The sequence below is a fragment of the Amphiura filiformis genome, chromosome 3, assembly GCF_039555335.1.
Source record: "Amphiura filiformis chromosome 3, Afil_fr2py, whole genome shotgun sequence".
Classification (NCBI taxonomy): Eukaryota; Metazoa; Echinodermata; class Ophiuroidea; order Amphilepidida; family Amphiuridae; genus Amphiura; species Amphiura filiformis.
The window spans coordinates 38,450,430-38,572,325 of record NC_092630.1 but is presented as its reverse complement, the minus strand read 5'-3'; the positions used below and the strand labels follow the sequence as shown (position 1 = coordinate 38,572,325).

Here is a 121,896-nt window from a genome sequence, read left to right as displayed (position 1 = left end):
ATTTTCCTTCCTCAAGAAGGAAAACGTTACCGGTAAAAACTCGCCTCTGTTTACCGGTAAATAGCGGGGAAGGTCAGTTTCTATTGAGCAGAATTAATCCCTTTACCGTCTTTTTACCGGTAAATGGTCCCAATAGAAACACGCCTATTGAACATTGGGCTCGCCATAAAAAAATCAAATAATACTCTATGGTACCGCCCACGAGTCAAGATCTGATCTCGCTCAACACTATGTTTTTATGCTAATTTTTTACTTCGTTGACGAAGCGATGAGCGACAAGCATTTGACCAATGAACAAAAAGCTTTTCCCAGCGCAGCACAAAGCGCGCTATCTCATTGGCTAAAAATCAATCACTTCTCGCTCAGCGACGGAGTTTAAAATTAGCTTTACACAAATAAATGAACAACGAAGTGGGTAATCGCAAATAAGGACACGTAAATACAATTTCAATCGTTCTCATCTGAGGCCATCAAAATCGTTAAAAATGAGTAAAGCACATCCACCAGAACTTAAGAAGTAGGTATTTCGAGCAGATTAGTTTTTATCTGTGAGAACCGTTTAATTATGACAAATTTGCGGTATGATAAGTAGACAATGTTTTAGCTTTTGACGTCGAGAACTCGAAATTTCATCTTATTTCATGATTTTGTCAAGTTGACATCGAGTGATTTATTCCATAATTCGGTATTGTTGGACGATTGTTGCTCATAGAACCGCCATAGTTTCAATTCTGAGTTTTTTTAAATTCCCAACGCGAATTCTAAACCTTCGCAAGTCCTTGCAATGAATTGCAATGGGCAAGGGCAGGCCAGGGTGCAGAATTCGGCGAAAGTTCTTCTTCTTGTTGTTCTTCCATTTTAGTGCCTCCCTCGTGTATCATTTGTATGAGTATTATCGCACTGTGTACTGACAAGTTGTACTTATTTTTTACTCTGGAACCTTTTTTGATAAGTACAGTAAGTTACAGTCAACAACAGTCGTCGGTACGATCCTGCCCTGCTCTTTTCGAATAGTGAGAAAATGTTAATGTGAGAAAATACATGTACACGGGACCGACGGCTTAAAGTGCCCTCCGAAGCACTAAGCAAGTAATAAAGTGCCTTGCTCAAGCCTAAGCTAGGCATGTTCATAACATTTTGAAATTTAATAAATTCATCTAAAATTGCTTTCATTAAAAAGAGAATCATTTAACGTAAAAAATGAGGGGTCAATCATGTATGTAGGCCTAGAAGTGGCAATGTTATGAGGAAAAGTATGCTCGCCTGAATGTCCCAAAATGGGCCAAATTGTGTGTCCCAGCATTATCAATGGCTTCCTATGTCATAACATGTGTGTATGTACTTTATGGCTAAATTTTTGAGCACGAAGGGCCATTTTACAAAACTTTCGCAAATGTTTCATGAAATGTGGCTTTCATTACTTGATAGTATCAAATATTATTCAAATGCAGATTTTTAAAAAATCATGCTACATTGGAGTTAAGTTTTGAGGTCAAAATCCAAATTTTCTTCATTTTCCTATTGGATTACACAGTTAAGACAGGATCTTGGTGCACAAGTAAGCTTAATGAAGCCCGCCCTCACATGTTCAAAATGTGATCATGTCTACCTAAGCCTAGGACACAAACATGACAAAGAGTCTGAAAGAGACAGCCGAGCTCAAGTGGACCCACTCTCAGATTCGAACCCGGGACCCTTGGATAGCCAGGCTCACATCTCACACTATAGGTGGCGCTATTCGTCCATAGGAAAGTGGAATGTGCCTGTACGGTCCAAAAATGGCTTTACTGTGGGGCTCAATGGAAAAAATTACTAAAATAAATTTTGACAACCAAAACCTAAGTGATGTTGACTTATGTTGGTACTGGGATAATAATGGATTCATAAACTATCACATAGTGCAATCCATGTTCCACCAAGTCGACACTCGATTTAGCTCAAAAGCAATTTGTGTGTAAATCAAGACCATCCAAAACAGCTTTCTTACAGTAAAGAATAGGAGGTCATCTGGGGTCACATACAGTAGTGTACATTGTACATGTGCCTGCTGTCACAATTTCACACACAAAATTTTGGACAATTTGGTGACACTATTTTTGTCTGTAACTTCAAAAGTATATGCACTAGAAACATGATTGACCCCTTATTGTTTAGGTAATTTGATTCTCTTTCAAATGAAAGAACTTTCAGCTAAAAATATTGAACTTCAAAATGTTATGAACATACCTACCTTGGATTCACAGTCCAACGCTAGGGACAGGCATAAAAATTTCAAATTAATTCTATCAACATGAATTGTTGTTTATTGGAAGAGAGAAATTCTCAGAAACAATTTGACACCAAAACCAATCTTCTACTGTATTGCTAGCTATTAAAGTGAAGTTATAATGAAATTACTGTCGGAACATTTATAAATGAATGCCATATTCTCTGATATTGACTTACCATAGGAGTGAATATAGGGGACTTGATCATTTTTGTGCCCCCTGTCAATTTTTTGTTTTCATTGTAATTTGATCTAATTTTGGTTGAATATATATATTATCATTTTCAACACATCTGTGAAATTTTGTATTGCATTCAAATTTTAAGGTGGTAAAAATTTGATTTTTGTGCTAATTTTGGTCAAATTTTGCCATTTTAGGCAAAAACAATGATTTTTCCCAAGCGATAACAAAAAAGTGCTTTCTCCCAGCAAATAAGTAAACTAGAATTGTTATGTGAAAAGGATGAAAGTTTTTGTCAAACCATGTTTCCCTTTTGTCAGAAGATGAATTTTGGGTCAAAATAGAATTTTTTTCCCAAAAATGCCCCTTGACCCCTTTTTTGACCAAAACGGCGATTTACAACAAGGCGTATCTCACAGAAAAAAATATTCAAAAGTGAAGTCAATGTTGCATTCTGGTTCCTAAAGCATTGAATCTGTTGTCAATGCAAACTAGAGCATCTGAAAAAGATTAATTATGGTTTTATTCATCATTTTCTCCAAAAATGGTGTTTTCAGTGGCACAAAATGGCACAGATTTACATAGGGCTTTATTTTATATTATCAAGTAAAATAAATAGCGCCCTCGCTCAGATGTGCCTGTCCCTACCAACGCCTTGACCGCTCGGCCACGCAATCGGATATCCATTGTTTTGTTAAGGTCCGTTCATACTACCACTGCATTTGCGATGCGTTGCGTTGCCGTACTGCATCGTACTACAAACTACTGCATTGGCATTGCGATATTGCATTTAAGTTAGAGGGTGTTGCTCGAGGTCAGCAAACTGAGCTAATTATATCAGCAAATTGATCAATTGATAAAAAGGCCAAAAAAATTGTTTGGTTGACCTTCCAAGACAAAATTTGGAGGTCGATCTTTTTTTTTTCATGGGCTGAATTTAAATGAAAATACTTGTTTTTAATCAAACATGCATATTTTATAAATAAAATGAGTCGATTCCGAGTTTATCGTCCCCCGCCCGCGTCACTTTTTGGAAACCAAAATTACCCGCGTCAAATTTTCAAAAATGCCAAAATAATTCATTATTTTCAAAGTATCAGTGTTTTCACCAGTTTAAGGGCGTACTACACCCATATATTGGTTTGATTGGTCTAAAAAAATATTTTTTCATATATAGCTAGGCGATATATGCACGAATCATGTGAAACTAAAAAAATATGAAAAAACATCGTGAAAGAGTGTCCTTTTTCACCCATTTGTCTTAAAGTTGGCTGGTTGGTAAGGACGCTTATACGATCCACGTAGTCTTCTTCACAACCGGGTCTGCCGTTTCTAACATTCATCGATATTCACATACAGTACGTATTAGACTCGCTACCGGTCCAAAATACGACCTGCCTACTAGGGCTGACACGTCAATTTGTATTACCAATAGGAAATACACAGGTCAGACATTTGAGAATAATTCTTTAAGATTTGGTAAAAAGTTGGTAGCCGACTCATTAAATATGCTACCTAATCAAAAATTTTGTTGAAATAAAATTAAGGATCGAATGCGTTTTAGTGTCAAAAAGGCAAAATTACCGTCAAACTTTGGCGAATTCTGCACCCTTGCGAAGCCCTCGGCGGGTGCACAGTTAAATCGGGAATAAAAATATCCGACCTTTGCGATCAAAAACAACAAATTACAACATTGGACCATGTTTGGACATACTGTAGGAAAAAAAACACTATTGCCAAATAATATAGAATAGAACATTTGACATCAACTTGACAAACTAATGAAGAAAATGTGCTCCATAAACATTAAGTAAGTGCGCAAAACAATTCCTATTCAAATGCGTGTATAAAACTGAACAGGGCCGGACGGCTACAAGACTACCGAAGAAGTTCAAAGTTCTCGTGTTGCCAGATTCAAACATGAGCATGTATGCCTAGCACCTTCTCTTGGTAAAATCCTGATAAAATCAAGAAATGTATGTTGTGCCTCTTCCCTCCCCGTGAAGTGGCGTCATGGGGGGGGGTCATGGGCGTAGCTAGGAATTTTAAGGGGGGGCAAAGGAGTGAAAGGGGAAACCCTCATTCAAGGGGGAATTTGTGACGAAACAAAATACGCTCAAAAGTACAAAAAGACCCTAATAAAATTCTTCAGGACGACCGCATCCAAGGGGGGGGGCGGACTTCCCACTAACACTACTAAAATATTCAATAAGCATGATAAGGGGCTCACTGGGGGATTTCCAAATGGTGTAGGCCTACCAACTGAAATTTCTTACCTCTTGCATTCCCCTTCCCTTCCCCGGCCATAATCGCCTTTGTTGTCCCTGTTTGTTGTTATAGTATTAGTGGTTTATTAGCCAAACACCGAGTACTAAAGACAAAATCTCATCCCGAGAAAAAAATCATCAGACATTTTACACGAATCTGATTACTAGCTAAGCCTATGATAGGCCACCTAGGCATCAATTGGCCTACTGCTGATAGAGGATCCTATGTGCCAAATATTACATTTCAAAAATACCAAATGACAATTTAAATGACTTACCGGGGTATCCTTCACTTTTAGACATTATAATTAATTTTAATTTTTCACACTTTGCTGGGATTACTGGATAGGCCTTTAAAATTGTATAGATGGGAATGTCTAAATGCGAGCGTAGGGCCTCACGTAGGCGTGCGGATAACATGCAGGAAATTTTTCATGATTTTTACTGCGTAATACTGTAGGCATAGGCCTACCCGTGACGTGACTTCCAAAAGTGCGTGTTATTCAAAAATCAGTCGTGTCCCATTTAATGTGCACCAAATATCGCTTTCCCCCCGTCGAGCTGCCCAATTTTCCCAAATTTCTTTCCCCGGCCCGTCTTGGCTTGTCCAGTTTTTTTTTTCATACTCCATGGCTCCGTATTGGGATTGCCCCATACGCCAGAATAATATTTGAGCTTAAAAATACCTAAATATATACATGCATAAAACACGGCAACTGGTTATAACCAGCCCGGAGACAGCTCGTTATAAAAGTAATTATAACGCACGGGTGATGTAGTCAAAATTTGCGTGTCAAAATTCGGATACCGTGGCGAGTGCAGAATTCTATGGAATATATTTGCTTTTTTTGCCTTGGATAGCGACAATGATAGGTAAGACACAAAAAATATGAATCCACTTAAAATATTATATCACTGTATCAATTTTGGAGTTCCTAGTTGAAATGGATTAGAAAATAACGACAAAATAGTTACCAAAATTAGCAAATCTAAGCTTACGAGTCTTATTGAATATGGTGGGTATAGGTGACGAGAAATGCAATTTTTTTCAACATTGCTGTAGTATGGTTGTGGTAACCTGTTACCTATGGCTTAAGTAAGTTCCAGTGAAATAATGTCGCTAGTTACAAATACAAAATATAGCTCAACATTGAAAATAGAAGCATTTTAACCAGTTCGTTTTTTGATAGATGTGGAGCTCTGAAAATCACCAAGTTCATGAAGCCATCAGGAACCACTTATTCCCATTTTACATATCAACATTATTTCTCTAATGCGTTGGCAACACGTATCCAAAATTTTAACGAAATCCGTTGATAGCAAGCTTTCCAAAATGAAGTGAATTTAAAGCATGAGTGATGTACCTCCTTTTGGCTTCTATCTTCAAAAGCATGTAAGCTACATTCATACCGATGCCACCAATATAACGAGAAGATTTGCCCCTTCATTTTGCATACCACTTTGTCCATTTTTTTCTTCTCATTTCTTCACAAAATGCAAAAAAAAACAAAAAAAATGCAATGGGTGTAGTACCCCCTTAAGCAATTGGAAACATATGTTTTTGTTTGTAAAACCTATATTCATAACTTGGAAGCAAAACCATGCTCTTTTCTAACGTTTCTAGTCCTTACCCATATAAAAAAACATGTTTATAAATCACATATGAGTTTGGCTTTAAATCAACACGCATTTTAGGTCAATAATGAAATCTGATGAAATAATGAAAATGAAAAAGTCACCTCACCAACCTGGCAAAAAAAAGGGACGATAAACTCGGAATTGACTTTCATTGGCCTTAAGTGTACTATGATGGGAAATTGTTATTAATTTTGCTATTTATCTTTGTTTGTTTTATTCCAGGTTTATGGACAAGAGATTGTCATGTAAGTTAACATTTGAAATTTTCATTTGGTACCAAAATTAATATTCTGTGATTTTAAATAAAGAAGTTGTGAGTAATTAAGTTAACGAAGATGCAGGGTGGTGCAATTGGGATACGGAATGGGTATACGGTTGTCGGTTGCATGTAAAGTCTATGGGAGAAAATGCGCACCGGGTTCATCAAGGCTTATCTATATTAGAACAATACCATGTATACGGCCTACCTGTGTGGCTTATAGCACTTCATATTTTCAAGACCTGATTGTTTATCTGACGTGCAGTGCACGTTTTAGTTACATGTAGCTTTTTATACACAAGAAAATACAGTACCGGTAAAACATTAACTTTGTGAACATCTAAATCGACAAATTCTGCAAGGGCACTAGCTACATGTAGGGCCTACTAGCTAATAATTGGGGGAAAAAATCATAATCTGATCGGGCCCATTTTGGAATCCAAAAATCTGTAATTGGTATCACCGATCTGAGGCTTATCTGTTAGACACTACACCGGGGACAGACTGATGATTTATTTTATTGGATGCAGTAATAAATCCATGTACATTTTTGTACCCTTTATGTATGTAGAGGCTTAGACTTATTAATTATTAACTGACATGAATGGTGTGTATTACTGAATACGGATGAATTGAGTTGCAGTGCAAACAAGTAACAGACGTGCAGACTGCAGACACCACAAAGTGGATATAATGCAGTACTAATAATGAAATGTGCTTATTTGCATCTCATTGCAGTGAAACTGAATGCTAACAGAAGAGTAACAGGTGTGTTAAGAGGGTTTGATCCATTCATGAATCTTGTTATAGATGAAGCAGTAGAGGAGTCTGGGCAAGATAAGAACAACATTGGCATGGTGGTATGTACAAAATGTTTAATTGTTTTAGGCTAAAAAAATGCTATGTCTCAAAGCACCCCGGCCGCGTGCATTCATTTTTGAGCGAGAGCAATCACTCTCTACTGCTCACCTTAAATCGGATAAAGGAGAATGATATTTAGCTCTCCAATTGATATTTGTACGGTACCGTACTTCAATTGTGTAAATGAACCACAATTTCATGCTGTACGTACTAATGTACTTTTAAACACTCGCAAATGATATGGTCACACGTTTTGAGCTCGCCTCCCAAAAAGGGTGGTGCTGTTACGCTTTTTGGAATCGAGCTGTTGTAATTCTTTCTTTTTTAAAAAACTACAAAAGCTATCCCAACATATTTGATATCATTTTAAAGCTGTATCAATATGCCATATGCCTGCAAAGTGGCATTGGTCTAGCTTATACTGAAATGGAGATATAGCTATTTGAAGTTTGAAGGCCAGGGGTGGTGCAGGAAGCGGCGCCACAGGAAGCGGCGCCGCCTGTACAAACTCAATGGGGAAATTTTATTTTAAGCCCTCAAATCTGAAATTTGAAATTTTTGTTATTAATTTGTGGTGCATTATCACTTTTTGGGTATTAAAATAAGCTTACATTACTCTTCCTCAAGGTTCACTGTTTTAGCCTTACTTTAGGTCAGATTAAAGGACTTTAAATCAAGATACATTACATGACTTCATGCTTGTCTCCTATCTTTTACACACAATTTTGTAAAACACCAACATTTTGATTACGGCGACGTATCAGCCCGGATAAATTGCCACATATCTTCAGAGGTATTCATCCTCACGGTAGCAAAAGTATACATTTTGTAAAGCTGTTGAACCACAGAATTCAAACATGCTAATCAAATTTATATAGGATGTAATCTAAATAAGTATCAGTACATAGTAGTTCATTAATATTGAAGCATAATCTAGTTCATATTTTAACAATTTTTGATTGCTCGGATTTAAATTTTGTAAATCATAAACCTCAAACAATTATATTTTGCTGTAAGGGTCCACCCCTGGACTGTAAGAAAATAGCATCACAACTGATATAGGGTCACCACAGAAAAAATCATGACATGAAAACCTTGTATACCTTGAAACACAAAATGTTACCCATTTTTGTATCTACAACTTGAGCACCTTATACCTAGTGTTCATTTTGAGTTCATATTTGAATTCCCTGAGAAATTCCCTGCAAGAAAATGTATACTTTTACTATGCTAGGGGGTATACTTCAGAAAATATGAATAATGAAAGCAAAATTCATGCCGTGAAACCAAAATCGCCTATGTAACGCAAAAGGAGGCGAGTATAAAACACATGACCATATTCATTTTTGAAACTGCCAAGCATTTTGAGTCATCAGTCATAGCATTATTTTTAGCCTTACCAGAATAACTTGCACACCAGTGATATATGACAGCTAACCATCAGTTAGGCCAATTTTGTGTAAAGTGTGTGTGTGTATAAAGGTTCATCTAGAGCCAAAATATGTAATTAACAAAGTAAAAAGCCCAAATAGACCTGTGAATTGGGATATTGGGATAGTACTGTATCACTTTATTCATGTTTTAAAACAGTTTAGAAAAGTGAAGAGACTGTTGAAAACACTATTCAGGGTGTGAAAAATTCTGAAAGTAAAGTAAAACTTCATAAGTCATCACTACCTTCACCTTGTGTAATTTTTATTTTCACATAAACAGTGTTCGAATTTAGGAAAAATAAATGGTTGTCCCACGGACAACCAGATTACAATTTCTGGTTGTCCGTCTAAGTTTTTGGTTGTCCGTAGGCCTACAAATGTGACTTTTGGCTAGATTTATGGTTGTCCGGCGGACAACTGAATCAGTATATTTGGTTGTCCGGCGACTTTTTTAGTTGTCCCGGGCAACCGGACAACCAAAATTTCGAACGCTGCACATAAACCATTAGAAAATGGTCAGCAAAATAGCTGTTGACCCATTCCATGTCAACTCCAGGGATGTGCACCGCAGCACCTCTTCAATTTTTTTCTTTTTCTGTGTGGTGGTAGATATTAATGAGAAAGTAAAATCCAGAAAATTTGCCTACTCTATAGAGTTGTACTCTATTGTTGATTTCCATGCATAATGACTTTGTACAAGTTTATGGAGAATGCAAACCTAACTAATGTGTTGAAGCCATCGAGACCCCAAGCCAATATCTCTCAGAAATGTTGTACATGGACATATTTTCAACATACCTGAAGTTGATGGTGGAAAATTGTCTGACATTATTTTCAGGGGGTCTTTAAAAAATGCAACCGTCCATCAGGACCAACTTTGGGGGTCATTTTATTAACTGCCAGTCAGAGCCCACAAAATGTACAATTGTGGTTTTGCATGGGTAATATCTCAGCTAAAAGTATTCTAATAGGCTCAATATTGGATAAAAGTAATGTCCTACCAAAGGGCTCTGACTGGCAAAAAAATGGACAATAAAATTATTTTTACTTTTGGAGTTCTGACCCCCAAAGTTGGTCCTGGATTTTGTTGCATTTTGAGGGCCCTATATCTTTTAAAGTAAAGGAGTTACAAGTTTTTGATGCCAGATTTGAATTGTTACAAATAAGTTTCCCAGGATACATATTTTCAAAGTTGTAAAGGGTTCCCTTTATACATTTATGGACCTCCAAAGAGTTGTACACATTGTTGATTTCAAGCATGTATTTATGTACAACATGGAGAATTTTTTATGCTGAAACCCCTAAATTTCAAATTGATGCCATGGGAAAACTAAAGTTAGAGTAATTGAAGCTCAAATTTCGGATTTTACTTTCTCATTAATATCTACCACCACACAGAAAAAGAAAAAAATTGAAGAGGTGCTGCGGTGCACATCCCTGGAGTTGACATGGAATGGGTCTGTTGGATTTCGCAGTGGTAGATTTGAATTGTGTGTCCTAATCTTGTGGGGGGTATTCATACTTGAAGGAAGACTTATCCATACGCTGGTAACACAACTGATTAAACGCACTGATTTGAATCTGCCTTACTCGCAAGTTGAGACATGACAAAGTACACCATAGTAATGATAATTTTTCATTTTTCTCTGTAGGTAATCCGAGGCAACAGCATCATCTTATTAGAGGCACTGGACAGAGTAGTATAGCAAGAGCCATTCCATCTTTGTGTTCAACTGTATGATACCTGTTTGTTTTCTGTCAACCACCCAAGGACATTTCACAGAGCTCCTCAATGGATCGAGGTTTAGGATGCCGGCATTTTGAACTGTGATACTATAAACTTACTCACCGCTCAATGTCATGTGAGACTTTCAAGAACCATCCTTTTATAAGTGCTTGTTTAGCAATGGAAATTACATATTGTGAAAATATCAAAGGCTATGGAAGTTCTTGTTGTGTACTGTTGGATGTATGGATCATGTAAATTTGTTCACACACATTTTTTGGGGCAACTGCTGAATGCAACATGCACAGAATAACTTGTGACTCAATGCCTGTGTGATTAGCACACTATTAATTGTATTTAAGTGTATGTTGCATTCAACAGCCTAGCCAAATTATACAAGGTGCACCGGTCTCACACAGCTCTGGCTTTGGACTTGTAAATATTCAAACTTAACAAACAGTGCTGTTAACTGATATGAGACTTACATGGTGTGAAACTGGTGACAAAACTGGAGAATGATAAACCTTAAGTAATATGGGTTCTCTGTAGTGGCATCAACGAGCAGTTATTTAAGAAATACCCTCATTTCATGTGTATTATGACCATATGCAAATCATGTTTTTTGACATTCAAACAGACAAATGCTCATATCTTGATGCTACTACCTCTGTAAATGTCGGCATCTTGTTCATGGTCTGGTCAGTAAGTTAACACAGTAAAATTCTCCGTTTAGTAACAATTATGAATCACATTTCATGAAGCTTGAACATAAGTTACATGAGGCTAATTTAAGTACTAAACTTTTGTTGTGGAGAAAAAAGGGGATTCAAAAAGATGGATATTAAATGTTTTTTTTATTATCTTAGAGACTTGATATCCATTTGGAATTTCATCCAAGATTGTTAGGTTGCTATACATGTAGTCTGTATACCTTTTTCGAGTCAGTTTATCAATGTCAATTTAGATATTGTTTTTGATTGTATCTCTACATGTAATGATGAGAAGTAGATGTAAGTATATACATTTCAGAAAGGATGCCAGGAATTCAACTAGCATAACAGATTCCTGCAAAAATTAACAGTTTTTGAGAAAGTCTCAAAATTTGATTTTACTTGACTGACTCGAGGAAGGTATACAGACTACTCACAATTACTAATGCGCTGCAAAAGAAATTTCCAGGGAGTCAGAATAATGGGGAGTTATAAAGGCAAGTTACTCTATCAGGTGAATCACAGATAAGGACCATTGATGTCTGGATTTTAAAAATTGACATATCGGCCACTCAATATCAATAAAAAATGATATATCGTCGTTGATTTTCCTCCCAATTTTCGTGATCAGAAAATTCAAGTGACTAAAAGCAAAGTAAAAAAAGGGAATATAAACTTTCAACTGCAGTAAATTAAAGCAACAGGTATTGATTCCAGAGGTTCTGACATTTCAAAATGTGTTTGTTCTAGCATAATAGTGGCGACGAACACACTGCATACGCCCAATTTCACTGCATACGCACAACAGAAACCAACTTTTCCTTTGTAGCTTCCCTTTCCTGTTAGATTAGTCCATTTAAAATTCATTATCTTCTCTCTGAAATGTTTGGCAAGTGCTCCAAAAGGGTGGGTTGTGTTCTTTTTTATATCACTTAAAGTATTTTGTACAGAACTGTTGTCAATGTCATTTATATGTGTATTAGAATGTAGAAAGCGAATAAAAGTGATGAAAATTTATAATTGCCATCTTACATGTATTTATTTAATGGTGTGATATCCCACAAGGTGGTGTGCCTAAAGATTAGAAAACAAAATCAATCTGGAGCTTCATATAATTTATGAACTTACAATTTTGTACACTTTATTTTCTGGTACATTTTCATTACAAAGAATCCAATCTTTTATGAACATTTTAAGAAGCGTAACTTGTAGACAGATTATGATAGTTTGAATTAAATGGTAGTGACCAGCAGTGTTATCACGAAGCTCAACTGGCATGAATGAATGAATGAATCTTTATTTCCATAATAAAAAACAACAAAATACAAAGAAATTCAACATCATAAAAATAAAACAAGACAATTATGGAGGAGATGATCGAAAGGCCAATAAGGCCAGCATTGACCATCCCCTTACAGAACCAAATTAATACAACAACAAACAAACAGAGTATATTAAGCCTATCACACAAGAACAAAAACGGGGCTCCAAGAACTAGTTGTAAAATGAGATTAGATGTGTTTTATATTTGTTTCGAAAATGTTTGATTGAGTTTGCTACTTTAAGGTTATCGTTCAGGGAATTCCATAACAGTGGGCCGGTAGTCCTGATTGAATGATCAGTGAATACTTTCTTGTTTCTTGTTTGATTATACTTAATTACTGTTTCTTGTGTGATAGCTATGGATATCGGATCGTTTTAGAAAGAAACTGTCAAATGAACATGGCAGTTGTTTAATAGAATATTTATACATGTATACACCTAGTTCTAGTTTGAATATATCATATACATTCAGCATATTGAATTTATGAAATAGTGGTCCAGAATGGCTTCGATAATGGCTATTTGAAATGGTTCTCATGGCCCATTTTTGGAGCAAATGTATTTTATCAAGATATGTTTTACATGCATTCCCCCATGTAAGTATACCATAATTAATATAAGGCAAGACAAGCGTACAATAAAGCGTGCAAAAAAAGCCAGGTATAAAAAAAAAAATTTCAACTTGTTTATCATACCTATATTCCGTGAGATTGTTTTTACTAGCATTTACAGAAAGTTTGTTTGCTTTAAACCAGTTACTCACTTCGGATAACTCTTTATTTATTAATGACATTTGATTAGCAATGTCATTGCTTGAGTATAAAATTGTCGTATCATCAGCAAACAATACAAAGTCTAATATAGTCTATACACACACCACCCTTACTTCGACCGACCCTGTTAAGATATTCCATATTATAACCAGGAAGGTTATAATATTCATGAGGCTTTTCTTTAAGATGGGTTTCTGAGAGACCTATGACAGTAAAGTCATGATTTGTGGTTTTAATACATTCTTTGAGTTTGTCAAAGTTTTTGGATAGACTACGTACATTAACATTTAATACAGTAAATTTACCACTTGTATTAGACACAGTTGATTTGAATTGGGTTGGAGTGACATAAGAACATTCATTGTATTGATGATTTTCATCGATTTCATTTTTGTCTCGCCTGATAAGGCAGGAGACTATATAATCACTTTTCCGTATGTATGTGTGTAGGGGGGGGTGTGTGTATGTGACAAATTTGGTTAAAGTTTTGGTTAAAGTTTGCCTTCCGCCTATTTTCTCGGAGACTAGGAGTCATACGTTCCTCAAACTTGGTGGGTGGGTGCATCTTGACCCAAGACAGAATCGGTTTGTATTGGTTAGTGGGTCAAGGTCACTGAGGTCATGTAGGGGTCATCTGAGGTCAAATGAGTAAAAACTGTCGTATGGGCATGAAACTTGATTGGTACAGTCAACATTTAAAGCCAAATTTTTGGAAGGTCATTTCAAGGTCACCAGGGGTCATCTGAGGTCAAATTAGTAAAAACTGTTGTATGGGCATGAAACTTGGTGGGTACAGTCAACATTTAAAGCCAATTTTTGGAAGGTCGTTTCGAGGTCACCAGGGGTCATCTGAGGTCAAATTAGTAAAAACTGTTGTATGGGCATGAAACTTGGTGGGTACAGTCAACATTTAAAGCCAAATTTTTGGAAGGTCATTTCAAGGTCACCAGGGGTCATCTGAGGTCAAATTTAGTACAAACTGTTGTACGGGCATGAAACTTGGTGGGTAGTCAACATTTAAAGCCCAATTTTTGGAAGGTCATTTCGAGGTCACCAGGGGTCATCTGAGGTCAAATTAGTAAAAACTGTTGTACGGGCATGAATCTTGGTGGGTACAGTCAACATTTAAAGCCAAATTTTGGAAGGTCATTTCGAGGTCACCAGGGTCATCTGAGGTCAAATTTGCAAAAACTGTTGTATGGGCATGAAACTTGGTGGGTACAGTCAACATTTTAAAGCCAAATTTTGGAAGGTCATTTCGAGGCCACCAGGGGTCATCTGAGGTCAAATTAGTAAAAAATTTCAGATAAGCATGAAATTTGGTGGGTACAGTCAACATTTAGAGCCAAATTTTTGGAAGGTCATTTCAGGGTCAAACTGTTGCATGGGCATGAAACTTGGTGGATACAGTCACCATCAGCCAGATAATCGTGCCCAGTCGATAACCGCCAAATTCATTTACCTCTACCAAAAGTAATCGCAAAAGCAGGTGGTCGCGAAAGCAGGCGAGACTCGTGGTTCGAGAACCGCCTTGTTCATAATACTTTCAAAGCGTAATGGATTAAACAACATTTTATCAAATTTGTCTAAATCTATGTTAGATATATCAAAATCATTTAAGTCATTTTTATTTTCACTGATATCGTTATTTAAGATCATCAGTGTTATGAATACATTTGGGACATATCCATTCCAATGGATCCATTTGTTTTAACTCCCTAGGTTTCAATTTTGTACATTTTTTATGAACATAAAAAATACAGTTTTTACATTTTATGTTCTTATGGCATTGTTTAATATTCTTGGAGCACGAAACACAAGTACTTAAACCAGGCATTTAACAAAAATATATACAAAATCTTACTGTACAATATAAATATAAGTAATATTATACACTATTATACACTAGCCAGGCGATCAACTGTGAATACGTTAATAAGTGAAAAATTTCTTTTAAAGTTACAATACTGGAACATGAAAGCGTGGTATAATATGTTGAGATAGTTCGATTTGGTTTGATTTGGTTGATTGCATCAAATATAATGGCCCAGATTCAACAAACATTGGAAAAATTGGCCCAGGTTAACTAGAGAAATTAATTTTAATTACTCCGCACTTCGGCCAATGTTTCAATGAAATGGCTGAAGCTCAAAATTTGGATTTTTGATAAGGTAAAGTGGGTGATGAGGTTGTCAATCGGGTCAACTTGGGGTAAGTTTAGAGTCGGTGGGTAATAGCAAACGAGGACTGTTTTTGTGTTTTGCACTTTGCCCTCAAGCCTTACCAAATGTGATTTGGGGCTTGTTTGTATGATATCAACTATAATAGGTATTGTTACACATAAAAGGCAATTTCTGTGAGAAATTAATGTTGTGTCAAGTGTCACTGATATGCTTGTGTCTCATCTTAAGTATAGAGTAACACCATGTTGGATTCTGCAGCAGCAGACAATCGCATGCTAACCTAATGTCGCAGGACGTATACACATGTACATGTAGAATGGCGATTTGTTGGTATGCTGGGCGCAACTGCCTAAACGCACTGATTCAAATCTGCCACTGAAAACCCAACATGGCGTTATTCTTATCTTGAGACGAGCATACTGTAGAGGAATTTGTTCTGCGCATTGCCTCCTCATCTGAAACAGCCAATTGCTGTGTGTTTGCAGGCAAAATAAATAAAAATTGTGCCACTTTCTGTAATTCTACCATTTTCTTTTTCAAATGATTAAAAATTATCACAAAAAATAACAAGGATATCAAAATGGCAGGACAAATTTATCAATAGAACCTTTCAAATTTCTTACTCATTCTTGATTTAAAGAAATTGTCCCGCTTCAGTGTAATGATACTTTTATATATAATGCATGGATGCCGTTCATAATTTGTCAATTGACCTTCAACTTTGTTCTATTGTGCCCCCGGGATTGTGCCAGCACCACTCAAAGAAATAAGACCGGAAGATTATTAAATTGAATGTAAAGTTTTATTTAATAATACATACACTGACATAATTCATACAAAAAATACAGACAAAATGATAAAGATGGCCAACAGTAACTCTCAGGCTTCAGCTAGGATTTTCAAAAGAATGAAGAGTCACCCTTGACAAGGGTTTTAATTGGTAATTCACACCTTTACAAGGACAATTTTAAAATATACCCTTAAGCTCCTTTAGCAAGGAAGGAGTTTGATGTGTACCCTTAACAAGGACACAATAATACAACTGGGGGAAATGAGTCTTAAATCATCCCTCCCTTAAGTTTCAGGCCACATCAGAAAAAAACTAACAATCAGAGCTAAAATCAAGGTCTTTAAGCTATGTTTTCCTTTATTTTGAAGTGTTTAAACAAAACAAACACATTTTCATTCATAAGCATGCTTGTGAATGAAAACATGGAATAAGGGTTGTTTTTCAGGCAATAACATGGGCCTGGATGTCAAATCGCCAATTTTGGCTCAATCAGGGCTGTCGGGTATCTTTTCTTACTTGAATCTGTGCTAAGGGTAGTTGCAAATTCTGCATTATAAATGACTGTATACCAAAGCCAGGAAGTTGCCATGAACACATTGCTGGTACATGGTAGCCCGGGCTAGTAGTCCAAATTAATGCAACTGCCATACAGGCTACCTGATTTCTTCTACAAGTTTTCTTGGATCTATCAAAGCCTTAGTTATATTATCAAATGTCCAGTCGCATTCTTTCAAAGCTTGATTCAGTGTAAAAGGTCCTTGTTGGGTACGGCATAGTTCCTTCACATGAGCACAACTGCCTACAGCTGGAAAAAAATGAAATGGTAGAATTGACAAAACTTTTAAAAAAACATCTGTTTGATCAGTTGGGACTCTCTGCCCTTTTGTGCACCATTCTCAATTTACAAATGAACACAGTATTCCTTTGTTCAATACAGGGAGCTTTATAAGATAAGGACAGTCTGCCAAAAAGACTCCAAAAAGACCTTTTGAGGACTTTCCACATCTTTTATGAATGTGCACATGATAAGGATTTTTAACAACCCTATTTAAGCTCCACAAATTTGAGGACTTTGTAAGAGCAGAAGGACCAGCCAAAAAATCAAAAGGATTTGATGTGCACATAAAATGAAGATCATTCTGTAATTCACAAAGGTTCTTACAATGTCATTCTGAAGCATATTTTTGGTATCATGAACCTTTGGAACAATGAATCTACTCTTATCATAGAATAAACCTTTATTATCAATGGTTTATTCATAGTGCATTCTCATCCTCTCAGTTTCAAGTCTCCAATTGGGTCTTAGCTAGGATTTGACAAGTGCTTGTTGTTTTCACCAAAACTGCCTGTCCCAAATTTGACCCTGAAAACATGAAGTAGACAACTACCCCTTCTGGAGGTTCAATCAATAGCTATTGCTATCTTCATAATTGGTCTGGTCTTATGTTGAGTTCATAGGAACTAATTCAAGCATTATTTTTAAAATAGCATATCGTCAGCCTGCTACGCTAATTGCCTAAGTCATTTTTTGTTATTTAAAGAACAAAGTACAAAATATGGTTCTAGCATGCATTTGAACATATTTATTCACCAATCTTTGCACAAGAACAAATGATAATGATACAAATGAAAGGGAATAATCCGAAATAATCAGGGTGATTACGTAACTGATGCATGCTTGAACCACATTTTGTTCTTTGTTCTCAAAATTACAAAAAATGACTTCGGCAATTAGCGTAGCAGGCTGACGATATATGTCATAGCCATTCATTTTGCCTGTCCCAGGAGCAAAATACCGGGTGTGGCTAGCTATCACCCTGGCTCCAAACTGAAATGAGAGTGTTTTAGTAAGCAATCTTTACACATTCTTAATCAGGGTCTTAGCTAGCAATTGAGGGTTGCCCGTCATTTGAATAAAATTGCCTGTCCTAATTTGACCTTTAAAACATTTACCAGACATCTATAGCCCATTGGGGGTTCAAAGAGTTCAAATATGTGCTGATATGGCCTTGTCCTACAAATTGGGTCTACTAAAAAGGTCAATTAGCTTATCGAAACATACAATTTGTAATATAGCATCTGTCAAAGGCATTAATTTTGCCCGTCCCAGGAGCAAACTGGCCGTCTGAAATGACGGCCAGACAGGTGGCTAGCTAAGACCCTGATTCTTAATTACTTACCCTTGCCCACATCACTGACAAGACTTCTCACATAGAAACCCCCACCACAAGTCACATCTACATGAAGGAAAAGGAAATTCAATCAACTTTACAATAAAACTGGCTAGCCTATGAACTTCTTTAAACTTGTTTGTTGATGAAATTTTCAAAAATGACACAGTTAAAAGTATATCAAACAGCGGCATATTAAATCAAATATTTTGACCCCTCTGTGTGGCCCTCCTGATGGCGGATTATCCCCAGCTGTCCCCTCGTTTGCAGAAGTCTAGTTATACCACTGATAACAAATAAAAGTTTTCATCAACTTTACCTAGATGAAAATATGGTGAATCAAAGGCAGTACAAGATAGGTGATACACCATGACAGGTCTTGCTGGTTTGGGTTCTACATCATGCCCCTCCATAACAAGATCAGACATACGTTTACCTCCAACTTTCAGAGCAGAATACCTACATAGAAGAGAACAGAATATACATGTGATTATAGAAGATTTTGAAAATGCAAATTCTCCAGGAGTATTTGAAAAATTTTGGAAGTCATCAAAACTCTCCAAGTTTGGACATCAACAAGTTTCATGTCTTCTCTGATCCTGTCAGTAATAATGAAATTTATATTGTTACTTCTGAACTCTTTATACAAAAATGTTGAATTTTCAGCTCTGCAACAGTTGCTAATTAGTTGTGGTTTTTTTTACATACATGCAATGCCAATGTATGATATGAATTCAAATTTTTTGGGGCAACTGCTACAATATAATTTATAAGAAAGTTACACAGAATAAATAAACCATGACTCTTGTGTGATTAGCACACTTGTACATGTATGTTAGTGTATGTTGCATTGAACAGTTTTACCCAAATATTAGTACTTACACTGGTGGGACTTGAAGAATGGAGCCTCTGAATAGTTGTAGTACTTTCTCAATGTCTTCCTGTTTTATGTGATCTGCAAAGTGAATATACCAAATAACATAAAGTAAAGTATATTAAAGGAGTATTTTGTGATCCTAGCATCCTCTTTTTATGACATTTTTCAGTAGATCCACGAAAAAAGCTTATTCCTAAAATTTCAGTTGATTCCGATTTTGCGTTTGTGAGTTATGCATGATTATGTGTATTACACTGCTCCATAGACAATGTGTTGTAATTTAGTTCTGGTATACCAGAACGAAATTCAAATTTCACGATATCTTTGCTGGACGAATTAATCTGCAAGAATTGTTTTGTACATAAACATAATGTAGCCAGAGGTTTCTAGTGATATAAAAATCTCAACTTTTTTTTGAGAAAAGTGGGGGATGATGCTGTGGATCACGAAATGCCCTTTTAATATATAGAAATTATTCAGGTTCAGAATAATCTCAAAAATACTACAAGAAAATTGAGACCTACATCCACAAACAGCAAACTTCAGTTCATTTTTCTGAATCAGACATTTGTCAGATATTGGAAGGGCTAGGGCTTATTATCTCAAGTGAAAAAGATTTTTTATAGATGAGTCAAGTGAGTGATAATAACACCTTACAGCAAGAACATTGATTAGAATTACAGAGTGCATGGCGTTATTGTGGAACATATTACCCGGGGTGGGGCACATATAGTTGATGTATATCACTGGCGTACAAGGACATAATGTATGAACCCAAAGCAAGAATTTTTCAATAATGTAAAATGGACCCAAAGCAAGTACTATAATTATGTACCGTATTCATTCCAATAAGCGCCCAGGGCGCTTAACAAAGTCATTTTGGGTGGGCGATTATTTTTACATGGTTTACCTAATTTTTTCCTATCAGGCGTTTATTAGAGACAAATTTACGTACGTTATAAACATATAAAAGGGTCCTGAGACGTTCTAGTAGCTTTTCTGATGCAGAAAATGTATTGCAAGTTTACACAGGACTTCTAATCCCCAGCTATTTCACTGTATTGAAGTCTATCCGTCACTTCAACATTAATGGTACCCTTTAGAAAATTGAAAATACCCTGGGTGGGCGCTTATTGGGACATGGGCGCTTATTGGAATGAATACGGTAGTTGTTTTTCCTACACTAAGCAAACATTTCACTGTTATGAGTCGCGATCAACACACCTTTTAAAACTGTCAGTAGCGATCAGTCAATCCATCCATTTTTGCTGTTTTTGATACCCAAAACGAGATACTTGCATATATAGCACCCAGCCTTGAAAAGACCCTTATTACTTGCTTTTTTGTACACTGGTTATATACAACTTGAAATACAAGTAGCCCCAGAGGGCATATTACCCACCATATGGAGCTGCTTCTGTCACCTTCCCACCTGCATCCATTGTGTCTGTTCCTGAGCCAAGACATCCAATAACACTGTATTTCTACATGCAAAGGGATAGGTAACATGATTTAATCAAAGCAATCAAATAGCGCTATTAATTTTAATTCCAAATATTTGTTTTACTTTCAAATGAATGAACTACTTGATGAACTAATTAGCTACATTATTTTATTAACTTGCTGAGAGCTGTGTCTGCACTTTTCAACTGCAACTGTCCAAGAACAAAACTGTTTGATATGTATCAGTTAGTAGGACTTATATAACAAATTGTGTTACCTTCTTTCCCTGAAGCATTTGTTTCAAAGATTTCGTGCCCTGTCCAAGCCCTATCACAAGGACGCCACTGGCATTCTTGTCTAGTGTTCCTCCATGACCAATCTTCACTCTAACCTTCGGTCTTGGTCTCAAACCAGCTCTGTTATCTTGAAGTTTAAAAATAAACATAAAACATATTGTGTAGCAATTAATAATTATTAGGAAAAACTTAGGCTTATACACGATGGGAATTATAAAATGTCATAATTTTGACAGAGCCAACACTATTGAAACTGCATGTGCATAGCATAAATAATTGTCACGTTTGGAACTTCATGTGTAAGCTCTGAATCATTTAATTCCACTTTTGGTTGAATGAAGAAAGTGGTTTAACATTGCCGTTTTATAGTAACAGTATTTCATTGCCGATTTTAACACAGATCATTTTTATAGGAATTTGTTTATTGACAATATTGGTCATCACAAATGCCATCAAGTTTCTTTGTTGAAAGTGGATCACTGATGTTTCACTGATGTTCATTACCATTTAAAACAACAGCATGACTGTGTGCTTTACTTCGCTCAGGCAGCTTGTAATCCACACATACGATACGATGAATGATGATGGCAATGATGATTATGATGACGATGATGATGATAATGATGATGATTTATGATGATGGTACATGACTTGCTGAAATGTTTTACAAGCTTTTTACACATGCACCATTGTTAAATGGTGATGGACAATGGTGAAACATGATTGAATTAGGGATTCAATCATGTTTCACCGTTGTTCATCACCGATTAACAACGATACGTCGCGTCGTCTGAGTGGTTTACTTCAGCGAGGGCAGCTTTAGCTGCCCGAATAAGTAAACCACGAGACGCGAAGTTGTTAATCGGTGATGAACAACGGTGAAACATGATTGAATCCCTTTCAACAACGAAAAGAAGCTAAAAATCGTATAATTCACAATTATTTTACGAGGAATGTCAGTTCATCATTGCCACTCAGCCTTACACAAACTTCGATGATTTCTCTTTTGATATCACTCAATAAAACTACAGAATAAAACGGCAATGTTTAGCCGCTTCCTGATAAATACTGAATTCAATTTGTAAGCTGGCATACGCACAAAGGTTCCAGGCATGACGAATTTTACTGGCGCTCTCGCCGAACGCGTAGTCTCGCGCTCGCGTTCAAAAAGATACGCTTACAGTAAAAGTGTTGGTTCATCACGGATTAACAACGGTTGGCTCCTGTACAAAGGTATAGGAAGAGGTGTTGAATCCCTATTAAATAATTCATTACCAATCACCAGTACCCATTTGTTTTTACCTGATCCAAATATTATAGGTTTCAATTGGTCCACAACATTGGCTGATGTGACACATTTTGGTTTTATCACAGCAAATAGTCCACCTTGTCTTAGCAACTGCATGGGAACCATCAGTGTGGTGTATCATTGGCTTGATTACTGCACTGTCTTTCCTATACAAATACTCCGGTATATGATCTGAAAATATCAAATGCAAATTATTGTAATGTATACGTACAGGAACTATCCATAATACCCCATAAATATTAAACTATCATTTCTCAGTTCTCCTCCCAGTATGTTTTTCAGTAATCAGGCCTTGTCTTTTGAAAATTGCTGGCGAGTGACAAATCACTCTCCTCAAAACTTGTCAGGTGAGCTGTAGGCGAGTGATTTTAATCACTTGTATTATTATTACACTAAATGTAGGCGAGTGATAAAAAGCTCTCCTCAGCTTCATTTTAGGCGAGTGATCACTCTCACTTGCCTCAAAAGACAAGGCCTGAGTAATTGTACTATTCTTGTGTTTTTATTGTACTTTGCATGTACATGCATGCAAAGAAGTACATTATGTTATGTTATATGTTTATATGTTATGTTATGTTTTGCTATGCTATGCTATGCTATAGCACTATGCAAGATTATTTTGAAGCTTAGCCAATAGCCATTTAACTTTAAAGCCACAATGTATGATTTGCTCCACAGCGAAACCCTCAATTTCTCTCAAGTTGAATTTCTACTTTTTGCATGATTGTATTAAATTGAGTGTACTGAAAGATAAGCCTGTAGTGCTCTAATTACAGTAAAATGTATGTTTTATATTTAATTCCGATATCTTCAGCTTTATTCAGAGTTCACCGATTGAGTGCTTGCTATTATACGACTTGTGAATGTCAAGTGAATTTTTTTAATTCGCCATTATACAAATTGTACTGGCAAAATTTATATTTTTGACATTTAACCGCGCATTTAACCGTTCTCGCAGAGACTTTGAGGACTGTATAAATATTAATTTGTAATCATTTGCCATTATAGGTAATATTTGTATATCCATTTATCACAAATTTCAATCAATTAAATTATTTGATATCATCAGGACATTCCTTGTATTAAGGGAGCTGGAATGAGCGTTTAGAGCGTTTCGACAGTAATTTTTGTGGGACATGAGAGCACATCAGACATATCAAATTGCATTCTGAATACGAAGAATGTCTTTCTGATATCAAATGATTTTCATTTTTTGAAATTCATGATATAATACAAATTTTATGACAAATTATTAAAATTTGATATTTTTCACATTTTTGATATAACAGTCCTCTAAGTAAATTTTATAAATCTAATGATATATTCTTAAAGTATGTAGCTGGGAGGAAAAGCCGACGATCAATTGAAAATTTTCACCTTTCATATTGAAGATATGGATTTTTTTCCCAAAAAGACCTATTTTTGGGAAAAAATCCATATCTTCAATCTGAAAGGTCAACATTTTCAATTGATCGTCGGCTTTTCCTCCCAGCTACATACACTTTAAGAATATATCAGATTTATAAAGTTTACTTTGAGTACTGTTAAATATCAAAAATATCAATTTTAATCATTTGCCATAAAATGTGTATTACATTTTAATTTCAAAAATCAAAATTATTTGATATCATCAGGACATTTTTCGTATTCAGAATGCAATTCGATATGTCTGATGTGCTCTAATGTCCCACAATAAATACTGTCCAAATGTTCATACCCCACCCCTTAAGAAGTAATACATGTTTGATGTGTCTCGATCGTGTCCTCTCAGATCCCACAAAAATACTGTGCAAACGTTAAAGCCATATTATAACATTTCTGTAAAAATAGATTAGTATTTGTTTTCCATAAAATGTTAGCTTTTACTGTCAGATATGTCCCCTTTTAATTTTGAGCCGAACAAGTGAGGTAAAGCAAAGAAAATTGGAATTTACTTGGGGAATTTACTACTAGCGCCAATTGATGCATGTTACTCCTGCGGTTGTAATACGGTGCGATCCTCTGGGGTGTTCATAACACATAACACAGTGCGTACACGGCGTGCGGGACACACACATCGTATACATGTTCGACTAATATTTCCATCGTAATAATAAAACGATGGTTGCTGTGTTTTACTCAAAATCTCGGATTTTGACAAAACTACAACACCCAAAGTCTTGATTTTTGCAGAGTAGGCCTATTTAAGTACGGTACATTGCAATCGTGTAAAAACCAGAATTTAACATTTTTTTGAGGGCGTTCCAATCACCAAATGTTATAATATGGCTTTAATGTGTAATGCGATTCCGTAAGCTTATATATATAAGTTATATTTACTTACAGAACGCTGTTCCTCTGTGCTAGCCTATTTGCATGGAACATATGATTGCATGGCTAGAATATGCCGATACTAGCTCTGTCCAAATATGTAGCAACCCTTTCACCACCAGCAGTGTTTAGCTTAGCTTTCACTATGTTACAATACACAATCATGACAATGCATACAATTAAAACCTGCTGCATGTTGTTAACATTGCTATACACAGCCAGTGATCCAAATATTGAGAGCCTGTAACCCAGAAAACAATAATATTGCGCAATTGTTCATGTGTTGCAGGAAGGGGAGGGAAGTGCTGTTCAATACCTTTTGCAAGCAAACAAATGGGGTGGGGGATGTATCATTGTATTACCAGGCAAAATATCTAAAAACAAAAGGTGATGGAAAAAATTAACCCTTTTATAAATGCTTAAATGTGGTGTGATCAAGCAAATCAGTCTAAAGTCTGGTCATGTTCAATTTTCAGTTTCTTTTCAATTTTCAGGATTGTAAAAAGCATTTGCAAAGTAACATTTTGCAGAAAACCCCATTGAAATTGGACAATCAGTTCAAAAGGTATAAGCAGTTAAAAGAGTTTCCTTAGCAATAGGAAACAAGGGGAAATATTTCCTTTATTTGGTTATGTCTGGGGGGGGGGGGGGAAACCATGAAGCTTCATAATTATTGCAAACTTTCAAAAATCTTTCAACAGTCTCCCTTTCCCAGTACACCACTTGGGTGGGTATATTAGTATTGACAAGTGAAATGGTGGAGGCCTGTAAAGAAATCCTTTTTTCTTTTCTAGTTTTTCTACCTGCTACATACACAACACAAATTGAAATAAAGTGATAACAGATGCAGTTTATTTCTTTTTTGGTGTTGATTTTATAAATCCAATGCATACCATATCCCTAATCACACTTGATTGGGAACACTATTACAACAAATTAATTTATATTAACTGAATTCCTTATTATAAGTATAAATTTAACCTTTCCCTCACAAATATTAACATTGAAGACACTTTGAAAACAGAGATGTTCCAAGAATCATGTTGATTAATCTTTCCCACATCCAGTATCTAATTCTAGTAATGTTAAATAAAGATGTATACAAATGGGAAGCAAACCTGAAAAAAATCCATCATAGAGTATGGGAAACATACACTGAACCTAAAATCTGTGGCAATGAATCTTCCCTTTATATTACTCTGTGAAACTCTTGTGACAATAACTTTCATTCAAAATGATTGAATATTATGGGATTTTTTTTTGGAAGTTTTTGTAATTGATTTTTTTCCTTTATGCTTTTCCCCTTTATCCAATTTTTTCTTCTTCATATACCTTTTATCAATGAATAGGATTTAATCTTTCCCTAGAGAAGTCAAGCAGCCCTCTGATATTAAATTCTACTCATGTTTACCAACCTTTATAATCAATAGTTCCAAATCAAACCCTTACACAATAATATTAAATATAAACAATAAAATATATTGCATATTTCACATTTGTGACTCCTCGCCACAACTGAGCCGGATGTCGCCAGTGCCACTATTGAGATATGCTCCATCGAACTTAACAATAAACAATAGGAAAGAAAGGATTTATTGACTGTTTTATTGATTTTCACTACTTAAATGTCAAGTACTATAGACATGATATACATCATTTTAAAGCTAATTTCAAGCAGAATATTTTGGTTGAATATCTCAAAAATGATGATTGGCGACATCCGGGCTCAGTTGTGGCGAGGAGTCACATTTGCACAATTTTCACCCAAATCAATGATCTAGACCTCAACATGCACCTGCCATATTGTCAGCCTGCTATGCTAATTGCCTAAGTCATATTTTGTAATTTTGAGAACAAAAAACAAAATGTGGTTCAAGCATACATCAGTTAGGAAATCACCCTAATTATTTCGGATGATTCCCTTTTATTAGTAACATTATCATGGATTGGTGAATAAATATGTTTAAATACATGCTTGAACCATATTTTGTACTTTGTTCTCAAAATTACAAAAAATGACTTGGGCAATTAGCGTAGCAGGCTGACAATATGTCACAAACCTAGAGCAACAGTCCAGTTCAACCTTTTTCTCTCTAATTTGAGAAATTCAAGATTCAAATTCTTAAAAATTTGAATCTTGAAGTTCTCATATTGGATGGAAAGTAACTCATAGCAATTGTATAACTGACTCACACATCAAGGGCTCAGTGCAACAAAGACTCATCTCCACTAGGCCGAGTTCACATAGGAGTATACAGTATATGGTATTCGCTATATGCCATTTGGTATTTGGTATAGATCAGTTTGTCTCAAGTCTAGTGCATGTTAAGATGATCATACATTAATCGTTTCCTTCCTCCAAACTCAGGTTCAATTTATAAATACACAAAATGAGAATAACAAAAAACACTGAAAAACAATTCAAATATATAATTAGCTAGCTACTACGCACAAAATACCACATGAAAGAAACAATGGAAGATAACTGATCATTATATCCTCTATATGTAAGGGAACAAACCAAAAGATCCATGTTTCGGTTGAGAGGGAAGAGGAAGAAGTCAACTTTATTTTTCTCATAAATTATACGAAATATGCAAACTATGTTTTGCCAATTGTACTCTTCAAAAACGTGCAAACTATTTATCTTGAACACATCAATGTTATTTTTACCCACTTTTAGTATGATAATTGTTACAGAAGTGAAGGGACAATAAAGAACCTAGTAATAACTAACAGACTTCAGACTTTTTGATTTGTTCCCCAATTCTATAGTTGTATATCAGCTATCAACAAATAACATGCATACTGTTTTTCTATCATTCTATAACATTTAATTTAAAATAAATCCATTTTTCAAATTTATACAAAATATTCCACAGCTATATATTATTTGTCAGTACTATTTTGTATGGTACTGTACATAGTATTGATACATCATCATACCATCTTTGGCTATGAGATTGTTTCTGTCCCGTTCAAATATTGCAGTCTTTGCAATAATAGTACAACAAGATAATTTAATAAGCCCAATCGGCATTGGAAGTTTGCAATGCATTGTGGGACAGTTTTTGCAGTTTTAGGACACTTTGTCCTTTGACCTATCGGGAAAATTGCTGTAATTATTAATAATTTATTTATTATTGTCATAATGTTATCATTAAAAATATTTAAATAATTAATTCATTTAATAATAATGTTTTTTAAGTTTGTTTTTATTCTAATAACACGTTTTAAATTATATTTTGTACGCACAAAACCCGAATTTTTCGGAATTTTCCAGATAGGTCAAAGGGCAAAGTGCCCTAAAAAAACCGGAAGTTACAATAGCGATTTGGCTTATTGAGTACTGCTTTCTGAGTGAAGTAGTGAATGAAATTGTTCACCCCAATTCACATGTTACAATTAAACATTTCTGGTATTAAGCTAGACTACTTAATATGTCCCATAATCACAGAATTGATATGATGCTCAGTATTGGCATTCATTGCTAAAGAAATTATATATACACCAGGCACAAAAAGAAACTCGTCAGTTATATTCATCCTTGCTGTTCAATAACTTAATAATTTTGGATTATTCTGAAATATACATTTTGTTAATTGGACATTTCCTTCTCATTTGACACCCTGTTCGTGAACATTGAGCAAGAATTGACCAAGATATGCGCCTCCAAACTCTCAAACCCCAAAATGAAAAGTTGCAATTTTAACGATTCAATTGTGCCTGTTACACTGTGTGCTGATTGGCCGTGGTGCTTGTGTGCAATACAACGATGCGTTCCCATTGAAAATCGTTGAAAATGCAACTTTTGATTTTGGGGTTTGAGGCTTTGGAGGCACATATCTTGGTCGTTTTTCACGAACAGGGTGTCAAATGAGAAAGCAAAGTCCAATTAACAAAATGCATATTTCAGAATAATCCAAAATTATCAAGTTATTGAACAGCAAGGATGAATATAACTGACAAGTTTCTTTTTGTGCCTGGTGTATATGCAGGACCTCTAAAAAATACACTGTAGTCATCTTCCAGCAGAAGTAGAAATTCATACATCCTCTATGGGAAAACATCACCTTAATCTTCCGCACAGGGGGTGTATATTTCAAATGGAATCACCCATTCAGGTAACCCCATTTGCAATTCACACTCCCTGTGTGCAAGGGCATGTCTTCTATAATGGGTGTATGGATTTCAGCTGGAATAACCCAATGTATACATAGACCACTGACATATCCACTTACTTTTACCATGAACTTCCATTCCAAGTGGATAGAGCACAAAATGATCTTGTAATATTACTGGCAAGACTGATGATGTAGAATGCCTATCTACAAGCATATATGTGACACGATCAAGGGAAATGAGTCAGATGTCGCTAACATTGATTTTGAGATATTGGCAAAGAAAGTGTTAAAATTCTTTTGTTTTATATTGTTTTCAGCGATTGATAAATTGGCGTAACTTCAGAAAGAAAAGTCGTATCAACATGGGTTTTCAGTTTCTGAAAGCTCTAAATGTCCTCTTTAGAAACATGTGTAAAACTCATTTTGACCAGGGCCGACATTTGACTCATTCCCCTTGATCAAGTCACATATGCTTGTAGATGGATTTCTATGGTATATCACCAAACTAGTTCCAGTAAACTCTTCCCTCAGTTATTCAAATATCATGAAATAAATACACATAAACATGACACAAAAAAGAAAACACAATACAGTAATATTTGTACAAAATGCATAGGAACTCCCCATTTCTTCTAGCACAACACTAGTATTCCACTTATTTATAACAATCATTGTCTAATTATGTTGCTTTGTAGGAACCTAAAACCCTTTGGCAGTTGCAAGAAGCCCCATGTTTGAATACAATTAATATAACCTCGGTATACTGTCACGCCATCGAGTTGTTCATAAAATTTGAGTACCACTTCAATACTTTTAAATATGGTTACAAAATGGTACATACTGGTGACTTGAATAACATAAATACTAAAATATATGGAAATGAGACACAAATGTTCTTTATGAATACTTCCAATTTGTCCAGTTTGTTCAGATTCTAAAACCCAATACAACAATGATTTCCCACCTACAATACACCAAAATCAGCCCAAAACATGAATACATACATGAAAATCTTATATACATGTGACACAAAAGAAAACAAAATTATCAAATTTGTATGATACATATTAAGGCCGCAGTGATGAGATGATATCAATACAAACGCTACATTTAATCTCAAAAAGTACTTTCTGAAATACTAGATACACTAATGCTACTTTGACCCTCACTGGTATACAGCTATATGAAATGGCTTCAAAGTATGTGAATGCTGAAAGTGGTGGGCAGGGGAATCTTCAAGCTTCAGTGAAAAGGCTAGAATGGCAAGGGGTTATTGAAATCTTTATTCCCAAAATTCAATGTTGGCTAAAGGGAGTACTTCAGGAGATTCAAGCTATGTCTACTCTATAATTACTTATAACTGAACAGTCCTGTATATAAATAATATAAAGTCGATAATGTAAAATTCACTTACAAACACATGGGCGCTGCCAATTGCAGCACCGAGTTGGTGCCAGTATGGAAATTTGTATTTTTTGCTGATATGAAACTTTTTCACAGAAAATGCTCTCGATAACTTTTTAAAAACTGATGATAAAATTTAAAAAATATTGTTTTGTGCATTGTATATGAAACTCTGAATCACCCAATACAATTTGTTTGTGTGTAGCTGAAAATGGGTACTACCCAAATGGCTTCCCCATGAACTGTACTTGGTAATATATTATGGACTTTATATTATCTATGTACAGGACTGCTGAAGAATCCCAGCAAATGACTTTGTAGAATTATAGAAGATTAAATTTCCCATGTAAATTTTGCAATGTATAAATAGTCACTATTTAATAGTGTGGGGTATAGTGACAGCAAAACATCTAAAAAACCCATGAAATATTCCATGCAGGACTGTAGCTTCTCCTACTTTTTCACCTATTAACTTTTAAAAAAATTGGCATGAAAATAAGCAAGATGTTACCACTTTCATTAATATCAAATTTATAGCTCACTATGTATTTTAACATCTCCAGGGCCGTTCCGACCATTAGGCCAGGTAAGGCGGTCGCCTAGGAGCGGAAAACGCAGAGGGGCGAAAAAAAGGGAGAAAAAAAAAAAAACAGGAATGGAGGAAGAAAAGGAAGAAAAAATGAGGGCGGATAAAAGGAAAACAAATAGGTCAAAACTGATGAGATTTCAAGGGGGTAACCCACTTTTTTGATATGCTTTGGTGGGGCGGCATGGAGAGGTTTTGCCTAGGGCGGCAAAATCCCTAGGAACGGCCCTGAACATCTCTATAATATAATGTGATTTAAAAGAGAAATGAACTTCATATTCTTTTTTACCCGCATTGTTTGCTGCAGTATATAACTACATAACAACCCACTCATGTTTTTTTTTCACTATCACAATATGATAGGGAAACACATGATCAAACCTGGTGGTATACTTACTATCCCATTTCATAAATATTTGAACCATATGTATATATAGCACCACTATGAGACAATCTTTTTCATACTATTATTCACATTGCATTATCCTTTTGATATGCAACCTATAGTCTGTATAGCTACCTCAAGTCACCGGCACTAGCTTTGAAGTTCAGCGTGCTATGCGTTAGCTTAGCATTACTTGGTACGTGTACATACTTTTACGTGTGCGATCTACGTGCCGCATATGTACACACAAGAAACCCGCTAAGCCAACGCAGCACATGCTGAAGCTAATACCGGTGACTCGAGGTAGATATACAGACTATATCATATGAGGTCATCCTAAAGTTTGAACTTTGTTAAAGATATAAACTGGCCTCAAAAATAAACTTATAATGTACATGAACACAAATTACACACAGGATAACTTCAATACTCTACTCTAAACACATGTCAGTAACCAAGCAGTTGTCCAACTGACACAACAGTAAAATGCACTGACACGGAACAGCTTCCGGGACCACATTCACAGGCGAATAATTGGAACCCAACAAAAGAAATCTGTTAGGATGTGAATTTTGGTCCAGAAAGGTGTTCCATGTCAGTGCATTTTGCTGTTGTGTCAGTTGAAAACTGCTTGGTTACTGACATGTGTTTAAGTAAGTATTGAAATAATCCTGTGTGCAATTTTTGTTCATTTTTATGGAGAGGATTTTAAGATATGACCTTGTGAAAAATTATAAGTTTCTTTTTGAGGCCAATTTATTTTAAAACATCTCCTTTGTATCACCAACAAACATACCACATTATATCAGTATGATTTATTGTGATTCCGTGTATGGGCATCAAGGAAACCAACATTCATATCATGGATTATAACAACAAAGAAAGCCCAGTTTTACAGTTGTTCAGAAAAATTTGAACAACTTGTATTCTACATGATACTTAGTTTGTGTTTACTAAGCAGAGCACATTACTACAGTGTTTGTAACTCAATAAAACTCAATACTTGCCCACAATTTAACCCCATACTTTTTAATATCCCTATGGAATGGTGTTTACTAATTTACTATAAATCAAAATGTCATGAAATATAATGGAAATTTAGTTTTATAGAAATGCCAGGAGACAGGATATGTTATTTTAAATTCAAATGCCTGATCTGGTAGCATACTCAAATGCAATTATGAACAAGCTGAACTCCTAAATAGGTTTACCAGGACCATGTCTTTTTTAGTATGTTTTGTGTGCATTTGCTGCATCACCCACCAAAATATTAAGACAATAATATTTTGCTGTAAGCTTTTGATGAGCGCATACTATCGCGATGTAGCAAAGTCGGAGCTGGAAATGCATACAACGCGAAGTTCTTTCATAAATTTCCACTTTGCAACAGCAGAAGGCCCCAACAGCCAATAAGAAACCAGTGCATTTCAACACAGTAAATATGCAATGTGTGTTTAAAATACACTCTCGTCGTAAGTTTACAGGAAAAGATTATAGTTTCTAATCTTACACTTTAATATATATTTTTCTTCAAGTGCAAGTGCAAAAACGAGCAATAATAGCACCTCATTTGTAGGTGTAGTATCTGTTTTGTCCTTCACCTACATTATAATTGTGCTCCATATGTGATACCATTAAGCAAATTGAGTTTAACATAGAAACTTGATTTATAACCAATTTTGTGTCCATTTAAAGACACTAAAATGCTGCACCTACAAGGAAATGTTGATCATGAGATATAAGGAAATGTTGATCATGAGATATAACCAAATTCATGCTACTTAAAGCCAATAAAATAAAAATAGAAATTGCACATTACTTTAGGTCATATCTCAAGACCAGCTTTCTTGATATCTGACTCACTCTGCTTGACCACATCACATATGGTTACCTCATGTCTGTACCTTAACCACCTGACCACACAAAAGTGATGGGGAAGATAGCTACCGGGTGGGTGGGTAAAATTCCAAAAGTTGTGGGTAATCCTTATGTTAAGGTTATAATATTTATTGTTGGCATGTTTACTTTACAAAGTTAATTTCCCACCAGAATGATGTCCAAGAAGTTAGGATACAGCCAGTACTAGTTACATTTATGAAAATAAAGTTTGTCGTTAGGTCATTTACTTTAACATTAACTGCGTTGATGGCTAGTATCCAAAACGTGAAGGTACAGCACTAGTTACACTAAAGTGATATATTATCAAGTTGATGATATTTCCCTCATATGTTTGTCAGTGGTTGTTTATGTGTTGGACTGAGTTCAATAGTTTCTTGGAATTCGTCGTCGTCACTTAATAGAAGGCCATTTTTATCCTGTTAACAAAGAAGAACAGACAAGATATTGTTATAATATACTCTTATTTATTATCTAAACTTTAGTTTAGCTCAAGTTCGGTTGTGACATAGGTGTGTGTTTGGTAAAGTATCGAATTGCGTGCATAAAGTTAATCGCTAAGAGCATACATTTGTCAGCACACTTCTGGTGGTACCGCAAAAAAAATTGCTGTACTACCGAACTTCAGGTCAACCAAAGTAAAAACTTGCATGCAATTTACATTTAGTGTAGGAGTTGCAACACATTACAAAAATAAAATACCAACAGAATGTGCACAGGATTCAGTGAATTATATAACTTAAAATATGAAATGTAGTCATGAAATAATTTTTTTTAATTCACAAAAGCAAGAAAGATATCAATGAAGAACATTAAAACATGAATGTTAAACAAAATGAAAAGCAGCTCATCAAAGTAGTCTCCAGAAGTCAGATATACTGAACTGATAGTGCTGTAAATTAAAGCTGTAAATCAAACATGCAAAATAAACAAGAATATGTGAGTGAATGTCAAATGAAGTATGCAGGTGCTTCTGACACTTTACATTAAAGCCATAAAATCCTTTATTACCATTGAGTTTTTTTTGTTGTTGATTTAAACCTGATATTTTGGCACATTTGTAATGTTCACACATGTCACAACTTATGCACATAATTGGAATAAGCCAGATTTGTGTTTGTACGAAAATCTTTTTATCCAAGGAATAGATTTTTGTATTATTATCATAATTATCCATGGTTTATATTTTTACCTCATTATTTTGGCCAAAAATGGATAAAAAAAATCTTCCTGAAAGTTATTACCAATATTATTTTAAAAATTTTTGGTAAAGAATAACTACATACAAATTTGACAGAAATTGTATATTATGGCTTTAATGTACAAAACTAAAAGCATAAATTGCCAGCATGCAGTCCCTATGTATGATTTTAAACAAAATTTCCAATCATGCACATTGCATAGACATGGCCATGGGTGAACCTTCTGATTTAGCATCAATCTTCATAATAATCTATTCTAGTTGAAATCATTCCCCTATGGAAGGCATGACCTTATTCTCCCACAGAGGGGGTGTACATTTTAAATGGAGTCACTCAGTTTATCCAATTTGAAATAGCCCATTCTGACCTTCAAGTAATGGTACATGGTGGTGCAAGAATATAGCCTATCTGTGCAAATTATAGAGTAACAAGCAGAAACGGCATGTTTTCTACCACTGTTTTACAGTTTTGATGAAAAGTTTCCCCAAATTCATCCACTGCACATCAATTTTCCCACCCGGCCAGTGCGCTCCCATCTAGTCACAAAAGAGGAGGGTACACTGTAAAATTGTGGTCTTTACACTTCAGTGGTTTAAAACAAAGAAAATATCAGGTCATCATATGTGACACGATCAAGTGAAATGAGTCGGATGTCGCTAATATTGATATTGAGATATTGGGAAAGAAAGTGTTAAAATTCTTTTGTTTTATATTGTTTTCAGCGATTGATAAATTTCGTAAAATCGCAAAGACAAGCCCGTATCAACATGGGGTTTTCAGTTTCTGATAGCTCTAAATGTCCTCTTTAGAAACAAATGTAAAACTCATTTTCGACCAAGGTCGACATGTGACTCATTCCCCTTAATATTTTGAAATTGTGGTCATTTGAGGATTCAATTCAACCTTCTACTCTTAATTTATAAATGTCTTTTAACTGTGAGAGCTCCATGTATCAGATGAGAATATCATGCTTGAAATTAGCTATTTTGCCATTGAAAACTATGTATTTATTGAGAATTATGATTACGCATGAATCAGAAGGTACCCAAATGAAAATGACATAAAACAATGATGAACAAGCAAAAGACATAAAAAAAAGTAAAGTTCTGATTCCCTGCCTGTGTTTTGCTAGATAACAGCTACAAATTGCAGTGGTTAGATTCAGGAATACAAATTCAAAGGCTTGGTCTCCATAGTTAATGGTTGCTGTTAGGTTAAAGTTATTGACAAAAATATCAAGTGCTTAGTTAGAATGATAATTACAAAGAAATCTGCATCACTGACAAGTCATTGAATGTGATATATTAACATTCCCTTCTTTAAAGTCCTACTATTCCTCTTTCATTCACTCGGTCAGACATCCAGGAACATTGTCCCCTTCGTCCCCTTTGCACAAGCGTGCGCATAGCAACCAGCTCGAGAAAGGGGAACTGCACATGCGCACACAGGTTTTACAAGGCTATTTCCCCTTTGTGATGTCAGCCCGACCAAGAGAATATCAGGAAATTAATTATCATGATGTGATGTTGCCTATGATCAAGCACACCTTTGGTAGCATCAATTATCCAACAGCTTAACTAATATTACTTCATACACTCTTAGATAGTGAGGACCAATCAGCGCAAATGTTAGAAAAATGGGAACCATGTATTAATTGTGCAAAATGCACAGGTGTGCACTCCACGTACTACGTACACAGCGCTTCCGAATGCGTTCAAATTTCTTGCGGGTTGATGCATTTATATTTGCTTTTATTTTCCAACATTTTTAGAGACAATTTTGTTATGAAAATAGCAAAAATTAGTGCGTAGGGTCATAGGGGCACATGCCCCCCGATAGGAACATTGCTGTAAAATGGCTTGTGCCCCTCCCCTCAGAGCCGCTGCCCCAATCATAGTTGATGCTCCCCACCCAAAAATCATGGAATATGTTTCTTGTGTATGAAATAGGTTAATAAATGTGTATCACTTGTTGCTCAAGAAAATATACCTCCCCTTGCGGGGCTTGTGCATTAGACGCATCAACATCTCAGTACGCATGCATTATTTTGTACAATTTCATTCCTAACAAGTGAAACAATTTATTCACCTTTAAAATGCCTATGATGTATGATGATCAAGCACACGTGTCCACATCAATGTTCATTATTTGAATATGGATTGCTGTGAAACATACTCTGATTCATCATTCAACTTGGCACATGACAAAGCAACCGTAATTAATAATATGTTCTTTATGTTCTAAACTTGTGTCTACATACCATATCCATATCAATAGGCTTGCTCTTGAATTTGCTGAATAGGGACATTCCTTTCTTTTTGCCATCTTCAAATATAACATCATCTTCTTCTTCACCTTCAGTAATTGCACATGTTTCTGCTGCTGGTAGTTCACCACTTGCCCCAGCCACCAGTTTCTGGTATTTGTACTCAAGTCTGTAAGAAACAGGATAATAAGAGACACAGGTTGACATATATGATTTCACATCACCAAATATGGTTCTGCGCCCTTAATTTCAATTCCCAGGGTAAAAAACATTACATCATTAAGGGATCTAAAATGAGCGTTTATTGCGTTTTTCGACAGTATTTTTGTGGGACATGAGAGCACCTCAGACCTATCGAATTGCATTCTGAATCTGAAGCATGTCTTTCTGATATCAAATAATTTTCATTTTTGAAAATCACAATATAATACAAATTTTATGACAAATTATAAAAATTTGATATTTTTCAAATTTTGATATATAACAGTCCTCGAAGTAAATTATATAAATCTAATGTTATATTCTTAAAGTGTATGCAGCAGGGAGGAAAAGCCGACCGTCAATTGAAATTTTGACCTTTCATATTGAAGATATGGATTTTTTCCCAAAAAGACCTAATTTTTTTTGGTGTTTTGGGAAAAAAATCCATATCTTCAATCTGAAAAGTCAAAATTTTCAATTGATCGTCGACTTTTCATCCCACCTACATACACTTTAAGTATAAATCATCAGATTTCTAAAGTTTACTTCAAGTACTGTTAAATATCAAAAATATCAATTTTTAATGATTTGCAATAAAATGTGTATTAAATTGCGAATTTCAAAAAATCAAAATTATTTGATATCAGAATGACATTCTTCGTATTCAGAATGCAATCGATATGTCTGATGTGCTCTGAGCTGATGTCCCAAAATAAATACTGTCCAAACGTTCATACCCCAGCCCTTAAATTAAACTTTAAAATGAGCAGAAATGTGCGTAACATGGGCTAAATTTAGATTGGTCAGGATAAGTAATGTTAAATACTGCAAGTGTACCACAGATGGGAGAGATCAAGTAATTTTTAATGATTTTAAGCAGCCTATTTCTTCTGTTTTCTGTACAGAAACACTGCTATGATTTGCATGTAAATTAGGTTATTCCTGGATATCATAGACTAAGTGCCAGTCATTTTCTTTTCCAGCCAGAGGGATCAGGCAAATGATTTCATTACTTTGATTAACTCTAACTCCATACAAGTTCCAATTACTAGCAAGACGCCCTATATATGAGTAAAACCTTGCAGGCCACCTAAACTCATTATCTTCTCAGAGTATCAAAGCTCTCCCAAAGCAGGTAATTTTAAAACTTTTTTTATTTTAAATAGTCAACTTACTTTCTGTTTCTCTTCCAGAAATATACAACCATAGCAATCATAAGTCCTACACATCCTACAAATACAGCTATGGCTATCTGGGCATACATAGGGATCTGTGCCCACCATGGTATCACCGGGCATCGACCAATGGTTTCTTTTGGCAGTTTTTCCCCAAACATGCACATCCTGAGGAAGAAAAAGGAGCAAATTAAAGAAAATGTTAATTGTTGTTACAAGACATTAAAATTAATTCATAACCTCATTAATAAACGTGATGCGTGCGATCCAATCATATTTTATTATTTGCGAAAGCGCGAACGCAAATCGAGGTCATTAATATCTCACAATTGACCGCAAAATGCGTAATTGTTCCAATGTCGCACACAATTGACTTCTGCGTCTGCATGCGGTATTGTGCGTCCAACAAACTCTTGCAGGCTGGCTGCCGTATTTGGATTGCGCGCTACCATATTTGCACAGATTGTTATACGTACTTTTATTATTGGTCGTTCTGTTTTAGCCTGATCGATTTTTGGCAAGGGAAGATGTAAAAATCATCTATTTTTATAAACTTTTGAGCAAAATTTTGTGTAATTTTGTAAGGTGAAGAGATTAAAGTAGACGGTTATGAATGAGGTTAATAACTTTGCATCGGTAATATGTCGGGCATTGTAAAAAATCTAAACATTTTGCTTTGGACCTCGGAATATCCCTCGGGGCCTCGGGATATTCCTCGGTTCCAAAGGCAAAATGTTTAGATTTTTCACAATGCCTCCAAATAACCGATCTTGCAGTTATTAACCTCTAAATGGAGCATTGTGATAAGGCAAGAAAAATCTACATTGATGAAAATATATGCTAATTCAATATTGTATTGATATGGCTTTGAATTGAATTGAATTGAACTGAACTGAACTGAACTGAACTGAACTGAACTGAACTGAACTGAACTAAATTGAATTGAATTGAATTGAACTGAACTTAATTGAATTGAATCTTGTTTTTCTATAATCAAAAAACAAACAAATCAATATCACAAAAAGTTGAATAGCTGGGTGAAAATGTTTCATATTTGAACGTATTTCTATAATATTGGGATTTACAAGCCAAACAAGTGTTGTGACATAATTTCAGCTTCAATAACAGTCATCAATGAAAAAAGATTTGTTTCAACTTACTTTGGAGTCTTCCACACATAGTGTATCTTCTGTTTGCCATTTTTGTTACACTGTTCCTTGATTTCTGTGTAGTCATTAGGTGTACATACTGCACAGCCATATTGAGTTCTCCATAGGATATGGAAGGTGCAACCATCACAGGTGCCTGCCGGGCAGGACTCGGGAAGCTTAAAGGTACCATTACCTTTCTCACCTGGGTCACAGCGGAGGTAGATGACAGTTGAACGTCCCTTGGGGCAAGCTTGAGTGACACTGGATGGATAGATGGATAGAGAAAAACATGCTTAAACTTCAACAAATGTGTTTGATTTGTTTTAAACAATGTCAATCAAAAGTATCTTTGTAAGACTTTATCCAGTGGACTTGTCAGTAATCAATACAATTTTTTAAGCATTCTACACTCAAAAGAAAAAACAGCTTGCATGTTTAACAATAAGGGATACCAGCATAGTTGCAGAATCTAAACTCCCCCACCTTCAGGTTAACCATAACACTGTAAAGCTTACAAAACAAAACCATTGTGCATGCATGCATCCCAGTGATGCGATTACGCAATTAACCCAAGTCAAATATACGCATAATCACACATGGCTACCAGTCACTGATGACGTGCTTGGCACCCGAGGATCTTGGATTTGAATTCTGAGGGAAACAAACAACTTCTTTGTTCATCTTTTTCCTTTAAAACTTCCTCTCCTTTCCCAGCACCTAAAAGTCCTTTCAGTGTTAAAGTAAAGGTTAGTGATAGGGTTTCCGTTGGGGAATGGGGTATATTCTGCAATTACACAGAGAGATTACTGCTTGACTGCTACAGAATTTCATAGAGCTTAATTATCCCCCTACCTCTCCCTTTCAATTAATTCTTCAAGAGGAAGAAGGTTACAATTCAAGCAAACAACTATAAAGAAAGCAAAGAAAAGAACACAACATGGACCCATACAAGGCTACATTAGATTATCACACACAAGATCATGTTCGGGACAGATTAAAGAACACCCTAGAGCATGAGCATTATAAACGCCTGCACATTACACACAATATCCACTAAATGGCATTATGCACAGAAACTGCATGCATCAAGACCATACATGCCAGGCATGTCACAAACTAACCTGCAGATACATTACCCCCCCTCTCCATGAGTGCCATACTACCTCTACCTTCTCTTTATATATATAATTCATTGTGCTATTCCAGTTGAAATCCATACAACCCCTATGGAAGACATGACCTAAATCTCCCACACTGGGAGTATGAATTTCAAATGGAGTTACCTGAATGGGTGACTCCATTTGAAATCTACACCCCTGTGTGGGAGATTAAGGTCAAGCCTTCCATAGGGGTGTGTGGATTTCAACTTGCATAGCCCATTATACAACCACACTCACCTTCCTGAATGAAAGTAGAAGTGTAGGTCTGGTACATCCTCTACATCAGGTTTGAATATAGTAGCATTCAGATTACCCAGGCTTTTATCTGTAGTGATTCCTAGTAATGTGTCTCCAAGGCTATACAAAATGGAAACAATAACTTACAGGGTAAGTCAAACAAATGGTTGAATTATCAAACAAGCTACCATTTTGATTTTAAAAGCCTACAAGCCAATTCGGACAAAGTCACACAGGTATTTTTGTGCCACTGTGTTGTATATCATGTATAGCATGTAATTGTAATAAATGAATAATGACGGTATCACAGTTGAAAAGTCATCATCATGTCGTAATTTGAGTAATCATGTTACAACGACACAAAATGCGGGTACACTCTTGACTGTATGCAATACATATAATCAGGGTTTATTGATGAAATTTGGGTCACACAGTGATTTTTTGCTTTAATTATGACACAATCATGCTACAAACTAAATGTCATCACTCACAATTTAGTATACCAATGACATTTTACAGACATACTCTTTTAATGTTGCAACACAATAACTGTAACATGATCCTAATCAGCGGCGCAAAAAAGCCCCTTCACTCTCCATGCTGCATCTTTTGATTTATTATTAGTTCTATTAACAGCAGTGTTGAATTTCACTTTTACAATGGTCATTTTATTTGAATTTACACAAAAAGGTGATTTTTTATGACTTGATTTGTCAATAAACTGAACAATTCTGAACATATTTTCATAACAGAGTTCACATCAATTTATCCATTCCAACAATAACCCCTCAACCTATTAACATCTACAACTGCTGAAACCACACAGAAAAAGTTGTATTACCTCATAGGTTGTGCAGAGATGGTTTCACTCGGACCATTTGGAGATGGAATCAATGTTGACTGGCAAACAAGACTCTTCACTGGTGGAGAATAATCATCAGCATCCTGTATGGAAACAAATATCAACATATTCAAAATGGAGAACATACACGCTAGGATATCAACACATGCACAACACTGTCAAGTTTAAGAAGCTCCTGAAGAACCACTTATTTCAGGATGCTTATCAGCAGTAGTTTTTTGAGCTAATGAGCGCCGTTGAACATCTCGAAATGAATTTGGTGTGTAGACATAAATATAACTGATTGATTGATTGATTGATTGATTGATTGATTGATTGATTGATTGATTGATTGAGATTGATTGATTGATTGATTGATTGAGATACAGTGTATGAAAAAGATTGATACTATTTTGCCAAATTATGTCATGCCCTTCATTAAAATATGCATTGTGATTATTATACTAAACAAAAAATGTGTAATGAATGAGTGCCAGTCAATCACTTTCATATAAGAGGAAAGCAGTGCATGGCAAACGTGCAATTTATTTAAACAATTTTCCTTGACTGTGTGTTACAGGTGTGTGATGTCATTAAGGGGGTACTACACCCCTGGCCAATTTTGTGCCTATTTTTGCATTTTTCTCAAAAATTATAGCGCATTGGTGACAGTAAGATATGTATATTATAGGGGCAAAGACTACAACTACTGCACTGAAAATTAGGCAACTCAAGGCAAGTAGTTATTGATTTATTGATCAAATATTGGTTTTCCCTCATTTTTGACTGTAACTCCACAATTGTTGTCTGTCATGAAATAAAATTTTCAGTGCAGTAGTTGTAGTCCTTGCCCCTATAATATGCATATCTTACTTGACACCAATGCCCTATAATTTTTGAGAAAAATGCAAAAATAGGCACAAAATTGGGCAGGGGTGTAGTACCCCCTTAAAAGAGATTTAAATCTGGTACTTGGATCATATTTGTAATTGATTGAATGAAGCTAATACTTCGAAAGCACATTCCTACTTTTAAATATTAATTATTTCAGAAAAGCTCATTTTGTTTACAACTGTCATTATAGCAGTGCTATCATGAATCATGCAATGCATGAGCTACCACGTATAACTATAATAATACTAATTCTTATCATAACCAAAACCATTATTTTTTCCAAAGTTAAAATTTTTTTTAAATACGAAACACACAACAATTCCTAGCATGATGTAATACAAAACACTACCTATCCCTTAACCAATCTATGACAAAGACATTATATTTTCACTTATAAAATGAAATCCTCAACCAACATGCTGAATCTTGTTTTACATAATATATGAGCACATTTTGTCTATGTGGTGGTGATGAAGGTGATGAAGTATAGAACTTCTTTGAATCAAAGTGTGAAATGTTGTCAACATTCCTGGTGTCATTCTTACTGTCGTCATCAATATCCACCATCATTATCATTGAACATCATCATCACTATTGCCACTGTTAACACCATCATTGAAAATCATCATCACCACCATTGTCCTCACTATTGTATCATTGGCACTACTGATATTGTCACCACCATCATTGAACATCATCATCACAATAACCACCACTATAATCACCACCACCACCATTACTCAACATCAGCAGCAGTATCTTAACACACACATCAAACTCTGATTGGCACAAATCTCCCACCACCAGAATAATTTCATCTGTGGTCAGTGACTATATCACTGACACTCAAATATGTACGTAGAGAACAATATCCCCATAGTTGACAAAATTGTCTTTCTTTAGTTATAGAATAATCCCAATACTACCAAAGAAAACCAGTAATTCTCAGAATGAAAATTTGCCACAAATTCTTTCCCGGAAATTACCCAACTGATTTTTAGATCCCATGCACAAAAAAATGTGTTACTATTACCTTTCTGCGATTGTGAGCATTCTTTGATATATAATCAAAATAAAAAACAGTATTATTTCAAATCTATCACTATGATTAATTAGTCGTGGTATATTGGAGGTGAACATGGAATGAGTATAGTTGCAAATTATTTGCTGTTTATGATTCTCTGGCAGATACTGACAAATAATCCAGCTAAATAATGCCACTTTATCATCATTGAGCATTACAAAATATGACCAAATATGGGTGAAAATGACCCAAAATTGATAAAATGACTATATAAAGCTATGAAATCTGCAATTGTCACGCTTTGTAACACATAATTCACACTGAATGGATTCAGAATGAGAAATCATGTCAATTCTTAAGTCCTTTTTTAGTCCAAAAAAAGCACACATTAACCCAAAATTTTGAAATACCAAAAAATGTGTGTATTTGACTAAACTTGGTATCATTTTGGACCCACCAGTCAAACTTATACTTTAAACCTTCTAGCAAGTTTTTACATTTCAAAATAGCCACTTTTTGATTATATTTTTCAACATTGGAAAACTGATATGCTCCATAACAAATTGGACTTTAATGTGAAATAGTTATGTATATTTGGATAAATTGAGACCGGGACTAATTGTCAATTAAGTCAAAACTAACATTAAAAGTAACACATAATATTTAACATACAATTATATTATTTTGACATAATATTGATGTTTGGCCTATAATTAGGCCAAAAATTTGTTTTGTTGCCCTCAGAGACCAACCCCAAAATTGGAAATCTTGGGTCAGGTTTTTTTTTCAGAAGAAACCGACCCTCCAATTTTTTGTCTTGGAAGGGCAACTAAGCAATTTTTTTTTTTTGGCCTTATATAATCCCTTTTTAACAACGTAAAGCACCCCTTGGGTTTGATCTGCATACACAAATAAAGATAAATATTAAACATATCAAGTTTCAAGAACAAACAAACAAAAATATCTAAATCTAAGGTCCCTGCACCTGGATTTGCTAATTACAAGATATAAAACAAAAATAATCTCATCTTTCATAAGCACAATTTAAATATTTTTAAATCACCAGGAATTATCTACTGATCTACAGTAAGCTGATTTCCAAATAAGGAATATAAACCCAACACCAATCAACCTTATAGAGCAAAAAATTAATTGCAATTTCTAAAATGTAAAATGGACCTCAAGTCAAACAGAGGTACTTACACTTTGTTCATCTTGCAATAGGCGAGCCTTATAATATCATGGATTGATATAGAATGGTGTACATGCAACTACGTGCAGCACATACATGACACGTGCTTTAATTTGCGCATTGTGTAACTGCGGTGCATTGAGCTATTCCAGTTAAAATATATACACCCCCTATGGAGGACACAACCTTAATCTCCCACACAGGGGGTGTAGATTTTAAATGGAGTCACCCATTCAGGTAGCCCCATTTGATATTCACACTCTGTGTGGAAGATAAGGTCATGTCTGATGGATTTCAACTGGAATAACCCAATATTTGAGAATTAATGTGGGTTTAAGTTGGGACTCAACTGGTGTGCACATTAACAAAACCTCAAGAAATTTCCCAATTATGAGTTGAACAAAGTATGGGAGAGTAGCAACTCAATCAATTATATCTTTTTCATGGTAGATATGCAGACAGTACCATATCAAATATGTTTCAGATCACATTTGCTGATCATAATACTGAAACTGCTTAATACTTCATAACTTAATATTGAAACTCTAAAGGCAAAGGCAAGCCATCCAAATTCTCTACAACTGTGTTGGATCAGGATTTGTTATGTGTTTAGCCACTTGCAATGTATTCCGCATCTGTATGAAATGGTGTCTGGTATGCATATGGTATGTGGGCTTGGTTGATTTTGCCTGGCAGTATGGATGTACTGTCTTTGGTTGCATGTATGCGATGAGTAAATGTAATAACAGCCTAGATGTCTTTGACAAATGTGCATATTTATGCATTATTATGTTTTGATGAATCCAAGTGTGCGAAAAATATTGGATCCAAAACATAATAATGATAAAATTGGATGCTTTACGCGCAATTTTTTTTTTTTAAATATATTTATTTAACTCATAGCTCGACCAATATATGGGCTCAATCGATCCAATTTTATATCAGTATGTATAAATATAGCAATGAATTTCTTTTGGAATGATCATAACTTCACTAACTGTGAAGTATGCAACGAATAAAAGCACTCTGAAATGGCTTGAAAAAAAGAAAAATATATAGATAATAATACTATTGTGCATTGTTAAAAGAAATACTTGCCTCTATGACATCAGGTGTATCCTGACAAAATTTAAATAGCATTTTAAAATATTTAGTTAGGATAATAGTGCACCTACAATAATAGAATCAAATGTGTACAGTTGGATATTTTCTGTTGTTGTGTTAGGTGTGTAAAATTCTGTGCATACACATGAGTGTACAATACATAAACCCTTTAATACACAAGTGCATATAAACCCTTAAATATCATTAACAATACCAGCCAAAATGTTTACTAATATCATCATCTTGATCTAGAGAATGAGAATTCCCAGTTTTGTGCAGGTATCGGTAATAACAGATCAGGCTGGCTATCAAGTCACTGAAAACTTTTACACGTGACCATGTGCGTCAATCCCGGGGGAACAGGGCAAAATTTTGGCAAAATGACCCATTTTTTGTTCTTTTCAGCCACTTTTTGACAATTTTGGCCGATTGTCCCCCCACATTTGCCCATGATATCTACTATCTAAAGTTAATTTTTTATTACTTCCGTGATCCAAGCTGTGCGCCAAGCGTAGACGAGCGTACACACAGAAGAAATAAACAATCACACTGATTGGCTGCTCAACGCACTTACTTGACAACAAGCCGGTTGACCCATTGGTCGTCGGCGCGGCGCGTAGTAGGCGACCTTGTCACTTCTACGCGATCGCAATTCACCAGCGCGTACCCGGACCACGGAAGTAATAAAAAATTAACTTTAGCTTACCCCAATTACCACCAACCCATGCCATGTGATTAGGTAAAATGAGCCATGTGTCAATCATATTATATTTGGACTGTAAAACATTTGGCAAATCTAACAATGTTACATCTTCTACAGAAAATAAAATATGTTTCTAAAATGTGAATATTTACAGTTACTTCTTGAACAACAGAAAACAAAAGCAATGACACACTTGTTGTGCTGTATCTTCCAAGTATAGACTCCCAGTGATTGATCGCATCACCTGTATCAAATCAAATTATCAATCTGCGTGTTTACACTGAGCACTCTTTATTTTTACCCGGTATTACCTGGTAACCCACAATCCGATTCAGGCAACAACCAGCATGTTTCTACTGATGCTAAAAATAAGGGTTGTGGCATGTACAGAAAGTACTAAAATGTTTTCCTGACCCCAAAGCTGCTTTTAAGGTCACGATGTGATACATAAACTGTACATAAAAGAAGTTCAACACCCAGCAACCATTTAAACCGTTGTGTTTCCACTGACAGAAATACCGGGTGTCACACCACATGGTCTACCTCATGAGGTGGATCACGGTTGCTGGGTGTCCACAACGCATCACTCTGAACTGATCTGTTTCCACTGAGCACATTAACCGGTAACACTCTAAACTACAGTCGGTCTACTCTGAAGTACAAAGTACCGACGCGGACGCATACATTGTGCTGACTTTGAAGGCACGCATACCTGCAGCAAAGACGCAGCACTACGCACTGTTAACACGCTGTATACGCGCGCATTGTCACTTTGTACTTCAGAGTGGACAAACTGTAAACCACATTACCCGCCAACCGTTCCCCATTAGAAACACACTGAATAAGTGCTCAATCAAGACATTAAACTCATTGAATACATACCTGTGAGTAAGTGGACACATTGCTGACACATGCAGCAGCAGCTTTATCATCACCACACAAAGTGAAGTTGAATGAGTGATAGAAGCGACTACCCTTGGCAGTGAAACTAGCTCCTGTTTGCAGAGTGTGGTATCTGAAAGATAAAAGTGAAAGGTATCATAATAGAACTTTACATTATAAAAACATGATTATGACCATTGTAGTCTAATAAATCTTAACCAATGGAACTTATCTATTGTTTCAACTTTCATATTTGGAAGATATGTGCCATGCATGCTTTCAAGAGCAGTCTTGGGAACTGATTTTCTCCCCAAAAAATGGTTATGGGAAATGATTTTCTGCTAAAAATGGGAACTTGGGGACTAAAACCTAATTTTCAAACTGATTGAGTAGCATGTTAGGAGCTGTTTTTGATCAAAATCTGCATAAATTGAGTATGATGATATAAACTTTTTTTGTCCAAACTGTGAAAGGTGGAGCACAGGACCTTGAGCAAGTGGAAATAGTGGGTCTTGAAAATAGCAGAGGAGTCTGAATAAGAAGGTTATAAAAGCAGCACATTCATGTTTAGCACAGATGTATGAGCGCTCCCAGCTACTATCTGTCTTCCACCTTCCACCTAGACTTGACTCTGCCTCCTTTTGCAGATTCCACATGGTGCAGTGAGCCTTTCACTGGACCTGCTAGCTGCTAGTAACATTTTGCCTTAACTTTATAATATTTTATATGATACATACCCTGCTAATTTGGTTAGCTGGAAGTGTTTAGTATTAGAGTGTATATGACAGGTGCTATGGCATTTTGTCTTCTCTTTGTTGCTGTAGAGATTTGGTCCACAAGATATGCAGGACTCCCTACCATAGGCATTATTGGCTCGTAGGTACGTGTCTGGGGAATGGTAAAAAATGTACATTGTTAGTTCATTTCAAAGGTTATATAACAAAATGGTTATACTTTGTTTCACATTAAGTTTGGTAGTAATATCAGTATGTGGTTGTCAACAAACCGCCCTTGTATGTGTGCATATACGCTGTGTGATTAGGCTAGCATAGGTGATTTGATCCTGTGACTAGTAAATTAGGCACCTACGTAACAACCAAATTGGAGCTGTAACAAGGTCTAGTTTGCCTGTAAAACTACCAACCCTTTACAATATTCATTACATTTATGCATATGTATATTTCTCCACAACCACCAAAGACTTAAAATTACAGTGTCTAAATTTGGCAAATCGCATAAAATTATTGTGAATGTTACAGATCACATTATGTAATTTGCCATATTTACATGGAAAGTCATATTTACTAATAAGTGAAGCACTGATTTAAGTTGTTTATTTGCTCGATATTCAAATTATTCCATCTTATGCAACTCTACATGTTACGTAGTCCTACAGTGAAATGACATTAACAATCGGGTCTATTTGTTACAAAGTGCTTATTAGTTTCTGGTTAAATGCTCAATCCTGCATGCAATCAATCAACTTACTTACTGTTTGTCACTTCAATCACAGCATATTATGTCATAGCTTGGATGTAATACTTACATCATATTTAAATGTCATAGATGTTATCCTCCGAAATAAATCTTGTGTACTATTGTATTTAATCACACTTGTTTATGCGAGTTTATTTAATACCATATCCCTAACACGCCTGAGTACTACAAAATACTACTTGATATATGCGCTGTTCATGTGTGCATCCCACATGGTGTGATGATGCAATCGCCCTAAGTGATATATAGGCACGGTTTCGCTGGACAGCGAAGCCAAAGACCCATGGCAAAGTGTCGCCGACCCAGTGCTTGAAATGCGAGGGGTCTCTGGTCCGAATCCCACCCAGAGCAAACAACTTCTTTCTTTGTTTTCTCTCTTTATTCCTTCCTTCTTTCCCTTCCCATCGCCAATAAGCCCCTGGCGGGTTATGGATATGGTAATGTACCAATTTTGCCATACTACATATCAAACTATCAGCAGGTGGGTCCATCAATACATGGACACAGCATATTATTATATGCTAGCTGTGATCCTTCATTGAGTAGCAGGTGCATGTATACTTACTCTCTGGGCATTTAGTACAGGTGTTCTCTGTGTTATTGGCTATGTACATTCCAGGTTCGCATGGGATGCAACTGAGAGAAAACATTAGCAAGTTAGTAATAACATTAAGTCATATTAAATGCATGATCAACAGCAAATAAAATATGGTAGCATGCACAGCAAATGTACAGTAATAATTGTGCTGCTTAGTGTGTGTTTACCAGAATTTATGACAAAAATTTACATGCACACCTTGTAAAATCAGAGAGGAGCAACATGTGCATGAAGCTGTGAAGTGCTCTTTTGCCGTTTTTCTCTCTGACGAAATTGCTTTCCAGATTCAATAATAATAATGAACCTCATTGCTCTACCAGCACATACAAGAATCACATTTGGTCAGAAAAATTCCTGTAAACACAGCACTGAATTTGCCATAACTGTATGTTTGAAGGTTGCCTGATTTTTTTTAAACTACTGGCTACTTTCTAAATGCCAATTTGATTCCAGATTGATTTACTTCAAAAATCTAATGAAAGATTTGTGAGCGTGCAGTGCATGCAACTAATATTGTGTACTTTTTTTAAACAGAACTTTTAATCCATTCAAAAAGATAAGCATTATTAAGAAAATTATGAAATATCATGTATATAATATTGCTAACTATTTGTTATATATGAGTGAAATTTCCCAAGAAAAAATTCACAAGTTAAAAAAAGTAAAAAACAATGTCACTCAAACAAGCGCATCTTACATACTAGTGAATTTAAAAATAGCATGTCTACACTATGAAACTATCAGCACATCACTACACTAAACAAAGCTTGTGCCAAGTCAGGGTAGCAAATAAAGGATCAAGCTACATTGTAGGGCAAATCACAGAAATGTTAATCAATTTTCTCTACATCACCAGTTTCCTTGATTCAACAACCAAAAGTCGCACAGACAGATTGAAAAGACATTCACCTCAAAACAAATGGCTTCTATAGGACAGGAAATTGTCAAATCCCTGCCACATCTTGAAACACATGCCTAGTTGGACTATCAAATTGCAGGTGTAGTACCAGCGTTCGAAATTTTGGTTGTCCGGTTGCCCGGGACAACTAAAAAAGTCGCCGGACAACCAAAAATACTGATTCGGTTGTCCGCCAGACAACCATAAATCTAGCCAAAAGTCACATTTGTAGGCCTACAGACAACCAAAAACTTAGACGGACAACCAGAAATTGTAATCTGGTTGTCCGTGGGACAACCATTTATTTTTCCTAAATTCGAACACTGTGTAGTACCCTGTTTAGAGTGTTTGTGTGCTTGGTGTAGTATTAACAATGAAGATGGTACTTTATTTCATCACATTATAACCTCAAACATACCAGGGTCACTTGCATCAATCCAAGTACTAGAGCTGATAGTAAAATGGTATGTGAACACTAAAAGTCAACTAACTACATGATGGCACACAACCGCATGCAGGTAAATGCTCAGACCAGGGTCACACAGGCGTTCCTTAATCATCCACTTGGGTATTTTTGTGATTACAATTTGATCAGAACAAAAAAGCAATATTATGGATTCTCATTGAATCATAATAATGTTGGTCTTCATATGCGAATTTCAAACAAGGGCTGCTTCAGTTACAGCTCTTTCTGGGAAGGTAATTATATGTAATGTGATCTGTGAAAACCCTTTGCATGTTGCATTATCCTATTTTGTTTTATAAAAAAAATAAAGGACTATAACTCATACTTTTTTACATTTTTCAATTCTTCTTTGTGCATAAACTTTAATGTTGAAGTCACAGGTACAAAATGAAAACACTACAAAGAGTTCTAAATGTCCATGTTTTTTGTGTACAAAACTCAAAAATTAAAAATGTCATGAAACAGATTTTCACAGATCACATCACATATTGACAAAATTGTGAGAGCAAAGTTTTCTTCAACAAATCATGATCAAATTAGATTTTGTAAAAACTTGGTGCAATGATCAAAACTTTTAATTGTCCATGAATGCCGATTCTCCAATCATTAACCTACACTAACAACATGCTATATCATAATATGATGACAATAAGATCATGATCAAAGGATGACAAATCTCTCAGTGTAACACCTGGTCTATAACATTCATGCACAACCAAAAATGTCTTACTTGCTAGGATGTTAACATGATGGGTTGAAAAACATGCCGTATTAAAGCAAATGAAAAATAAAACAAATCAGCAGTGGATAAACATGTGGTTTGGTAACCCTATATATATACATGCACAACTTATAATTCAACATGGTATTTCAAGGCAAGCAAGGGTTTCTACTTTTTTGCATCCTATATTGTAAACCAGTTACATCATATAAAAAATGTATGCCCCAGTTAGAAATTATTACCTCACATTATCATATTAAACAAACCGTTTGAATCTATCATCTAATTATAAGTGCTGAAATAGTGCGTTATTAGCATACATATATAAATTTATTGAAATTCCAATTTAAAAACTTATGATTGCCCTAAATAAAACAAAATGGCTGTGCCCTATGCAATTTATCTAATGCATTTCAATTTTAGCTTTTATCAAGTAGATGCAAACTGAATAAGAATGGTAGATCAGAGAACTTTATAGAAGGGTAACAAAATATGCCAGGCAACAATGATTGCATTTAAATGCTGCAAAACCAGCAGTGTATACTTACCCCTTCTGGTTACTTCCTTTTGGGCATTTCTTACACATAGCAGCACCCCCATTCATTGTATTGGTCAGTTTTATGGAATAGATTTTGGCCCTGTAAAATGGAAAAGAAATATCATAGATGTTGCAACAAAGGCATCAGATTTATAAACATAGTATAGGTTTAAGTATGTTTACCATAATAATAATTATCATTGAAACTTTCATTGATCTGATTTTGATTGCATCTATTTTGGATTGCATGCTGAGTGAGGGCTTGCAGGTTTATGTGCAGTAAACTGTTTATTAATTTTCCCTAGTGAATCAAAACAAGATTAATTTTTCTTAACATAGTAGCCACAATAGTTACAATGTCTATGAACCAAATCATTTTCAAAACATCACCTTCTTGACTGAATGTGCTTATCTACTCCTAGTTTTCTTATATTTATTTGTTTAGAGTTTCAACTTTGTTTCCATAATTCCAGCAATGACTGAGATAACTTACATATCCGTGCGGTAAATGTTGCTAGGGGTGTCATCATATCCTTGATCCATATCAGCCTTCTGGAATGCCCATGTAAATGTTCTGGGACCATTTTTGGTGATAGCCAATCTAAAGCACATAACAACAGATCATAAGCTACATTAGACCTACCAATTGCATTATGTACCCACCACTGATCTTTTAATTGTTAGAATTCAGTCTAAACTATTATTAATATCGATATAATTGTTTCTATTTATTAATAAGATATTAAAGTATATATTTCAGCCAAATAAAACAAAAACAAAATTCTTAATTAGCTGCTTAATTAACACTTAATTTCTTAACGAAGCGCTCATATGGGCCTGTAATGCGTAACAACCGAGCTCATGCAGCTTCACCTATTTTCAATTTTCTAAGAGAATTTGAAGATAATTCCCAACAAATAGGGTATCACAGAAAAGCTAAGAATCTAAGCAATGTCGCTGAGGCAAAGATTAAGTTGTGTAAGGTTCTATTTTTTGTGAATGAAGTTTTTGTTGTAGAGTAATGTTATGTAATGGTTCCCTATGAAAGTGAGTGAAAGTTTGTTAAACTCACACCTGGATGTGAAATGTGTCAAAACATCGCCAAAACGCTATCATATGAAATGAACAAATGATAAAGTTCAAAATAAACATCTTTAGGATGAAAAAAATGCACCAGGAGTTCAGAGTGAGATGATTCCCATGATCAGTCCACTATTCAAGATTGGCTTCAACAGTGATTACAAGCTAAGTTTCTGCTTAAATTGCCCCTGTAGTAACAGTATTTTTGCACTGTTATTCTTAACACTTTTACATACTAATGAACATGTGATTGGCAGTAAGTACTGAAAAAACAAAGCAGGTAGCTCTTTCCAATAATTTTTGAGACCATTTTTACCAGATCAGTCCATTTTTCAAGATGCTTGTTCATAGATATTTAACAATGGACCATAGAGGAAGCATGTAATGCCCTTTGATTTCTATAGTTAACATGGTTAACATGTATAGTATTATAGGCCTACAATATATTTCATCAGATTTATTATGTTAAATGTTGTCATTATGAATTTTTTAAATGACATTTAAGTTTCAATATCAATTCTAGGGTTCAATGTTAGCAAAAACATAGATTTCTTCATATAGATATAGATGGAAAAGCTGAAATTGCAGTGTACAACTTACCGTCGTTTTATCTTTTCAGTTTCTGTTTCCGTATCCGTAATAGTTTTTGTAAGTCATTGTTATTCTGAAGTGGTAGTCTCCCAGGTATGACCAATCTTTTATTCTAGCCTTTTGTTAGTTACTGAAAATTTGAAGCTCGTGAATTTCAGTTTTCGCTTTGGTAAGTTATATTGATTTTTTACATAAAACCTTGAGATGTGCGGTTGGGTGCCAATCTAGACAAAAGAAGAGTCTAAATTTTACGGTCCTAAATTAGCGGTAAATTGTAACGGCTTCAATTGACTTGTGTTTGGTGTATATGTACTTACGCCTAGACGTGTGCCTCGTAAAAAGTCTTGCATTGAAATATATACTAACCATGTTGCCAAGTTATAAGCAAAAAGTCTTTCATATTGGCGATGAAACGAAAGCGCCTAAAATATCCCAATGAGGCGCGTACAAGTGGTGATTTGGTAATCATGTTTTATATTGAAATGCAATACAAAAGAATTTGCATTGGAGCAAAGATAATGTATTCTATTCATGGCAAGCTAATCTGATAATTGGTTGGGCCTATATGCAAGACTCGGGTTTATTTTAAATGTTTATTTTTGCAGAGCTTATTTTCAGTCATGGATCATACTGATAAATTTCATGAGGGGGAGGGAGGGAGGGAGTGAGATACTTAAGTTGAGACTGAACAAGCGAGAGTGGGAGGGGTGAGGAAGAAAGAGAGGAGAGGGACTAGAAAGAGAAGAACTCGAGAGGAGAGAGTAGGGACCGGGGACGGGAGGGAGTGGGGAGACTGATCATAGGGGGGGGGGGGGGCAGGAGGAAGCAAAATAGGGAGATACACATTGATACGAGGGAAGGGCGACACTGTGGCCCTGCACAAGTGCAATGGGGCGCGACAGGCTCATAAGCGGACCTTTTGTGATTGAAGGGCTTATTTTCAACGTTTTTACAGAAAAAAGTGGACCTTTTCATTCGGATTTGCATTTTGTCATAATAATGTGAATCAATTTATCACTGTCAAACGCGAGAGGGCGCTAGACCATTAAAACAGCGGTCGGACACCGGTGTTCAATACTATTTTATCTCCAGCCTTTATGGGCTTTATTGACACAGGCAATTACCTCTATTGAAATAAGCTGATTGGTACTTCAGAGTTAACAATGAAGTCAGATTACAGTAAACTTACTGAATCCCTTGCGTTTTCGTATCTGAACAATAGAGTTACGGAAACTGGAAAGATAAAAAGACCCTTAGTGTATCTGCACACAAGGTCACGCTTGCACAATCACAATAGGCATATACAAAAGAATTTGGCCAGTTCTTTTGTGCTTACCTACACACAAGCAGTGTGTGCTATTTTTTGTTACTTCTGGTTGTTACACATTTGGTAGGTCTGATCTTGCTTATGACCAACAGAATAAATTGATTAGTTATACACAACAAAGAAAATTCTACAACAAGTCCTTTTGAACAAATTTCATACAGACAGGTGTTTGCAGCAGCTTAGAAAGCTTTTAACAGATCTATCACAGATGATCAAACAAATGAAAACCTCCACACTGTATACATATAACAAACAACATGCATCAGGTGCACTGATATGCTGATGTTTCTTTTATTCTTTAAAGCTAATTTTGTATATAAATGTATTCTACTATCTAAATGATGTTACCTTTGTCGAGAATAATGTTAATTGTGAAATAATTGTACCCTTCTCACATGTTGGAAGTTTGTTTGTTTGTTTTATTTCTTCTTTTGCCTGGGTTACTCATTCAGTGGATGTTTTAAGGTATCCTCTGTTCGTCCATGAGGCCCAGGGGTCACATTAAAATATACATCAAAATACACATTAAAATATACATCAAAATACATCAAAATATTTAAATATATATAGGATCCATAAATATATATAGGCATACACAATCATGAACTTAAAATGGGCAAACTAACCCATATTTACAATTTTAAAATAAATAACCAACACAGTTCATCAAATTTAAATACAAAGCACTTTTATCAAAATTATAAAATTCAAAATTCAGAAATTGCAAGCAAAAACCCAAACAAAACTTGGGGAATTTTTCAACAAAAGAAAGATTTCAGATTTCCAAAATACTGCATAAAAGGCATGTTTTTGAAACAAAATAATCAAACAGTTAAAAGATTTGAGACAGCATAGTATTTATATACAAGAAAATTCATCATTTAATATTTGAAATAAATAAACACATTTCACAAATTATAAAACAATTAAAGATTTTGAACATACTAAAACTTGATATTGTAAGAAATTTCATCAGCATTTCAATTATTAAATATACACATTTCAAAACTAAAATTTTGATTTCAACATTGGCCAAATACAAGCTTAAGGTAAGTAAGTTTGTGCAGGCTATATCAAAATGATTGGTACCCATCAGTTCCTAGAGATTGTGGACAAGACTGCCACATCCAAATGCAAAACAAGTTCCATCTAATTTGTCAATAACCGTTACTGAGAGTCCTAAACCGGTAATTTGTAGTCATATCAAGAGGAACTACATTAGATTTTTTTTAAAGTAGGTCTTTCAATTAATATCAAAACTGATGAGTACCAAACATTTAGATACAACCAATGTTTTACACACACCTGTATTCCTGTTTTTCCTGTGATTTTTCCCACGTCTCAATCACAGGCGATTTGTTTTCTGGTCCTCTCTCTTCTAGCAAGAATAAACCGCAATCTGCAGTGCACTCCAGGCTGAATACAAATGAGAGTTCTCCAAGTTCAATAGCTTTGCCATCAACGAATCCTTCTTCACCATCAAATCCTTCCACTGAGAGTTGTAGAATAAGGTAGGCATCGTCTGCTTGTCCCAAGCTACTGTGAATGCTATCACCGGCCAGAACCCAGCCTTTGTTCTCTGAACACCCACTACCTGAGGAACAAATATGTAAACACCAGCATCAAGTTTTGAGGGTTTAGAAGACTTACTAGAATATGCATATGAATCTGTTTTGGTTTGTTTTACAACTATTGTTATTAGGTAAAAGACTCTGTTAGTCAACAAAAACTCAATAAGGTATACCTATTGAGTCTTTGATCACATTCACATTATGGATATTGCTTCATTTGATTAAATTTCATGATTCTCGGCAGTAATATTAAACATGCAATTTTTCCTAATCGCTTCATTTGGTAAACATAACTTATCCCTTTAATTTAGTGGCCCTTGAGCCACTATTGGGTTTTGCCTATAAATAATGTGAATTCATGCTTAACAAACAAAAAGTAACTTATCTTTGTTGAGGATTAAGGGATCTAAAATGAGCGTTTATTGCGTTTCGATAGTATTTTTTGTGGCACATGAGAGCACCTCAGACCTATCGAATTGTATTCTGAATCTGAAGCATGTCTTTCTGATATCAAATAATTTTCATTTTTGAAAATCACAATATAATACAAATTTTATGACAAATTATAAAAATTTGATATTTTTTGAATTTTTGATATATAACAGTCCTCGAAGTAAATCATATAAATCTAATGATATATTCTTAAAGTGTATGTAGCAGGGAGGAAAAGTCGACGGTCAATTGAAAATTTTGACCTTTCATATTGAAGATATGGATTTTTTCCCAAAAAGACCTAATTTTTTTTGGTGTTTTGGGAAAAAAATTCATATCTTCAATAATGAAAAGGTCAAAATTTTCAATTGATCGTCGGCTTTTTAACCCACCTACATACACTTTAAGTATAAATCATCAGATTTATGAAGTTTACTTCAAGAACTGTTAAATATCAAAAATATCAATTTTAATGATTTGCCATAAAATGTGTATTAAATTGCTAATTTCAAAAATTCAAAATTATTTGATATCAGAATGACATTCTTCGATTCAGAATGCAATTCGATATGTCTGATGTGCTCTGATGTCCCAAAATAAATACTGTCCAAACGCTCATACCCCAGCCCTTAACTAATCTTTATCTAGCAAAGGTATTTTCTAATGTGAACTTGGTCTATGGCAGCATCACAAACTGAGCCTGCCAACAAGATGAATGCGACACATCGGGCATCATGAGTCATTTTTTACACGAAGTGAAATGTGCAAAAGAAAAAAAACAATCCTGTACTTACCTGACCAACTCAGACATGATGAATCCATATTTGGTGGCATTTGGTTCCACCATTTGAAATCCATCCCATAGACAGGAGCAGTGGAAGGTGGGCATGGCCGGCACACTGAAAACAAAGGTGTACAATCAACCAAAATGAGTTATGTGATTTGTTAATGTCCTTAAAAAAACTAAACACCTTTATGATCATATCACACTGAGCAGTTACAAGTATCATTGCATAATCGCTACCATTTTTTTATTATCTCTTTCAACAGATGCAACAACTGGTATAATATGGGCACCAGAGGTTTGGAATAGTTTTCTGCTAAGAGTGAAATGTCTATGAGGAGAAAGGTTTTCATGTTTACTATATGATAGAAGACACTTAGTTTTAAAATAAAGAATGCAAATTTATACTAAACATCAGCCACTAATAATATAAATTAACTTTTAATCAATGATCTATTTTATTAACAAGCACAAAGTACTGTATAATTTGATCAGGTGATAAAAATGCAACAATTAGGCCAAAGCATATGATTGTGTACTTGCATTGCACAAACATCAAGTACTTAATTTGTCAAATTCAACTCTAAATTGATTTTGAACTAGACACGGCATTTAAATCCAATACTACTCACCTGCAGTTCCATCAGAGAACTGGTTTGTTGGGCAGAAATTGCATGTTGTATGATTGAAGATAGACATGCCTGGGTTACATGGTGGACATGCCTCTACTTGACCATTGGCTGGCAGCTGAGCAGCCCCTGATATATCTACCCTACAGATGCGAGGTTCTATCCACTTGTATGTCTTTGTTGTCTGTTGAATAAATGAGTAGGAAAATAAAATCCAAAAGTAAGTTTTAGATTCATACAAATGAAATCACTCCTGCATTACTGCATATGTGACTGGACACTACGAATCAGCCGTAAAGTCTGCCCCGGTCAATTTTGTTTTATTTCGTGTTTAGAAAATATATATCATAAGTTTTAAAATAGTATATCATTTGACTTTAAATGATATCCAGAAGCGGGATTATGGTTTGTTGAACTCTGCTCCTTCAACAAAATGGTAACTTTCGATGGTTCTACGTGTGTCTCTTTTTTCACATTGCTGGTAATAAAGTCATTTCAAATCATCCCCAAGTCAACAAGGTTCAGGAATGTCCTCTCATTGTTATTGTTGGTTATACATACCTAGACAAAATACAATGCAATTGTAACCCACCACTTGAACAGGATTTAACCAAAGCAAACAAAGACTAGAGCTATTTAATGATTAGATTATTATCCTCTTCAGCAATAGGATTATTGATTGGTTTAAACGCTATCAAATGAGAAACATGTCGCGCCTAATTGAGACACATATGAATACGACCTGCACGCACACTTTGTACTGTATCTCAGAATACAATTTGCCGAGTTTACGGCTCATTCGCAGTGTCCACTCACATATGTTGTGAGTGTACAAGAACATCAGTACACATAGCTGCCATTTGCATCATTACAATTAACCAACTTCCTATTAATCAATGGAATACAAAAGTTCCGAAGTAGTTGTTCAACTAACATATTTATATAGGAACTCTAGTTACTTCGATCAAACTCTTTGCAAACAATTGAATATATGAATACAAAAGCCACCTAAGTCCATACTTTGGCCAAATTGAGTTAAACATGGGAAATTGTTGCTATACATAGGCCTGTCATATGCATGAAAGAACAACTCAAATTCATTCTCTGTGTCTATTGGGCATGTGAAAAATAGCATGTATGAAAGAATCACCCAATTCCATGATTTGAGTCTTGTAACACATTGATTGAAATCCAGTATGTATAAAAGTCCACTTGTAACACATTCATTGCTAGAGAATGACTTTTGAACAAAAAATGGGTTTAATAAAGGAAAGTGTGTGGTTTATATTACATGGCAGAATGCTTATCAACATTATACATACCTGTGTGCTTTATTTTGTATTATCTTACTAGTGGTAATCTCATTCTAACATTGTTGTCTTTGTATATGATTCAAAAAACCACCTAAGTCCAAAATTTAAAATGAACCCCACGAAGTCCCTGAAATGCTAATCGTCATACCTAATACAGGTTAATCCACTCATTTGCACGTAAAACTTACCATATTGACCAGGTAAATCTAACTGAAGGAATTAAAATGATACACGGGTTTTTCTCTCAAAATAACTTCGCATGGACTTAGGTGGCTTTTGTATTCATGTATTCAATTAAATACTGCCCTGCATCAGTGTTATTTCGACTACTGCTGTAGCTTTTGGTATTTCTTTTAAATCAAAACACAAATTGGAAGTCACTCAGAACAAATAATCTGGTTTATTTTCAATCTATTCTCCAGACAGTACACTGATCAGATTATTCATAATTCTATCAAATTTCTTAACACAAAGGTCGTACCAGTCAGCTCAAGACTTATTCATGATTTTAACATCTTTCAATGCAATCAGTCCAGCCTACATGAGACTTTATCAGAGCTTCAGAACAGGCGGCGGGTGGCATGATGGTCGGAGAGAGCCAGCAAAACCGCTCGGCCGTATGGCATTTTCCATACTTGGTTAGTTTTGTGGGGTTTATTTATTTATTTATTTATTAACCATATTTAAACAGGGTAACCTACTCAACAAATATTACAATGTTGATTTTCATTATCGAACCCCAACGGTTTTAGCTTGTATTTATATTATTTATTAACATAGGCCTATTTGTTTGTGATATTTCGAGCGTTTTAAAATTTCAAAATAATCCCATTCAATTACACGGTTGACAATGAAAATTTACTGATATGAATTTAGAGAATGCATGGCGACCACCACCTGTTTCAGAATATTCATCCTCATCACACCCAGTCTAGCAATCACTAGTTCCTTATTCCCAGTGATAAATTAAAGGGATTGCATGACTCAAATATATACTATTTCAATACCATCCATGGAACAAGTTGCCATTTCAATTTTAGTGTATCAACAACAAGGCTGGTTTTAAATGAAATGTTAAAAACATCTTCACTGAAAGTGCCTGGAAACAGGAATTGGTTGATTATGTTATGTGAAATCCAGTTCAAAAAAGCCTTAATATGCGATTTTGGTCAAATTTTAATTTAGTTATTCTTTGCCAAATATTGTAATATTCGTAACAACTGTCAGGAAAGTTTTCTGGTCAACCTAATGAGGTAAAAATGATAGAAAACTGCCTTACTATCTTAGCCGCTTAACTGTGGTGTTCTGTGGGGGATTTAAAGTCATCATTATGACTTTAATTCATTCAAACTTACTCTATTATCCTAAAAATACAATGAATTTGGCTGAATCCAATTAGCTGTTAAGTTGGGACATGTGTAAACACATACCAAAAAGAATCCGGTTTGAAAAAAATTGACCAAACTCTCTTGAAAAGATCGTACATTATGTCTTTTAAAACATCAATAAACATAATGCACTATTCCAATATTTACAAACAACTGGAACAAACATCTTTTAAACATGATAAATAAATATTGCTTGCTCCCATTACATATCATTTCTTAATGTCAGCAGTTTTCCATGACAACCTGCTAACTTAATTAACCACAAGATCTGTGTCATAAAAACATGACAAAAGGTTTCCCCTCCAATCCTTAAAAAAAAGGTTGCCAAAACAACTGTACCGCAATCACAGCTACTGTACAGACAATGTGTAAATATCAGAGTTTCATGTTTCTCGTACTCCCGCTAAATAATGGTGGAAAATTGCTGCAACACTATGGTCAAGTGTTTATATAAGCCTCTCAAACCATCTCATCTTACATGTGACCTGTATTTTTAACCTGGCACAGAGATGCTGTATGTTTGTGATAACTCAATTCAAAATGTTTAGTGTAAACTTGCCATGTTCTGATGGGATGGTAATGTGTATGCTACATACATACACAGTCAGATTCCTGTCATTAGAATTTGTTTAATAGGTGAGACTCATAACAGTCCTCACCATAGGTTTCTACAGTAAAATCCATGAATTTATTCTATGGGATATGACTCTAATTATCTTTGTAGTTAGCTTAAAATACACATTTCCTTTCATGTTTGTGAGATTTTAAACCGAAAACCCACTTCAGCCTATATGTTTGTACATTGTCAATTATGTGAGGCACACTCACTTTATGATGTCATAGCAAAATTATGTGGGGAATGTTTGTACTTATTTTGGTATCACTGGCTAAAGGGGGGCAGGGTCCAGTCAGAACTCCCCTCCCCCCAGTACAAATCCAAAATTACAAAAATTTCCAGTTTTTGTAGCAATTTTGTGCAATTTTTTTATTTCCCCCCTGAAATCACTTTGCCCTCCCAATGCCCCCCCCCCCTCTCCCAAAAAAATTCCAGGCCCCCTCCCCCCAAAAAAATTCCAGGCACCGCCACTGCAAGTTCTGTTAGTCTCTTGCTTCATCATTGTAAGTTCCCATTTGGTTCTACAAGACCTCAAGTTTGAGGTACCAGGTGCCAGCCCCCTCCCCCCACCCCCCCCCACCCCCTCTTTCTTGGACAACTACTTACCTGATTCTTTTCATTACATGCTGTATGAGTCATATAGTAATCATTTTTAGAACATGGCTCTCTCTTAGTACACTCAGTTGCACCAGGATCTGGAATAGGAATAATGAATTTGAATGAAATGTGCACGACAGAGACTATATCAGAAAACAAACCATCTAATTATATTAACATCTATTATCAGAATAACGTGAAAATCATTCAAAAACTTGCTAACATGAATGAAGTCAATATTCATAAGGATGAGTTTTTGATTTTAATTCTCTTTTTTTTAAATCAAGTACCACTAAAAAATAAAGACTTTTGTCTCACTTCTATAAAATAGCCTTAATTTGCTGATGCAAAAAAGAAAATCAGTCAGTTTTTACACTTACGTGAATATAAAGTACTTGCATCACAGTTAGTACATTGGCTAGCCCCATCTTTTGAAAATGTGTTTGCAGAACACTGTGTACATCTGAAATAAAACAATTATATGATGCAATGAAAGACAATAGTTGTCTATAGATATCTGTGTCTGTTGAATCAGATTTTTGACATCTGTTCAGCCTGCTTATAAAATGTACATGATCCAGGGAATTAACCCACAAGGCTGCAACAAAATAAAAGTAACAAATACAGGGCATATATCACACTATATCCAATGGGCTGGGCTCAGGCCCGTACGCAGGATTTCATTTGGGGGGATGCTGATTTTGACAAAGTGGACCTTTTTCCAGGGGGGGGGGGGCAATTTTGTGAAAAGTGGACAACATTTGGACCTTTTTTGTCAAAAAAAGAGTAAAAACCTGAAATTTTGGGACTTTTGTATACTTTTCCAAATTGGGGGGTGCATTCCCCCCCCCCCTGTGTACAGGCCTGGCTGGGCTATTCCATTTGAAATCCATTCACCCCTATGGACAACGTAACCTTACTCCACATGGGGTGTAGATTTCAAATGCAGTCACCTGTTTATGGATTTCCACTGGAATTTCTAATAAACCTACGTTATTAAGAATGACAAGCTGCTGCAAGACAACATTTTTAGTAAGTCCATAAAATGTTTTAATGCAATGTGCCTTATCTATGTCTGGTACCTTACATGTATAAATGGCAATATGATAACCATAAAACCAACAATTAAAGGAAATGTTTTTTGTTGTTCTTGTTCTTGTTTTTCTTTACCTTTTGAAATATGGTTAAAGAAAGTAGTCAAAGTCTGAAATTCTTAATCATTTCAACAACAAAAATATCATACGTCAGGACCTGAAAGTCAACATTTTATTGGCAGTACTCACTGTATTAAATGAAAATGTGAAAATTAATTTAATCCAATGAAAAATTAACTTCGGTAGATAACATCACATCTACCAAATCAATAACAAGCTTAGTGAAAGTTAAGAAATGTCACCCACTACCTCATTCCTCTCTGGAAACTTAACCCAACTTCTCACGTTGCAATGCAACGCCCATAAACTTACTGGCAAATATTTTTGTTATGGTGTTACATGTACTTCGTAAGTCAATTTTTCATTGGATTCAATTATTTTTGATTTCTGCTTGAATTGATCAGGTGATGTTTATCAAATCAATAACCCAGTTAGCAGATTTAGTATAATCCAATTAATTTGAGTGAAACATAACTTAATTTCAGATCAATTCAAAATATGAACTAAAATCTATTCTACATTAACCATGCTCAGAAAGTACTTTTATAACAAGGGAATTTTCATACTAAACAAAATTACTAACAGACATTCCACAACTCCCTAAATTAATAAATGTCTGTCAAACATTACATCCACATCCAATTTCATCTTATTTCAACAAAAAATATTTTTATTATTAAAAACAAATGTAGAAAAAGGAAATCAGATTTGACTATCTCTGAATCTGAAAAGGGGATAAAAATCCAATTACTCACTCGAACGATCCCTGATCCTTGGCAAATGTTCCTGGTCTACACTTGGTGCATTCGGAGGTGTAACTCAGTCCCATAATCTCAACAGTCTTAATGAGAATTGGTGGCGGTGGTTTGGTTGATGATAACGATATCCCTATTGACTTCCATGATATTATGTTCAGGCCCGATTTCAAATCAATCTGCAGTGAGGAAGAAGATAATGAAAAGTTGATGATTAGAAGATTTTCATCCTGTCAATATTGAATTAAATGTATGGTATAATTGAATACCTGAGTGGAAGAAGGGCCAAACTCCAATTTTTTACAAAAATGAGTTACACCCAGCATTTTATTGCCAGCAGACTGTTCTTCCTTGTGTGTGAAAGATGAGCCAAAATCCACTCTCTAAATAGTCTTCCACGTACACTTAATCATGGTTTTCATGGAAGAAAGGCCCAACTCCATGGAGTTGGGCCTTTCTTCCACAAATATAGGGTTAAACAGGAATTTTGTTCATCCATGAAATCTGCTCCAATCACTATAATAAACTTTCTTGCTAATATTACATGAGTTCTACTTGTGCATAATGGTGATTACCTTCTTTCTGTAGCTATTTATAACACAGAACTGGCACTTCCAGTATATTAGTGGAAGAAGAGCCCAACTCCAGCTCGTATTAAGACTTGTACCGTTGTCATGGAAACATCATATATAATTTCGAATGTATGTAATATTGTATGTTCATGTATTAAAGGTCCCCTGAAGACAAAAACATTCTGTCTATAAAACTTTTCCAAATATTAAGTTTTTTCTTAATATCTCAAAAACAGTTTTGATGGAGTTGGGCCCTTCTTCCACTCAGGTATTCAATTATTTAGATATGATGGTGCCAATGTTGACGCTTAGGAAGGAATGCGATTTTGAGACATTTATGCTTGCTGTTGAACGATATTGTTTGTCTACTTTGGCACAGTTGGACTAGTCCATATCTGGATATACCACTCCTTTAAAAACATGTTTGGAAAGGTAGCTTTAGCTAGAAATAATCTCTTGTCAATATACTGTACAAAGGAAATGATAGTCCGTTTTACTCAGTTTCAATGACTTAAAAAACCAATCAAACAAAAAACATCACGGTCACAATTCCACTTTTTTATAATATTTTGCAGCAAGTACACAAAATGTTTGCTATCAAATTATAATATATAATGTACCCACTTCACTGTTAAAGTCATGTGCTAGTTTCAAGACACTTAGGTACGAAATCAAAACTCCCCCGCCGGTTCCGCCCGGTTGCTATTGTTCTAATGGTAACCGGACGGAACCGGGCAGAACCGGCGGTTAACCGCCGGTCGAGTTTTAATTTTCATCCCTCACTACATTCCATTGTATACAAAATTTAGTGCAATTTGTAAAGATACTTCAGAAGACAGTCTAATACAGGAGCTTTTCCTTCAATTGCTTCCAGACTTTTTAAAAAATACAAACGTAATCCTATATATTTAAGTCTACCATCCATCTAAATCCGATATCTTCATTGTTTATGTTTGAACTGGCTTTAGGATTTTAATTATTCACAAGCTAAGCCATGCATTGCCATCAGTCCAAACAGGATCTATTTTCAGAGAAACCAAACAGCACCAGATGTTTGATGGTGTATAAAACCTTCATCAAATCAGCTTTTTTTTCAAAGTTGGATCAGTTCCAATTTTATTATCTCCCATTATGATATAACAAATCATCTGAGACCATTAATAAAGGATGGCTGGTGATGACAGTTAAAGAGACAATACACCTTTTTTAAAAAGGATATAGGTGTAGGGCTGGCACTTTCGCACTAAGGGGCATTCGGTGAGAGCAAAATGTAAAAAATATGGGATCATTGGGTGAGAGCATGATTTTGGGCATTCAGTGAGAGCAAAATGTAAAAAATATGGGGTCATTGGGGGAGAACATGACCTTTCTTTAAATGGCATCTTTGGGTGAGAACCGAAACAGCGCCACAGAAACCTCGAAAATCAAATTTCTAGTTCTAAATGGCTTCAAATTTCTTTGTTTTTTCAAAATAAGTAACAAAATCAGTGATAAATGAAAGTTGCTGTTCAAATTTGAACTTGTAATTGTCTTTGGGTGCAAGATCAAATGGAAAAATAAGGGGTCTTCGAGTGACAGAGAATGTGTTCGTGAAAATATATGGGGTCTTTGGGTGACAGTGATGCTGAAAAAGGGGTCTTAACAGCCCTACATACGCGTCACCTCCAAAGTTGGAGTGCCCCACCCCCGGAATCAACAACTATAGGTTCTAACAGAATTTCTTAACAATTTAATAGCATCATTCAAATAATAACAAATACATTGTACCCTTGAAGGAAGAAAATTGAGGCTTTAAAATCTGCTATGACTGGCTCCATTTCCTGCTTTAAACTATGATCAACAATCGAAGGACATCAAAAGCTATTTCATCATACTCCATTGCCTTATTTGTATTTGGATGCGGTGTTGCAACACATTTTCAGCACCAACAGTGGGACAAATCACCGAAAATTCACCCAATGTTTCTATTAACTATTGGTTTCTATGGGACACGAAACCACACACATTCATGGGGGCCCCATGTCAAAAGGTCACCCAAGTTTATTATTAACCATTGGTTTCTATAGGTCAGAAAATGATCAAAAGTTGCTGGGCAAATCTTCAAAAGTCACCCAATTGGGCTACCAATTTGCAGGTTTGGTAACACTGTTTAGATGCTGGTTTAAATGTCCCCTTTCCAAGTTCTCATATTGCTTTCTCAGCCTAATTGGATAAGCTCCTAAACAATATAGTAGCATTGGGAGTTTACTGATGCATACCTCATGGGAGATACATATCAGCCAATTTCCATTAAGGGATATATATTTAGCTACAAAATGGATACTATTCTCATGATATAATCTACTGATAATGTCAAATTCATTCAATTCTGTGTCAATACTGAGGAGAAGGGCACATGTGTTCTAAAATTGTTCCTACATCAGAAAGTTAATAATATTTTATTATCATTTTAGACAACAAATATTTGGGATAGAACCCAAAAAGTTCTGAATTGCATGGTCTAAAATCAGACACATGTCTATAACACACAACACGCTACATACTTAGCCTGTGAAAGTGAGAAAAGGAATATTGGTAGCAACTTTAAAGATGATGTAGCACATGATCCTACCTTTACTGTCTCCCACTGGCCCTCTCCTGTAGCTTCAGGCCATCTGCTACCTTCACCACCACTCATTGCTTCACACTGGTCATTGTGAACCTACAAGGTGATGTAGCACATGATCTTACCTTAACTGTCTCCCACTGGCCCTCTCCTGTAGCTTCAGGCCATCTGCTACCTTCACCACCACTCATTGCTTCACACTGGTCATTGTGAACCTACAAGGTGATGTAGCACATGATCTTACCTTTACTGTCTCCCACTGGCCCTCTCCTGTAGCTTCAGGCCATCTGCTACCTTCACCACCACTCATTGCTTCACACTGGTCATTGTGAACCTACAAGGTGATGTAGCACATGATCCTACCTTTACTGTCTCCCACTGGCCCTCTCCTGTAGCTTCAGGCCATCTACTACCTTCACCACCACTCATTGCTTCACACTGGTCATTGTGAACCTACAAGGTGATGTAGCACATGATCTTACCTTTACTGTCTCCCACTGGCCCTCTCCTGTAGCTTCAGGCCATCTGCTACCTTCACCACCACTCATGGCTTCACACTGGTCATTATGAACCTACAAGGTGATGTAGCACATGATCTTACCTTTACTGTCTCCCACTGGCCCTCTCCTGTAGCTTCAGGTCATCTGCTACCTTCACCACCACTCATGGCTTCACACTGGTCATTGTGAACCTACAAGGTGATGTAGCACATGATCTTACCTTAACTGTCTCCCACTGGCCCTCTCCTGTAGCTTTAGGCCATCTACTACCTTCACCACCACTCATTGCTTCACACTGGTCATTGTGAACCTACAAGGTGATGTAGCACATGATCTTACCTTTACTGTTTCCCACTGGCCTTCTCCTGTAGCTTCAGGTCATCTGCTACCTTCACCACCACTCATTGCTTCACACTGGTCATTGTGAACCTACAAGGTGATGTAGCACATGATCCTACCTTTACTGTCTCCCACTGGCCCTCTCCTGTAGCTTCAGGCCATCTACTACCTTCACCACCACTCATTGCTTCACACTGGTCATTGTGAACCTACAAGGTGATGTAGCACATGATCTTACCTTTACTGTCTCCCACTGGCCCTCTCCTGTAGCTTCAGGCCATCTGCTACCTTCACCACCACTCATGGCTTCACACTGGTCATTATGAACCTACAAGGTGATGTAGCACATGATCTTACCTTTACTGTCTCCCACTGGCCCTCTCCTGTAGCTTCAGGCCATCTGCTACCTTCACCACCACTCATTGCTTCACACTGGTCATTGTGAACCTACAAGGTGATGTAGCACATGATCTTACCTTTACTGTTTCCCACTGGCCTTCTCCTGTAGCTTCAGGCCATCTGCTACCTTCACCACCACTCATGGCTTCACACTGGTCATTGTGAACCTACAAGGTGAAGTAGCACATAATCCTACCTTTACTGTCTCCCACTGGCCCTCTCCTGTAGCTTCAGGCCATCTGCTACCTTCACCACCACTCATTGCTTCACACTGTTCATTGTGAACCTACAAGGTGATGTAGCACATGATCTTACCTTTACTGTCTCCCACTGGCCTTCTCCTGTAGCTTCAGGCCATCTACTACCTTCACCACCACTCATTGCTTCACACTGGTCATTGTGAACCTACAAGGTGTTGTAGCACATGATCTTACCTTTACTGTCTCCCATTGGCCCTCTCCTGTAGCTTCAGGCCATCTACTACCTTCACCACCACTCATTGCTTCACACTGGTCATTGTGAACCTACAAGGTGTTGTAGCACATGATCTTACCTTTACTGTCTCCCACTGGCCCTCTCCTGTAGCTTCAGGCCATCTACTACCTTCACCACCACTCATGGCTTCACACTGGTCATTGTGAACCTACAAGGTGATGTAGCACATAATCCTACCTTTACTGTCTCCCACTGGCCCTCTCCTGTAGCTTCAGGCCATCTGCTACCTTCACCACCACTCATTGCTTCACACTGGTCATTGTGAACCTACAAGGTGTTGTAGCACATGATCTTACCTTTACTGTCTCCCACTGGCCCTCTCCTGTAGCTTCAGGCCATCTACTACCTTCACCACCACTCATGGCTTCACACTGGTCATTGTGAACCTACAAGGTGATGTAGCACATAATCCTACCTTTACTGTCTCCCACTGGCCCTCTCCTGTAGCTTCAGGCCATCTGCTACCTTCACCACCACTCATTGCTTCACACTGGTCATTGTGAACCTACAAGGTGATGTAGCACATGATCTTACCTTTACTGTCTCCCACTGGCCCTCTCCTGTAGCTTCAGGCCATCTGCTACCTTCACCACCACTCATGGCTTCACACTGGTCATTGTGAACCTACAAGGTGATGTAGCACATGATCTTACCTTTACTGTCTCCCACTGGCCCTCTCCTGTAGCTTCAGGCCATCTGCTACCTTCACCACCACTCATTGCTTCACACTGGTCATTGTGAACCTACAAGGTGATGTAGCACATGATCTTACCTTTACTGTCTCCCACTGGCCCTCTCCTGTAGCTTCAGGCCATCTGCTACCTTCACCACCACTCATTGCTTCACACTGGTCATTGTGAACCTGATGTAGCACATGATCTTACCTTTACTGTCTCCCACTGGCCCTCTCCTGTAGCTTCAGGCCATCTACTACCTTCACCACCACTCATTGCTTCACACTGGTCATTATGAACCTACAAGAGACAATCAATGAGGTTATTAATCACAAATAATGTGCAAATCCCTTGTATATAGATCATGAGATAGATTCTAGTCAATGTGCAAATGTTACATTTATTAACTTTATTTTATTCTACTTTTCTGGGGATGAACGTAACTAACAAATCAAAAACCCAAAACAAGTATTTATGCACAACTTTTCATTTCCAAGAAAGAACAATAACATTATAACACACATTTTAAATAATTTTAAATAATAGGCACTAGACATAATGGGCAAAAACGGTTTAATAGAAAATCAACACATTTGCTGGGACAACATGTTCTTGGATACATTGTTACATGATTGAACATGACAACAACTATATATCAATTCCTGCTCATTTTAATCAACTGTCTGCTTGTAGGGGCCAGGTTTCATTCTTGGAAACCTTGTGGTATATGATGGTAACCATGTATATACTGATCCCTTGTCTTTTCATAAACATTAGCCGCAGTGGTCTCATCTTCAATGGCTAAGTTTATTACCCTTCATTCAACAATTGATAGTTCAAAAGTTGACCTTGAATTACAGAGGATGAGTTTTTGAACCCAGAAAGGTCATTCTATGAATGTAGAAATCTATTCTCTTTCTCTCTCTCTATCTCTCTCTGCTGTACTCTTAACCCAGTATCAATCTATTGGCATCTATGGGGGCATCTTTAAGTGCATGCATGTATATGCCAGCGCTTTGAGCAAACATGAGCGTTTGTAGCTGTGTCCAATGAAATGCGCACTGACGTCCCTGCCACATCAAGATGGAAAATGGTATAGATGGGAATGAATGCTTAAGAGCCTAACTGTCTGCTATAAGACAGATCACCTTCGGCATTAACCATCAGATTTTGAGAGATTTACTTGACTAATAACATTAAGACAGACAGATTATTGCATGGCATATTGTGTGGGTAAATTCTGATGTGAAATAAGCGACAATAGCTGAGAGGAGTTTTAGCCTACAGTGCCTTGAATCTAATATACGGTAATTGCATCAAGGATTGCTGTAATTTTCTAACTCGTTCGCTTCCCTGAATTTGCTTTTTGAAATATTAATCAAATCCCCAGTGTAAAATGACGACATAATTGAAAGATGTTCTCCCATGCCAATGCATAATACAATCAATATTGATTTTCATATTTTAAAGGACACTGAGAGATCCATCTACATCATTCCCCATACATATAATTGCATACCTGAATACAACAATGACCCAAGTCCATGACAGGTAATTTTGAGAAACCTCAAAAAAACTTGTTAATTTTTTTTCTTGTTCATTTCTTCTGGTCATATATCTTTGCTCACCAGGGTAAGACTTGCATGCGAATATTATAAAGAGTACAAAACTGCATTAAGGGGGTACTACACCCCTGGCCAATTTTGTGCCTATTTTTGCATTTTTCTCAAAAATTATTGCGCATTGGTGACAAGTAAGATATGTATATTATAGGGCAAGGACTACAACTACTGCACTGAAAATTCAGCAACTCAAGGCAAGTAGTTATTGATTTATTGATCAAATATTGGTTTTCCCTCATTTTTGACTGTAACTCCACAACTGTTGTCTGTGCTGAAATAAAATTTCCAGTGCAGTAGTTGTAGTCTTTGCCCTATAATATACATATCTTACTTGTCAGCAATGCGCTATAATTTTTGAGAAAAATGCAAAAATAGGCACAAAATTGGCCAGGGGTGTAGTACCCATGACAATTACAATTTACATTATTGTTCGTGTGTGTGGGAGAGGGGGAGTAATTTTATTTGATGGACTTGGGTAACTGTTAAATCATATATCTGAACGCCCCTTTAAAGTGGTAACATTGTCTATAAAAATATCCAATCTTTCTTGGCAACAACCTGAACCATTTCTAGTTTCTGATAAATTACATGTAAGACAAAAACTCAGGCACATCTTATGTGAAAATGTATGTAAAAAGGCATTTTTCAGCTTCTTTGTAAATGACACAATACAGTGAAGAAACAGCTGAAATTAAATTGGAATTGCAAATCCCGCAAATTGAATTGCAACATTAAAATGTTCAATCATCTTGAATTTCTGACTTGGGGCATCCATAGCTACATTAATTCCACAAACACAAAAGGTCGTCACAACACATTTGGGGCAGTAATGAAACTTTCACACATACTCATCTCCCGACATTTATACTCGCAACAAAACATGCGTAAGGTTTACATGAAATAATGTTTTGCTATAGCTTCAGGAATGTCTATAGATGCGACGCTATGTGATACGTCACTTGCTTGAAAGGTATTTCAGTTTGAGTGTGCAACTCTTTTAATCTATTTGATATGCATCTCTGGTATGACATAGATAGATGGGGAGATTGTAATTTGATCTGCAATCTCTTCAAGGTATAACCTACATGTACCTGTTGCCTTGAGGGAATACACCTTGCATTTTAATATGCTCAACGACTTATACAATGCATCATAATTATATAAAGGCGCTCATCTTCACTACTTACAAGTTATTAAGAGCAGTAAAATTCAAAAGCTATTAAGTACAAACTTAATGCCCAAGAGGCAAACCAACGCTGCTTGCATATTGACCCATTATTCTGTTTTCAAGCAATTACCTTACATCGTAATTATATGAGCCATTTAAACACCAAGATATTTTTACATTTAAAATATGTTGTCTTTGTACAAAATTACAGGTCTTACTAACTTCATTGCCATCTATTGATTACAAATTAGAATTTCTAGTTTGCTTGTGCCTTACAAATAAAAATGTTAAACATCTAAATTGCAAATGTCAACTACTGACGTACAAGTAGTCATTGAAGAAAAACAAAAGTATGTTTTCATGGGGAAAATGTACATACACATTCACAAAGTGAAGGCATAATGTACATATGTACACAAGTCATTAATACCTCTATTTGCACAAGTTGCTCAGCGTGCCACTGAACTTAATTTTATATATTAGGGAGGTTGATTGAGTTCTACTAAGAGAGTTCAATAACTGCACCCAGGATGCTCTGATGGTAGATGTATACACATCACATGACAGTATACATATTGTGCTAAGGCATTGCATCAATACTACATTCAATTGATTGTAAATTATTTCTGGTATAAAATTAACAATCCACAATCTTCGAAAAAAAAGTACTTGGAACGCTTGGTACACTCTGTCAAAATTCTGTGCAGAATTTCTTATGATCATGGAAATGACGTATATTGTGCTTGGGAACAAACATGACATCTACAATTTTACCGATTTACCCTTCCCCTCTCTCCATCAATCAATATTGGAACATATATGAATACCTGAGTGGAAGAAGGGCCCAACTCCAATTAGTTTACAAAAATGAGTTAGACCCAGCATTTTATTGCCAGCAGACTGTTCTTCCTTGTGTGTAAAAGTTGAGTCAAAATCCACTCTCTAAATAATATTCCACGTACACTTAATCATGGTTTTCATGGAAGAAAGGCCCAACTCCATCGAGTTGGGCCGTTCTTCCACAAATATTGCGTTAAAGAGGAATTTTGTTCATCCATGAAATCTGCTTTTCACTACAATAAACTTTCTTGCTAACATATTACATGCTTCTACTTGTACAATAAATGGATAATTACCAATTTCTGTAGCTATTTACAACACTTCTGCTTACGGAACTGGCACTTGCAGTATATTAGTGGAAGAAGGGCCCAACTCCAGCTCGTATTAAGACCTGTACCGTTGCCATGGAAACATCATATGTAATTTCGAATGCAAGTAATGCTGTATGTTCAGGTATTAATGGTGAAGATGAAAACAATCTGTCTATAAAACTTTTCCAAATATTTAGTTTTTTCTTAATATCTCAAAAACTGTTTTAATGGAGTTGGGCCCTTCTTCCACTCAGGTATTCATATAGAAACCGCTGAAGACATTGGCATTTCTCAACATTGCACGAAAGGAGGTGACAGCTTTTCATTATTTACACGCAAGCGTTCCAAGACTTAATTTGCGGATTGTAGTTTTGGTTCATCAAGGGGCATTTCATTTAGGGTGAAAATGAGTGGTATTTCATTCTGTAAATTGATAATCAAAGGTCTTTTCCCCTGTAGATACCAAGTGAAACTCACCTCCACATGTAGCATTGTTTCTGAAGTAGCAATGGAATATGTAAACATGACTGAGCCAGCTTTCTTCAAGTTGGCGCTGTACACAAGCTTGGAGGAACAGATACTGCCTGGAGACTTGATGTAATTACCTCGAGGTTCCCACATTGATCTGGAAATGGACACACAAGAAATAAAGTGAAAAGTATCTCAAAAAGTTTATCATTTTTATCACCAGGTTTTACAGGTTATAGAGTAATGTGGTATTTTATAAGCACTAAAAGCTTATAATATGAATTATAATTCAGTACACAAAAGCAATGGCTACAAATACTTTTAATTACTTGTAGCCCTTTAATATTAATAATAATTATTATTATTAATAATATTCAAACGTTAAAATATACACATTGCCATATATCACAAAAGTCTTCCCTGTCTCAAAATATTTCAAATTTTATATATATATATTCTGGCAGAATGCACATTGAGTACCTCTAAAACTTAACAGAAGATCTAATAATAATCTTGTCATATATCATAGACTGTACTTGGTACAGACAAGTCAATGACCATCAGTTTAATAATCCTCTAGTATTCTAAAACTGAACAGAAAAATCCATCAATTAGAATTCGAATGACTATATTTTCTTATAAAACAACCTGGTGATAAAGTTTATCAGTCTGGCTGTCTGTTTTTCATAATTTGAAGAAATATATTTTTCAAGATTTCCTTCAATGTACAATGTAGGCAGAAACCATAATTCCACAAATCATGATCCAGTCAGTTTTCTTTGTTTTTTCTAGCATGTCAAGACACATCACCCACTGTTTCTGCTTAATCACACCTCCACAGATGACATTGGTCTTAGTCCTACTAAGGGCTCATATTGAAATTCCCTTACACAGGAAGGTGTGCGCCATCCTGCAGCTTTCCTGTACTAGCCTTCTTTTGTTAAAATCCTGGGCAGGGTGTATCACTGATGCATATAATCCATCCGTTTTATGACCGAAGCTTTCCTGAGCGGCGCTTAGCGGGGAATCCTGCCTTCTTTCTGTGTGAAAGCGTGGTAGGGTATTTCAATATGAGCCCTAAGTCCTACTAGTCGAACCAAGCTCGGCTATGTATTTTAACTATTGGGCATATAGAAAAATTCAAAAACTGTTCTATCTAACACTCCAGTTCATTCTTCCACTCCAATGGAATTAGAATGGGAAAATGTTGCTGGCAAACATTAAATTATATTACACATTATTACAAATTAGTTGCCAAAGTTATGCCAATACCCCAGCAAGTTACCACCACCAGGAATTGAACCTAGAACTTCATGCACTAGAAGCGAGTACTCTAACCACTAGGCTATATGGTCCCAAAAAGCAAGTGAGATATGTGGTTAGATAACCACACTTGTTTCCCCAATTGCCTAGTGGGTGTACAGGTGCAATGAGAGAATAGCACGTAGTGCACCTGTGGAATACAAATTCACACTTCTTTTTCAAGAAACTCCCTTGTTTCTTTGTTTTGTTTGCACTTCTCCATAATATGCTCTTGTGAACTTGCATAAAGAGCCCTCCGAACATCTTCTTCCGTTTTGACAATTTCTTTCTTCTCTACTATTTTGTTATCATTACCAGCTATATTTTGTTCAGACAGAGATACATCAATCAAAACACCTTGTTTTTCTCTCAATAACCATTTGAAAAGAAAATCATAGAAATGAACCCAGTTTAGATTTGATAATTTTATGTCATTGCTTTTCAGATTCTTTAGACCTGTCACATTGTTACTTATTCCACGCCCAAAAACCCATTGAAACTGGATTTTCATATCAATTTTCTCCTTGAGAGAATTTTCGATACTTAATTTGTATTTCAACAGATCAGTGGAGCAATATTGACATGGGGAGTTGTTCTGAAATAGTGTAACCATTACACACTTCTTCACACTGTTTTTCTGATATGTTTTGATTTTTTGGATAACAGTATCTCTGTCCTCACAGAGTTGTTTTTCTGCATGCAGATGATTTGATTTTCTATACCCCATGTTATTGGGTTGGTTCCTGTACATTTTAATAAATATGATTTCATCCCCAAATTTTACTACAAGTAAAACGGAAGTACCTTTCACCAGGTGACAGAAATGACGAACATGAGTTGCTTCACAATCAGTCAACTCAGTCAAAAACGGAATACACTTAGTTACCTCAACATCTGTATCATGTTCTTGGTTAGATTTGCAGGTAGCTTTAATATCTTTTGTTAGTACATTTTCTTTGTTTCCAAAAGATGAATCCCCAAATGGGCTTGAAAGCAATTTCACAGCCTGCATGTTGAAAATTTGTACTGTTTTGAGCTTGAACATCACATGCACTTATCTTTTCATTGTTACAGGAATAATTTTTTTTAATGATTTTTGTCTGTCACATGATCTTCACTTCATACATGCATCAACAGCTGTCAAATTTTGATCATACTTCATTCTTAGACAGATTTTAAAGATTTTTCACTGATCACTTAACATTCTACAATTCTTACTACTCATTGTAGAAGGCATCAAATATTTTGTGAAATCGGTATCATCATTCTAGACCTTCTTCTGACAGTCTTCTTGACTACATTCACAGATTCTTCCTTCTAGAATCTGTGCTGCATTGTACTTTGAAGTACTTAAAAGGATTTACAGATAAAATACAACCAAATCTTGATTACATTTACCTTTTAGCTCTTTTAATGTAGACATGTACATGCACAGATTTACATTGAAATTCACTCTTGTGAAGTTGATGGTCATCGGTTATATCCTCTGTGCAATTTTATCACCATAATATCAGGTGGGGTACATTTCAAAGGCAACTGTGAGTGTTCTAAAGAGCTCAAATCCAACTTTAGCCTTTTGCCAGAACTGTCACAGTTGCCATTCAAGTTCCCATGCATTTTCCTATTCACAGTCATGGTCGACATTGTTTTGTACAAGCAATTCCATGTCGGATTGGTAGACATTTTCCTAGATCTTTGTATACATGTACATGTGTTCCAATGAATATAGCTTTACACATGTATTACTTTCTTCAACTGATCACTTGAACAAAACACAATGTGAGTCACAGTTCTGAAAGAAACGTATGCCCTACGTATCACAATAGAATCACATGACATTGACTGATCATCAATGTGTTACCATGGGAGCAGTGTTACCTCGTCACAACCAATTCACATATTTCAAATACTGTGATTACATGTTTAAAATAGATTTGAGGGAAAACCCAATATTGCTATTTTAAAATCAGCTTGAAAGAGGTAAATTTTGACTGGATTTAAAAATGTAATTTGACACTATGTATCCTTACAACCAAATTCTTGCATATTTATTTACCTATCTGTTTTATACTAATTATACATACAGGGTGTCTAAACAACTAATTCTATTGCGCATGTAACATTTCGCTATCCTGCAATCATTTTAGAGATGTGTACAATAACCAATGCTATTATCATTCAATGTTATTTTTCCAACAGATGTTTTTCTTTTTAGTACCACAATATATGAAAGTATAGGGTGGCATAAAAAACATGTTGATGTTTAAAAGTTGCCCTTTATGGCAATTATACATGGACCTCTAAAAATGTGTTGGTATTAAATCTTAATATGATCAATGGTAACAAGTTTTGAAATCTGAAACAATACATAAAATGTAGTAAGAAATGCAAAATAAAGCGCTGAAAGCAAAGCATTTTTGTTCAACTATTGACATACGTACAGGATTGTCAAATTATGGTAACATGTCAGAATATGGAATTTGTCTACACATTTATGTACCTTACTCACATTATGTACATCCAACACATAACCACAAAGGCTTTACAGATTTTGCAATGGGTTTAAAGACTTTTAAATGAGATGGGTGTATAATTGATAGCTGGCCACGATAAACATACATTGTACATGTAATGAATTAATACACATATATCACATCAAATACTCACTGATTGTCACAATTGGTTTCCATGTACCAGTCATCGTGTTCATCTGACACTGTAATGAATCCTTCTGGTAAAGTGGTCCAATCTTCAAATCTCTCGCCTCCTCCCAAGGAATAGGTTCCTGCAGGACACTTCTTACACTGCTGGGTGTTGTCTTTGTCAAGGTACTCGCCCTTGTCACAAGAGAAACCTGCGTTGGGGAAAAATTACAAAATAATGATACCAAGGTTATAGAAGAGATAATATAACATCGCATAGTCCATATTCTATTCAGGACTTTTCTACATGTATTATCTAAGACTGTTCCTTCTTGAGAGGAATCTCATCTGCAAACTAAAAGAAGAAAATAAGGCAAACCATCCACTCGATTGTAGAAATACCTCTCTACATGTATAATTGATCATGTTATTTCACATACAATACAATACTCAAACTTCTAGCTTAGGATTACGACGATTTTGACTTCAAATACACTCTATTTTTATGCATGCAATTACCCAATCTAATTTTTCCATCGTTTTAATGCGCGCCCCGAAAGTGACTTGCGTTAAAAGCCTGGGTGCTAATTAGGTCGAATACAGTAATGAATAATCTGATGGACATTTCATCCATTTATAATGAACTGTTTGGTATCTCCCATATTAAAATATATTCAGTATTTGTTTTATTATATTTTCGCATCTAAAATCAATGCAATTAATCCTTGCAGCTGGCTTTCATTGACAAGGCTATAGATAAACATAAAAAACGTACATTGAATTGCATACTGCCACTCAATGGTAACAAGAACAAGGTGTAATTTTTAAAAAAATCAAAACATGATCCATCATCTGAGCACAGTAGACTCAGATTTGCAAATAAATTGATGGATAAACTCCATAGATGCAGACATGTACTCATTCATTGGTATTTTAAAAGCAGGGCATGAAATCAACTTGAGAATTGTGCTCTCTCTGTAAATATTTCAGATCTAGTTTCATTGTTTGTTTTCAGTAAGGGACCGTTCACAAACACTTGTTAGGGGGCCTGATGCAAAAAGGAGTCCTAAAATTTTTGACTCTCCTAAGGGGGGCCTTGAAAAAAATGACAAATTTTCCTGGGAAAATTAAGTTTATGATTTTCTATGGGGTCGATGACCCATAATTTTCATGTCAAAAAGGGGGCCCTAACATTTTTGACATCTGAAAGGGGCACGAAAAATTTTCATGATGACATTTTTTGGCATCAGGCCTCCCTAATAAGTGTCTGGTCCCTAACCACTGATTTTTGTGGGTGTTTTTTTTTCAGTCTGGAACAATTCAACCAAAAACTGCACAAAGTTGTACATTTTATGAGTATTTTTTACTAGTCTCATACAGGTAGTTAATGATGTCACACAAATTGATAATAATGTGAAGGTGGGGAAATAACCAAAGTAACACTGTATTTTTGTGAGCAGGTTCGAATAACTAATCAACATACAATGTAGTGTGTAAACCTTCAAAGCAGTGAAAAACCAATCATTTAACATGGTACACTACATATCATTTTACTTCTAAAGACAATTGATACTGACACAATAATTGCATTAAAATACTAATTAGGTTGAATACATCTTTTGAAATATTCAAATTGGTTAAAAAGTGTGAAAACTGAAAATTACTATTTGACCCCAACCCTTAAACAAAGGTGTATGCAACTATAAAGGCATCATATCATTGTGTTACAATTTAACATATCATCCAATGGCCTTATATTACTCATTGCAGACAACATCAAACACAATAAAAACCTATGCTAACATTTGCACTGTGTCATTGCATTTGCATACAATACTCATGATCAACACTTGGGCTATTCTATTTTAATACATACTGCAAAATTTACAATACAATGGCATTTGAAAAGCACTATATTCAGGCAAAAACATGCAATATTTTACATGGTATATTCCTGCATGTCATCCACTAATAGCATGATGATTATCCAAGAATAGGTCATTAATTTATCCTCTCATTACATGTATATGGTGCAGATAGTAATTGTCTACTCATTAGCATAACAATGTTGCCAGAATGCATTAGTTTCACAAGTTTGTAATTGATATGATATATGGCTTTTATCCCCACAATGCTGATTTGGATAACATATGTTGTTGAATTATGACAAAGGTATGCTCTTGCTTTGTTGTGACTGATGCTTGTTCAGAATTATTTTACACCATATCGTCAGCCTACAATGCTAATTGCGTAAGTCATTTTGTGTAATTTTGAAAACAAAGAACAAAATGTGGTTCAATTATGCAGCAGTTGTAAACGTAATCACTCTAATTATTTCCGATTATTCCTTTTTTGTATCATTATCATTTTAATGTTCTTGTGCAAAGATTGGTGAATAAATATATATAATTGCATGCTTGAACCATATTTTGAAAAAAAAATTTGATCCATGATGCAAACTATTATAGCCCTCTAACCCACCCCAACCTACGACATGTATAACTATACAAACCCACCCAAGCCCAACCAACCTTTAACCTAACCCAAAACCCTTGCCCTTACTAAGGCTGGCATTTTCGGGTGGGCTTGCGGGTACCCGCCCGAGATTTATTTTTTCGTTTTTCGGTTTTGTAGTGTCCCTGGACCTAGACCTAAATGCTAGGATCATTCATGGTTGAACTAAAAAAAAAATTGAATTTTGATGGTGTTTTGTGTTTTTAATATGAAAATTGATAATTTGTTTTCATGTCATACTCTATTAATGATATCAAAATGCATTCAAATTCAATGCATTTTGATATCATTTAAATAGATAATGACATGAAAACAAATTATCAATTTTAATATTAAAAACACAAAACATTGTGCAAATTTTTATTTTTTTAGGTCAACCATGAATGATCCTAGCACTTTAGGTCCAGGGACACTAAAAAATCGAAAAATAACTTTAAAAAAAAACCTTTTTTTTTTTAAATTTTTTTTTCAAAATTGGATAAAATTACTTGAGTCGGCAGGTTTTTACATGGTCGGTCGGGATACCGGAAACCAAACATTATTTTTTTTAGGCCTTAGCGTAGTAGGCTGATGATATGATCCATGTAATAAATCACTTTTGGTGAATATGATGACACTACATATATATTTATTATGGTTCACTTTAAAATCTCTCTTTTTTTTATAGTAAAATTGAATCTGCAATTCTATTTCTCTATTTCTAATTCTCTGTTAAAATTCTAGAGAGCAGATGAAATCATATCAGTTGAAAACTGGTTCACAACACTAATCATGATCAGATCAATAATGATCATAATATAATCATGAAATGTTTAACACATGAGGTGTTTTAGTGTCTGTAATTATCCAGGTAACACATACATGCACGGACAGGCTGAACATTTGGATCAATAGATCACATTACGTGTAGGTTTCACACCAAAAAAATATAATCTAATTTAAGCCCTGCCCCCCCCATTCCGTGCATCCGTGGGTATTCATGCTTGTCGAAAATATTGCGAAATAAGGGGTGATTCAGATGAAGAAATGTGATTCATGAAACACAAAAAGGGTGTTTTTCAAACCACATGTTCATGAAATTTAAAAAGGATATATTTTCATGAGCACATATGGACGGACAGTGCAAAAACAGTATGCAGAGGTGTATACATGAAAGTGACTACACTTTTACACTTTAAAAGAGCTGCCCAAAGCTGCCCAAAGAGTTGTGTTCATATTAAATGTAGATGAATGCATAATGTCAAAGTTCAAACAAAACAAATAACTATTGAAATTCAGTTGACAGCAATTTTTCCTAATTGCCCAGCATACTAATTATGCTGTCTTCAGTAGATAGCAGATAAGCCATACATTCCTCAAATTATGCTCAAAATAAGTTAATTAGATGCAAATCATATTAACTAGAGTACAATCAGGCAAATGTCAGATCATGCAGGTGTGAACATGCTGAACTTGCTCTCCCTTATTCATAATCTTTTATTTTCACATTTTCATAAGGCCAAAAAAAAAAGGTTTGTCTCAAAGCTCGTGAGAAATTTTAAAAACAAATGCAAAATGCGTTTTTTTTTTTGGGTTTTTTTTATTCCCGACTTTTTTCATGGTATTTTGAGAAAAAGGTCTGATTTTCTCCAATTTTTTCTGGAAAAAAATAAAAAAATTTCTTTTTTGTCAAATCGTGCGATTTTACAAACGCGCACGCAAGCTTTGAGACAAACCTTTTTTTTATGGCCTAACCATATTTCATCTCAAGAACCACAAGCACTTCAGAAGTTAACAAATTTAAGTTTCTAAAAGAAGGTTTGCACATGCAATTTTCAAAAGTTTCCAAAGGGAAATAATAATCTGACCAACCTCCTGACCTTTTCCGCATCACCATCATAAAGCATGGCTAAACCCAGACTGGAGTAAACATGGTTGAAACTGCATAATTGATATTAAGTGACAACTATGCGTCTACTGTCCCAGTTGCATTAAATAGTGTTCTCCATCATCCCACATACATCTTGTCTCCCCATTCTTGCTCAACAACAATCTGTGCAATAAGGGCTTGTAATGTACACATTTCCTTCAGTTAATCTTTTAGAGGAAACAACCCTACATAATGGATTTTTTTTTTCATTTTGGCTGGTTCACTACAAAATGTCTGATTGTGTATATTTTTTCAATTAGTAGTTAATACTATTTTATTTCAATCCAACAAGTTTACATAATTATCAGATATTTGAGCCAAATAGTCACAAGCAGACCAGAAAAAAAAAAGGGAATCTGGGAAGCTCCTTGTCTGCAAATTTTGTGTTCTAGGCGGAAATCCAGCTTCTTTAGATAAAGAAACACATAAGAAATGGTGGGAAACGCTGCCCTGCAGGAGGGAAATATGGCTTGGCTTGCCGGTAAATAAACATTTTTTTCCAAGCCTGCTCACAAGTGGTATTCTGTCACAACAGCAACAGAAAAATTAATGTGAATTTTGATTGGTTTTCAGCATGCAGAATGAGCAAATTTAAGGAATGAAACATTGTAATTTTAAAGTACAGTAATTTGGATTGGGGAACAGACTTTTGAATTGTACAATGTTGTATGTGAAGTCAGTTGGCGCTGCTCTTTTAAATGTCCATTATCACTTCTTGCATCTTTTTCCATCTTTGTCAAACTTGTGAAGTGCTTCTATCTGGCTTCCTACTTTGAAATGAAGCATTACTTTTTTCTGTTTGTGTTGTTCTTTGTCGGCTTTTGTTAGTAGTCATGCTCTCCAACAGCTTTTGTTAGTACTCACATAATTAAATATATATGGAATGCCAATTAATGGTGTTTTCCTCTGTTCCTATCTCCCTTGTTCATGCTTTGTACAAAATACTGCTAGTTGGCTTCAATTTTATTTTTTACTCTCATTTGACTTTGAAAAAAAAATGTTGTGCTGTTTTATGATGAATACAGATGGCTACCTACCTGACAGCAGAAACAAAAGGAGTTACAAAAAATAAACCCCAAGTGAATCTACCTTGTTTCAACAAAAGAGATGCAAAATGACAAAAGCTTAAACCTTATTTATTCAACACTCACAATTTCACTACTTTAGTTTAATCTCTATTTCTAAAGAAAATTTTATGTACATGTAGTGGATGAATATCTCATAAAAAGACTTGACTTGCCTAGCAACTCAATTTGCACCAGATCCACCTGTCTTGCAACAATATATTGTAAAATGTGTACTTTATCTTAGTTGAATTTTGCACAGTGTATAGATTTGATCAATTAAATAACAGAAAATATATTATCTTTGCTTTTGAAAAGTTCAGAAATAAGACAATGTCTAGATTTGTAAAATTAAGCCCATGTGAAAATGTCAGTTGTTTGTATGAATTCGTAAAATATAAAGCACCTGCCAAATTAAGTGAAATGTGTCGTATTTATGCAAGATTGCAGGTGTACATTGTAAGACTAAGAGGCTAACATTAGAGTTGGTCCATTCCTACAATGCAGATTGATCTCAAGAAAGAATCAATGTAGCTTGTTTTATCACGTGGCAGGATCACATATTTGCATGTTCTACATTTGATTCTTAGGTAACTATCATTGTACACAGGTCTACTCCTTTCTTTGAACTTCAATTTTACATTGATCCTGTTCAGCTCTGTAAATCTCCCAAATGGATTTTGAGAGCATTTGAATTGCATGGAATGTAATGTGATGTTGAGTAACTTAATACAATATCTCGATCCTGAAAGCATTTTGCCAAAACGTACACATTCACAACAGGCTTCTCTGCTCTTTACAATGCACCCGATGAATATGGATTGGATATACTTTCCAAATTAAAAAAGGATAAAATAAAGAATTTATTAATAAATTTGCATCACATGACCCATTTCATAAAAAAAATTAACAAATGAAAGAGAACTCATCTTTTATTTTGATACACAGGATTTATACATAGCATGGCAATGACCTTATTCTTCTGAAGAGACAGCAGACAACTACATGCATTGAACTACAAACATGTACATGTATGGGTTTATTCTGTTCATAATGGCATCCAGATACACAAAACAAAAGTCCATTTTTAAATATTCTCACCTACACGTATCTCATAAAAAGAATACATTTTATGTACTTTTTAAAATTGATACTTAAAAGTATCAATTTTGACTCGCTCACATCTCATGGACCCTTTGGTGATAAATATGGTGAATATTCACTGCACATCAATATACATTTTTGTACAAGGATCACCATATACCCAAAAGATGGGTATACCTATACCTGTATGGCCATATCAACTTTTATTTCCAATTTCAAAATCTGTTTTCTCTTAATAAAACATCCCGGAATTGTTCTTTTAAAACCATCAAGTACAGCTTTTTATAAATGTGATTTGACAAAGGAAGCTTTACATAATATATTCTCAGAACCTACGCAGTACCATCCACTCAATATGTACTGGTACTGGCAGCTTTTATTACGTATGTAAGATATCAAGCCTAGATGATATGACTCACAAACCACGTGCACTATGCCCATATGGAGTGCGGAATAAAAACTTGCTAGCCCAGCTGCATTTGCTCAGCTGATAAGTTGCATAAAATATTCAATGTCCTATTTGCCTCGATGCTACTCCCTCGCACTACGTTATATCATCTAGCTGATGAGCAGCCACATTTGTTCACTGATCAGTTGCCATTGAAGGAGACTACCGGTACAGTTTTCTTGATACATTTAAATATTTGTTTCAGTTTTGAGACTGGGATATGATATGATGAGCCGAGTCTAGTTCTGGTTACAAATTGATTGGTTAAATAACCAATTAACCATACTGCAACAGTTGAAACTGGTTGGTCATTTCATATGATTGGCCCCTCCTAAAGGAACATATAATTTGTACATTATAAAACAGTCCCAAAATCACAAAAATCACCAAAAATAGGGACACATATGATATCTAAGGAGTTTGGTTAATATTTTTTGGTCAATTGTTTTACTGTTTTTATTTAAAAAAAACATTAAAGCCCATGTCAAAGGATTTTTTGCAATAACTACCCATTTGTACATGTATGGCACAGCCCAACTGGTATGTGTCATGGGCTCTGCCTCACCTCTGTTTTGGAATGGGTTTTGTTTTCTTTTTCATTCTTTCTTTCTTTCTTTCTTCACATACATAATGTGACCTGCACAGTACAAATCTATTTCTTGTAAATGACTACAAAATTATGCATAAAGGTCATGAAAATACATGTCCTTGTCATTGACATCATCATTAAATTCAATTCATTAACGGTTTTCTGAAAGACATGTACTCAGATCTAATGCATCAGTGAACACAATTTTAATAACAACCAGTAAATATTTGAGTACCGTACAAAATGTAATGACAATTAATAATAAACTGTATGGACTCCCCGGCTTATATTGGCAACAAATTTTCAACCAGAACAAATGAATTTTACTGGTTTTCATACAATTTCCACCTTAGGCTTTATGCAATCTGCAATGTTTTACTGCCAGTATATTTTTGCAATAATAAAATTTTATATGATATAGGCTAGATCATATTGGTGCAGAATTCTAGATCCTGCTATTGTACAAAAATCATGGGTTGCTTTGTGTTTGCACTTGTCATCTGGAACTTTTGTACAGTATGTACTTGTATTCTGCAAATTGAGTATTCTGGGTATTATACAGAAACAATGTCTGCAATCTGCAATTCTGCAGGCTACAATGCACACAGTTTAAATTATTCTTATAATTATACGAGTATGGCAACAATTTACTGATTGCTCAATAATATCAGGACAAGCAGATAAATTACAGAGAAAAAGAATTATTACAATTAGAGCTGATGCTTCATTCTCACACTGTACATGTTCATTTGTGCAATCACTTGTGCTGATTGAAACGAAATGTGATGTGATCAAGGTAATTGAGTATCACTAATATTGATTTTGAGATTCTGCCAACAGTGTTCAACTAAATTGTATTCTATTGTTCTGAGCAACACTAAAATGACCATATTGTAATGGAGTTATCATCAAAATAAAGCTCTGTAAAAAGGGCACATGTATATGAACTTACAAACTGAATTTTGTCAAACAACTAATTTTGCTTGATTGCATTATGTTTTGAATTAGCATGCAATCAATTCATGGACAGAATGTGTCTGCTACATATGTATATTGTGGTGTGTATGCTTGTCAAGATAAAGAAAATACCCCCCTTTTTTCATTATCAAATCACATATGACTGGGGTTTATTACTTTGAGTCTTTGACATATGTAGAAGAGTAATACAAGGTTGTTCTTAGTCTCGTTTCCTTCCCCCCTGCTTTTGTAATTGATAACCAGCACTATACCCTCAATCTTATTCTATGGGATGAAAAATTATGTTGATGCCTTGTAACTCCACCCACTCTCAAATACCCCCACCACCACTACCCCTACCCTAGCATACCACCACACCCTACTTCACTACAAACTACCTTACCATGCCAGTACCCCACTACAACCCCAGGCTACAACCTTATTCACCACCCTACCCCATTATCCTAAACTCCTACCCTACCATACCCTACACCATTTCCCCCACCCTACTCCATTAGCCCAACCATCTTACCCCATTATACGCATCTCATTACCCCACCACCCTACCCCACCCTTATTCCTTGCCCCATTACTTGTACCCTCACCACCTTGCCCCACTAGCCTAACCACCCTACTCCACCAACTGCTCCCACCACCTTGCCCTCTACTTACATGTATGCTACACTACCCTGCGTTACCACAACCCTACAACCCCAACCACCCTACCCTACCCCTACCCCCCCCCACACACACACCCCTACCCCTACAATCATGATCCTGTCCCAACACTATACCCCAGGTTATTTGGCTTCATAGGCATAAATTTTAAGCAAATGAACCAACTTATTTATCATTTTTTGCATCATTTTAAAAATCTAATTTAAACCCCACCAAGTTTCAGCATCATAGCCCTTGCAATTCTCACGATAACATATTCACAACCCACATCCACACACACTTATGGACTTACCACAATCAACAGCTCTGACAGGTGCATCAGGTGCACCTCCTTTGCAATGGTCTGGCTCTGGGACTTGAACCCGCCATCTCACACCTGCATCATCACAGTCTGTGTAGGTGTAGTGAAAATCAGCCTGTAATGAAAAACATAGGGTATCATTTATCATCAGCTGATGTAAAAGTTAAAACTGTGCTCTCATACATACAATTGCTCCTCAAAAATACAACCACCTCATCTTGCATGTTGCATTTTCTGTATTATAGTTTGTAATCTGTGGGCAGCAGAGACTACTCCCCATTCCAGAAAAATACAGAACTAATTTTTTTGGATTAAAAAAATTTATCCTGTTTTGCCAAATGAAACATAGCTAAATCGTAATCCTTTAGTTAGTCCTAACTGGTAATGAAAGTAAAATTTTAATATTTGGTCAATTTTTGGAAATAAGGCATTTTCCGACCTTTTTCATACTCTGTGACAATCAAGCCCAAAGACTTGAACAAAGACTAATTTCAAGTTCTGCATTCTAATTTTCCAATCTTTTTCATAACCAGTTAGCAAAAATAACATATAATATTAAAATTTTGAGCTAACTCTTACCCAATACTCAAGATTTTGAATGCTTAGACTAGTGCCAAGTCTTACAATTTTGTGACTACAATTGTAAGAAAACATGCAAAATTGCATGTTTTTGGACCATTTCCCCTCAAATTGCAAAAATATTAAAATTTATATTGCCAGTTAGGACTAACTAAAGGATTAGGATTTAGCTATGTTTCATTTGGCAAAACGGGATATTTTTTTAATCCAAAAAAAATAGTTCTGTATTTTTCTGGAATAGGGAGTAAGGACAGCCCAAATTGACAAAATCTGAAGATTTTTAAATAGAATCACACAATACAAAATGTACAAGATTATGATCAAAAATATAACTTGATTGCTGAAATGTCTTGTTGCTTGCATGAATCATTGCATAAATCAGAGAATTATGTAACAGTGGCCTTTACACAAAACCCATTATTGAAATCAACCCCGATTGTCAGGAGATGAAAGACCCTACATCTTTCTCCGTTTTATGTTCAATAGCAAGTGACACATCCATGGCATTCCACGCCCTTTCGTTCAGCAGGATTTTAAACCTCTGCATTTCCCGTACAAAACTAGACAATTTGTATTTACATCCACACATCTGCTTTTCATTGTTCAGAAAATTTGCTCACTCATGTTGCAAAATAGTTGGTGAAAAAAAAGAAAAACTAGATCTACGATACCTTGTGCTCACAGAGCACGACCCTTAGCCAGTGATGTTTGATATGTTTCGGTTTTGTTGATAACCGGAAGTGATCCTTAATTACCTTTGACCCCGCAAAAATATTACATAGTGCTTAGGATGTCATAATGAATATTCCTGGTGAATTCCAGCTTAATCGGAACTTATACATGGATTTTGATTTTTTTTAAATTTTTGATTGACCTTTTGACCCCCTTAATGAGCTTTGACCTCAATGAAAAAAAAACCTAATGTACACCGACAAAATGCATTGTTCCAATTTTAATTTAAAAATTCTACTATGTTTAGTTATTGAGATAAAAATTCTTGAAGTTATTTAGCTAAAAACAGGAAGTGACCCCTTAATGACCTTTGACCCCCAAAATAAAAATACCATGCATACATCAGGTAACACTGATTCATGTATGATGATTATATTACTCTGGTCTGTTTACATTTTGAGATAAAATTTTTTTTTTAATTTTTGATAATTTTGGTTTTTGACCGAAGTAACCCCTTAATGACCTTTGACCCCAAAACTGTAGGCATCCTAAAGACCCGGCTAGTAGCGATGCATGTGTGCTAATAGCGACTCTCTGCTATGTAATTTGTAAAGACAGTGATTTTTTGAATATTTTTACAAATTTTTCAGACTTTTACCGAAGTGACCCCTTAATGACCTTTGATTCCAATTTTATGGTATAACTTTTGGACACTGGCTATAGATGATGCATGTGTGTAAGTGACGTCACGATGCTATGTAATATGTGGAAGGAGAAGCATTTTTAGTGAAAATCCCGTTTTTGGCCATTGACCGGAAGTGGATGACCTTTGACCGGAAATAGTCATCTGACATTTGTGGCAACACCCAATGGTCCTACTGACTAACTATGATCAATATGGCTCAAAGCATGTGGCTACGATGGCTGATTATGATGTTGACAGAAGAAGAAAGAAGAAGAAGAAAGAACGCGGTAAAAAGAAAGCCTTAGCCGTGAAACTGGCTAAGGCAAAGAAACAAAAGGTTGATACTGGTCAATATAACTTACATGTATAAGGTTTTATTATACCAGGTGCCAAACATCTTTTCTTCAGGTACCCTTTTTATTGAAACTTCCTGACCCCCACCACCTTTTACCATTTGGATCCGGAAGCAATTTCACACTATCTTTACTGCTTACGGTAATATTTGTGGACTTCACATGACCGGGTGGTGAGTAGGCCTGGCATTTTGGGTAATTTTGTACCCGGTACCAAGCATTTTTCGGGCGGGTAACGGGTACCAAATTGCAAAAAAGAAGAAACAAATTTTTTTAAATTTTTTTTTAAGTTTTTAATTTTTTCGGTTTTGTGGTGTCCCTGGACCTAGACCTAAATGCTAGGATCATTCATGGTTGACCTAAAAAAAAAAAATTAAAAAAAAAAAAATCAAGATGTTTTGTTATTTTTAATATGAAAATTGATAATTTGTATTCATGTCATAGTCTATTAATGATAGATATAGTGCAGGCATGAGACTGCACTTTCCTAAAAAAAACTGAAAAAACTGAAAATGCGCGTGAAATTGGGCAAAAAGTACCAAAAACAGGCTGAAATTAAATAAAGTTGCGGAAATTTTGACTATAAAAAAAACTGAATTCAGTTTTTAAACTGAAAATTCTCATGCCTGATAGTGTATACTGTATTCAAAGTTCGGTCGATCCTTCATGTAATTATTTCGTGTAAGCTAATCCTAACCCTAACCCTAACCCTAATCCTAACCCTAAACTAACCCTAACCCTAATTTCGTGTATAATTACATGTCTACCCACCCCTCTCCAATCTCCCTTGGAGACGAAGATGTGATACTCTGTCAAAGACTTTACTAAAATCTAGCAATACATGTATGACGTCTGCTTGACCTCGATGTTGAAGCGTAGAATCCCAATCATGAGACCTGTACGGTACCGTTGCCATGGAAATATCATACATACTGATGTTCATGTACTAAAGATCCCCTGAAGATGAAAACATTTAATACAGTATGTCTAGAGCTAATACTTTCCCAAATATTAAGTGTTTTTTTCTAAAACCAGTTTTGATGGTGTTAGGCCCTTCTTCCTCCCAGATATTCCAATTTTATTCTGCTGCTGAAATTGTCATGGAAATAAGTCATGGATGACACTAGAACTTCAGCACTGGATGTTGTGGTTGATACTACTGGTGCGAACGGGGAAAATGATGAATGGTACATGTAGGCCTATAGATTTTGCAGGGACAATTTTCCAGTCATTTGAGGATCCATAGCATTACTACAATAAGTTCTTCTTGCAGCCTGAATCCATTTGGATCAATGAAATGATTGATGGATGAGGGTGTAATGATAATCGAAAATCAGATATCATGTCAGAATGCTCGAGTGCGTTGCTATCATTTTTTGGTCAGACAGCGGTGCAATTTTTTGCACCGGAGGTTATTTATTCTGATGTTGAAATTTGGATGAAAGTTATTTCAATGAGTCAACTGTATCTTTTTGAGCAAGATTTGCTTATTTTGGACAGTCTAAAATTTTGCTAAAGTGTAATTTTAGCAAGATTTTTTATGCGATCGCCTGTCGTGATCAGCTGTGTTTGCTTCTGAACTTCCATTGCTTTACACAGTGTCATGCTTCAGCGAATCCGACTAGATTTTGAATGCAATGGTCTCTAGCCTAAAATTCTTGGCTAGTCTTCTCGAGCAATACCAGATGTATTGAACTTCATTAAGAACTTTTTGGATGGACATACTCAGTATGTTCTTCTTTAAAAATTCCAGTTACAATAATAAAAGTGCTGTGTATGTGTCGCCGCAGTTAAGTGTGCATTAGTGTACATCTGTACTTACCCGTCGGAACGAGAAAATCCTTACTCTACAAATGATTGCAAATTACCCGGGCAAATTACACATTTGTATTTATTTATTTATTTATTTATTTATTCTTTATTGAGGGTTATATACTGCTTCAGTGACAAGCACTTCTTTTCAAGCAGGCCCTCATTGTATACATGTTATAGCAACAAAATATATTACGATACATTATATTTACAAAATATCATATGTCCAGTATTTACAATGTATTACAAATAAGTATAATGGTACAAGATAAATATAAATACCATGATTCAAAATACAGAATTTACAATAATTACATTTATATACAAAAATCAAGCAAGCAAATGAACAAAATGTTAATGTAGATAAAGACAGGTCTAAATTTCTTTAATTTTTGACTGAAATTGGCCTAAAAGTCATATTTTCCATCTGAGCTCTTACTGTCGGTGGCAAAGAATTCCATGCATAGGCTGCCCTGACGTGAAAAGTATGTTGACCTGAATTTGATTTAAATTTTGGTACAATCAATGTATTAGAAGTATGATTTCTAGTCAAATTACTAGTTATCACTACAAAATATGAAATGAAAACTCAGGAAAGCAATGTATGAATATGGATAGGTCAAACAGGTTGTCAATTATTGTCAATATTAATATTTTGCGACATATACAAAAATGAAAACAATTTACACTGGAGACACCGTAAGGTAAGGCATCAAGATGAGAACAAGTCCTCAAGGCTCAAACGTTCAAAATTTGTAGTTTATACCGGGGTTTATATACTAGTACCGATACCGGTAGGCACTACAATTCTGTTGGTCGGACATCCGGGCATGAACTGGCTGACAATAGAACTGGAGTGAAAACAACATTTGCATTCACTGAACTCTTGAGTGTATCACAAGCTATATCCAGTGTGGTAAATAAGCAAAAATTACCACGGGCCATTTGGGCCCTTGTTCTTGAATCTTTGGGGGCCCTCACAAACTTTTGCGGGCCCGAATAAATTGACTTAAGTTTCTAAATTCTAAACTTGAATTTACAAAGTCAAAACATACTAAATTAGCAAATATTTTTACAGAAAATATATTTAAATTTACCAAAATAAAGTTGGAAGTAGTAATTTCCCAGCTAAGAAACTCACAGTCAACGTAAAATAAGCCTATCCCCAGGGCAGTGCCGTCAGCCAGAGTAGGCCTGCACATGTTGACGACATTGTGTGATTATGATGGACATCAGCTGGGGGAAATCCAGGAATGTTGTGTTTCGAGAACTTTTAGATCCTTCAAATTTCAGCAAAGAGTAAGCTGAAACCATAGCCAATATTTTATTTTGGTAGTGAAAATACAGAAACATCCCAAAATCATGGTCTTTTATTGATGTAAACGTCACCAGATGACCTCTTGAAAACCTCAGAAAGTTGGAACACAGGTGTGATCTAAAAATAGATGAGCATCATTGAGCCTTAGTCTCCACAGCAGCCAGTTTGGTTCCGCTCCCTCCACACAAACAGTCTGCCAATGATCACGAACTGGTCCTTTTTGATTCGCTAACGGTTTTCTGCCGGCGTCATCCAGCTTGACGTCAAACAAAGCTTTCAATTGGTCGATCGGCTAGACGGCTACTTTATTATTCATGAGCAAGTTTGACCCGCCATCTCGCCAGCTGACTGAGGTCAATCAAGTTCCCGTATGTACAGCTCTACGGCTACATTTGTGTAGCTAATCAGAAACGGCGTTATAAGTGGCAATTGGCAGACTGTTTGTGTGGAGGGAGCGTAACCAAACTGGCTGTGGAGGAGACTACATTGAGCCTGAGCCATTCCATTTTTTACAGGGGATCTTGGATCTTGGATTGGTAAACCTCCTAAATACTCCTGGGGAGTTTAAACTGGAGGTGTTCAAGGTATAAAAAGTGTTTCAAATAAATATAGTTTTGGCTGGCCCAAGTGGACATTTTTGTGCGAATAATATTCTTAATATTAGTTTTACCAGTATAATTTTGTTGTCTTACTATTTACATGTATACCCCGGTATCTTGAAAGTGCACACAAACAAAATTATGACTTATTTTTATTTACTTTACTCAATTTTGGAAATACTGGTTCACCCCCATAGTTGGACCTTTAAACACGAAGGATGTTTCAATATTATACAACAAGAAGCATGGCGACCTGGCATTTGTGAAGTTCTCAGGCAAAATCATGTTGATTTTGGCATAAGAGCATGGAAAATAAACACATTTCTTGAAAATATGCATTTAAAATGAATCTCCATTATGAATTAGCGTAGTATGGACGATGTCTTGGAAGATTTTTTGTATTTTCAGTCCTGTTTTTCAGTAAGCTTAAATTTATAAATTTACATTTTTTTCACGGGCCAGGAGGGCCTGCATGGCACATTTTCATCGGGCCCGCATTGCTTTTCACGGGCTACGGGCCCGCCTTATTTACTACGCTGAAGCTATCACACTATTGTGTCAGGTTCGACTCTCTGCAAATAAAAATATGCGATAAGTTGTTTTCACTCCAATGGCAATGCATGAACGTGGCCCTAGTTGTACTGTAGTAACTACAAATTTCGAACATTTGAGGACTTGTTCTCAAGTTGTAGGTACTCCCGTAGGGTGCCTCCAGGGTTTTATTTTGGCAAGTTTGCATTAGCATATCTAGTAAAATACTCACTTTAGAAACCTGTGTCACTGATGTATCTGTGATTGCTCAACTTATTCTACGCATCAGCTTTTGTCCAAAGAAATATTTTAAAAGATGATTTCCGAGCGATTTTTATGAGCAGCGAAAAGTCCATGTACATGTGAATATGGTGATGAATACACGCTAAATCGCAGCGACACATACCCATAGTTCCTTGGAACTCACGGTCTGAGCTGTGAGTTCCAATTATTGGAACTAGACGTGGCCCCGACCGAGAGAATACAACTGTTTTTCATCATTCATATTCATGTTCAATGGCTATCACTGCAAATCAAGCACATCAATAACACCTATAATAGCAACAACATATATTGAAAAACTTACGGGGTGACAGGTCGGCAAAGCCTTTCCCTTTTTGCTCTCAGTTTGAACATCAGCTAGAACAAACAGCTGCTGTTGCAACAGCATTGCAGTCAGCACAAATCCAACGACGTGAAAACCCATCCAACTGCTGGGTAAATTTGAGCCCATTATCCCTCGTAGTGTAATTATTATTGTTTAAATGTTATTACCACCTTAAGAGAAAACACTTTGTAAATTAAATACCCTGCTTTTTAAAGCTATCTTTGTTTGAAGAGTTAAACATCAACACATTTTTAGCTCATATCTGTTCCTGGGCTTCGGAAAATGTCGATGATGGCAAGTCGAGAAGGACTTTAAATTTAGAATGGATACGTTTAAAGAAGAGCCTTGCCCAATGCAAGTAAAACTGTTTTCTGTTAAATTTGTTGTTGTTGTTTTATTAAACAGAACAGGACAATGATTACTCCAAAATGTCATTAAGTACGTCCATACCGATAGCTAACATATTATTTAGACCTACTAACTGAGACAAATCAACAGAATATCCCGGGCATAAAATTCGTATGCCTTTAAGTATATTCATTTTATTTTGTACATGTTTCTGGTCTTTCTAGACTGTTTTGCAGAGATGCAGATGAGATAATTTTTTCATGATTGAAGGGAGGGGGCGCGGTTGCAGTCAAGTCCCTGATCAGGCCCTGTGTCCCAGATAATCAGGATGTCACCACTGCATGTAGCCAACTTTTTTTTTTTAAGCTGATATTTGGTAAAAAATAAATGTTTACAGATGTCCCTACTTGTAGGCCCTACTCTCTAAATTGCGATGAGGGACAAATTCCGGGGACCATTAAGGCTAATAAATTTTTTTAAAGATTAAACTAATTTCGTTTTTAATCTAATAGACTGAAATTCATATTTTTAATGTTAATTTGGATTAGTCATTTAGTCTTGGTTTAGGCATAGGCCTATTAAATCCACGCTAAGATGTTAAAAAGTCAATCTTTGAATCCATCGTACAGATTAAAAAATTGATAGCTTAATTCAGATTTTAATCTAGGCCTATTAGGTTAAGAATTTTAATCTAAATTGAAAAGTGATTTGCTCATTCAGAAAATCGTGAAAAATAATCACAAATCACAACAATCACAAATCACAAAATATGACATTTTAGGCCTAGGCCTACATGAATATGAAATAGTAGGCCGTTATAGGCCTATATCTCTTGAGATGATGACCAAAGTACTGCAATTTGGGGACCGTTCACAAACTCTTGTTAGGGGGGCCTGATGCAATGAAAATTATGGGTCAACCTCATAGAAAAGCATATAAACTCAATTTTCCCAGGAACCCCCCCCTTAGGAGGGTCAAATCTTTTAAGCCCCCCCCTTTTTTTGCATCAGCCCCCCCCCCCCTAACAAGTGTTTGTGAATGGTCCCTTGTTATGATAAATCTTCTGGCACACTGCAATGAACATTTGACACAGACCCTGATTTGACATGCTAATTGTGGGATACCATGCTTTTACGACGGGACAATTAGTTGGTTTATTTAGCGGGTTCGCCGTCAGACAAGTTTTGAACTGTCAAGCTTTCGTCAGGATTAGCTCTGACTTCTTCAGCAGACCTCGCCTATCTTTTTAATTTAGCAGATAGGCCACGCGTGGTAGGTGAGGTCTATATGTTTTCTACGGGGGCAATCTTCAGTGAACGGTTCTTTTTAGAGCCACCAAACCTTTAAAAATTAGCAGATATGCGAGGTCTGCTTGTTTTCTGTAGACAAGGGGCAGTCTTCAGTGAATGGCTCTTTTCAGAGCCACCAAAACCTTTAAAATTAGCAGATAGGCGAGATCTGCTTGTTCTCTGTTGACAAGAGGCAGTCTTCACTGAACGGCTCTTTTCAGAGCCATCAGTAGGCAAGGGGCTGCCTACATGTCTTATTCTAAGGTACTTTGTCTAAGAAGTCAGAGCTACTCCTGACAAAAGCCTCGGCTTGACAGTTCTAAACTTGTCCTACGGCGAACCCGCTAAATAAACCCACTAATTGATTTGACATGCTCATGAAAATTGACTTCTGACACTGATTCATTTGTATTGTGATCTTTCCACGAAATTCAGCATGTTTCACAAGCACCACATTTCAAAAGCTTGAATCCTGAATCTGTCTGCCTTTCCGACAGCCCATGTTTCAGAGCCATTAGGCCTATATACGAGGGGGTATGAGCCTCTACAAGAAGGCTTGTTTATAGTCGGCTCATGGTTACACTTTTCAACATCAGTGGCGTAGCGTGATGAGTCATCCGATGTGGGCGGGGCACGTTTGATTTTCTAAATTTTGCAATCGAGGGGGGCCGGGGCACGTGCCCCCGTACCCCTAATCCCCTATGACGCTACGCCACTGTTCAACATAGTCCCCTTTGACCTCAATGCACTTTGTCCAACGGCCGGTGTTCCAATATTTTAAAAAAAACCATGGAAGAAAGTTTCATTTTGGACCTCCAAGTAAGACTCCACGGCCTCAATGATTATCTGACTTAATGGGGTCCACGAATTCCGAATTTCGGATTTGAATTTTGGAAACAGGTATAGAAGTCAGATGGTGCCAGATCTGGTGAATAAGTTGGGTGGGGCAACAGTTCAAAGCTACTGGCAGCTTCAGCCACTGCAACTTGCGTTTTATGGACTGGGGCATTGTCCTTTTCTTCCAATGAAAATTCCTCTTCGACCCTCTCTCCTCTAGGGACCGTAAAGTTTATCACGCCTATAGTCCCAAACTTTGCAAAAAAATTCTAGAAAATCGGTACAATATTAACAATTTTAGTGTTGAAAATCGTGTTTTACTAGAACTTGTGAATGTGATCTCTACAAATTTGAAAAAAAAAATGTGAAAATTTGAGTGATATTTACGATTATGTGCGCATGAACAAACGAGGTCAGAACGCGGTTAGCAGTCGGATGTAAACACGGGAAAATGTGGCCTTTTTATCATATCATTAATTTTCTCAAAAATTAGTCGGACCTAAAATCTGTAGTCATTTTCAGAAATGTTATGCAGAATTTTGTTCTAGTTAAGATGAGTATCAAATATATATTTCAAAGTTGGACATAACTCGACTTATGGCCAAAACGCGACCCCTATTTAGCACGTAAAGTCTCTGGAAAGCTTTTTTGTGGTATCCTTTATCTCGTTCAGCAGACAAAAACGACAACCAACGGGCATTTAAATTTGAGCTATCTGCAGTTGATAGCAAAATCACACAAATCCGACAAACACCAAAATGACATAAAACAGATAGAGAAATGTAAAAGCTTAATTTCAAAGTTTGTTTCAGCGTCATAAGGTATTCGGTTCTTGAGATATTTCAATTTTAATATTACCCATGTAAATCAATGCAGGAGCTCTATAGACACCGGCACCAGAATCGAGCAAATTACGGCATGTCTCGCCACTTTTTCTATTAGTATAAAAATCGGCACTAGGCCGAATGCAAAGCTATAAAGAAATGTTAAAATGACGAACTGACCAAAATAGATAGCAAGCAAAAATAATAATAATAATAATATTTAAAAAAATAAATAAAAAAAACATTGCCTAGCACGCGTTGTAGATGACTAGCGGGATACCCGCGCTTCGCGCGGGTCCCCGCTAGATGAGTAAATGGGAGCGTTCACTATATAACAGGAAGATTTACTGAACAGGTAAAATCATTGAAAAGGTACATTTTATTTATCTCAATCTGTCTCTTCTTACATTTTCTTTTTTAGTTTCTTCTGCTTAGCTTGTGATTTTCCGTTTCCATGTTATTTATTTATTTAACCCTGTTCCGATTATTTTCTAAATCTGTTCTTTCTTACATTTTCCTTTTATCTGTTTTTTATTTGCTGCTTGTGATTTCCCGTTTCCATGTTTTTTATTTAATTCTGATCTCATTATTTTAGCTTCTTTTTTTCTTACATTTCCTGATTAGTTTCTTTCCTTCTTTCCGTTTCATTTAGTTACTTTAACCCGGGATTACTCGTACCTTTTTTGTCCTTATTTTCCTTTATAGTACCGCTTCATGTTGTTTATACAACAAACATCTTTTTCCCGTATTTATTACGTCCTCTCATAGCGTGTCTGCGGATGTGTTCACCCGCATAATCCTGTGACCCGTCCATGTACCTTTTTGTCCTTTATTCTGCCGAAAGCAGTATGTATTCGAATTGGAACATGAAACACGACTATTGGGCGAAATAATGGCCGGATTGCCATGACAAATCATTCTGTCAAGTACATTTGGGCTACGTTTTCCATGTTGCCACGATGTTCTTACAGTACAAAATGCTCAATGAGTCTGCATTTCGGGCTAATGAATTATGCATTAGAAAATAAAAAGAAAGGGACGGTCATAAATTCTTTATACGGGGTTGTAGTAAAATGTTTGCCTTGAAGAGTGATTATAAAAATGTTTGACTTGATTCTGGACTTTGAAAAGAATATAAAGCTTTGAATGTGTAAAGTTTTTATTGTTTTAAAGAAGTTAATCTGAAATAAGGTATCTGTGAAGGATTTTAGGGATATTTAAAGGGCCTGCACCCCCGTCTTACAAAAATGTCGAATTTTTTGTGAACGGTAGCTAAATAGTTCAGCCTGAGACGAATATTTAGGGAGATCGGGGCAAAGTGGAACACGGGGCAAAGCGGAATCATCAGTCGGCTGCGGAGCAGGTGACTACAAGCTCCTATCTTTGGCTGCATCCTTTTTTGTACTTTGTGTACTTAACCCTCTATCTTTTTAACCAAATATCCCACAGAGTCGTGCGATATGTCAAACTTTTCCTCTGGTCATAAAGAAAAAAAGTCAGTGGTCACATCTCTGTAGGATCATTGGTTGATGAGATATAGTCACTTTTTTCTACTTTGTGCATTTAACCCTCTATCTTGTTAACCAAATATACCACAGAGTCGTGCGATATGTCATACTTTTCCTCTGGTCATAAGGAACAAAAAAGTCAGTGGTCGCATATCTGTAGGATCATTGGTTAACGAGATATAGTCACTTTTTCTACTTTGTGCATTTAACCTCTATCTTTTTAACCAAATATACCACAGAGTCGTGCGATATGTCAAACTTTTCCTCTGGTCATAAGGAACAAAACAGTCAGTGGTCGCATTTCTGTAGGATCATTGGTTTATGAGATATAGTCACTTTTTTCTACTTTGTGCATTTAGCCCTCTATCTTTTTAACCAAATATACCACAGAGTCGTGCGATATGTCATACTTTTCCTCTGGTCATAAGGAACAAAAAAGTCAGTGGTCGCATATCTGTAGGATCATTGGTTAACGAGATATAGTCACTTTTTCTACTTTGTGCATTTAACCCTCTATCTTTTTAACCAAATATACCACAGAGTCGTGCGATATGTCAAACTTTTCCTCTGGTCATAAGGAACAAAAAAGTCAGTGGTCGCATTTCTGTAGGATCATTGGTTTATGAGATATAGTCACTTTTTTCTACTTTGTGCATTTAACCCTCTATCTTTTTAACCAAATATCCCACAGAGTCGTGCGATATGTCAAACTTTTCCTCTGGTCATAAGGAACAAAAAGTCAGTGGTCACATCTCTGTAGGATCATTGGTTAATGAGATATAGTCACTTTTTGTACTTTGTGTACTTAACCCTCTATCTTTTTAACCAAATATCCCACAGAGTCGTGCGATATGTCAAACTTTTCCTCTGGTCATAAGGAACAAAAAGTCAGTGGTCACATCTCTGTAGGATCATTGGTTAATGAGATATAGTCACTTTTTTCTACTTTGTGTACTTAACCCTCTATCTTTTTAACCAAATATCCCACAGAGTCGTGCGATATGTCAAACTTTTCCTCTGGCCATAAGGAACAAATAAGTCAGCGGTGGCATATCTGTAGGATCATTGGTTAATGAGATAGAGCTGTTACACTTTTCCAATTTTGTGCATTTAACCCTCTATCTTTTTAACCAAATATTCTAGAGAGTCGTGCGATATGTCAAACTTTTCGTCTGGTCATAAGGAACAAAAAATTCAGTGGTCGCGTATCTGTACGATCATTGGTTAATGAGATATAGTCACTTATTGTACTTTGTGCACTTAACTCTGTATCTTTTTAATCAAATATCCTAAAGAGTCGTGCGATATGTCGAACTTTTCCTCCGGTCATAAGGAACAAAAAGATTGATTGGCGCGAGGTTCATATTGGTGCGTATGCACCAAATATGTATCTTGTAAACCTTACGTTTTGCCTTGCTTGCTCGTAATCCTGTTTGGGCTGGACAAAAATATGTTCCACTTCCCCGATCTCCCTAGGTAATATCAGGGTTGCACTTCCCTGGTAATATTCGTCTTAAGCTTACTGATTTTCTTTATTTTATTACTAGTATATTGTGAAAAACCATGTAGCTGTGGTGTTAGCTCAATATGCTAGGAAAATATTATAACCGATGACCCCATGTTGAATTTGGCTAAATCAGCTGTATTTTTGCTGATAAAATAGCACGTACTCGATCGACATCCGCCATCTTGTATTTAAAATGCCTAGCAACTGTCACTCAAACTTACGATGTGTCAACTGCCGTTCACTTTTATACAGGGATTGAATACGAGTGTCACGGCCCGGGGTTTAGTGTGCATTCAAATCCTTACTAGCCGTCGGAAATGACTGCAAATTACACATTTGTAATCATTTTGACCACAAAATATGATGTGAAACACAGGTAAGCAATGAGAACAAATCCTACATTTGAAATTTGTAGCTTACTACAACCTGAGACTAGCATTGACTAGTCTCAGCTGCATGTACTCATCTGAATTCCTACTGACTGAAGACAGCCTGAAGACATAATCATAATTCATATACATGTCAGATGTATAATTGTATTGGCAAATATCCACAAAAGCGTTCATTATCAATTTATTTTGATAAATTGTCACATTTTATGCCATGTATTATATTCTTAAAACTAACGGTGGATTTGCGAACAATTTGTCGCATAATAAATGACGTTCAGCGGTGAAACGGTGGGCCAAAATGCGTTAAAAAAATTATTTGGTAATATGCACACGAATGGTCAAATTAATAGAAAAATACCTGTGATAAATTTATCTGTACACATTGTCGCACTCCGAGTGACATATGGTATATTTGCAACCCTGTGGTGGATTTGCGAACAATTTGTCGACATAAATAACGTTCGTGGAGAAGCGGTCGCCCAAAATGCATTATTTTTGGTAATATGCAGACGAATGGCCAAATTAATAGAAAAATACCTGTGATAAATTTATCTGTACAAATTGTCGCACTCCGAGTGACATATGGTATATTTGCAACCCTGCTGTGGATTTGCGAACAATTTGTTGACATAAATGACGCTTATGGAGAAATTATTGAAAAAAAGCTTTTATTTTGCCTAGGCCTGTCCTCCATGCTAGGCAGGGTCTTAGGCAGGATCAGAAGGTTTGGGTGTGTAAATTTAAAAACTGGGGTGTAAATTTAAAATTTATGTACAAAGTGGGCAAAAACTGGGTGTGTATATTCCTGCATTAAATACATCAGAATTATTACCATTGCAAGATGGCTTAAATAAAGCTAGTTCACCACGTAAACTTGTATGGCTCAAAATTGGGACCGCTCGCCATTAAGTTTACTGTCATTGCGTATTTTGAAATTGTTGACGTTTTAATGATCCCCGATTTCCGGATGATTATTTTAGCTGTGTCACGTCCACGCGCATGCGCTGGTGGTAACCAGCTTAGCCTAACTTCTGTAAAAAAAAATACGATCGCCGATATCGATGTGATGGATGTGATGTGGGACTTGCATAGGATTACACAGAGATATTTCTTGCCAAAATTTGACCATTTGTAGGCAAGTTGGCCTTACTTTGTCTGCGTTGTGTGAAAAGGACAGTCTTAAGTATCGCATAACGCTTTTGATGTTTTGGGAGACAGTGAGGGATCCGAAACAGCGGGTGGCGGAGCTTATTCTTGACTGTTTAATATTCATTCAATACGCTGCCTTACGGTAATAGTCTTATACGATGGACAGATAGTATCAGTTTGTGAATATGAGGACATCGTATAAGTTCCTTGTACTAGGCTTAAAGCTAGCATTTCAAGTATCTCTTATGGCAAATAACAGATGGTGCCCGCTGGAATCTCTTGAGGCATTGTCTTTTTTAAAGACATTTCTTGTTTTTCCTTCTTTCCATATTATCATGTCCTAGACTAATTCCAATCAGCCGTCTACATTTCGCATGCTGTGTATGCTTCGTAGTGACGACTGATTAGCCAATATCATGACGGACTTCTGAAAACTATTCAATGCGACTTTGGTTGTGCGCCGTGGCGCGACTGACTAGCGGGCGCCCGTGTACCGCGTCGCTGTACCGCGCCGCTGTGACAAGATCGCGCTCTGAACTTCTAAAACAACAAACTCGGTCAAAAGGTCAATTTGGACACAACTGCGATGCTCTATGCCACAGGAATCCTGTTGCAAAATCCGTCACTTTTTTCCCGTAGTTTTCTCAGTCGTCAATCCAGGCGGTTGACGACTGAGGGCAGCAGTCTAATCATGTCCACTGGTCTCTGGCTCGGAAGTCGCGTGGCTCTGCGCCGTTTACTCGCGCATTGGCGTAGTGCGCATTACACGCGCGGCGCCCGACGCTGCCGGCCAGCTGCAGTGACGCGTAGGCTGACAACTGATTTTCATAACAAAAACCCGTTTTTACCCATATTTTCACTGTTTTTGCAGCCAATTCTTGACCGTTTTCAACCAAATAAAGTTTAAACACGTTCCCGTATATTCCCGATCTCCCGTATGAATTTGGCAATATTTGGATCGAAACTGACGGAGCCTTTGATTATCTCACATACATAGTCACAACATTCCCCTATTTATAGTAAGATGATTCAGTACGGCGCGAAACGGCAAAACTGCATTGGACGGGGTTGCGCGTCGGCATTAGGCCACAGAATTCTAATGCCGACTGCAGAGCTATAAAGAAATGTAAAAATGACGAAGCTGACCAAAATTTAAAAGCGGCACTTATAAAGCAGAGATTATCATCTGCCAGTTTCTCTATTTTACCCCCTTTTTTTTTTTTTTTAATAGAGAGCATATAGGCGAATGCCGATTTTTAATTCGGGCAGAGTAACCGTCGCAGCGTTTTAGGAATTTTTTTCGCTATATCTACTGAAGATAGCATTTAGAATCTCATCCCGATTCATTGCATCTTTCTACTCTAGAAGTAGGCCCTATTATTTTAAATTATTTTCTCTAAAATTTTACTTCATCATGTAGCGGCGAGTTTTTTCTTTCTAATACATCAGTCCTGATCAGAAAGTTTAAAGCGATATTACAGACTCATCACTTTCCGCATCTGCCTGTTTCTCTATTTTTACCTCCCCCTCCCCCTTTCTTTTAAATAGCGCGGCATATAGGCCGAATGCCGATTTTTTTTTTTTCTCGCTGAGTAACCTTGCGCGTTTTAGGATTTTCGTCGCTATATGCCTATCTACTGAAGATAAGCCTAGCATTTAGAATCTCATATAGTCCCAAATTAACGCCTATAGTCCCAAATTAAACCAAAACAAAATGTCACAACATTTGATATAAGCCTAGCATTTAGAATCTCATATAGTCCCAAATTAACGCCTATAGTCCCAAATTAAACCAAAACAAAATGTCACAACATTTGATATTTTAATTTGATTCTCAGTAGATATAGCACCCATAGGCCTAAATTTCTCGCAATGCACTCGCAAACGGCTATCTTCTGAAGATAGCATTGCGGGCCTAATATTAGTAATAAAACAACAGAAACTATTTCACAAATTTAGAAAACGTCTGTTAGCAAAGTTTGTTTTGATGTTTTTTGTTTGTCTGTTTATTTGTTTGCTTGTTAGTTTTTCCGCTATCTACTCAAGATAGTATTTATTTGTAAAATACAAAGAAATTGAGAAAGATTGAATATATTTTGTTATCCCTATCTACTGATGATAGCATTTTTAAACCTAATGAAATAATACAAAAAGAAGGAAATCATTAGACTTAGCATGACGCGAGTCAGAAAGATCATTTGGTATATTTTTTTATATTTCATGTTTGTTTGTCTGTCAGTTTGTTTGTTATCTACTTAAGATACCATTTACGGTGCAATTTGCAAATCACCCGTTGCGACATCCATCAGTTCTATGGACACGCGCGAACCCACTTACGACCTGCATCATTTACGATCTGCATCATTTTCTCGTAACGCGCTCGCAAACGGCTATCTTCTGAAGATAGCATTGAATATTTCACACATTTAGAAAACGTCTGTTAGCAAAGTTTGCTTTGATGTGTTTTGTTTGTCTGTTTATTTGTTTGCTTGTTAGATTTCCGCTATCTACTCAAGATAGTATTTATTTGTAAAATACAAAGAAATTGAGAAAAATTGAATATATTTTGTTAGGTCTATCTATACTGATGATAGCATTTTTAAACCTTATGAAATAATACAAAAAAAGAAGGAAATCATAAGACTTAGTATGCATGACACGAGTCAGAAAGATCATTTGGTATATTTTTTTATATTTCATGTTTGTTTGTCTGTCTGTTTGTTTGTTTGTTTTTATCTACTCAAGATACCATTTACGGTGCAATTTGCAAATCACCCGTTGCGACATTCATCATCTTCTGTGAACACGCGCGAGCCCACTTACGAAATGTAAAAATGACGAAGCTGACTAAAATTTAAAACGGCACTTATAAAGCAGAGATTATCATCTGTCTGTTTCTCTATTTTTACCTCTTCCCCCCTTTTTTTTTTAATAGCGCGTCATATAAGGCCTAGGCCGAAGGCCGATTTTGTTATTCGCGCAGAGTAACCGTGCGCGTTTTAGGATTTTTTTTTTCGCTACTATAGGCCTATCTACTGAAGATAGGCCTAGCATTTAGAATCTCATATAGTCCCAAATTAACGCCTATAGTCCCAAATTAAACAAAAACAAAATGTCGCAACATTTGAAATTTTAATTTGATCTTCAGAAGATAGCACATGATTCTATAAAATATCGCTTTAGGGTTCATATATCACTAAATCCGCCTGTGAAGCGGTTTCCGGTAAAAGTTTATCACGCCTATAGTCCCAAATTTGCATAAAAATTCTAGAAAATCTGTACAATATTAACAATTTTAGTGTTGAAAATCGTGTTTTACTAGAACTTGTGAATGTGATCTCTACAAATTTGAAAACAAAATGCGAAAATTTGGGTGATATTTACGATTATATGCGCATGAACAAACGAGGTCAGAACGCAGTTAGCAGTCGGATGTAAACACGGGAAAATGTGGCCTTTTTATATAGGCCTAGCAAATTAGTCAGACCTAAAATCTGTAGTCATTTTCAGAAATGTTATGCAGAATTTTGTTCTGGTTAAGATGATATCAAATATATATTTCAAAGTTGGACGTAACTCGACTTATGGCCAAAACGCGACTCCTATTTAGCACGTAAAGTCTCTGGAAAGCTTTTTTGTGGTGGCCTTTATCTCGTTCAGCAGACAAAAACGACAACCAACGTGCATTTAAATTTGAGCTATCTGCAGTTGATAGCAAAAGCAAACGAATCCGACAAACACCAAAATGACATAAAACAGATAGAGAAATGTAAAAGCTTTATTTCAAAGTTTGTTTCAGCGTCATACGGTATTCGGTTCTTGAGATATTTCAATGTTAATATTACCCATGTAAATCAATGCAGGAGCTCTATAGACACCGGCACCAGAATCGAGCAAATTACGGCATGTCTCGCCACATTTTCTTTTAGTATAAAAATGGGCACTAGGCCGAATGCAAAGCTATAAAGAAATGTTAAAATGACGAAGCTGACCAAAATTGCTATCTTTAGAAGATAGCAAGCAAAAATAATAATAATAATAATAATATTAAAAAAATAAAATAAAATAAAATAAAATAAAAAAAACATTGCCTAGCACGCGTTGTAGATGATGATTCAGTACGGCGCGAAACGGCAAAACTGCCTTGCGGGCCTAATAAAACAACAGAAAATATTTCACAAATTTAGAAAACGTCTGTTAGCAAAGTTTGTTTTGATGTTTTTTGTTTGTCTGTTTATTTGCTTGCTTGTTAGTTTTTCCGCTATCTACTCAAGATAGTTTTTATTTGTAAAATACAAAGAAATTGAGAAAGATTGAATATATTTTGTTAGCCCTATCTACTGATGATAGCATTTTTAAACCTAATGAAATAATACAAAAGAAGGAAATCATTAGACTTAGCATGACGCGAGTCAGAAAGATCATTTGGTATATTTTTTATATTTCATGTTTGTTTGTCTGTCAGTTTGTTTGTTATCTACTTAAGATACCATTTACGGTGCAATTTGCAAATCACCCGTTGCGACATCCATCATCTTCTATGGACACGCGCGAACCCACTTACGACCTGCATCATTTACGATCTGCATCATTTTCTCGTAACGCGCTCGCAAACGGCTATCTTCTGAAGATAGCATTGAATATTTCACACATTTAGAAAACGTCTGTTAGCAAAGTTTGCTTTGATGTGTTTTGTTTGTCTGTTTATTTGTTTGCTTGTTAGATTTCCGCTATCTACTCAAGATAGTATTTATTTGTAAAATACAAAGAAATTGAGAAAAATTGAATATATTTTGTTAGGTCTATCTATACTGATGATAGCATTTTTAAACCTTATGAAATAATACAAAAAAAGAAGGAAATCATAAGACTTAGTATGCATGACACGAGTCAGAAAGATCATTTGGTATATTTTTTTTATATTTCATGTTTGTTTGTCTGTCTGTTTGTTTGTTTGTTTTTATCTACTCAAGATACCATTTACGGTGCAATTTGCAAATCACCCGTTGCGACATTCATCATCTTCTGTGAACACGCGCGAGCCCACTTACGAAATGTAAAAATGACGAAGCTGACTAAAATTTAAAACGGCACTTATAAAGCAGAGATTATCATCTGTCTGTTTCTCTATTTTTACCTCCCCCCCCCCTTTTTTTTTTTTTTTTTTTGAATAGCGCGTCATATAAGGCCTAGGCCGAAGGCCGATTTTGTTATTCGCGCAGAGTAGGCCTAACCGTGCGCGTTTTAGGATTTTTTTTTCGCTACTATAGGCCTATCTACTGAAGATAGGCCTAGCATTTAGAATCTCATATAGTCCCAAATTAACGCCTATAATCCCAAATTAAACCAAAACAAAATGTCGCAACATTTGAAATTTTAATTTGATCTTCAGAAGATAGCACATGATTCTATAAAATATCGCTTTAGGGTTCATATATCACTAAATCCGCCTGTGAAGCGGTTTCCGGTAAAAGTTTATCACGCCTATATTCCCAAACTTTGCATAAAAATTCTAGAAAATCTGTACAATATTAACAATTTTAGTGTTGAAAATCGTGTTTTACTAGAACTTGTGAATGTGATCTCTACAAATTTGAAAAGAAAATGCGAAAATTTGGGTGATATTTACGATTATATGCGCATGAACAAACGAGGTCAGAACGCAGTGAGTTAGCAGTCGGATGTAAACACGGGAAAATGTGCCCTTTTTATATAGGCCTAGCACTAATTTTCTCAAAAATTAGTCGGACCTAAAATCTGTAGTCATTTTCAGAAATGTTATGCAGAATTTTGTTCTGGTTAAGATGATATCAAATATATATTTCAAAGTTGGACGTAACTCGACTTATAGCCAAAACGCGACCCTATTTAGCACGTAAAGTCTCTGGAAAGCTTTTTTTTGTTATCCTTTATCTCGTTCAGCAGATAAAAACGACAACCAACATGCATTTAAATTTGAGCTATCTGCAGTTGATAGCAAAATCACACGAATCCGACAAACACCAAAATGACATAAAACAGATAGAGAAATGTAAAAGCATTATATCAAATTTTGTTTCAGCGTAATGCGGTATTCGTTTCTGGAGATGTTTCAATTTTAATATTACCCATGTAAATCATATCAATGCAGGAGCTCTATAGACACCGGCACCAGAATCGAGCAAATTACGGCATGTCTCGCCACATTTTCTTTTAGTATAAAATTGGGCACTAGACCGAATGCAAAGCTATAAAGAAATGTTAAAATGACGAAGCTGACCAAAATTGCTATCTTTAGAAGATAGCAAGCAAAAATAATAATAATAATAATATTTAAAAAAAAAAATTAAAAAAAAAAAAAAAAAACATTGCCTAGCACGCGTTGTAGATGATGATTCAGTACGGCGCAAAACGGCAAAACTGCATTGCCGGCCTAATAAAACAACAGAAAATATTTCACAAATTTAGAAAACGTCTATTAGCAAAGTTTGTTTTGATGTTTTTTGTTTGTCTGTTTATTTGCATGCTTGTTAGTTTTTCCGCTATCTACTCAAGATAGTTTTTATTTGTAAAATACTAAGAAATTGAGAAAGATTGAATATATTTTGTTAGCCCTATCTACTGATGATAGCATTTTTAAACCTAATGAAATAATACAAAAAGAAGGAAATCATTAGACTTAGCATGACGCGAGTCAGAAAGATCATTTGGTATATATTTTTATATTTCATGTTTGTTTGTCTGTCAGTTTGTTTGTTATCTACTTAAGATACCATTTACGGTGCAATTTGCAAATCACCCGTTGCGACATCCATCATCTTCTATGGACACGCGCGAACCCACTTACGACCTGCATCATTTACGATCTGCATCATTTTCTCGTAACGCGCTCGCAAACGGCTATCTTCTGAAGATAGCATTGAATATTTTACAAATTTAGAAAACGTCTGTTAGCAAAGTTTGCTTTGATGTGTTTTGTTTGTCTGTTTATTTGTTTGCTTGTTAGATTTCCGCTATCTACTCAAGATAGTATTTATTTGTAAAATACAAAGAAATTGAGAAAAATTGAATATATTTGTTAGGCCTATCTACTGATGATAGCATTTTTAAACCTTATGAAATAATACAAAAAAAAGGAAATCATAAGACTTAGTATGCATGACACGAGTCAGAAAGATCATTTGGTATATTTTTTTTATATTTCATGTTTGTTTGTCTGTCTGTTTGTTTGTTTGTTTTATCTACTCAAGATACCATTTACGGTGCAATTTGCAAATCACCCGTTGCGACATTCATCATCTTCTGTGAACACGCGCGAGCCCACTTACGAAATGTAAAAATGACGAAGCTGACTAAAATTTAAAATGGCACTTATAAAGCAGAGATTATCATCTGTCTGTTTCTCTATTTTTACCTCTCCCCCCCTTTTTTTTTAATAGCGCGGCATATAAGGCCTAGGCCGAAGGCCGATTTTGTTATTCGCGCAGAGTAGGCCTAACCGTGCGCGTTTTAGGATTTTTTTTCCGCTACTATAGGCCTATCTACTGAAGATAGGCCTAGCATTTAGAATCTCATATAGTCCCAAATTAACGCCTATAGTCTCAAATTAAACCAAAACAAAATGTCGCAACATTTAAAATTTTAATTTGATCTTCAGAAGATAGCACATGATTCTATAAAATATCGCTTTAGGGTTCATATATCACTAAATCCGCCTGTGAAGCGGTTTCCGGTAAAAGTTTATCACGCCTATATTCCCAAACTTTGCATAAAAATTCTAGAAAATCTGTACAATATTAACAATTTTAGTGTTGAAAATCGTGTTTTACTAGAACTTGTGAATGTGATCTCTACAAATTTGAAAAGAAAATGCGAAAATTTGGGTGATATTTACGATTATATGCGCATGAACAAACGAGGTCAGAACGCAGTGAGTTAGCAGTCGGATGTAAACACGGGAAAATGTGGCCTTTTTATATAGGCCTAGCACTAATTTTCTCAAAAATTAGTCGGACCTAAAATCTGTAGTCATTTTCAGAAATGTTATGCAGAATTTTGTTCTGGTTAAGATGATATCAAATATATATTTCAAAGTTGGACGTAACTCGACTTATAGCCAAAACGCGACCCCTATTTAGCACGTAAAGTCTCTGGAAAGCTTTTTGTGGTATCCTTTATCTCGTTCAGCAGATAAAAACGACAACCAACATGCATTTAAATTTGAGCTATCTGCAGTTGATAGCAAAATCACACGAATCCGACAAACACCAAAATGACATAAAACAGATAGAGAAATGTAAAAGCTTTATTTCAAAGTTTGTTTCAGCGTCATACGGTATTCGGTTCTTGAGATATTTCAATTTTAATATTACCCATGTAAATCAATGCAGGAGCTCTATAGACACCGGCACCAGAATCGAGCAAATTACGGCATGTCTCGCCACATTTTCTTTTAGTATAAAAATGGGCCTACTAGGCCGAATGCAAAGCTATAAAGAAATGTTAAAATGACGAAGCTGACCAAAATTGCTATCTTTAGAAGATAGCAAGCAAAATTAATAATAATAATAATATTTAAAAAAAAAAATTTAAAAAAAACATTGCCTAGCACGCGTTGTAGATGATGATTCAGTACGGCGCGAAACGGCAAAACTGCATTGCGGGCCTAATAAAACAACAGAAAATATTACACAAATTTAGAAAACGTCTGTTAGCAAAGTTTGTTTTGATGTTTTTTGTTTGTCTGTTTATTTGCTTGCTTGTTAGTTTTTCCGCTATCTACTCAAGATAGTTTTTATTTGTAAAATACAAAGAAATTGAGAAAGATTGAATATAATTTGTTAGCCCTATCTACTGATGATAGCATTTTTAAACCTAATGAAATAATACAAAAAGAAGGAAATCATTAGACTTAGCATGACGCGAGTCAGAAAGATCATTTGGTATATATTTTTATATTTCATGTTTGTTTGTCTGTCAGTTTGTTTGTTATCTACTTAAGATACCATTTACGGTGCAATTTGCAAATCACCCGTTGCGACATCCATCATCTTCTATGGACACGCGCGAACCCACTTACGACCTGCATCATTTACGATCTGCATCATTTTCTCGTAACGCGCTCGCAAACGGCTATCTTCTGAAGATAGCATTGAATATTTCACAAATTTAGAAAACGTCTGTTAGCAAAGTTTGCTTTGATGTGTTTTGTTTGTCTGTTTATTTGTTTGCTTGTTAGATTTCCGCTATCTACTCAAGATAGTATTTATTTGTAAAATACAAAGAAATTGAGAAAAATTGAATATATTTGTTAGGCCTATCTACTGATGATAGCATTTTTAAACCTTATGAAATAATACAAAAAAAAGGAAATCATAAGACTTAGTATGCATGACACGAGTCAGAAAGATCATTTGGTATATTTTTTTTATATTTCATGTTTGTTTGTCTGTCTGTTTGTTTGTTTGTTTTTTTCTACTCAAGATACCATTTACGGTGCAATTTGCAAATCACCCGTTGCGACATTCATCATCTTCTGTGAACACGCGCGAGCCCACTTACGAAATGTAAAAATGACGAAGCTGACTAAAATTTAAAATGGCACTTATAAAGCAGAGATTATCATCTGCCTGTTTCTCTATTTTTACCTCTCCCCCCCCTTTTTTTTTTGAATAGCGCGGCATATAAGGCCTAGGCCGAAGGCCGATTTTGTTATTCGCGCAGAGTAGGCCTAACCGTGCGCGTTTTAGGATTTTTTTTTTCCGCTACTATAGGCCTATCTACTGAAGATAGGCCTAGCATTTAGAATCTCATATAGTCCCAAATTAACGCCTATAGTCTCAAATTAAACCAAAACAAAATGTCGCAACATTTGAAATTTTAATTTGATCTTCAGAAGATAGCACATGATTCTATAAAATATCGCTTTAGGGTTCATATATCACTAAATCCGCCTGTGAAGCGGTTTCCGGTAAAAGTTTATCACGCCTATATTCCCAAACTTTGCATAACAATTCTAGAAAATCTGTACAATATTAACAATTTTAGTGTTGAAAATCGTGTTTTACTAGAACTTGTGAATGTGATCTCTACAAATTTGAAAAGAAAATGCGAAAATTTGGGTGATATTTACGATTATATGCGCATGAACAAACGAGGTCAGAACGCAGTGAGTTAGCAGTCGGATGTAAACACGGGAAAATGTGGCCTTTTATATAGGCCTAGCACTAATTTTCTCAAAATTAGTCGGACCTAAAATCTGTAGTCATTTTCAGAAATGTTATGCAGAATTTTGTTCTGGTTAAGATGATATCAAATATATATTTCAAAGTTGGACGTAACTCGACTTATAGCCAAAACGCGACCCTATTTAGCACGTAAAGTCTCTGGAAAGCTTTTTTGTGGTATCCTTTATCTCGTTCAGCAGATAAAAACGACAACCAACATGCATTTAAATTTGAGCTATCTGCAGTTGATAGCAAAATCACACGAATCCGACAAACACCAAAATGACATAAAACAGATAGAGAAATGTAAAAGCTTTATTTCAAAGTTTGTTTCAGCGTCATACGGTATTCGGTTCTTGAGATATTTCAATTTTAATATTACCCATGTAAATCAATGCAGGAGCTCTATAGACACCGGCACCAGAATCGAGCAAATTACGGCATGTCTCGCCACATTTTCTTTTAGTATAAAAATGGGCACTAGGCCGAATGCAAAGCTATAAAGAAATGTTAAAATGACGAAGCTGACCAAAATTGCTATCTTTAGAAGATAGCAAGCAAAATTAATAATAATAATAATATTTTAAAAAAACAAAACAAAAAAAAAGCATTGCCTAGCACGCGTTGTAGATGATGATTCAGTACGGCGCGAAACGGCAAAACTGCATTGCGGGCCTAATAAAACAACAGAAAATATTACACAAATTTAGAAAACGTCTGTTAGCAAAGTTTGTTTTGATGTTTTTTGTTTGTCTGTTTATTTGCTTGCTTGTTAGTTTTTCCGCTATCTACTCAAGATAGTTTTTATTTGTAAAATACAAAGAAATTGAGAAAGATTGAATATATTTTGTTAGCCCTATCTACTGATGATAGCATTTTTAAACCTAATGAAATAATACAAAAAGAAGGAAATCATTAGACTTAGCATGACGCGAGTCAGAAAGATCATTTGGTATATATTTTTATATTTCATGTTTGTTTGTCTGTCAGTTTGTTTGTTATCTACTTAAGATACCATTTACGGTGCAATTTGCAAATCACCCGTTGCGACATCCATCATCTTCTATGGACACGCGCGAACCCACTTACGACCTGCATCGTTTACGATCTGCATCATTTTCTCGTAACGCGCTCGCAAACGGCTATCTTCTGAAGATAGCATTGAATATTTCACAAATTTAGAAAACGTCTGTTAGCAAAGTTTGCTTTGATGTGTTTTGTTTGTCTGTTTATTTGTTTGCTTGTTAGATTTCCGCTATCTACTCAAGATAGTATTTATTTGTAAAATACAAAGAAATTGAGAAAAATTGAATATATTTTGTTAGGCCTATCTACTGATGATAGCATTTTTAAACCTTATGATATAATACAAAAAAAAAGGAAATCATAAGACTTAGTATGCATGACACGAGTCAGAAAGATCATTTGGTATATTTTTTTTATATTTCATGTTTGTTTGTCTGTCTGTTTGTTTGTTTGTTTTTATCTACTCAAGATACCATTTACGGTGCAATTTGCAAATCACCCGTTGCGACATTCATCATCTTCTGTGAACACGCGCGAGCCCACTTACGAAATGTAAAAATGACGAAGCTGACTAAAATTTAAAACGGCACTTATAAAGCAGAGATTATCATCTGTCTGTTTCTCTATTTTTACCTCTCCCCCCCCCCTTTTTTTTTTTTTTAATAGCGCGGCATATAAGGCCTAGGCCGAAGGCCGATTTTGTTATTCGCGCAGAGTAGGCCTAACCGTGCGCGTTTTAGGATTTTATCTACTGAAGATAGGCCTAGCATTTAGAATCTCATATAGGCCTAGTCCCAAATTAACGCCTATAGTCCCAAATTAAACCAAAACAAAATGTCGCAACATTTGAAATTTTAATTTGATCTTCAGAAGATAGCACATGATTCTATAAAATATCGCTTTAGGGTTCATATATCACTAAATCCGCCTGTGAAGCGGTTTCCGGTAAAAGTTTATCACGCCTATAGTCCCAAACTTTGCATAAAAATTCTAGAAAATCTGTACAATATTAACAATTTTAGTGTTGAAAATCGTGTTTTACTAGAACTTGTGAATGTGATCTCTACAAATTTGAAAAGAAAATGCGAAAATTTGGGTGATATTTACGAGTATATGCGCATGAACAAACGAGGTCAGAACGCAGTTAGCAGTCGGATGTAAACACGGGAAAATGTGGCCTTTTTCGGGCCTAGCACTAATTTTCTCAAAAATTAGTCGGACCTAAAATCTGTAGTCATTTTCAGAAATGTTATGCAGAATTTTGTTCTGGTTAAGATGATATCAAATATATATTTCAAAGTTGGACGTAACTCGACTTATAGCCAAAACGCGACCCCTATTTAGCACGTAAAGTCTCTGGAAAGCTTTTTTGTGGTATCCTTTATCTCGTTCAGCAGATAAAAACGACAACCAACATGCATTTAAATTTGAGCTATCTGCAGTTGATAGCAAAATCACACGAATCCGACAAACACCAAAATGACATAAAACAGATAGAGAAATGTAAAAGCTTTATTTCAAAGTTTGTTTCAGCGTCATACGGTATTCGGTTCTTGAGATATTTCAATTTTAATATTACCCATGTAAATCAATGCAGGAGCTCTATAGACACCGGCACCAGAATCGAGCAAATTACGGCATGTCTCGCCACATTTTCTTTTAGTATAAAAATGGGCACTAGGCCGAATGCAAAGCTATAAAGAAATGTTAAAATGACGAAGCTGACCAAAATTGCTATCTTTAGAAGATAGCAAGCAAAAATAATAATAATAATAATATTAAAAAAATAAAAAATATAAAATATAAAAAAAACCATTGCCTAGCACGGGTTGTAGATGATGATTCAGTACGGCGAGAAACGGCAAAACTGCATTGCGGGCCTAATAAAACAACAGAAAATATTTCACAAATTTAGAAAACGGCTTTTAGCAAAGTTTGTTTTGATGTTTTTGTTTGTCTGTTTATTTGCTTGCTTGTTAGTTTTTCCGCTATCTACTCAAGATAGTTTTTATTTGTAAAATACAAAGAAATTGAGAAAGATTGAATATATTTTGTTAGCCCTATCTACTGATGATAGCATTTTTAAACCTAATGAAATAATACAAAAGAAGGAAATCATTAGACTTAGCATGACGCGAGTCAGAAAGATCATTTGGTATATATTTTTATATTTCATGTTTGTTTGTCTGTCAGTTTGTTTGTTATCTACTTAATATACCATTTACGGTGCAATTTGCAAATCACCCGTTGCGACATCCATCATCTTCTATGGACACGCGCGAACCCACTTACGACCTGCATCATTTACGATCTGCATCATTTTCTCGTAACGCGCTCGCAAACGGCTATCTTCTGAAGATAGCATTGAATATTTCACAAATTTAGAAAACGTCTGTTAGCAAAGTTTGCTTTGATGTGTTTTGTTTGTCTGTTTATTTGTTTGCTTGTTAGATTTCCGCTATCTACTCAAGATAGTATTTATTTGTAAAATACAAAGAAATTGAGAAAAATTGAATATATTTGTTAGGCCTATCTACTGATGATAGCATTTTTAAACCTTATGAAATAAAAAAAAAAAAGGAAATCATAAGACTTAGTATGCATGACACGAGTCAGAAAGATCATTTGGTATATTTTTATAGCATACTTCATGTTTGTTTGTCTGTCTGTTTGTTTGTTTGTTTTATCTACTCAAGATACCATTTACGGTGCAATTTGCAAATCACCCGTTGCGACATTCATCATCTTCTGTGAACACGCGCGAGCCCACTTACGAAATGTAAAAATGACGAAGCTGACTAAAATTTAAAATGGCACTTATAAAGCAGAGATTATCATCTGCCTGTTTCTCTATTTTTACCTCTCCCCCCTTTTTTTTTTGAATAGCGCGGCATATAAGGCCTAGGCCGAAGGCCGATTTTGTTATTCGCGCAGAGTAGGCCTAACCGTGCGCGTTTTAGGATTTTTTTTTCCGCTACTATAGGCCTATCTACTGAAGATAGGCCTAGCATTTAGAATCTCATATAGTCCCAAATTAACGCCTATAGTCTCAAATTAAACCAAAACAAAATGTCGCAACATTTGAAATTTTAATTTGATCTTCAGAAGATAGCACATGATTCTATAAAATATCGCTTTAGGGTTCATATATCACTAAATCCGCCTGTGAAGCGGTTTCCGGTAAAAGTTTATCACGCCTATATTCCCAAACTTTGCATAAAAATTCTAGAAAATCTGTACAATATTAACAATTTTAGTGTTGAAAATCGTGTTTTACTAGAACTTGTGAATGTGATCTCTACAAATTTGAAAAGAAAATGCGAAAATTTGGGTGATATTTACGATTATATGCGCATGAACAAACGAGGTCAGAACGCAGTGAGTTAGCAGTCGGATGTAAACACGCGAAAATGTGGCCTTGTTATATAGGCCTAGCACTAATTTTCTCAAAAATTAGTCGGACCTAAAATCTGTAGTCATTTTCAGAAATGTTATGCAGAATTTTGTTCTGGTTAAGATGATATCAAATATATATTTCAAAGTTGGACGTAACTCGACTTATAGCCAAAACGCGACCCCTATTTAGCACGTAAAGTCTCTGGAAAGCTTTTTGTGGTATCCTTTATCTCGTTCAGCAGATAAAACGACAACCAACATGCATTTAAATTTGAGCTATCTGCAGTTGATAGCAAAATCACACGAATCCGACAAACACCAAAATGACATAAAACAGATAGAGAAATGTAAAAGCTTTATTTCAAAGTTTGTTTCAGCGTCATACGGTATTCGGTTCTTGAGATATTTCAATTTTAATATTACCCATGTAAATCAATGCAGGAGCTCTATAGACACCGGCACCAGAATCGAGCAAATTACGGCATGTCTCGCCACATTTTCTTTTAGTATAAAAATGGGCACTAGGCCGAATGCAAAGCTATAAAGAAATGTTAAAATGACGAAGCTAACCAAAATTGCTATCTTTAGAAGATAGCAAGCAAAATTAATAATAATAATAATATTTTAAAAAAACAAAACAAAAAAAAAGCATTGCCTAGCACGCGTTGTAGATGATGATTCAGTACGGCGCGAAACGGCAAAACTGCATTGCGGGCCTAATAAAACAACAGAAAATATTACACAAATTTAGAAAACGTCTGTTAGCAAAGTTTGTTTTGATGCTTTTTGTTTGTCTGTTTATTTGCTTGCTTGTTAGTTTTTCCGCTATCTACTCAAGATAGTTTTTATTTGTAAAATACAAAGAAATTGAGAAAGATTGAATATATTTTGTTAGCCCTATCTACTGATGATAGCATTTTTAAACCTAATGAAATAATACAAAAAGAAGGAAATCATTAGACTTAGCATGACGCGAGTCAGAAAGATCATTTGGTATATATTTTTATATTTCATGTTTGTTTGTCTGTCAGTTTGTTTGTTATCTACTTAAGATACCATTTACGGTGCAATTTGCAAATCACCCGTTGCGACATCCATCATCTTCTATGGACACGCGCGAACCCACTTACGACCTGCATCGTTTACGATCTGCATCATTTTCTCGTAACGCGCTCGCAAACGGCTATCTTCTGAAGATAGCATTGAATATTTCACAAATTTAGAAAACGTCTGTTAGCAAAGTTTGCTTTGATGTGTTTTGTTTGTCTGTTTATTTGTTTGCTTGTTAGATTTCCGCTATCTACTCAAGATAGTATTTATTTGTAAAATACAAAGAAATTGAGAAAAATTGAATATATTTTGTTAGGCCTATCTACTGATGATAGCATTTTTAAACCTTATGATATAATACAAAAAAAAGGAAATCATAAGACTTAGTATGCATGACACGAGTCAGAAAGATCATTTGGTATATTTTTTTTATATTTCATGTTTGTCTGTCTGTCTGTTTGTTTGTTTGTTTTATCTACTCAAGATACCATTTACGGTGCAATTTGCAAATCACCCGTTGCGACATTCATCATCTTCTGTGAACACGCGCGAGCCCACTTACGAAATGTAAAAATGACGAAGCTGACTAAAATTTAAAACGGCACTTATAAAGCAGAGATTATCATCTGTCTGTTTCTCTATTTTACCTCTCTCCCCCTTTTTTTTTTTTTAATAGCGCGGCATATAAGGCCTAGGCCGAAGGCCGATTTTGTTATTCGCGCAGAGTAGGCCTAACCGTGCGCGTTTTAGGATTTTATCTACTGAAGATAGGCCTAGCATTTAGAATCTCATATAGGCCTAGTCCCAAATTAACGCCTATAGTCCCAAATTAAACCAAAACAAAATGTCGCAACATTTGAAATTTTAATTTGATCTTCAGAAGATAGCACATGATTCTATAAAATATCGCTTTAGGGTTCATATATCACTAAATCCGCCTGTGAAGCGGTTTCCGGTAAAAGTTTATCACGCCTATAGTCCCAAACTTTGCATAAAAATTCTAGAAAATCTGTACAATATTAACAATTTTTAGTGTTGAAAATCGTGTTTTACTAGAACTTGTGAATGTGATCTCTACAAATTTGAAAAGAAAATGCGAAAATTTGGGTGATATTTACGAGCATATGCGCATGAACAAACGAGGTCAGAACGCAGTTAGCAGTCGGATGTAAACACGGGAAAATGTGGCCTTTTTCGGGCCTAGCACTAATTTTCTCAAAAATTAGTCGGACCTAAAATCTGTAGTCATTTTCAGAAATGTTATGCAGAATTTTGTTCTGGTTAAGATGATATCAAATATATATTTCAAAGTTGGACGTAACTCGACTTATAGCCAAAACGCGACCCCTATTTAGCACGTAAAGTCTCTGGAAAGCTTTTTGTGGTATCCTTTATCTCGTTCAGCAGATAAAAACGACAACCAACATGCATTTAAATTTGAGCTATCTGCAGTTGATAGCAAAATCACACGAATCCGACAAACACCAAAATGACATAAAACAGATAGAGAAATGTAAAAGCTTTATTTCAAAGTTTGTTTCAGCGTCATACGGTATTCGGTTCTTGAGATATTTCAATTTTAATATTACCCATGTAAATCAATGCAGGAGCTCTATAGACACCGGCACCAGAATCGAGCAAATTACGGCATGTCTCGCCACATTTTCTTTTAGTATAAAAATGGGCACTAGGCCGAATGCAAAGCTATAAAGAAATGTTAAAATGACGAAGCTGACCAAAATTGCTATCTTTAGAAGATAGCAAGCAAAAATAATAATAATAATAATATTAAAAAATAAAAAATATAAAATAAAAACACATTACCTAGCACGGGTTGTAGATGATGATTCAGTACGGCGAGAAACGGCAAAACTGCATTGCGGGCCTAATAAAACAACAGAAAATATTTCACAAATTTAGAAAACGTCTGTTAGCAAAGTTTGTTTTGATGTTTTTGTTTGTCTGTTTATTTGCTTGCTTGTTAGTTTTTCCGCTATCTACTCAAGATAGTTTTTATTTGTAAAATACAAAGAAATTGAGAAAGATTGAATATATTTTGTTAGCCCTATCTACTGATGATAGCATTTTTAAACCTAATGAAATAATACAAAAGAAGGAAATCATTAGACTTAGCATGACGCGAGTCAGAAAGATCATTTGGTATATATTTTTATATTTCATGTTTGTTTGTCTGTCAGTTTGTTTGTTATCTACTTAATATACCATTTACGGTGCAATTTGCAAATCACCCGTTGCGACATCCATCATCTTCTATGGACACGCGCGAACCCACTTACGACCTGCATCATTTACGATCTGCATCATTTTCTCGTAACGCGCTCGCAAACGGCTATCTTCTGAAGATAGCATTGAATATTTCACAAATTTAGAAAACGTCTGTTAGCAAAGTTTGCTTTGATGTGTTTTGTTTGTCTGTTTATTTGTTTGCTTGTTAGATTTCCGCTATCTACTCAAGATAGTATTTATTTGTAAAATACAAAGAAATTGAGAAAAATTGAATATATTTTGTTAGGCCTATCTACTGATGATAGCATTTTTAAACCTTATGAAATAATACAAAAAAAAAAGGAAATCATAAGACTTAGTAGGACTATGCATGATACGAGTCAGAAAGATCATTTGGTATATTTTTTTTTTATATTTCATGTTTGTTTGTCTGTCTGTTTGTTTGTTTGTTTGTTTGTTTGTTTGTTTTTTATCTACTCAAGATACCATTTACGGTGCAATTTGCAAATCACCCGTTGCGACATTCATCATCTTCTGTGAACACGCGCGAGCCCACTTACGAAATGTAAAAATGACGAAGCTGACTAAAATTTAAAACGGCACTTATAAAGCAGAGATTATCATCTGTCTGTTTCTCTATTTTTACCTCCTTCCCCCCCCCTTTTTTTTTTTTTTTTTTTTAATAGCGCGGCATATAAGGCCTAGGCCGAAGGCCGATTTTGTTATTCGCGCAGAGTAGGCCTAACCGTGCGCGTTTTAGGATTTTTTTTTCGCTACTATAGGCCTATCTACTGAAGATAGGCCTAGCATTTAGAATCTCATATAGGCCTAGTCCCAAATTAACGCCTATAGTCCCAAATTAAACCAAAACAAAATGTCGCAACATTTGAAATTTTAATTTGATCTTCAGAAGATAGCACATGATTCTATAAAATATCGCTTTAGGGTTCATATATCACTAAATCCGCCTGTGAAGCGGTTTCCGGTAAAAGTTTATCACGCCTATAGTCCCAAACTTTGCATAAAAATTCTAGAAAATCTGTACAATATTAACAATTTTAGTGTTGAAAATCGTGTTTTACTAGAACTTGTGAATGTGATCTCTACAAATTTGAAAAGAAAATGCGAAAATTTGGGTGATATTTACGAGTATATGCGCATGAACAAACGAGGTCAGAACGCAGTTAGCAGTCGGATGTAAACACGGGAAAATGTGGCCTTTTTTCGGGCCTAGCACTAATTTTCTCAAAAATTAGTCGGACC

At 35.7% G+C, this 121,896-nt stretch overlaps 3 protein-coding genes across 7 annotated transcripts; 1 reads left to right on the top strand and 2 right to left on the bottom strand.

Annotated features, from left to right (window-relative positions):
• The first annotated feature begins 361 nt into the window (after positions 1–361).
• On the top strand, positions 362–11,180 carry LOC140148468 (small nuclear ribonucleoprotein G-like). The gene is made up of 4 exons (XM_072170438.1): positions 362–517; positions 6,575–6,597; positions 7,350–7,471; positions 10,558–11,180. Exons 1-4 carry the CDS (start codon positions 486–488, stop codon positions 10,609–10,611), a joined length of 231 nt encoding a protein of 76 aa, XP_072026539.1. The 5' UTR covers positions 362–485; the 3' UTR covers positions 10,612–11,180.
• A 5,361-nt stretch (positions 11,181–16,541) lies between these two features.
• On the bottom strand, positions 16,542–24,938 carry LOC140148467 (pseudouridylate synthase TRUB1-like). The gene is made up of 8 exons (XM_072170437.1): positions 24,830–24,938; positions 22,500–22,677; positions 21,179–21,324; positions 20,861–20,942; positions 19,464–19,536; positions 18,901–19,040; positions 18,591–18,647; positions 16,542–17,215 (listed from the first exon to the last, which is right to left on the bottom strand). Exons 2-8 carry the CDS (start codon positions 22,609–22,611, stop codon positions 17,064–17,066), a joined length of 762 nt encoding a protein of 253 aa, XP_072026538.1. The 5' UTR covers positions 22,612–22,677; positions 24,830–24,938; the 3' UTR covers positions 16,542–17,063.
• An 8,120-nt stretch (positions 24,939–33,058) lies between these two features.
• Positions 33,059–95,154, bottom strand: LOC140148466 (endosome/lysosome-associated apoptosis and autophagy regulator family member 2-like). 5 transcript variants are annotated; one of them, XM_072170436.1, is made up of 24 exons: positions 94,835–95,154; positions 87,691–87,814; positions 78,161–78,347; positions 74,201–74,348; positions 68,810–68,899; positions 64,199–64,377; positions 62,670–62,752; positions 62,299–62,387; positions 58,379–58,559; positions 57,757–57,861; positions 56,265–56,553; positions 52,455–52,562; positions 51,972–52,061; positions 49,306–49,376; positions 47,981–48,131; positions 47,244–47,376; positions 45,653–45,673; positions 43,372–43,392; positions 41,445–41,548; positions 40,604–40,723; positions 39,216–39,467; positions 38,056–38,223; positions 36,674–36,848; positions 33,059–33,630 (listed from the first exon to the last, which is right to left on the bottom strand). In XM_072170436.1, the coding sequence occupies exons 1-24, from the start codon at positions 94,979–94,981 to the stop codon at positions 33,538–33,540; spliced, it is 3,129 nt and encodes a 1,042-aa protein (XP_072026537.1). In that variant the 5' UTR covers positions 94,982–95,154; the 3' UTR covers positions 33,059–33,537. The 5 variants fall into 5 exon arrangements, with proteins under 5 accessions (XP_072026537.1, XP_072026534.1, XP_072026536.1 ...); XM_072170433.1 differs by lacking the exons at positions 68,810–68,899; positions 74,201–74,348; positions 78,161–78,347; positions 87,691–87,814; positions 94,835–95,154 and adding an exon at positions 69,048–69,128; XM_072170435.1 differs by lacking the exons at positions 68,810–68,899; positions 74,201–74,348; positions 78,161–78,347; positions 87,691–87,814; positions 94,835–95,154 and adding an exon at positions 67,858–67,946.
• Between the last annotated feature and the right edge of the window lie 26,742 nt (positions 95,155–121,896).

What these genes read in the sequence shown, in the direction of transcription:
- LOC140148467 (XM_072170437.1), bottom strand. Translation starts at nt 22,611, where the DNA reads ATGGTTCCCATGCAGTTGCTAAGACAAGGTGGACTATTTGCTGTGATA. An exon ending in ACCTATAATATTTGGATCAG is followed by an intron (nt 21,325 to 22,499) that starts GTAAAAACAAAT and finishes TTAAACTTCAAG; the next exon opens with ATAACAGAGCTGGTTTGAGA. An exon ending in AAATGCTTCAGGGAAAGAAG is followed by an intron (nt 20,943 to 21,178) that starts GTAACACAATTT and finishes CTTTGCATGTAG; the next exon opens with AAATACAGTGTTATTGGATG.
- LOC140148466 (XM_072170436.1), bottom strand. Translation starts at nt 94,981, where the DNA reads ATGGGCTCAAATTTACCCAGCAGTTGGATGGGTTTTCACGTCGTTGGA. An exon ending in TTCTGGAAGAGAAACAGAAA is followed by an intron (nt 36,849 to 38,055) that starts GTAAGTTGACTA and finishes TGTTTCTTACAG; the next exon opens with ACTTGAGTACAAATACCAGA. An exon ending in AGCCTATTGATATGGATATG is followed by an intron (nt 33,631 to 36,673) that starts GTATGTAGACAC and finishes CTTTGTTAACAG; the next exon opens with GATAAAAATGGCCTTCTATT.
- LOC140148468 (XM_072170438.1), top strand. Translation starts at nt 486, where the DNA reads ATGAGTAAAGCACATCCACCAGAACTTAAGAA. An exon ending in TATGGACAAGAGATTGTCAT is followed by an intron (nt 6,598 to 7,349) that starts GTAAGTTAACAT and finishes ATCTCATTGCAG; the next exon opens with TGAAACTGAATGCTAACAGA. An exon ending in AGAACAACATTGGCATGGTG is followed by an intron (nt 7,472 to 10,557) that starts GTATGTACAAAA and finishes TTTTCTCTGTAG; the next exon opens with GTAATCCGAGGCAACAGCAT.